This window comes from Aythya ferina (genome assembly GCF_964211825.1).
Source record: "Aythya ferina genome assembly, chromosome: Z".
NCBI classification, from domain to species: Eukaryota; Metazoa; Chordata; class Aves; order Anseriformes; family Anatidae; genus Aythya; species Aythya ferina.
The window spans coordinates 39,523,786-39,667,964 of NC_140299.1; the positions used below are offsets into that span (position 1 = coordinate 39,523,786).

Genomic DNA, 144,179 nt, shown 5'->3' on the forward strand with positions numbered 1-144,179 from the left:
GTCCATGAAAACAATATTTCTTTTTATTTATATTTACCAGCCAAAGGAAGTACTATTTTTATTTTTATTTTTATTTTTATTTTTATTTTTATTTTTATTTTTATGTTTATGTTTATGTTTATGTTTATGTTTATGTTTATGTTTATGTTTATGTTTATGTTTATGTTTATGTTTATTTTTATTTTTATTTTTATTTATTTATTTATTGTCACTTTCTCAAATTCATCAACACACTCCTAATTAGGATGAAAAAGAGCTGGTGATTCTTGGAAAGGAAGTTTTTTCCATCTTTATTCTACTTGAATTTAAGAAATTCCTTGACTTCAATTCATTACTAGGTGCTTAATTGACTGAGAAATACTTGTCCAAAAATTAACTCTTCACTGAAAGTTTGAACCAACTAATGCAAGTAGCAATAACTCCATACTGCAATTGCATCATTAGTTTATTTGCATGCTTTTTCAATACCTTGCTGTTATAAACTTCTGAAATATAGTACTAAATAACATAATCGCCTTGCTATATGTTTTCTTACTTAATAAAGAAACAATTGACAAAGGAGAACACAGTTTTCTTTTACTATTTCCTGCCTGATCAGTTATATCAGATAAACCATTTTCTGTGAGACTACATTGGAAATATGTAGGCAATACATTTTGCACTAGTGGCAACAGGATTCAAGGCTAAAATATGTCTAGGTCTATAGAGGGATATATTATCTTTTATTTAAAAAATTTAGAAATTGACAAATACAAATGTTTGTTATTTGAAAAGCAAAAGGAGTCTTCTTGTGACATGTTATTTTATGTAAACCAGGAAGAACTTCCTGAGGGAAACGATTTTAAAAAGCACATAAAATATACACAAAGAATATAATCATCAGATTTATTCTGTGATAACAGATGTTAATTTTACTTAATTGTAATATATATATTAAAATGTATATTTGATATTAATATCAGCACTAAAAGAAAACTGCATTGTGAATGTTTTAGGTTTCACACACACTTTCATTTCATGCTTTTAGTTTGTTCCTTAATTATAAATGTTTGCTTGCATCATAATTCATGGCACAAACATGATGACATCATCAGTTATGATTTCGACCAGACATTTGATTGTCATACTTTTATGCTTTTGACTATATAAAGGAAGAGTTTTTGACAGCTAAATCATTGCTGGTGTAGCTAACCCAGTCACTACATTAATTACAGTTAAGGCAAGTGATTCATGAGTGAAACTGTGAACAAAAATTATTTTTTTTTTTGTCTCCTGCATCTCCTCTGGAAAACAAAACAAAACAACAACAACAAAAAAAGCCTATCTTTTGTTTTAAGCAAGTCTTAGACTATAACTATAAAGGTTCAATTTAAAACACCTTTCAACAGAGAAGAGCACTGATGCCCACCCCCAGTGTGATGTTACAAATATAGAAATACTGTTCTGCAGTTACCATAGAGATGGTTTAAGTTCACAACAACAAAAAAAAAAAATAAAAAAAAATTATTGGGGAATTAAGAGGAAATTTAACTGATGCTGTTAAATTTAATCTAAATTGCTTTCAGTGTATGAGATACTCTCAGCAGGAAAATAGTCAAGCCTCCTTGTATTAAAACCACACAAAAAGGGGAAGTAGAGATTGTCAGGACAATGGGAAGTTGTACAGACTTTGGCCACTGGACAGCATGCAGGGGTGGGGTGGAAGTCCAGTCAGCAACAAGAGAGACATCCTCCCTCTTGGAAATCTTTGTGGCTGCCACACCCTGAGAAAATGATAGAAGGAAAAAAAAAAAATGGCTAAAAAAGCAGAAACACCCAACTCCACTCTGCTCCCAGGTCTTTCACAATCAGAAGACATGTCCTTCAGCTCCTGTGATTTGGCTCAGAGAATTTGTTTCAGAAGTGAGTAGCAGTTATATCAATTTGTTGGGTGGGAAAGAGATTTACACAAAAATCTACTCTTTCTGAGTGTTCAGACTTCTGCAGCAATAATCACTAGCACAATACAAATTTGAAAATGCAAGCTCCACAGACCATTAGATTTAGTAGGCAAACTCATGTTGATTTTTACATAGTCTGGACATGCCCAAAGGTAAACGAATGATTATGTCATTCTCAGAAAACACATCAGTACTTCCCAGAACAAAAAATATGCTGTGCTGCTCTATGAAGTACCATACAGATCTTTAATACTAATTAAAACAACACATAAGTGTGGATGTGGATGCTCTTACACATACGGCTAACTTTTAGAGATTACTGATCAGAGTACAAAATTAATTGTGAAAGGAATATAAAAAGAACTTAGTTTTCAGGAATGGCTGATGAATAGTTTCTATTCATCATAGATTCATAGATTTCTAGCCCCAAGGATTTATGGTTCTAACTTGTCCTGCTCATGACCATCGTTGTGTTCAGATTTCTCTAGAAGACAGATTTCCATGAAAAGAAGAAAATACAAACCATCTCTCCTCTGCAAACTCAAATATCATCCTTTGATTTCAAATATTAAAATCATAAGCATGCAGCACTTTATGGATAATTATTTTTCTAGAGCCTTCAAACACCTAACTAATGTGTGATTTTTTGTTGTTGTTGTTGTTCTTGTTGCTCTTTTTAAGATCTTTCTTTCAGGAAAGGATTTGCTTATCATGCATTTTACCTTTTAATGAATATATCAACTAACTTATAGTGAAAGAAAAACATTTCACCTGTTTGATATATGTGGATACCCTAAAAATTACATATTAACAATGTTATAAATATTTATGTTTTTGGTAGTCAGAACTGGGATTGGTGTAACTTAGAGACCATTCAGAAAAGAAATGGCATATAAATATACTGAGTCTGGCTGGGATGGTATTAATTGTCTTCATAGCAGCCCATATATTGCTGTGCTTTGGATTTGTGACCACACAGTATTGATAACACGGTGATGTTTTGGACAGTAATTGCACAGCAACAAGGCCTGCTTTCTTTCCTATTCTGTCACCCTTCAAGAAATAGGCTGGGGATGGGCAAGGGGGTGGGAGGGGACACAGCTGACCCAAATGAACCAAAGGGATATCCCACACCGTATGACACAAAGCTCAGCAAAAGCTCAAGGAAATGAGAGGGAAGAGGGGGATGTTTGAAGATGTTTGTCTTCTCAAGCAACTAGAATGCTTGATTGAGCCTGGCTTTCCAAGGACTTGCTAAACACCTGTCTGCCAATGAGAAGAAGCAAATTAATTCATCATTTTCCTCAGCTTTCACGTGAAGCTTTTGCTTTCCCTGTTAAGCTTTTCTTATCTCAATCCACAGGTCTTCTCCACTTCCTTCTACTTTCTTCCCATCCTGCAGGAGGGGAAATGAAACAAGCAGCTGTGTGGGCATTCAGCTGTTAGCCAAGGCAGACCCACCATGATAAATAGGCAAGTACTTATTTAGGTAAAGTTTAGCATGGGAAGTCAGCCTCACTTTTTTCATATGGTCTTGTTCTTGGCTGTCAGAGGAACTTTTTTTTTTTTTTTTTGTATATATATATATATATTTATTTTTTTTGTCCTGACACACACATGCTTTAGGCCCTGCCTACTAGCAGCTTGAAAGTAATCCTGAAAAGCTGCTGCTGAAAATACATACTCCCAGTCAAATGTTGTTTGGTAGAAACACTTTTCATTCTCACGTTTTCATTTTCAGGTTCTCAACCACTCTCTGCCAGTTTTCTAAGACTACTGAAAAAAATCATAAGCTGAGGTTAACAACAATGTCTAGTCCTTTTTTCTAGGTGTGATTTTTAGGTGGTTTGTGGACTGATATCTTTATTTATTTATTTTAATTCACATGACAGCAGGCCAGAGTACTACATAAGGACTTTAACCCTGCCTTTTGAAAATTCTCTATTTGCTTATGTGCAATATTGCAGATACCAGTGTGGAGGCCAGGCTGGGAGGAATGGCATTTTAAGCTTTCCCTTAAAGCAAATTCAAAACTAAAAGCAGAATTCCCTAGTTTAAGCGTCAGCAGCCCTCACCTAAGCAGCTGTAAGCACTCACTAGAAGTGCAGAATAACCTTAACCTGTTGCACAGATCAGGGAGAGATGTATCCTTGTGAGGCAAAATGTGGTCAACGAGCTCCAGCATGTGAAAACAAAGCACTTTCAGGACACATAGCCTGGAGCCCTGAGGTCCCCAGTGGCTTTAAAAGCTCGTATCATCGCATGATGTGAATTAAGCTTCCAAGCCGACTTTTTCACTTTGTTATAGTGACACCTAGTGTTGTAAGAGAGTTTCTGCCAAGAAGTTGCTCAGAGTACTGAAGCACCTCTCCTCAAGCTACAGGCTGAGGGAGCAGGGGTTGTTCAGCCTGGAGAATGAAAGCTTCAAGAAGACCTTATTAGTTCCCAAGGGTGCCTACAGGAAAGCTGGGGACGGACTTTGTCAGGGAGTGTAGTGATAGGACAAGGGGTAATGGCTTTAAACTAAAAAATGATAGATTTATATTAGAGATTTAGATTAGATGTAAGGCAGAAGTTCTTCACTATGAGGGCAGGGGGGCAGGTTGCCCAGAGAAGCTGTGGATGCCCCATCCCTGAAGGTGGATTTCAGCCCCATTCTGTGGTTCTATGATTCCTCAAGAAAGAAATGTGAAAGCAAGAGAAAGGCCTGGTAACTTGATGCTAAATTCATTAGGAAAGATATTTTTAACCAACAATATTGTCTATTAAAAATCAGTAAATCAAGCTCTCTTGTCACACAACTTACCTGTAGGAAGGGACAAGACAATCCCAGCTGGAAAATAACATGGCTTAGTGGGATTGTTTATGAAGCAAACACAGCAGATCAACAGAACTTTGCTCAATAGTGTAAATAACATTAATGATAGCTTCAATGAGGGCAGGGGAGAGAGAGGGAAAGGGGAAAGTAATGAAAAAAAAAAAAAGGCATCAAATTACAGCGATAACTCTATATTTTGTCACTGTAAATTCATAGTTTCAACTTTGGGAACTGGATTCTTAATCTGAATTATTACCGCTAGGTAATTTCCACTTAAACCCCACGAGAACAGCTACATTACAGAATAGTTTCTGTCCATTACAAATGTGCTTTCATTTTCACCTAAAATAAAGAATTCAAAGAGCAACAAGGTATTTCATTCCTTGGAGACTGCTTGCAAATCTCATTAAGCATGCTAGGGGGCAATAAACACTAACTTGTTGTCAGACTAATTATGCTAAAGAGGTAGGTTTGTTATTTAGATTAATTTCCATGCACATTACAATGACAGCTGGAGTCTTTAAAGCTGAAGAGAGGCAGTTGCAGGCTGTGTGAACCTCTGTTTTTTTCCATACTCACGAGCTTGGTGCTGTGCATATTTCAGTTAGTGTCCCCTCTCTCTCTCTCTCTCTCTGGCCTCTAAATGGCTCTTGGACAGACCTGGCTTGGGCACCCTGCCTGACACCTTCAGATTTTTGATGGAGACCCTTTTCTCCATTTACATGTTAGAGGCATATACATTATCCTTTCTTTTGATTCACGCACTGCATTCTCATTAATGGCAAGCCAAACTTCCCCACTCAGAGAGGGAACAATACACACTTTTAATTCTAACCTCTATAGAAGAGAGAGGTCTGGGCTGCTGCATGCTTGGAGTGGCAGGAGACAAGAATGCCCAATGGGACACATTTCTGAAATTGTCTGGGTGAGCACTGCAGCCCTTTTTGAGTCACAGCCAGTCTGCTGCTAATGGGATTTTCTGAAGTAACGTACATAGACAGCCATCACTGTTGTTTGGCTTCCACAGACCTTAGAGAAAAGCTGAGCAATGAGTATGCGAATTGAACAGCTAGCTGAATGTGGCAATCCAATATGAAATTGTCTTGCTGTTGAGAGATCGTAATGTCACTACTAATTATACCCCAGTGCAACCCAAGCTAATATAAAGACTGTAGAGTGTAAGATTTTATTTTTATTTTTCCCTGAAACACATTAAAAAGAGTATCTTCAAGTTTCTATTCACTGCATAACTTTGAGATGACTTAATCATTCCTGTTACATTTTCCCAAAGGAGGAACATTTTGGCATAATGGTATGAGGTCTTGATAATTCTAGATATTTATGCCAAATTCCTCATTGGTTTGGTCTTTTCAGGGCATAGGGTTACAGTTTTATAACATAAAGGATATATTGTGTCTTTTCTCCAAATAATGCATGTACAAGCTTGTTCCATTCTGGGAGGATTCATCACTAGATTGTAAGGAAGACTGAGCCACTGATGAAGAGTTATTAACCTTTGAGCATGAGATATGTTATTCCCAGAGAAAGACTTAAAAAAAAAAATTGTCATGTAAGTAAGAGTAAATCTGCTGTTGGTGAAAGAACAGATATTGTCTTCTTTTATGGGGTTTATTTTTCCTGGGAAATGAAAGGTTTAGGGTTATTCTGCATTTCTCTACTATCACACAGAGCATTGTAAGTCCTTTTATTTCCTTTGCAAGACCTGTGACTTCATTTCACTTCACATACATCTCACAAGTATCACTATTTTGAAGGAAGCAGTTTGCTTTATGGTTCTAGCATCGACTCTGTTGCTGTTACTGTGAGTAATCTGGAGTAAATGTATTGTTATTCTCAGTCAAAGGCTGTATCAGATGTCACTCAAACTAGCAACTTCCACAGTGCAGAACCAGACTGTGGGATAAAGGAAAAAATAGTCAGGAGACTCATAAGATTTATGAGAAAAAGCAATTCAAACTATCTTGTAGCTTGCACTTATTGCTTTAATAAATGCTAGAAGTTTCACTATTGCTATGTACATTAACATGTAAACTGTATCTGCTCTTCATGGACTCTATTCATACATTATGCCACACTTGTTCACATAGTATTTAGGAAAGAGAAAGCCAAGGGATAGAAACATAGGTGTGATGAACTGGAGTCTCAGAAATGCAATCTGTCCTAAAAAGAGAGGCTTAAAGTGAGTGCTACTATTCACAGCATACATAACCCATATGGGTTAATATGATTTTGTACAAAAACATGGCCTGTGTTGCAGTTGTAAAAATATATAAATAAATAATAAAACAATTTGGTACTTCTTTTAAAGCACTTTTAGTTATGTGACTATACCAGACCCTTCTAACTTGGGTTTCTAGATCCATGCCAAAGGTAAATGAAAGTACAGATGCTATGTATCTGAAATTCAGGTCAAATTCTAATATGCTGGATATGGTCTTCAGTCCCTCTTTTCAAGTCTTAAAATACAAACTTTTTATCAATAACTGAATTTTGAGTTCAACTTACAAAGTAGTTTTCTCACTGACTTCTGTAGGAACAAACAAACAAACAAACAAACAAAAAAACACCTATCATCCTAACTGTTTTAGAAGTTCCAGCAACAAAATATGGAACCTGAAATATGGCAAGTATTTCATTTCTAGCCTACTACAGGTGGTTTGTCTGAGAATACATTATCAGTCCCTGGACAGATCAACCTCACTTCAAATACTGGAGTGTTTTCAACTGTTTTGAGGGCAAGACCCATACATCCATACTCGCTCTATCTGATGAGAGCAGAACATATACAGCAGTTCTGTATGCAGAACATGTACTTTCTTTTTCATACATAGCTTTTTGATCTTTATAGCTTTCAAATAAAAGGCAGGCAGAGGAATGAAGTGAAACAGATGCTGACAGTGTGCATGACCAGCTCCCTAAATGTCTCATTATTAAGAATGTCTCCTCATGCTACTTACAAATACCTCCTCATTAGCTGTGTAAGTCAGCCAGATGCTTCCTGTAAGCAGAGGTAGCTTTGCATTTTCTACCAGAGTCCATTTATTTGTGAGAACTCCTGAACAAAGAAGACATATAATTGAAGGGCTAGAGGGTTGCTAGGTGGCTCATATTTGACTACCTGCTACTTTTTTCCTCTATTTTCCTTGCTAATGCTATGATTTGCATCTCGGCATACAAGTACATGCCCATTATAGGGAGAAAACTACCCATCCTTTTCTTAATTAACCAGTAGTCCTATAAGCCTACAGAGGCTGGTATTATATACTCCAGAGGAATACAGATTAGTCAGCAGCCAAAACGAAAAAGGAACAGCCCAGCCCCACGCATAGCTAGAAGTAAATCATTGGCAATGATTTTTGCATCAGTTTATACTTTAAAAGATTTGAATATAGTATGTGTCTGAGATTCCTGCAAACTTTGACAAAGAAGATAGTTAGGGAATTGTGATAGGAAGCAGCACTGTGTCCATACTGGACTCTTATGCTGCAATGAATTCAGATTGTCCTAAGAAATCTTTATATATGGGAATTTTGTTTTCCCAAAACCTGATGAAGTCAACAATGACAAGTTCTGACAGCTCAAGCCTATGATAAGCATTTCCTCTTGTGAAGTGAGAATCATCTTGCATGCATTACTTAGACAGGCTGACAGTCCATTATCTAATTAATTACTGTCAGCGCTAAGTCACACTAAATGAGAATTGATAACACTCATAAGCACAATCAGTTAACAGGAATCCAACTGTGTCAGCAGCATCACTGCATTTCCTTTATTTGTCAGATTACTAATTATTAACATCCATCGTTCTCTTCTTCAGTAATGCATTAGGTAAGCACCCACAAGGTTCAGTTAAAATCCTGAAATCCCCCAGTCATCAGATCACTTAAACTACATCTCAATATACTACACTAATGGTGATATTATTTCCTGTCTTTCAAAGATTACATTTTTTTTTTTTTTTTTGGTAAAAGAAGAAGTAGAAATCTTTCAAAATATAAAATCTCTTTTTTTAATCTAAATATTATTTCTGTTGTGTATCTACCCTAAAGATTTTTTCAGAAATCTCTTGTGACTTTTGATCTTTCCTTTGATTTTCTCATTAAAATATTTTATCAAAGGTCAGTACTTAAAGGAGGTTCTGCCCCTAAAAAATCCTGTTCAGTTAAGTGCTTCACGAAAAAAAATAAAAGTAAAAAAATGAAATTCAGAACTGTTACTTAAGTCTTATAAAAATAATCTTAGTGATATTCCAAAGATGTTCCAACAAAAACAAAACAAAACAAAACAAACAACAACAACAACAAAAAAAGCTAAGATTTTTCCTTTTATTCCCCTGCTAGAAGTATATTCAGTAAAAGACACTTCTTTATTCCTGTCATAGCAAATGCATGCAAACTCTTGTTCGGAGTTCTGTGAGCTCACAACCACCATTGTATGTGGTTTTAGTTGCAGCAATTGTTTCTAGCAGCGCATGTTTTAAGCACAGGTAAGACCAAAAACAGAACTCTTGCCAAAATCAAGGCCTGTCTTCAGAGACAGCCACCACTGTAGCTGTGCTCAGTCACAACATCTCAGTTTCAACATCTGTTGAACTGATCACTGCCCCAGTCAACTCTGAGCGGAGGATTACTTACGTCACACAAAGATGGTAATTTCAGATGTTTTCTAACTTCCGTGGGTTTTGTTGTTCATCTGGGTGCACTGCTCTTCCCTTGCACTGGCAGGTCAGGTCACCACTTTGACAGGGCAGCCCTTCCCCTTACTTTCCCATACAGCTATTGCCAGCTACACAACACGTTTTCCTATCATTTCAGGATTTCCTTTCACGTTTGGACAAAGGGCTAGACCATTACCATTTTTTTCCATGTGGAAGGAAGAACGTTTCCTCTATGTATATCACTTTCAAAAGCTACGTTCACTTTTTATGAAACCCATGGCTTCAACTAGCCCCTCTGAAACTGCCTCTGGATTACTTATTAACTACAACCCACCACCAGCAGTCATTTGCAGCGTCTGTTTGGGATATTCCATGTTTACTCTAACTTTACCAACGTCAGCTGGCAAGACAACAGACAGTGTCACATAAAGTCAGACGTCACTGCTGTACGGTGGGAGGACGTATCTGTCAATGTAACGTGACCTCCAGGCCAGTTTCCAGTCTCTTCTAAGCATACCTTACTACTTCCTTTGCTACCTGACTCTTCCAGGCCAAGCCATCACCTTTATAAAAACGTTAAGGTGATTAATTAGCTTAAATTGAGTGAAAGAATCTGTGTTTGATCACTAAGCTATTTGTTTAGCTTATACAACATATAACAAGATATTTATAGTGGGGAAAGAAGGAGATGGGCAGTTTCAGTTATAAGCCCTAGTCCTTTAAGACTGCAGACAACTATGTAATAAACAACTCCAGAAGGACAGGCATAGAATACCACTGAAATACTTAGTAAACTTTAGACTTTGTCTCAGTAAGGAGCCATAAAAGTCACGATGCATCACAGGAATTGAAAAGACCATGTTTTTCAATAGTTTACTGTTCATGGTTATCACAAAATACTTTGCAAAAATCTACCTATGCAAAAAATGCACATGGAACAGAAAAATTAATCTTAGATAATCAAATTCTACAAAAGCAGAAGGACAGCACAGAAAAGGAACAGCAATTAAAAAAAAAAAAAAAAAAAAAAAAGCAGAACAAGAAAAAAACACACATGATTACTAGACCTTAGAGATAATTTGAAAAGTATACTTTAGATATCAATATACAAACTTACAAATAGTATAGAAAAGGTAAATGGGATGTTTTAATGTGTCATTGAAGAATATAAACATGAAAGACAAACCTAATTACAAGATAAGAAAAGGCTTATGCTTAAGACCTTATCTGTAGCAACAAGCATATAAGCAGTTATTAATAAACAGTACGAGCTCTATGCTCCACAACCAATTACAAGAATTTTGCTGTTGTGTACCAATGCCAATACTAAATACTGTCATTTCAACCTGAACAGACTCTAGAATACTGACTGTTGTATGTCTTAGCACTCCACATCTTGGTAAGTCTTGGTAAGTAGACTTTCTTCTCAGTTAAGGGTAACTAAAGCAGCCACAGGGTGGCTATCTCCACCCGAAAGAAACAGATTTAAGGATTTCCCTCATTTTATGGGGAGGAAAACCACCAACAACAAAAACTCACTCTAGAATCCAAGTCCCTCACAACTCATTTGAAGAGGCCAGTTTGGGAATCAAATTTTTGTTATGCCTGCAAAGCAGACAGAACACCAAATAAGCTGGATAGCTGTTACGTGGTCAGTAAAAACTCCATAGTATATCGTCATCTGTTCATAGGTCAAACCATGTAATCACCAGGAAGTATTTCTTCTGCTTTATTTATAGGTCTAGCAGATAATAAAGAAGAAATTAAATCACCCTGAATGCAGTAAAAGTTAATTTCAGTTAAGTCCTTAGAGCTTAGTCTACATTGAAATAACCCCTAGAAAGAACTGAAAACTGGGAAGACTGTAATAAAATACCTTGCTGCATAATGTTAAAACACCTGTAGTAGTGAGATAAATGTAGTTCTATACCAGAATCATGACATGACACCCAAGTGTTTTTGTATCAGAGCAAACTACTTAGACCTACATTTAAAAGAAGAGAAAGTGTAAAACTTGTATGAGAAACTCCAAAAAGTCTTGAGCTTTTTTCATTTCCAAACATTGGTAATAAGATCACAAATATGTAATGCACACCTAGTGATGGCATTTAGGCACTCTTTTCTTTCCACAGAAAAGAAATAGCAGGTGTAAGAGTAACGGCCACTTGGTATGTTCTAGGGTAATGACCCTGTCTGGAAACTTATTGACCGAAAATGAAAGTTCTTTCCTTAGAAATATATTAAAATTACTTAGCTTTTCCTTTTTATGACAGTGCTCTTTATTCGTACTACAAACATCCATGTAGCCTTCTAAATGGCAATGCACCAGGCATGTAATACTGAATTTAGAACAATTACACCGAGGGTTTATTCACGAGAGGAAGTTGTTACATATAAGAAAAAATAACTGTACTTAAAATATTCACATTCTGAGTCATTTCACAAGAAATTCTGCCTTTAATACAAGAAAATATTTATTTGTACAACTCCCCCAACAACTGTCAAAATACACTGTACCAGCATTTATATGTGAAGACCTTACATGTCAGGTCAAGTTGTCAGAGCAGAAGTTTAAGGCAAACACAGTCTATCACAATTGATTGCATACTGTCTCTTACAGAAACTCAACTTTTTAGACCTCTGTCCTTTTAAAATTCATATTTTTTAATCTTTCTTCAAGCACATCAGCATCTTCTTCATTGTCTGTACTACTGAAGTTTGTGTCAAAATCAGGTTCGTCCTCTGATCCACTCTCTTGGCCATTTTCAGTGTTCTTACTCTCAGATCTGTCTTGTCCTTTATCAATCCTGCAGAAATCAAGAATAAGTTATCACCAGCTACTCTTGGAATTTCTCTCTTAAACAAGAAGAGGGTAGAGCACTGAGTATTCTACCTGGGATGGAAGAGGATGGAGAAGAAAGGAGGTGGAGGGAAAATAACCACAAATTACTTTCATGTTGAATAGAAGAGACAGTAAAGGAAAAGAGTCTATGAATAAAAAAGAATATATAGAGATATGTATTCATACATAAATTGTCTGACGAAATAATCAACTGCTGGCCAGTTGTCACATGCTAGCAAATTAATATAGAATGTTCAGAAAAGAGACTGTGCTAGTAAAAGAATAATAATAATAAAGAAGCCCGCTAAACACATTGCAGTAACTGTACTCAGTATCTGTCCTTCTTTAGTTTATTTTTGTTTACTGGTAACTGAATCATCAAATGACACACAAAATGCAAACAGTAAACTGTCTCACACATATTTTATGGTGCTCTATACTTAAATCCATTTTGAAGTACTTTGTTCCTAAAGAAGAGATGCCATTTATCCTTTGGTATTAAAATCAAGTGTCTTATCCAAGTAAGAATTATTTGGCCCAGCCCTACTAACATCAATAAGCATTCCATCCTGGTTTCAGCAAAAGAAAATGAAGCTGATGACTCCTACTGATTCCTGTCATGATTATTCAGAATATGGCATAAAGTACAACAGCTTCTTGGCAGTTTCCAAACAAGCTTTTAATAAAGAGGAAGAATGAAGTGCAGTGCTGAAACTGTATAATCTATCAGCTACTTACGGAATTACAATCTCTTCTTCCTTTCCACATTTGGCACAAATTTCCAGCTTACAAGCACATGGTCGACAAATAATATGGTAAGGATCTTTTACAGCCTTCTGGAGGCACTTCACACTGTGAAGAGAAAGAAAACATGATTAAAAAAATATTTGTGTACACTTATTAAACATTCTGTGTTCAAAGACACAACCTTCAAAAGAAGCACTGTTAAAGGCCAGTTTCATATGAAACATCTGTTTTTTCAACAAGCATCATTATCAAGATCATTGCCTTTTTTCCTCTCCTTTAACTTTTTCAGAAAGTTTTGCTAAAACTAGAAAAAAAAAACATGAAAGTAAGAATTTCTATATTTAAAGTGACAAAATAAATATTTCCATTCAGTTCAGTAAGTTGTTTTGCTTTTAAAGCTGCATAAATTAATTCACCTGGCTTACTGATAAAAAAAATAAATAAGAATATAGTGTAAAAAGGTGAGTGGACTTTTACAATTAAAACATTTCAATCCAAACAATACGTCTTCCTCTTGAACTTCTCAGAATATAAACAAAGTCTGTGCTGGACTTTGCTTTCTACAAACACTAGAACTCTATTCCGAACAAAACATTCATAATTCTGTGTATGTTTTTAGCTACTCTTTTTAAAGATATGGTGAAACTCTGTAACTTAACTTCTGAAATGCTATGGCTTAACAAACATCTGACATTTCTAAAACCTTGTATTTTTAGTGAACAGAACCCTTGTTATGCAGCTGTCCTAAAAGTCACCATTTCTTGGTTCCTCAGGTACTCAAAGGCTGTCAGGAAAGCTCTAGCACACAGTTCTGAACAGGGTCTTTGCAGACGTGGCTAAAGCAGGCCGAAGGCAAACTTTAAGTGTTTTTGCACGCCTTGTAAGGAAAGATGCACTAGCTAGCATCCAGTGAGACAAAATTTTTACTTCCTTTCTCAAATCCCATTCCTAAGCAGGATCAAGTTTTTCTTACTGTTTGCATCAAGTGCAAACTGAACTTTCATTATTACAATACACAATTCCTTAAGAAACTATAAATTCACAAGAATTGTTGTAGGATACACTTGACAAAAGCAGAGTCTGAACTGCCTAGTCTTCCCTCTCCTACAAGGAAAAAACCTTCAGTCAGATATCACTGAAAATACCTACTTAGTTGTTTTATTATTATTATTATATTTTTAAACTTCTTCTATGTTCAGCTGCAATACTGTTAATATCTACAGTTCTCAGCCATGTCTCACCAAACAGGGACGTTATCAATTCAAGCCGGACAGACTTTTTTTTTATAAAACAAAAACAAAACAAAAATTAATCTGTGCTACTTAATTACTTGGACTAAGTTGTAGATGTAATAAAAATCTTAATTTTAAAGAGTTAAAATATTAAGGTGCACAAAAATAAAATTAAGGTGCACGAAAGTCCTCTGTTTCCATCCTCTGTGTACAGAATTCAGTTTCTCATCGTGAAATAATGAATTTCTTATGCTTGTACTGTTTTACTTTATCTAGATGTTTCACCCGTTGAAATTCTTTCAGAACACTGGCCCACTCAGAAAGCATGGTATCCAAGTGCTGTAGGCAAGGATAGAAATCACAGTCTGTAGAGTTAGAAAGATATGAAATCTAGCTTACTTATTCAAAAATATGATGGAAAACATCACATATTTTGTCAGAAGCAACTGTACCACAATGTCACCTTTTTTATTTTATTTCCCACGCTTCCCTGATTTACATGTTTTTGCCTGCTTTTTTTTCCTTTGGGGCTGAGTAGAGAGGACGTAAAATAACCAGCTCCAGCTCATTACTTTTAAACGCAGTCTATGTAGTTATTTGAGAAAGAGTTACAAAAATTCTCAACCTCGTCAATGGTGCATACAACTGAGTATGCTTACTTTGAGAACTAGAGAGACTGCTGCCTAATCAGAATTTTTTTGTTAACATGAAAGGGCGAAATCGTTTACTAAAACCGAAATATTTATTGCATATATTTTCATATTAGAAAGTAAAACATCTCACAAGTGATAGATATAGTATGAACAGACATTCCTTCCTTCCTTTTCAACCTCATGAAAACCAAAATGAAGTATATATTCATTCAAGGAACTGCACATGTGCTTACAGAACCTCTTCAAGTGGTTCAGGAGCATGTATTTCAAAAGTATGTAACACAGTACCACACAAATGCAGAAGGAACAAGTGTGACAAATCTGGTTATGTTGTGCACTGCATCCCAGATGTAGTTTCCATGAGTTCCATGTCTCATTGTTGAGATATTGGCTGTGTCTGGAGTCATTGACATAAGGACATCTGCAGATGAGCAGGTATAAGGAAGCAGAGTACCCATCTCAGAAGATTAGCCTATCACAAGACTATAAACTATTTTAAGGTATTTAACACCTTTGTTACGTTCTTATCCAAAACCACTCAATACAGTTCTGTTTGCATACAATGCTAAGCATTTCATATGTAGGATTATAGTTTCATATATGAAGAGAACATACTAAGAGGTAAAGAAATACAAATACTGAAAACATTTTGTATGAATGTTATGTTTTGTAACACTGAGAGCAGTATTGCCAATCAGTTTTGTTTAATGTGACAAAAATTAATAAAGCTTTCTTCTCTCATGATTTCTCTGCCAGATGGTCTTTGTGAACAGAAAAAAAAAAAAAAGAAAGACAGAGGTGTGCAGATTCCTCCAATACTTACTGAATTGCTACAAGGCCTGAGAAAATCAAGTTATAACTGGTTCTGGTTTGACTCTTCCATTGGGAGGACATACTGATACATTTTTGAATATTTACAGGTCCAAAGTAACCACTTAGATTATTCAAATACTCTAACAGAGAGGAGGGAAGCAGTTATTCTTTGACTGTATTTTCTTTTCTAAAGTTTAACATAAAAAGATTAATGAAATTCAAAATTAACACTGCATTTTTATTACTGTTGCAGACTCCAGACTGAAGAATGTAACATAACAGCAGTTACCACCTACAGGTTTCCAAACGCAGACTAATTTCCAAAAAATTCACAAATTATATGTATATATAATAAAATATTCACATTTATACAATTCACAATTATATTATATATAATAAAAAAATCACAAAATATATGTATATATACAAATAATGGTTAACATAAAAAATCTTAACTCACCATTTTTTAGGTTTTGATAGCAGTTTGTACTTGTTAAATTTTACCCGCCACTCCAAAATATCTTTACAATGCTGACATACTCCATCATGAAGCTTAGCATTTATTTTCTAAAAAAAAAAAAAAAAAAAAAAAAGATAAAATAAGAGAAGGTTTTCTACTTTTATGTAAATTTTATAATTTTGCTTAGAAAACATTTCCACCCATTGTGTGATTCATAACATATTTAGAAAATGATTTGATATTAATATAAGCATTTAATAATTTACTACTAGTAATTTTCTTCAGCAGACAGAGTGGTGAGGTCATCTTCTACTTTAAGGCAGCCTGTTATTACTATAATAATATTAATATAGTTAATAGCATTATATATGTTCTTATATTGTTTACAATATATTATCATTTTCTTGTTGTTATTCCATCTCCAGAGGTACTACTAAACAAGATTGAGTAAACCTGAGCCCTGAAATATGCTTTCTTTATTTCTTTATTTAAAGAAGACAGTTCAAAAGACTTAACATTTAGTTTATTATTGCTCAAGCCACTGTTATACTACACATTTGAAGAGAGTAGTCTAAGATATTTTTTTTCCAGAGCAGAATAAAATAGAATTGACATATCACTTACTGTCAAACCACTCCCATGTTTCTTTTGAAACAAGATTCCCTTATAAAGTAATACATTTTTGCTCTCAAGTATCTAAGATAAAAATCCTCAAAACAGTCACTTAAGCTACAGTATATTTCCAAGATAATGCTCAATAGTTTGCTGGACAATACAAACCGTGAGCTGGCCAGTATGATTTGCACAAGAAAAGTTATTTTGAGATTGGAAATAGTAGAAAACCACACTTATTTCTTCTCTAACCAAAAGTGCCAGCAGTAATTACAATTATTCTATGGTTGTGTGCACATTCAGAACTATAAAAACAGTAATTTCTCCACAAATACAGATATATATATATATATATATATATATAATGCTTATTTTAAGAGAGCTTAAAAATGACATCTGTAGAAAAAAATTGTGAGATGGTAACAATGGTCTAAAACATATTTATTGCTTAAAATATCCCAAAGTCCATTGGGATGGACAATGTAGATCCTACATTGGCTGGGATCAGATTTTACATTATCCTTTTAGAAATAAGTTTGTAAGTTCATCTATGCATACAATAGTTTCCGAAGTGATTTCCTGTTTTCATGACTGACAAGAGCTTCTCACTAATCCACAGAAGTCTACTTCAATACAGTAAATGAAAGAATAAGCCTAGTTTTAAACACACGGTATCTTACTCCATTCCTCAAAGGGTATGTGGCAGAGGAAATACTACTTATGAGCTCTCACTGCTATGAGACTTGCTTTCCAATGTTTCCATTTTCACTGAACTTCAACTTAAAAACAAAGTATGAGTTTTCCCATGCTGTAGTTACCTGAAGCTGTGGTACTCCTTGTCTGGTTCAGGTAAAGGCAGGATTTTTTATTTTTTCCAAATGATTCAATATTGACTTATTATGTTTAAAACAAACAGAAGAACCAAAACAAACAAACAAAACAACAACAACAAAAACCACTCACAGTTTCTGCAAAATGCTTGAATACAGAAAGCTCTGTATTCAGCAACGTATTATCAATGAAATTTGTCAGGAAACACAATGATTTGGCTAACATGGTAACTTTGAGAGAAGAAAATCAGTGGTAAGTCCTCAGTGGGCACCTGTTAAAAAGCTGGCAGTTCAACCTGCTGTCAGCACTGACTGTGCCCATCCTTTAAAAATTCAGGCAATGTGAAGATAAACCTTTTCAGTGCTTCACCTGCTCTAAGATTTTAAGTAGCATAGCCTTAGTAAGTTTCTAACAACCTGCAAATTAGCCTGAACTTCCCAGTTCTCCCTGCAACTCTCCTAATTTGCATTAATTAGTAATGCAGGAGGGGAGAAAGACACACACACTGTAATTTGCATTCACAAGCGTGCTTTACTGTGATCAACTATTTTTAGTATTTTTAAGGCAGAGCCCAAAAAACTTCAAAAGACTACAGTCACTCACGCTGAAGACAGCTGTTTGTCTTTCAAAGGGGAGTTAGATTCCTTGCTGATAACCACGTAGTTTCCAATAACCCGTCATGCCATCGGGGCTGGGGACGGGAGCCCTGGTACTGCATGATGCAGGTACTGGCTCCGTAATGTGTAACACACTTGGAATTCCAGAGGCAACGCTCCTAACTGATTGTGGCATAAACAATGCAGAAGAGTAAGATTGGAATTACTTTCACCTCTCATTTGAAGGAAATTCAGTTTGTAAAACTGTCAGCCTACTACAAATTCGACTGAACATTTGTTATGGAACAGGAAAATAGGTAGACCTATTATTACCAGAGCTGCTTTTTCCCCAGAGACACTTACCGTGTGGCTCCTGAATATACAACAGTCTCACAGTCACTGATTTTTAACTATATTTTTTATAAAGGTAAAATTCAGGTCATGCCAAATTCTGAAAATGCTTTTTCCTATTACTCATAGAACAGGTCTTTGCTTGAACATAGCACCTTACAGCAAGGCCAAGAGACCAGTCACGTGCACAGAGGTTATGTGACTGGATCTTCACCTTTACTTTGAAGAACAAAGTCCCAAGTCTTAACTGATGTCCTCATCCCAAAGACTAGTTCTTGTTCTACAGTCCTTAACACCTTGTTTCACCACTGAAAAAGGGCTGTAATAAAACATCAGTAACACACAAGAGGCTCTAACAGAAAGTGAAGTAATTCAGTTTCACAGTGACAAGCATATTATCTACATAAAGTCAATCAATCTCTATCAGAGCTGGTCTGTGCAGTTAAGTTGTTTCTACTCTGCCATGTTTCAACTGTTCTGGTTTAATCAGTCACACTTTCACTATTCAGTGCAAAGCCAAGGATTACGGACATTATCCAAAACACTGTCAGCTATCAGTTTAGACTCAAAAGTCAGGAAGACAAAGAAATTCAGAGGTACCAAGTCTTAAGTTTTATGTATCACACTAAGTCACTCAAAATCATATTTTGAGGTGTTAGATGCCATTTTTAAATCAAGCTAGCTTGACTAAAAAAAGCTTCAGTGAGGGAGGCAATGAAACTGGAGACTCCCTAGAGGAAATGCAGAAAAATGTAATTTAAGTAAAGAGGGCTGTGCTATGAGAATGAAGGTGGCTTGTGCACTGGCAGATTTTTGAGTCACAGCACACCGGTAAATACACCAAGCCAGGAGAGCTGAAAGGCCAAATTAATTCCACATATAAAGATAGGGGTGCTTATCAGCCATTACAGAGACACTGTTACGGGAAGTATGCAAGGTTGCTCCTGCTTTTTGATGCTGTGCCACCATCTCACATACCACTTTTGTGCATGACTCAAAGAAGAAATTTAATCAAAGAGCAGAAATGAGACTAAAGATAAGACTAAAGAAAAAAAAAAAAGAAACTCAAAATTCAGTTAATTTTTCAGATCAGTAGCAAAAGGAACAGCAGTTCCCAAACCTTCCTACCCCCCACTAATTTTGCAAATACATACTGCTTTGTATTAGAGCTCTCAGTCACACTGCTAGCAGTCCTTCTTCAAAATTAACAAGGGTAGCAGATAAAAAGAATTCTTTTAATGAGTTTTAAAATAAGTAACAAATACAAAGAATATTACCTAAAATCCAGACTCAGGGAAACACAGAGTGAAAGAAAAAACGTCACAGCAGTAAAAGCCAGATCTTCTAAGCATAAAATAGAATGTCTGAGTATACAACACAGGTAATTCCAGTTATTTAAAGTATTTTCCAGGAAGAAGGAATTTTGACAGAAAACAGTCTTAAGCATGTTTAATAAAATACCTTATTAAATCTCACATGTTCATTTGTAATAGAAGCATGCCATAAATGCTATGGTATTACTAGTAAAAGAACAGGACAACAAATTAGAGTGTAGATACAAAGATCATATTTATGTATAATTTAAGTCCTTGTTCAGGCCTAAAGATACCTGGACTTAACAGTCACGTGTAAGACCACAGATCTTACAAAGGACCTTGAGGAAACAACATGGTATCTGCTCAGAAGGGAACAACTGGAGTGAAGACAACAGCTTTTAAATTTTAAGTTCCTCCTAATAGGAACCCATACAGCACAGTCTCTCCCTTCCCTCCCCCCCCTTTAGCAATTTCATATATTTTTTAGCTCAGAGTTGGTACTTCAGGTATGGGTGGCTCAGCATATCCAAATATGAGAGAGACTAAGATTCTACCATCCTTCTCTACCATATGGCTGATTTAGAAAGTTAATAAAGATGGATGGATTGATGTAAAAGCAAGCAAGAAGGCAGATTTACCTGGTTTTACCCTGATTTAACCTCAGCTGGATGTTAGGAAAACTTTCTTCACTGAGAGGGTGGTTGGGTACTGGAACAGGTTCCCCAGGGCAGTGTTCACAGGCTATGAGCTATGCTCTCAGGCACATGGGTCTGTTTTTTGGGTGGTCCTGTGTGGAGCCAGGAGCTGGACCCAATGATCCCCGTGGGTCCCTTCCAACTTGGGATATTCTATGATTGTGATTCTATGATTGTGTTTGTCTTCTAAGTTTACCTTGCTCGGAAATAGTACCCCATTTTAAAATGTTAATATCACAAAAACAAATTCAAGTATAATTCACCGTGGTTTTCTATGCTAAATTCACCATTTCCTTTGACAAAACAAAACTATTTAACTTTCAAAAACAAAGCAGGCTTGAAGAAACAAAGAGAGTTGTCCATAATTAAATATTTGGATGATTCTTTTTTTCATTTTTTTTTTTAATTCACTGAAAAACATGTAAGAACAAGTTCTCCTAAAAAACAGGAAGAGAAACTTTCCTGCAATCTCACTTCCCAGTCAGAATGGAGCAATTATTAGTTAAATAAATTTCTCTGCTGCTTATTTTTCCTAATAATATTTGCCTTAGTATGCATTTTAAACACTTTAATCTTCACCCATTTAATAGCTTGCTTTCCTTTAAAATAAACAAACAAAAACCAAGACCAACATAACACAACCCCCACAAAGACCCAAACAAGGATTGCCAACTTCATTATTCTGTTCAATCTTTTTTTTTTTTTTCTTTAACCTAGTTTTCACCCAGGTATTTAGCTATCATGCACAAATACATGGTAATGCTTATGGCCTGGAATGTTTTTCTTGGTGTGAAAACTACTCTAACAGACTAGATTCTTTTTCTAGTACAGCAGTTTCTCGACATGTTTTACGCTCATTTCTGTTTTATTCGATACCTCTTTCCTTTTCCCTTTGCCGTACTTCCTCCAGGAACAAGGGCAACTCATCCAATGTTTACAGTATTGCTATCTATTATCCTAAGAAATGGCAAGTATGCAGTGCAGACTTATATAAACATTTTAAAGTATATAGTCACAAAATATTCCATGTGCATATATATTATATACACACAGTCAGGTCAACTGCATCAATAAAACAGCATCCTCTCTATGCTTAAGTAACCCAATATTAAATCATTTAACAACCTGCCAAAAGCAGTTCAGAATGTATTAAAGTAAACACATGCACCTACACCTACTAACTTGGCATACAAAATAATCCCTAGCTTATGCTAGCATTAAAGCAATCACAAGGAAGATGTAATAATGAAGTTTCAAAGAAGCCTTGCTGTCTGTTTGGAAGTTACTAATTACATGTGCGTGCATGTGTATTTTGATTTACTGTATTGACAGCAGACTTCTACCACCAAGCACACGAGTGGTTTATTCTGCTGTAAATGAACACAAAGTCAACGCTATCCACAAACTTCCTTGTCGGAAGCACAGATGATACTACTTCAATGAACAAGGCTGAAGGCAGCATTTCTGAATAACTACACTTCTCAAAAAAACAAAACTCTATACAAACTCTAGTGTATGACTACAAAGCAGTTAGAAAAAAACAGCGCTAACTAACAAACCTGAAACTCTGTGATATAAAATGCCAGTGTCTCAGGGCTATACCACACACTTCTCAGACTGAAACCAAATACTCCAGAGAACTTCACTTGCTCACATATTGCATCGTGGCCTTTAGAACACAGTAAACCAAAACCTTTCTTTAAGCCCAGCTCCAGATAGACCTTTAGCTTTTCCCACATCAGTGAATAGCTCTATAACAACTCGATTCTCCTACAGATCTTGGGATGTGTAAGAGTGTGCATACTTGGAAGGACTGACAGTCAACCCCCATAAAGAAATGAATGTATGTATGTTTGCGCATACACGTGCTCATGTTTTCACTAAAGACTTAGTCCAAAATATATGTTTGGTTTGCCCCTCATCTGCCTACTTGAAAGGCTAAAGCTAGGCGTGAATTCACTCTCAAACTCAGTATAGGAGGGGTGGCTAGAGAGCAGACTTTAGACTTCAAGATGCCTTTGTGTTAAGAACTCAAACTATCCAAACTCCAGTACAGTTACCTTCCAATTCCAGTTGGCTACCAGTTTACCTGTATCTTCCCTTCTGAGCTTCAAGTCACATTCACTGACTCAGCATTTAAGCCTGCTCTCTTCCCTGTGCCTTCCCACAGTCTTGACCAGTGTCTCCATTAAAACAGATTATTTATCTGCGTAGCTAGCTGAAGAAGTAGCTGACATCAGCATTATGGTAAAGCTGAGGTTCAGAGTTAATAACGTCTGAAATTTAGGAAAATCTGGATTATCATCTGGGGTTTATTTAATGAGAGGAAGAAATGGAGAAACAGATCAGTCATTTGGGTGTAAATATGAATCACTTTGTGGTTTACCGTCTTATTACAATGGACTTCTAAATGCTCCTGTTGAATGCTATTTGCTTTCATCTCTAGAACTACCTTCATTTCCAGTTTCCATATTGACTTATGCAATATACTTTATATAAAATGTATATTCATACAACATAATGTATATTCCTCAGCTCAGTGTCACAAACAGCTGTACCAGAATATACTACATGAAGCAATCACCCATAAACAAATTCCCTGTTTCAATAATTAACAACACAGTGTGTCTTACTCTGTCTGGCTCTTCCTTTCAGTTCATCCTAGCAGTGCTTTCCCAGTGTAGGCATCTAACGAAACGTAGTAGAGAGGCAGTGTGTGTTGCTTCATCTCAACTGGGCTATCCCAGAGTAATGCTGCAGTAGAGCCTGATCATGAGAGGAAACATAAATGGATCTTTCAGTATGTTCTGCAAATAATCTGAACTACAGTCTTTAAGATTAGAAAATGGGTGCCAAGGTCAATGTCAGACAGAAAGCTCAAAGCCATTAAAAAAAACAAAAACAAACAAACAAACAAAAAAAACCACACATCCAAACAACCAAAACCAAAAATAACCTGGATAATAACTACCAGCAAGGAAAAGTCAAAAGATTAATAGATCAATTTCCTCTGCAGCAACTCCTTCACTGGGGAGCAGCAATAACACTGCAAATAACTTCCTCAACTCCACCCACAGTACAACCTGAAGTGACTGTACTTGATACTCAACATTGCTAAAGCATTGTACAAATGTAGAAGGATATAAATTTTTAAGCTAAACAACACTCTCCAGCCTCTCTAGATGCTATTAAGTTGGACAGTGTACAACAATAGTCAAGGATGGGCCAACACTAGACCCCCTTGACCCCCAAAAATATTAGTGATTTGCAGGTGACCCACCCTCTTTCAGCAACCCTACGTATTCAAATTTATTCAGCCAGTAAGAGCTAGAAAGGAGGAATGTCCCAGTCCCACACCTGCCCTTCTGATCAAACTTCCACTGTTTGTTCCTTTGCCTCATCACAGCTTGAGTACCTGTGGTACACCTGATCACTCCGGGCGACACAAATACATAGAAGTGATGAGACAGAGAAGCAACGCTCAGTGTCATCATTAAGCATATTCTGTATCTATACTATGACACTTAAACTTTGCTAGTCCAACTCTTCACAGTTCTTAAACAGCAGAATCAGGCCTAGTCATCATTGCAATGGCTTCTGTTGATGCCTCAGCAGTAGAGACCAAAATTTTGAATTATATATTAAAGTACACCAAAAGAAAAGTAAATTATTCAGCACACTGTAATAGGAAGCACCTTCTTCAAGAATCTTCTTTCCTGTATTTAGCAGTCTCCAAGAGGCATGTACAGAAGGGAAAGCTATGTTCAAAAGATGTATGTGTGTGTGTTTTAATGTGTCTGTTTAAGTGCATGGTACTGTATAGCGACTTCTATGTGATATCAAATACTGGGAAAAATTAAAATAAAAAACACCAATCTGCATATTAAACTGATTATTTCAGTTACAAAATTGATGTCAGAACTCAGTTTGTCTTCAAAGATTCTTCTGATAGAACAGCTCTCTAGGATATTTGGGGATGGGGGGTGTCGCAGACAGCAAAATACACTTATCTATACTATCAGCGATTGTACAGTGACTCAAACAATGAATAATACCGGTGCCACTTGGAGCACCAGGAAAGCAGCCTGTTCAACTTGCAGAACCAGTTCTACAATCATCTAAAAAAAAAAAAAAAAAAAAAAAGGTCTAAAAAAAAAAAAAACACCAACACACCTCTCTCTCTGGTGCCATTACTCTGACTTACTAGTTTCTCCCCCGGCCTGACCGCCTGGCCAGGTCACTTAAGGAGCCATGGGCACAGCAGTGACAGCGCTCCTGCAGAGCTCTCATCCCGTGTGTGGTTTGAATCGCCTCCGAGGGCGGCGCATCCCAGTCCGCGGTGCTCCTGCTCGGGCACTGCCTGGCCTCCACCCCCGGCCGCGCTACCACGGCCACACGCAGGCTCCAGGGACATATTGTAAACCGCTGCCTTCCTGACTTAGGAAACACAATAATAACGTAACGATGATCTTGGTGCGAAACCAACCGAAGAGCTGTAAGGGAAGGCGTAAGGAAGCGACGAAAGCGACGCTAAGGCAACGAGGCCGCGGAGCCGCCCCTCGCAGCGCCTCAGAGCCGAGGGCGGGCCCAGGCCGCGGGGCTGCCGGGAGCCTCCTCGCGGCCCGGGGCCTCCCTCGCGGCCTCCTCAGGGAGCTCGGCGGCGCGGCCCGGCGCGGCCCGGCCCGGCCCGGCCCGGTTGCGTGCCCGTCCCCCCGCGCTGCCCGACCTTGCGGCGGCTGCTGGCGTCGTGCCGCCGGTTGCTGAAGGCCCAGGTGTTCTGGTGCCGCTGCGGCCGCCTGCGCACCGCGTTGCCCCGCTGCGAGCTCATCCCCACGGCAACCGACCCGGAACCGCTCCTCCTCCTCCTCCTCCTCCCGCCCCTCTCTCTCCTCCCCCCCCTACGGCCTCTCCCATTGGCCAGCCCTCCTGTCTGTTCCACCCGCTCGCCCGCGCCGATTCGCCGTCCGCCCCGCGCTCCCCGCCCACCCCCGCGCGGGAGGGGCGGCGGCGGCGGGGGGCCGCGCGGCGGGCGGCGCTCCCATTGGCTGCCGGCGCGGCCGGCCCCGCCCCCTCCCCCTCCCGCCGCCCCCTCAGTGGTGCAGCCGCTGAGCTCGGCGGGGCGACGGCGGCGCCGCTCCCTTAGGCCGCGCCGCCACCGGGGCAGGGGCCTCCGCCGGCACCGCGCCGCTGACGGTTGTGACGGTTGAGCCGGCCGCCGAGCCGTTACCCGGCACCAACCGACACCCCCTCCACCCCCCACCCATCCTCCTCATCCTCCTCCCGGCGGCGGTTGGGGGCCGCCGGACGGGGGCTGAGGGCTGAGGGCCCGCCGCAGGTACGCTGAGGGGTGTCGGGGCTGAGGCGCGGCGCGGCGGGGCCGGGGGGGGGGGGGGTCTCGGAGCTGCCCACCGCAACCCGCCCAGCACCGGCTCCGCGGCGGTGTCAGGGCAGCGCCGCGGCGTTATGTAACCCGCCCCGGTCCAGCTGCTCTCCCCGAGCACGGGCACTTGAGGTGCGCAGCGGGAGAGGGGCTGAAAGTGCCTGGGCTGCCGCCCCTGCCCGCCTGCCTGCCGCCCTGCGGGAGCGCCGCCGCTTCTGGGTCTTCGTCCTTTCAGCCTTCGAAGCCAGGGCAGCTCCAGAGCGAAGCCTTGGTCCTGTCAGGCTGCCCCGATTTGGTGCAGGTTGTAATTTGCTCCGAGATGTATTTGGGGGCTTAAAGCGCTACCTCCGTGTATTTCTGGTGTTTCTTTCCTCCTATTACTGGATAGACTTCCTCTGTGCTCTTTTCCGGACCCACCACGCGTACTTTCGTAATGATTCTATGACTTTAATGGTTTTACATAGTACTTACTCGGATACTTACTTACTTTATACTAAATACTTTGTTCCTTCAGCAGATAACCCTGTCCCATGACAACACAATGCAGATGTTGAAACAAATATTAGAGTTTCAGTAGCGGTTTGACCTCAGGATCTCACTGCATTGTGCTCAGTGAACATGCGAGGGGAAACTACATTAAAGTTTCTTATTTCAGCGGTGTATAATGAAAAATTATTATTTATAAAAACAAAACCCCACAACATGAATATCTTGCCTGTTAGACAGTTAGAACAACACTAAGATTTACAAAATGGCAGCAGTATTTACGAGTTTGACTTTGTTCTTTTGAATAGTTCTTATGAAATAAGTAATTTAATTTAAATACATGATTGGAATAATTTATATTTAATGTAAATACAAGATTTCTAGATAAGTGTTTGCAAGGGTTGGGCTTTCAAGGCTAAGCTACTAATATGTAGTGAAGTACTTAGAGATGTGAATAATAGAAGTCCCTCTGTTGTTATGATTTGCAGAGGGCGGAGGACAGGAATAATTGCTTATAAGAAAGAACTATGTCTGTGTTATCCTAGGAATCACAATATAAATATAAGTATTTGAGGTGTTCTTTCACGTTGGATGAATTTTCCCCTGTCTTCTGTCAGCCTTAATCATAAGGTTAATTGCTGAAGAATGGATTAAAACTACTGCCTGTAGGCAGTTTTAAATTTGCCATTTTGTATGTTACTTTTTTATTCATGAGAGAGTTAGATAAATTTGATAAAATGATCTCTTTCTTTTAAATGCTCTCTCATAAAGGGTGGGTGATGCCGCCTGAGTTACCTTTGTTTCTTTGTCTTGAAGCAATAGTAAAAGTTAATGCATTACAGATTTGTTTTGTTTTTTTCCCCTCATTTTTTTTTCCTACTTATATAAAGTAAAACAAAATTCTGTATGGTTCTGAAGGGTATATACATTTCTCATACTATATTCTTTTTGTTGTTAGTAATCTTATAAGGGACTGCATTTGAAGAGCAGCACTGACATCTTTATTACTGAAATAACAAACAGAAGGTGAAATTGTTATGTTGTTAGGATGTGTTGATCTTTGCTTTGGAGATTCTACTGTAATAAGGGCAGAGTTTTACATCATACAAGCTTAAAAGGTGTTAGATTATAACCTAGGTATTCACTACGTATCTTAGAGCCCCATTAAAATTACTCATCTGTATTTGTGGAACTGTATGCTTGAGGTAATTTGTGGTGGGCGTTGTTTTTGCCCCAGTTTTAGTAACAGTGCAGATAAAGCATACGTCAAGCCTGTTTGTTATTAGACTGCTTTTTAATCGGTATCACCTATGACACTTTGTTCACATTCCATAAATTTTGTTTTACACTTAAAATAGACATTTTAGACTGAACTATACAATAAGACTCTTGATCCCCAAGTGGGAAATCTGAACTGCTTTTACCAAGGCTTAGCAATGCTAATTAATGATTTACTTATGACTTTTTAAAATTTTATCTTAATTTCTGGTTGGGTAAGTCACCAGAAAATCGAGTTATGTGTTTTCCCAGCCTTTCAATTAAAAAAAAAAAAAAAAAAAAAAAGGAAAAAAAAAAAAAAGAAAAAAAAAAAAAGAAAACTCCAAACTTTAGGTTTAATCCCTTCCCTGAAAGCGGTATACCTTTTGAGAAAAGACAGTGCCTGTTCTAATTGAAGTGAAATTATGACATCTTGTGCATAACTACTAGGCTGAAATGCTGATTCAGTTGTACTTCTAAACAGTGATATCAGAATTACACTATGCACCCTGGGGACTCTCACATCCTGGTTCCATTCCAGATCCGGACGTTAAGAACACACTCATGTGAATACAATGAATGACAAACCAGTTCCAGTATAATGAAAACATTGTTTGCATTTAGCTGAAGGTATCCTCCTGAGGAAGTTCAGTAGGTGTTTTGTGACAGATTTGTTCGGTTAGTGATGCTAGGGATCTCCTGCTTTTTTAGGTCTTCGAAGTGGAGAAAAACAGCAAGTAGTTCTTTTAAAGAAAAGGTTGTTGCTAGCCATGGCTTAGGTGGAAAATAACGGGAATAAGAATCTCTAGTTTCAGTAAAGATAGTTCCCATTGGATTAAATGGTTGTTACGTGAAGTCTACACTGCTGTCTAGTACAGGAGAGAAGTAATACTTAAGCCATATTGTTCAGTATAAGTCATTTGCCATATGTGGCAGCAGCCCATTTTTAGCACATTTAAGCTATCTTGGGGCACAGTACCACCTCAGCTGATTAACTGCAGTTACTGCAGTAATGTGAATTCCACAGGCCAGCTTCCAGTCTCTTGAAATGACTGTGACAAATAGCAAATATTTTCTGAGTGAAATCATATTTGTCGTGTTGCTGGGCTGTTTATAGTTATAAATAATGTAAACGCCTGTTTTAATTCTTTCTGACAAGTCGATTGGGAAGCTAGTAAGAAATTTTGTGTCTGTTATTTTATGCTAGAATAGAATTATAATTCTTTAGGTTGGAAAAAACCTCCAAGACCAACTGTCCTGAGCACAAAAGGCTTTTTTTTTTTTTTCTTTTTTTTTTTTCCCCACTTTAGAAACTGTATTTTCTAGCTTTGGCCTTCAGCTTCTCTGAAAAGATGGGAAAATTTACTCAATCAATAGATTTTGGTAGAAATAGAAGTGTAATTAAATACTGGACTATGGATGGTACTTGGAAAAAAAATAAATCCTGTTGAGGTGTTACAGCAGTTTCTCTAACTTGTTTCTCTACAGCATGTTCTCATGTGGACATGAACCTTCTGATTAGAGGTGAAAAACGTGTCTCCTTTGGTGCTTACAGCTGTAACAGACATAAAGCAGGAAAAAACTTGGGCTGCTCTTTTGCATAAGACGATCTAAGCCTTTTGCGAATCCCTGGACCTCTTCAGTAGATCTCTTCCACTTGTCGTGTCTTGCAGATTGAAATTAATGTCCAGGTAATCTCACTTGAAAGGGAACAGATGAGCTCTTACAAGTTTGAGTGACTACTCTTGCAGATTGCATAAATACATGAGGCTGTTGTTTCTTTAGCTGGCAAGTCATTTACTCGGGATTTGTTACTTGAGAGACAATCTGCCTTTTTATGGGAGGCAGTGGCCCCTTTCTGCTGTCTCCTCTAAATTGGTAGTGTTGGTCACCCATGTCTAAATCTGATTTCCTTCTGTTTTGCAGAAAACTAGAGACTGGGAATGAAAGCACTTGACTGTATCAGTTCTGGCAAATAAACTTTTTTATGCTTTACAAAGTGCAATAGCATTCCAAGAATGCTCGTGTTGCATATTATACTGTATTGCTGTTGCTTGCTTACTACTATAAAAGTATATTTTATGTGGCATTTAAGCAGCAGTATACAATCAATCTATACCAAATGGAATAGACGCATCCAAAATAAGGCTAATTGCTCAGTGATCTATATTGAAAAGTTCTTACAGTAGTGCTCTGTGAAGCTTTTCAAAAGAGAAACATACAGGCATGAAGACTATGCTTGTATAGAAGTCAGAGAACAAACTTTGAAATGTGATTTTAATATTGCCAGATACTGTAGTTAGCAGAAAGAGATTTTCTTTTATTTTATTGTTGGTTTCCACAAGTATTTCTGAAACTGTGTAGGAACGTGGACATCAGAAGCTAGTTTTTGTTGTTGTTGTTCCTGTTTTTATGTTTGGATCTAGCAGTTGAAACTGGTACACGAAACTGTAAGAGTGTTCCTGTTTGCATGACCTAGTAGGAACTGAGCATGAGACGTGGTAGAGTTGGGATGCAAAAGTTTTTGTTTTTCTTTTCAAGTTCATATGAAACATCAGATGCCTTCACGCTAGGAAAGTAAATACTTATCATAGGTGTGCTGGTGTCCAGCATGGTTACTGGCAGATTACATCACCCCTCTTACCTCTGAGGAAAAAGTACTGTCACAACCAAGAATTCTTTTCCTCTTCCTTCTCCCTGTTGTAAACTCAGTGCTTGTTTTTCAGAGCAGCTGTGTCTTTAACTACCTTGCTTTAGGTCTGTGTGTTTACTTTTTTGGTCTTTTTCAACCTCCCTCCTCTCCCCTTCCTACTCAGTTAATCAGTGCTTTAAATTGTTAGTATAGACTATGTAGATTTGCCAAGTATCCATGTTAGAGCATTTGGTTTAAAATGTTTTTGCTAAAGCATAGAATAAAAGCAGTTGTATTATTCAGGTGGATAATATAATCCCAATTCCAAATCACAAAAATGTGCAAGAAGGGAAAACTAAGCCAAAAATTTATTTGAACAGTGTGGAAACATTGGTGTCAGCCAGCACAGAGCTAGGTTGGATTTTAGTGGACTGAAAGTCTGAGTGCTTACTATGCGGGTAGAAGCATCTAATTTTGCCTCCTGAAGTTTTGGCCTTCACACACCTTTTCTACTGCTGATACCACCTGCAGGAGCCCATAACTCATCATGACAGTGTATTCCCAGTATTTGGACAATGTGGTAGCAATTCTTGGCTATAGAGACCTGCATGGTCTTAGTATTCTGCAAACACTGCAACGTATTTTAATTACTCTTTCTAACATATATTTGTCAAGGGGATGAATTCTTCTGTTATTGCCTGAAGGTGAGGGACTTCATTTCCTCAAAAGAAAATCTAAAACTCATGCATGTTCTTGCTCTGGGTAGTCATATCTTAGCTTTAATATCTGGCTGGGGTTTAGAGTTACCATTCTTCTTTAATAATATGCTCATCCTAAACTAGCTAATATTATCAAATAAGCTATTGTGTAGAAATTTGCTTACGTATTTAAATCTGTGCTGTGTTTAAATGTTTCCACTAAAATTATGTGTTATTTTCATTAGAGGTTAAGTTTACATTTTCCATTTTTTTTTTCTTTTTATACAGGATTATAACTAGAAACTGATACAATTCTCTCTTCCTGTTTCAGACTAGAAGATGAATAATCTTTCCTTTAGTGAACTGTGTTGCCTCTTCTGTTGTCCGCCATGCCCAGGGAAAATCGCCTCCAAACTGGCATTCTTACCTCCTGATCCCACGTACACACTGATGTGTGATGAAAGTGGTAGTCGCTGGACTTTGCATCTCTCTGAGCGAGCAGACTGGCAATATTCTTCAAGAGAAAAAGATGCCATTGAGTGTTTCATGACTAGAACAAGTAAGGGTAACAGGATTGCCTGTATGTTTGTGCGTTGCTCGCCTAACGCCAAGTATACTTTGCTCTTCTCTCATGGAAATGCTGTTGACTTAGGTCAGATGAGCAGCTTTTATATAGGACTGGGTTCACGGATTAATTGCAACATATTTTCATATGATTATTCTGGATATGGTGCAAGTTCTGGGAAGCCAACAGAGAAGAATCTGTATGCTGACATTGATGCTGCTTGGGTGGCTCTTAGGACAAGGTAAGACACTAGTTGCCATGTTTATTTTCTAGCACTCTTTCTAAATGGTTGTACTTAATCTGCTTTAATGTATTTATATCAAAGCTGATTGGTGGCGTCTACCAAAGTCTTTGCCAGTATTGAGCAGGATTGGTGTATGGTGCTGATACACTACAGAGAGTGAAGTGGGATGAAATTTAATAAGATATCATTCAGCCTTACTTGAATAATAAGAAGATAGCATTTATTATCATAGCTTGGGATCTCCTTAGCTGGAAATCTTAGAAGAGAAGAAAAACCTATCATAATCTTCCCAGTAACAGAACCACTGGTATGATGTGGGTGATAGAAAATGCAAGTTTCTTTTTCTGATACTTAAAAGTCTTCATGGTGTTCAGACCCCATTTGTTTCAGAATTCAGACTAGCAGCTACAGCCTTTCCAAAAGATATTAAGCTACCCTAGCAAAATATTATATCTGAGAGAGTTTGTAATTGATCTGCATAAATACCTTTATAGTGGGAACAAAAAAAAACCAAGAAGTTCATCAGTGCTGTTAGCTCAAATAAATTCAAGAAAAAAAAATCTGAGCTAGAAGGATGTAATTTCCAAAGTTTCTGTGTTTTATGCCTCTGTTTTTGGGGGTGGGTAAAGTAGTAAGACAAAATACTGTGGATGTATTCTCTGATTATAGTTAGGAGTCCCAGGTATCAAGTATGTGCAGCACTGAATGTCTGCTGCTTAAATTTGAGAGCATTTTCTAATCATGGCTTGTTCAGTTTAAAGCAAAACTCTTACTGAGTTACGAGTACCCAAGTGACAAAAATATATTTGAAAATACTTTGTAATGTTCACCAAAAAGAATCCCATTATATTGTGTATGTAATATACCAGAGAGCTGTGGAAAAACTGAATTCAATATAGTGCAGCCTATTATAGTTCAATCATCATAACCTGACTATGCTGTTTAATAATAAAATATCAGGGATATAAATTAGGCAAGTGTAGATTCTGTAAATCCTGTGAATTGGTATTGTCGTGGTGAATTTAAAACTCAATTTAATAATAACTGTTTCCCTATTATTTTGGAGGGTTTTATCCTTTTTCAGAGTTCTAAGTAGTTATTTTCTCTTGCATTTCTTTTACGTTATGAAAGGTAATTTTAATGTTATTTGTCCTGTTAAAGTGTATTTCATTCATAGATTAAAGAAGGAACACTTACCATGAGCCTCATACATGTACAAACGGATAGGATGGCTATTCAGCCTTGTATTCTAAAACATCTGTATTGTGTTATCATATTTCTTTTTATTATAGAGGAATGTTGAGACTTAACTAGACATCTGCTTGGTAAGCCAAGAGCTGCAACAGGTGCTCTGGTGACTGTTCTGTAGTTGATGGGTGATCTGGAAGACAGCCACTTGATGAAATACCCAGTAGCAATGACCAAAATATAATGTGGTCTGTGGACAATGCTGAAGAAGGTCTGAATTGTTCAATCATATTGGAAGAATGGAGACCTAGATGATGAAACTTAATCATTTGCTTTGAAGTTTCTAAGGTCTTTTTTTTTTCTAATTGGTAATGATCATCTCCATCTGCATTCTCACCACTTCGTCCCCTAATAATTTCTTCATGAAAACCTAAGATGAAACGTGATAGCAAGTTGAATTCTTCCCTCCATCCTTAACCTATGGTATATCTTCTCTAACCAAATAAGATTAAGGTTCATAATAATATCCCATCTGAATACATCCTTTGCTGAACAGACATTGAGGGGGTATATGTCTCTAAATACATTTTCTATTTGCTTTTCCATCTGCTATTTGGAAATGACCTCACCTCAAGCTTATTTGCTGCCTGTGTGTTTTTTTTTTTTTTTTTTTTCCTATGTCTAAACTTCTTGTACTAACCCCCCTGTAGAAATATGTAGGGTGTTTAAAGCTTGGGTTGGTCTAGCTAATTTCCATTCATTAAAAAGTGGTTGGTATTACTTGTTTCCACTGTGCTGCTTTCAACAACTTTCCAACTGGCAGTCCTGGTCTTGCTTTTGTATTTGAATGGAGCAGGACAAAGTTCAGCACATGACTCTGGACATACTGTCTCATAGAGGATGGTTACCTTTCCATGATATTCTTTTAAGCCCTGAGATGGTGCTCAGCTGCACTAAAATACTTGATAAATATCTGGACCAGAGACCTTTGAGCATTTGCTGCAGCATTGATTTACTTTTCTAGTGTAGCCGGTTTTGTCAGCGTTGTACTGGCACAGTCTTTAATGTTTTATAAAGTTCATGTTCTTTAAAAACAAATTACTCTATGGATTGTTTGTCGGATAGATGTAAGTATAGCTGTAATTCCTTTGAAAGTCATGTTGATAGGAAGAGAGAGGAAGGGATCCTGGACTTACAAACAGTGTCTCACAGATCATGTGGTATGACAAAAAATGGAATGAAGAATTTGTGTCTGCTGGAGGTTGATCACAGCCACCCACAGCTCCCTCTGTTATCTTTTTTGAGAAATGGAGTCACAGAACCCAGCATTGAAAGGTGTTTCTGGGCTTATTGAAATGTTCACGTGGCTGTCATTTCTACAGTTAATGCAGACGCTTGTGGTAGAGACACGTTAGTGTTAAGTTATATCTTGGAATAACAATCCTGATTGTCCTTCCTGCAAATCGGCACAACTTCCCTGTGGTGATTGGACTTAAGCTGGAAATGGTCTTAGAAGTAATATTCAGGGTGATACTGAGATTACCACAAAATTGTTTTCTTAAAAGTGGTTGCTGTAAGGGAATGTCAACATTATTGTTCTTCTAGGTGAATATAGAGAGCTATTTTGGTAGCATATCTGAAGAGAAAAACAGTAGATGCAGATTCTGAATTGTCCTTATTCCTTACCCGCTTTTAGTATTTTAATAGGACTCAGTAGCTATGCCTGTGACTGCTGACTGTGGAAGATGGCAAGGTGATTCATTGGCATCGTGTTTGGGAAAGATGCATGCTGTTACATATTCATATGCATGGCACTATGTAAAAGCTTCAAGTGAGGACATTCTTTTTCTGACTGTCATAGCTACAAAGTGTTGAAATTCCAGTAGTCATTCTGGGATACGCCTATTTTATGCTGCCCTGGACTCTGAAGGCCTTTGATGACACTGTAGGAAGGGTGGAAAGGTTTAACAAGCCTCAGGCAAATGCAGGGCAAGTGGCGTTCATTCAGAAATCTGAAGAGTTGCCAGCGTAGTCTCATGACCAGATTCAACTTTGAGAAGCCAAGCAGCCTTGGCATTGTTGCTTACCATGGGCTGCACAATGTTTGAAAAACTGCAGGATCTCACTGTCAGGCTGATGTGTCAAAGTGACAGAACATCTACAGTATGAACATAATTTTAGTCTATTTCGGTGTTGGCTGAAAAGTGTTCTTTTAAGAGTTCACAGATGACATTGTTCATTCAAAAGTAGTTTTCTTTTATGCTAGGAGATGGGGTATTGCTTTCTGGTGCCTAAACTTTCAATATTTGGAGAGAGATTGAGTTTTTATTTAAATTGGTAGGGAAATGTAGCCTTAACTTATTGTGAAAAGAAATCTTGCCAATAAAACAAATGTACTAGCAGCATTGTAAGGTTTAAGAAAGTCCAAACCATCATGGAAGAGGCAAAGGATTTGTGGCTTGTTGATTACTACATGCATGGTTAGTGGATGTGCCCCTCTTAAAACATACCTTCTTCCTTTCTGACAGTGTTGCATGTTGTATACACAGAAGGGTGCACCTGAGTTGAGGAAGAACTATAAGCAACATTCCACGCCATGAATGAAATTCATGTGATAGTTAAAGGTGTGGAAGATGTTTATCCTTCATGTTCTACAATTTGCAGCTGTAATTTCATGTGTTATATGAATGATGACAAAAGGTTCTGAAATGTGCATTTAAAACTCCCTCAGGATGTTCCTCTTTATTCCCTGTGCCCCAAGCACTTCTGTTAGTTGGTTAAAACTGTGTGTTGCAATAGCTCCACAACAGTAGCTTCTTTAGAGCATCTATTGCACCTCTTTAGTAGTATGAATCTGAGAGATACTATCGAAGATCTACCCTTTTAAGGGAGATTGTAGTGACACCTTATTTTATACTGTAAAGGGAGCAAGTCTTCCAGATAAACAGTTTGTTTATCTAGATAAATAGTTTGAGGTAATAAGATAAACTGCTTTCTGTCTCCATCAGATGTATCAGATGCAAAATGGCAGGCACTCTGAGGGCCCACAAACCATACTATGGTAATTTCAGCTGGGTTCGGATTGTTAAAGGCAACTAAAGTCTTAAAAACAAAAACGAAACAAACTAATAACAAAAACACACACACAAAAATAAATACACATACAAAAAATCACTACAGCCAGATGTGACTTTTGCTGTTCGCATGTAATGGTAATATTTATATTCAATAAAAGGAAAATAGTAAGTGTAATATGGCTTGTTGCTTAAGAAGTAGAAAAGGTCTTATTTACAGAGACAAAAATGTAAAGGGAATGGAAAAGGAGTTTCTGCTACAGCACATTGTGAAAGTAGTCACAAAGGAGGAAAAAGAAATATTTGTGCTTTCTCTTGTACTAAATATTTTAGTACAAGAGAAGAACACTAGTTCTTCTTTCCCTGCCAGAAGGTGAAAAGATCAGGAAGGAATGTTCAGAGTTGCCTCTATTACAAGACCCCATCAATATCTGATCAGCATATGTAGGCTCCCAGGAGAAATCACAGGCTTTATCGGTGGCCCTGTGTCAGCTTGGGTTCTAGTACTTGGGAGTGGTGTGATGGTGCAGTTATGGTGGCATTCTTCCTTCTACCCCTCCTGTGTCATATCACTTCTTGTCTGACCCTAAAGACAGTTGGCACAAAGGAGCCAAAAAGTAGCTGTCCTCTACTCAGGGATTGTTTCCTAAATCAGCTGGTGAAGCCCAGTGGGCACACTACGTGGCTGAAGATACAAATAGGAAAATGGTACTGTCTTCTTTGGCAGTATCTTAGTTTAGTAGTGACGTTAACCTGTACCTTTAATGTGGTGAGTGCACAGAAGTTTGAGTACTTAGACTCTGTGTGAATGCTAGCAAGCTTTTGTCAGCAGAGGTATGTTTACTTTTTCATTTTACATTAACTTGAAGAGCAGTATTTACATGTTTTCCATGCAGGGAACCCTTAGGTGCGTAAACATAAAGAAAGGATAAATCAGATGTTGAAAAGAATTGAAATTTCAGTTACTGTGGGAAAGAGAAAAATGTTATAGGCAGCCTTTAAACTGCTGAAAATGTCTAAATTCTATGCCAGATTCAGTCTAGAGTAAATTGTCCCTGACGAATACTGCTTTCTCTGAGAATGTGCATCTGGGCACAGCTACTTTCAGGTTTTTGTTCCAAGGACCATTCAGGTGATCATAGCTAAAAATCCCTATATCACTGCCAACAGCAAAACACTGAAGGTCTGACTGTTCTGGCAGAATTTTTCTAAGATTACGTGAACAATCAGTAGTGTTATTGATTTGAGTCACGATTAATCTGACCAATGTAAAATCTTCCAAAGATGCCAACAGCTTTCACAGCATGTCTTTGAGCTCTTGGCACCTGAACAGGTGTTTACAGCCTATTACTTTGCCCTTCCTAAGGATGAATGGTAATTGTTAGGCACTGTGTAAGAGAAGCACTACTGTCGCTTTTTCTTGATCTGACATTTCCTAGTTTGGGAAACCAGGCAAAGCTTTCAATTCATAATTCATTGTACTCATAGAATTATTGAATTAGGAATAGTTAAATTAGTAATCAAAAACAAGTTTATATTCAAAATATGATTATTTTGAATATATGTATCATTGCAATTTTTATTATATTATTTATCATATTATTTGTATTACGTATTTATTTATTTATATTTACATTCAGAATATTCATAAGTCTGAAAGCTTTGAACTACCTCTACCATGATAGGTTTCACTGGCTTTGTTTCCAGACTGTGAAACAAATAGTTTCTGAGGGGTGCTGTGAAGGCAGTCTGGCTGTGGTGGAGAAAGCATTTATTGCGTTTACATTAAAGTAAACCTATTCATGGATTACTTCTTGTAGATACTGTTTGGATCTATATCCTTCAGCCTAAGGTTAGGTAAAAATAGAGGGAAGAATAAAGACATTGGAGAATATATTCTTCAAAATGTACTTTTACGTTTTGCTTTAAAATTCTGTGCAGTGGTCTTCATATTCTAAAATTTGGTATTTGAGGAAATGTGTGATCACTTGCAGGGTTTTTTTAAGAACTGTCATCACACACTCAATGTCATACTAATGCTGCAATGCATGATTGCATACATACTAACGATGTATTTGAGTTCTGATTGTATGAGCTGAAATACAGTATGAAATACTGTATTTTCAGAGTGCACAAAAGTGATGAATTAGAGCTGTTGTAACAGTTCCCAGGTGTATCAGAAGAGATAAAGAAATAGTGAGAGCTGCATCTTGTTTAGGTTTCAAAGCATTAATTCGTTGTTTTGTAGCATGTGTTGGAATTCTAAGAAAGTCTTCGTTAATCAGACTGAATTTTTAGTGTGCTCCAAGAACTTTTTTGAGCAGATGGTTTGCTGTTGATGTCAGACTGATGATTGAGTCTTAGTGTTTTAGAACTCTTAATCATTAGCAGTGTTCCCTAGAAAGAGTTCCTAGGGTAATCAGCAAATTAAGTAGTCATGGTATAGGTTGAGTCAATAGATGTTTGTGATGATACTTTTACAATTTTTATGTTTTGTTCTTGCAGAACACTAACTATTCTTTTATTTATTTAAATTTTAAGTTGTGAGTAGAGAGGGTTTTAGCCTTAACTTAGAAAGCTAGTGGAGTGCCTAATGAGTTTTGGGGTGCTAATGATTTTTACATTGTTGCTTAGATATAATCTTGTTTTTCTTGATCTTTCTAGATTATCTGTTTATAAGTCAGTGTGTTACCGCCTGTAGTAACACATAACAGACTGTATTGCAGATGTAACATACAGAGCTTGTTTTCTGGCTTATTGAAAAGTACTAGCAGATTTTTTTTCTTGGTAATTTGAATATTGTGGTACGTGTGAGAAACATCTTTTTTCTCTAATATTCGTGGGTTTGAGACTTGTAGACCTTTTTTATGTAGTACTGCATAGTTACTATCCAGATGTCCATATTTATAAAATATTGGAATTTTTTCTTTACTTCAATTTTTCTCTCTTCTGGGTGTATGCAAGTAAACCAGTTTGAGAATTCTGTAGGTATGTCTTCTTGTCTGATACAGCTCTCCTGGCTTTGGCAGAAAAGATGCATACATTTATTGTAGACGAGGTAATGGTTGCACCTTCCTTAACTTTAACTGAAAACAACAGGTTGTCAGTCCTTTTAGGAATTTTGTCAGTTGGCAGATAACTTACTGTATGCTATTCCATAATGTTGTTAGACTAGTGTAAATCAGCTGAACAGGCTTCTGATAATATGTGAGAACAATGTTTGATTATTTTACATTTTTTTAATGCAGTTCAGTATCTCTTCCTAAGTAAATTTAAACAAAGGTATCTAGATAGACACTCTTCTCCAGTCTGAATCTGTACTAAAAGGACTCTGCTGTTATGTATCAATGTATAAGTAGTTCATTTCTGCCTTGGATGCTTTCCTTGCCAGCACAACCATCTGCTTATAGACCTTTCCAGTACCATGGTGTTACTTGGCAATCAAACCATCTTTGTATCCTGGTGCATACTTCTGGGTGCTAACCAGATGTTGTACAACTCTTTGGTCAACCTCATTTACAGAAGAAGTAAAGGTTTTCATCTTACTAGGAGGGGAGCCTGACTTTAACTTTGTAGTGCTTGTTGAATTGTATTAATTGTGAGTTAGCTTAGGTATTTCCTTTGGCTAACCTGCCTGTCAAACTGTGATGAGAAAAGTATCTCAGCTGTTACAGAGAATGTATAATATTTTGGCCGTTGTCTGTATGGGCATGTATTTCCTATGAAATTGCTGAGTACTCTTACTAGCTTGCAGTTTTTAGCAGATAAAGCCCAACACATTTTTGCAGGTTTGACTGTCATCTACTTGAAGATACAGAATAAATATGGCTGTAATCAGTTTTCTGTTGTAGCTTGACTGGAGCTAGCAATAAAGGTACTCAGCTAGCATACAATTTGCAACTGCATTCATAAGGCGAAAAATGTGCTTTAAATGCAAAGTAAGTCTTTTAAGGTCAGAAATGTTCAAAAATGTACTTCCTTGTTCTTCTACTAGCACCTGTTTCATCCTTTTTAGGAAAGTAGTGTACAGCAATGGTTTGTTTGCTTATTTGTGTAATTGTTTTTGGCTATTTTGTTCTATATGCCATTTTTGTTAATACTTTTGGTCTTTTAGGTACGGAATCCGCCCTGAAAATGTGATCATATATGGCCAAAGTATAGGAACAGTACCATCTGTGGATCTTGCTGCTAGGTATGAAAGTGCTGCTGTAATTCTTCATTCTCCACTGACTTCAGGAATGCGAGTAGCTTTTCCTGATACAAAGAAGACATATTGCTTTGATGCATTCCCAAAGTAAGTAGTTAGATTTTTTTTTTTCTGCATGTGTTTTTTTTCTATTACAGAAGTTTTATATTAGGGAAACAGGTATTATGACATTCTCAGAATTTTCTTTCAAAGGCTTAAAAAATAATAATCAGAGTGAATAACAATAATAAGAAATGTTTGATTTGAAGGTGTTTCTAGAACTTTGTCTTCTAGGTTTTTCTCATCTCCAATCATTGCAGCAGGTATCTGTAAAAGAAGTGATTAGTTTTCCTGTGTATGTAACTCCTAATACCACTAATACTAACAAGCAGTTCTCTTCTAGTGAGTTGTTAATCTTACTCTAAAGTCTTTTGCATGTATTTCAATAATTAGTAAATACAGGAAAAAATAAGTAGACCTTAACTGAAGAAAATTCCTGTCGTTTATTTCAGAACTGTGCCATTAGTTGACCATTATGGACTGGTATACTTGGCTCAAGGAATACCTTGAATTTTGAACATTTAACTTGAGACTTTTTCCCCACATATTTAAACATTAGAAGCCAAAATTCTTTCTGTTCTGGCAAGCATGCTTTTTATTGAAAAATTCTGAAGTGGTATTTTCATCAGTTCAATGACTACCTTTTATTGATGTTAAAAATCAGTGAATACCACTTTCAGATGGATTACTCTTTTCTTCAATCGTAATAGTTTTCACAAGTATTTTTCCTTCCTAGGACATAGTTTTACCTGTGCTAATGTAAGTGTTCCAGGGTGTTGATAAGTTTTAATTTTCTGATAATTTAAAAAGCTTTAACATTAAATAGTCAAAACTACAATGTGTAATTAAAAAGTGAATATGAGTCTCTGGTCCTTGAAGATTTAATAAAACTGATTATGTTCATAGATATAATCTTTTTCTTACAGCATTGACAAAATTTCTAAAATAACGTCTCCTGTGTTAATTATCCATGGGACTGAAGATGAAGTAATTGACTTTTCACATGGCCTAGCATTATTTGAACGTTGCCAGAGACCTGTAGAACCACTGTGGGTAGAAGGAGCGGGCCATAACGATGTGGAGCTCTATGGACAGTACCTTGAAAGATTAAAACAGTTTGTGTCACAGGAACTGGTGAACTTGTAATTTTCTTTGTATATTTACATGCTTTTTAATTTCACTGCAGAACTGCACGCCTTGATACATATATAACATAAAACCTGAAGGTTGTGTTTTCAAATCGTGTTGGTTGCCTTCATTAAATGCACAGGTAATGATTTGTCAACATAATTAATGAAGGTTTTAATGCCAGTATTATAAACTGGAATTACACGATCATACAGTCAAGCTTGGCAGTTCATATTACTTTGTGTGAGGTTTTTCTTTTCAGATGTACAAAAAAATCACAAGGAGTACTGTATGAAATTTTAATTATATAAAATCAAATGCTGTAAAAGTGTTGCCAAATGCTTTAGCATATTAAAAACAAGTTTATAAATACTTTTCAAACATCTCAAAACGTACTGTGACTTATTCTATGGCACAGGTGTAAATTAAAAACCAGACTTCTAAGCAGTTGTCCTGTAAAAATGCAATAGCCATGAAATTTGAGCAATTACTCATGTACGTAATAAGAACAAACAGTCACTGGAAATAACCTGTGCCATATTATGGAGGGAGGGGATCAAAATCTCTTTGCATATACTTCTCAAAGAGATCAAAATCTTTTTGCATATATTTCATATCTTTTGTGGTTAGTTAAATTTTAGTTGTTTTGTTTTCTTTGTGTGCTTTTTTTTTTTTTTTTAACCTGAAAAGGACAAATTTGTCCATGCGTCTTCTCAGCAGTCCTAATCTTGCCAAAATAATATCACAAGTTACCATTGTAACAACATAAATGTCATTCACGTGATTTCTACTGAGGCCACTAAGTACTACTTTGAAACCATTAAGGCTTTTAGAACCTAGAAAGCTTTGTGGGCAATGTAGTTTTAAACACTGATTGGTTAGAGATGCAATATTTCAATAGAAAGAACCTGGAAGTTTATCCAACTTTGTAATAAATAATTTGCAACTTTGGAATAGTCTGTTCAGACTTACTTTTGGATGTTTAGTGTAATATTTTTTTTGTTTGGGTATTGTATGGAAATCTTACTAATTGGTCCTGGACAGGATGGGAGGAGGGACAAGAAGAGAATGTTGACATTTTTCTATTAATTCGTAGTAAAATAAACTGTAAGTTGCCTTTCCCTTGAATGCATTTTGCTTGAATAAAACTATGAAAAAATAATGCCATGTAGCCTATTTGTAAACAAAGTAATATTCTGACGATACACACTGTGCTTCTAATTTTAAGGCCTTATGTAGTTTAATTGTTCTACTTGTTTTGTGATTGAGACTATTGTATAATTAAATGTAGCATCAAGTATTGTGAAAACTTTGGTTCAGTTATGTTGATTAACAGTAAACAATATTCCACACACTTGCTGTTCTTCATTTCTTTTTTTTTTTTTTTTTTTTAAAGAAATAGCAATAGTTGCTGGTGATAAAATAAGTATCTCCACTTTACTCCAAGAAATCTGAGAAGTAAAACAGTAATCCACTGTTAATAATATTGGCACATTTCTTTTATCATCATCTACTGTTCTGATCACCTTCCTATTCCTGTGCATTGTCTTATTTTCTGCTGTCAGCTGCTCAACATACAGCTTTCTTGGTGCAGACTTCTTCATATTCATTATTCTATAATGAATTTAAGTTTAATTTTGAAATCTCCAGTGTCTCCTCTTGTGCTGTCTTGAATATAAACCAACTTAAGCTTGTTCTCGGCTATCTTTTGTTTGCCTTTCTGATCAAATAGGAATCAGTATGTTCTGAACTTCAAACTAGTACTCAGATATGTTAGAGTAGATTTTCACCCCAATCCAATATTGAGTTGGAAATGCTCTTAAATAGTTATGTAAATCAGCTCTATTACATCATACTTTATATACAGTTTATTTTATTTTCTTACTGCTGTTTAGACACTATCTGTGATTTAGATCGAAATACTTTCCCTTAAGTGTTTGAATGCTTTAATTCTAAAGTGTGTCTACAGAGCTTCTTTCAGAAGTACACACAAATAAAGATTGGAGAACTCTGAATGCTGATACAGAGTGGCTGGTAGTACTACAGATTGCAGGCAAATGATCAAGTGTCATCACAAGATCTGACTGCTGAGAAATATTACGGCACCCTCTAATTGAAAGGACAGAATAGGTGGCCTAGCCACTTTGCTGCTCTTGTTTCTGTTTTGCTGAGGCTGAACAAAAGGCCTGACTAGCACTGTGTTGTCTTCAGTAGATGCAGCTGTGCCAGATTACAGTGGTGAGTAAAGCTTCTGGTCTCTTGGGACCACTTATGCATTGTTAATTACTGCCAGTTTGTTCCAATTTGTATTTTACACCTAGATTTTTCAGATGAGTTGTTTACTGAAGGAATTAAAATAGCTTTTATGCACAGCCTAGCTTGTGTTGAGAGTTATATTATGACAACAAACATGTGACTGATGTAAAGCAACTCTGAGCTGTTGCAGCTTGGAGGAAAACAGTTGACATGGCAGTTGTCTTGCCTTTAAACCATCATTTTGGTGAGATTGACAATAAGCTGTTGTTTTGTTATAACAGCAATTGTCTCATGGTACATAAGAGTTGATTCAGCATTCATTAATAGCACAATGTCTTTATTTTACGGAAAATGAAAAGAGCATTGTGAACCATGTGGTCTTTTTTTATTTGTTTAGCCAGATATTTGACAGCAAATTCTTCTTAGTTCTGTAAACCTGGCAAATCACCTTTTAAAAAAACTCCATTTCTATAAATTATGATTACTCACTAAAGGTGTGGTCTTTTGGGGCATGTTTTGAGCCTACGCTATCTCACTCCCATCCACAGATTTTAAGAAATAACACCATGATCTCACTTCTGTTTACTGTTCTCATGTGGCAGCAAAATGCTCTAAGTGTACGTTCCGTTAGCTATTCTTACTAATGGATCTCCAAGTTAATTTACTTTTTTTAAGAACATGAAAAATTGGGCTCTTTTAATTGAATGTTACTGTGCTACAGAGCTAGCTACTCAGTACCTCACTACAGAACATTCATTTTTTTCTCAGTGTATGGTATGCATTGGTAGTAGAAGGTAAAGTGACAAAACTAATTAAGAAGTAAGGTAAGTAGTGTTTGAGAATCAGAGGAGGAAAATGCAACCTGCATAACTAGGGGGCTGATCTCCTTGAAAGCCGTTCTTCAGAGGAGGACTTTGGGGTGGACAAGCTGACTGTGAGCCAGCAATGCACTATCACAGCAAAGAAGGCCATCAGCACTCTGGGCTGCATTAGGAGGAGACTTGCCAGCAGTTTTAGAGAGGTGAACCTTCCTCTCTACTGGGTGTGGGGTGAGACATCTGGAGTGCTGCGAATAGAAGATGGGGAGTTTCCATCTTTAGGGATACTCTCAGCTCAGTTTATGGAACACAGCTCAGGGCAACCTGCTGAAGTTGACCCTTCTCTGAGCTATGTGGGTTGGACTAGGTAATCTCAAGATCTTTCAGCCTCAGTTGTGCTGTGATTTTGTGAAGTATGGTATGGAAATCCTTTAGATAATTGGCACTATACATATTTGTACATCATTGTACACCAGCTCAGAATCAGAGACTCGAATGATAAGGATGATAGGAATTATGTTTATTGACTGCCTCCCACTTAAAATGTTTCAACTTTCAGCAGCAGAAAAGCATCGAAGACTGCTACAGGAAGTGCCCCTGTATTTTTTTTTATCCTGAGATTGATATGCTGCTGGTGGTTGATATGCTGCTGTTGGGACTGATTCTAATACCAGAATTTGTACTATTGATAGTGTTATCAGAGCTTGTATTGCTACTCTACTGCTAAAGGAAGGTTGAAAAGTATAAACAGGCAATCCTGAAAAAGGCAAATGTCTTTGCCTTTGAAAGAGGTCCTGGACCTTCTCAGGTGGGAATATTGCTGCCACAACTGTTCCCTTATGACCTTTGTGTTTAGCAAGCAGTAGATAAGCCCAAACAGGGATAGTGTTTTTTAAATAAAATTGGTTAGTAAAGTTTGGTTTAATCCACTTGAATAGTGTTTGTAAGATGCAAGTGAAAAATCTGTGTTCTCATTGGAGGTGAGGAAAAAACACATGCAACTTTGAGCTACCAGCTGAATCAGGCTTGCTCTTCATTTAAATAGTATGGATATTTGACACTTCATCAAAAGTTATCCTGAAGACCTATTGAGCTGACATAGCATCAGAGTGACATTCCAGCATGAAAGGACTTCTTGACATGTAGAACAGGTTTGCATTGAGACAATATTAATTGTAAAGAAACAGTGTTTCCCTCTGAAGAAATACCATTGTAAGATGATGATAAATTATCCACTCTATTTTTTGTCTTCAGTTTTCAGGTAAGATTTTTTGCTCTTTCTTTCTGTTGAAGGATGTAAAATTCTAAAATATTTCTGATAAATTGTCAATGAAAATGCTTTAAAAAATTGATGGTGTAAAAATCCACATAGTGTAAAAATTTATTTCTTTGCCAGGGAGAAAGGCATCAACCTTAAAAAGTATTCAGCATCAGGTTTTCTCTAGAGGTGTTAGCATGGTATTTTAACCTAATAATCTATTTCAAAATAATTAGAAAACATCAAAAAGATTTTACTGGCTAGAAGAGGTTTTGTGGTTGGTAAGTTAGGTATCATACAAATGGTTATATGATTTTTACAGCGTCCCGTTTCCAAATGTTTCTTTCTTACTGAAAGTTGTGGGAGTTCTAAGACTACTGTGAGCTATTTAGAATTGAATATTTTATCTTTGGCTTTCAGACTTCTATTTCAAGTTCCTTAATATTACCCAATATAATGCAGGTGTCTATGTACGCACATGTAAATATATGTATGCATACACAGACACACAAAAAGGACTATGCTAGAACTGAAAGTGCAAGTTTTTTAACCATCAGCACAGAAGAGAAGATACTGAAGAGATTATTAAGAATCTGATCATCAATTTGTCTTCCTATAGTGCTGGAAGCTGTGCATATTATGTTAGGTAGGTTGCAGTGCCCTTTGTCCTACAAGAGCATAGGTCATATTCATATGAGCGTGGAATCAGGCTCTCCTATTGGGAACAACATTGAATTTTTTTTTTTTTTTTTTTTTTCTTCCAAAACCATGAAGCCACAAACATTTTTGCCCTAAGCTTTCATCTGGAGTCAGATAAATGGTGGATTTACTATACTGTTCTGAAAAAGCTGTGCCAATGATCCAAATGAGTTTTAAGCTATAACAGTATTAAAATTTTATTACAAATAAAAAGATTAGTATAATTTGGTTAATAACTCTTGTGGTACCTCAAAGGCATGCAACAGTAATACAAGTCTTTCTCAGCTCTCTTTTTAAAGCATTTTTCTTGGTTGGGCAAGTCATCTGCTTTTGAAGATCATACAATCCAAATATGCTTTAAATGTGAAGAAATTGTAAGCCATCCCAGAGAGAGCAAGAGAATGTGGATGCACACCACCAGAAGCTTTTTCAGATTACTGATTTGGAGGCACATGCAGTGCTCAGTGAGTTAGCCCCAGTTCTTGATTGAGTTCCTGTGGCCCATTTGGTAGATGCTGCACTGTTCAGAATAGGATCCATGCTGCTTTCTGCTGAGGTCGCTGGTCTGAAATGGCCTCCCAGATGATGCTATTATGTTTTGTTAATGGGCATGTTTTCATTTATTAGAAGCACTTCCAGGAAAAAAAATGAGCAATGTAACCTAAGTGCTGACAAGAGGCATTGTGTTTTTCAGAACGTTCTGCTACACAAGGCAGCACGTGGGTAGTGCTAAATATACGGTTTACTCCTTTATATGGTATATGGACAACTCTTTTGTATCATGCTGTACAGAGGAAGGCAGAGTATTGCGTGGTTTTCTTACTAGATTTCTTCTTGTGTTGTGGTAACATATTTAGTTAGCAACAAGTTTGAATAAAAGCCGCTACCTGTCAGAGATTTTGTGGCCGCTTTAATGATGTAACACAGAACTTGGAATCAGAACAGAAGGATAGACGAAGAATAAAATTTTTAAAAATCATGTTAATTCCTTTTATGCTGTTGTATGAACTCCCTTGTTTGTACAACTACATAAATGAACCAAATGCAGACTTGTTTCCTATTATTGCTTCGTCAGTGATCAACAACTTCTGGACTGAGTAGTCGTCTTTTTCTGTGTGTTGTTTGTGAGGATGTGGCCATCTATGAGAATGTATGTGTTTAATAGTACTTTTGTTCTTCTATCTGAACTGTAACACCATTACTGAACTGTAATTCAACTGTAGGCTAAATAATTGGAATAAGTAGTAACCAGGAACCACTTTAGCGTATAGTGCATGTACACACTACAAGGTGCAGTGTGTTTATTTAAGTGTTTGGTAAAATATAAGGAAATTACATGTTTCCATAAGTCAATGTCAGTTCATAGAACAATCTAAGTTAGAAATACGTGTGTTATATATGTGCAGTTTTACTGGAGTCAGTCATGAATGTGTATGGCAGCCAAGGATTTGATTCTTATTCACAGTAAATGATTTAACAGTCTGCACTTCTTTTCTGTGCTTTTCTTTTATGTTTCAAAGAGTTGTTTTTGTTTTGTTTTCCCTGTTATATAGTATGTAGATCTAACTAAAGAAACAATTTTAGTTATGATGATGGGAGCTGATCCACCCTTCATGGGGGCTTCCATGAAACACAGGGGTCTTTAGTTTTATATTATTGCAACTTCTTGCACTACATAGACTGCATGTAAAGCGTCAGGACATAGGTGCATAATATGTTTTACCTTAAACAAATGTATTGATTTCTTTTGTTGGTTGTTCTGCAATACCCTGTGATCTTACCTACCATAAATGCAGGATTGCTCATCCTTCTTTCCTTTAATTGTATCATGCTTCTGTGTGGGTCTGAAAATGCAGAGTAGCAGCTAATATACTGTAAATGCTTCCTTGCAGTAAGTTCTCTAAAAATATAAGAAATGCGGTAGTGAGTCAGATCGGTTGTCCATCTGTCCCAGTATTCTGTCTCCAATAGTGATAGTCACAGATGTTATTTAGGAAGGCAGGCCATGCAGACCTTAAATTATCAAACAAGAAATGTTAAAGGGTACATTCAAACTTGCGTCTTTTAATATCTACTTATGTTTTGTCTGTGAATGTTTATGCCCCTTTTAAAGTTGTTGCTGCTGTTGTTCTGTGAAAACAAATCCAAGAATTTCAATGCTCACTGTACAGTAAAATAATAACAATAATAAAAAATAATACTACTTTATTTTCTCTGTTTAAATCCCTGTCTTACAAGTTTCAGTGTCCTTCATTTCTAGTTTGCAGGATTTAGTAAACAACTCTGCCATCATCTTAGCCATCTTACTGCCTGTCAGCAGCTTTCTCTCCATTTTTATTTGTAAGACAAGTGCTCTGCCTCCTTAATCACTGTAGTTATTCTCTGCTGTGTTCTGTATGAGAAGCAGTAAGGGGAACTGTAAAAAGAAACTGTGTTATTGAATATGTGGCCACATACTTTCAAATAAACTGATAGAGAAGAGCCAAACTTTATAAACTACAGCATTTAGTACCGATTGTGTATATAGATCAATACTTCTATAGACATTTTTACTTATTTTTAGTTGTTATTAGGAAAAATAAGTAACACAGAATGCTGATACTGTTTCTACAGTATAATAATTCAGAAAAAAAAAAAGGAAGGAAACGTCAAAAAAGGAAATGGTTATCTTCAAAAAACACTTAGATTTTTTTTAACACTTTTTTAAAGCAGTAAAGCCATGTGTCTGCATATATTTTGAGGCTGAATTTAAATATTCATCTTTAATTTTATAGTGAAGTTATCTGGTGTATACTGTAGCAATTTGATATCTTTTAGCCAAAGGTGTGTGTAAATATAGTTCATATAGTAACCCTTTATTTTAACTTTATTTATTCTAAGAAGTATATGTGTGTATATATATATATATCTTTCCCTCAGTATCTACATCAATATTTTATTGCTTACATTGCATTATAGCTGATAATTTCTTATGACATTTTGTATGTAGAAACACCTGGAGTAACGTCTTTTTGAAAATGGCAGCAGTGGTGAAGCAACTACATGAATAACTTCAGATTTCAAGATGCTGTGACTTTTGACCACTAAGTTGCATGTTGCCAGACTGCTAATTGTTATGAATCCTGCTGTAACACTATAATTGAAATAATACGTCCTGGCATGTAATTGCCACCTGTGAGTATAGAAAGCCTTTCTTTGAATTGTCTTGTTCTTCAGCTGCAGCTCACAGGCACATACCTGGTTTCTCACCACATATTGTTACTTGCTCCCTCTTTTTGCCTGCTTCGTCCTCTTTGCCTGTTCCCATGCTGGTCTCAGTGCTTCACGAGCCAGGGCATCCTCCCAGAAACCTCCCAACCTGCTGCCAGGAGTGGATAAGGCTTCACTGGTGGCATGCTGCATTGCATATTTTGGTGGTGCAGAGGACCTCAGGCAGGAAGGGACTTGCTGCAGCATGTGGTCAGCTATTGCTACTCTGGCTGGAAAAGGTTTGCTGCCAAAAGAAAGGGTAGCCGGAAGGCTAGAGGAAACAGAGCACCACAAAGGCATGTCTCTACTCCCAAGTATTTCTCTTCCCTCCTGTCATGGGAAAAGAAAATAACAGGAAAGAGAGGATGTGGAAAATGTAAGGTCCCAGCAGGGAAAAGAAAAAAGGTTAAGGTTGAGGGAAATGGACAATGGGAAGGCCCAACGATGGCTCTGCAAGTAAGATAAAGGGGGTTTGCGGTTAGGTAAAGGAGGGGAACAAAGGATGGGGAAAAAAAGGAGGGGAAAGAAAAGAGGGGAATGAGACAGAAAAAGGGGAGATGTTGGGAATACAAAGTGTGGCGGAACTAGACAAAATGATAGAAAGGAAATAAAAAGACAAAAGGACGTATGAGCTATGTTTTTATAACAAAATGGTTTTTTAGATTGAACTAGTCCAAATAGGAGGGAAAATGTACAGGACAGAAAAGTGCCAGATATAACTGTAAACAGAGATGAAGTAGGAAAATGGAAAAATAAAAAGCAGCAGAAAAGAGAGGAGGGGAATAAACACTACAGATTTACTACTTTTTTTTTCCCCCAGTTCTTGTGCATTGTCACATGTCCTTGGGAGAGTACTTGATTCTGATTTAAAAAAAATAATAAAAAAAATAGTTTTAATGACAGCAAGTCCTCCTTTTTTTTTTCATTGTTACCATTACTGTACTATGAGTAGACCAGTGGTCTCCAAGCATCTTAGATCATGCACCTCTAAAACATTTCATTTTGAGCAGGCACCCCTGATACATGTATCTATTAATCTATGAATTACATAAATGCACAGCTGTACTAGAATGTTATGTACATTATAAAAATATACACAAGTTAAAAAGACTAATGAAGATGGTGTATGCACAATTTTAAATTTAGTTTTATTTATTAATGGTACAAAAACATATTCTTCCTATACCACAGTGAACTGTCTTGCACACCCCCTAGCATGCATGTACCTCTTCCCCCACTACTTTGGACACCTTTGGAGAGCACTGTAACAAAATGTTTTAAGCTCTATAATGAGGTCCCTGCAAAGTTATTGTTGACATTTCTGGTGGCCTTGGTGATATCACAAGGTACAGAGCTGTCTTGGTGCTTCATGGCAATGGAATCTGGGTGTTTGCAGTCCTGCACAGGAGCTGATCCTAATATAGCTTTTTAGTACAATAGAAAAACAAATAATGTGGTCATTCGGTCTGACCATATTTGAATTTTCTAGGTTCTTATTTTGTTTTTATTAGCTAGAAGGACCAAAATTACAGTTTTCCAAAAACATAGACAAACTGTTCTGAAGGCAGTTGCCATGATTTTGAAGTTTCCAGTCTTGCTACAACTAATTAGACCTGAAAGTATTTGCTGAAGACATTGAGAATTTTAATCTGTTTTGGATCTTTTATATTCTTAGAAGAGTCTTCACAAAGTAGGAGCTGTAAATCAAAGTGGGTTTTGTAAGCCCTTTGAACCAGACCTGCAATCAAGCTCCAGTTGCCCAGATAAGATTAGACTTAACTGCTTCAAGGGTAACTTTGTTTACATGTGTTGTATTTTAAATTTCTAATGTGTTTAATGTAACATATTAATGGGAAATTCAAACCTTCAATGGTAAATCATACTGTGTTTTCTTGAGAAGTGTATGTCTGAAAACACCTGCCTTCGTTATGTTATCTTTCCATGTGCTTTCCTGTGGAAATTCATATAACAAAGGATATGGGTAGGTAACAGCTGTAAGCAGACAGAGAATTGTTTAAATAATACTTCTTCATTTCTGTTTAATAATGTTTACATTTATTTTTTTACTGATACACATTTTATTATGCCTAGAAGCAGCAATTCTGTGCACTAATGAACAGCAAACATTGACAGTGAGATACAAACATGCTAAAACAATGAATTTATTAAAGTTATTTTTAGATGAGATTACAGTTAAAAGCATTCTAATTTTGGTTTTGCCCTTTGTTGACATATGCCCTACTTGGTAGATATTAATACATTAAACATGCTAGGATGAAAAAACTTTATTACAGATAGTCTAGCTGATACTGTTCAATGGGAAGGCTCTGGCTTTGAATGCTGTAGGAATATATGAACATCTATCTATGCTAGCAGGAAAATTGGCAAATGATACTACTCTCTTTAGATGAATTTATACTTATGTTTCAAGTATGTACTCCTAGGTCAGTGTGGCTGACTTTTTTTTTTTTTTTTTTTCTTCCTTTTCCTGACTTCTCTTCATTTTACGTGTTTTCTGGACAGCCTTCATCAGCAATATTAACTGTCCCTTTTAATGACTCGAGGACCAGAACTGGTAAATCCCAAAATTTGTGTTAAATCTTCCTGAGCTTGACCCTTCTGCTGAGAATATGAACTCAGTAACTGTTACAAGACAGACAGTGGTTTTCATAGTATTGGAACAAGAAAATTGCCAATCTTCGGTATGCTTCCCCATGCTGGCATCAAGCAATTCCTCTGCACTTTGTTTTTAACTCACTTTATAAACACAAATCCATCATTCTTTTCAAATGCTGGAGAAGCAGTTGAAGTCAACTCAAAGATAAAAGTGTCTGTATCCTGTTAGCTATCTGCTACCTTTTAAGTAGTCTTTAATGATTATACTGTTTGTGAGAGGATGCAAGCAGATTGATAGGAAGACAATGCTGTATTGTGAAATAGAAATGATATTATCAATTAGACTTTTTTTAAAAATGTTTTCTATAGATCTGAGTGTAGATAATGTCTGGAATTTAGTTCCAACAGAATGCATTCTGTAAAGTTTTATAAGAGATCTGTTTCCCTGAGGATGTTTATGGGCCTTTTCAACAAGGAAGAGCTAGTGAATTCAAGCCCAACCCTATCCGGTATATCAAAAACATATGTTGAACCACAAAAAGTCCTGAGTTTATCCCTCTCCCTCAAGACAAACTATTCCAAATCTAGTACTTCTGATTTACCTCTTGGGTTTTGAACTTTCAAAGGATGTTCAAGTTATATTGTTAAGCTCCAGCTGCAACACACACTAAAAATACTTATTTGAAAAACTAAATAGATTCTGGTGTAACTATAGTGTTCTGGAGAGAATAGAGAGTCTAGAGTCTTAAAGGCAAACAATGAAACTTCAAGCTGATGAAAGAGGCATGGAAGTTGACTCCACCAGTAGATGCACTTGAGTTTGCACTTCTCTTTATGTGTTCCTACTTGCACAACCGTTTCTGACATTCTGCATTCTAGGGGCCTGGAGGTCAAGGACGGGTGCCTGAGGTCGTAACTGATGAGTTGTATTAAGTTACACGGCAGGGAAGATCACAGCTTTGGCCTCAGTGATCCCGAGACTTCTCTGACTTTAGGATATTTGTAATCTAGAAGAGATTTCAATACTACAACTGAAGTATCAAACATATCACTAAGTGTTAATCAAACGTTAAATGTAGCCCTCTCATGCTTTAAATTTACCAGGTCCATACTGAGATGTTTTTCTATTCTAGCATTATCTAAATATTAAGAAGAGCCTTAAGCCATGAAGAAGTTTCTCCTAAGCTGCTGTTCCTTACAATTCCTGTGCAAACCCCCTTCATTGTCCTTTTTTTTTTTTTTTCCCCCCCCCCCCAGTGTCCTTTTATTACTTGGCCCTGAAGTAATAATGGCCTTCATATGACTGTACTGTTCAGATCTTAAATACATCTGTAATTCAGTTTGTAACTCAGAAGTAGTCCAAAGAAAGAAATGGGCTTCCTGTGAAGTTTCAAGTAGCTTTTTTTTTTTCTTCTCATTGAGGAAACAGTGGAAAATTTGGTGAGTGCAAGAGACATCACGTATATCAAGGTGGAAGTGAAATCCTGTTGAAGGGAGAAGGCAGCCACATTCTCCAGGCAAGCAATTTCAGATCACAAGGTACTGCTCCACTACAATTCTGGGTTGGAATATGGTACTTTCAAATAGTGATAGCCAAATATCAGCCATATTATTTATTTATTTATTTATTTATTTATTCCTCCCCTTCCCCTGCTGGAACCAATCAGGAGTAATCACTAATATTTCCCTTTAAGATGTGATTAATGATCTCCAGGATTAGCACCAATGAGACATACAGGAGCCATTTACATCTCAGGCCTTTTGTTGTACCAGTCAGCAATCTCTGTCATTAAGCTGATATGCAGTCTGTATTGAGAAACTTAATTGTAGAGCTGCAGGCCTTCCAAGGCAGATATTAAGACAGCCTGAATATATTTGTATAGTACTTCACAAGGCATTGTAAATATATCAAATAAAATAGGATCCCTTTGGGGACTGGGAAAAGTTTGGGGGGAACGGGGAGGGAGGGACACAGGACAGAGAAGGGTTGGAAGGGAGAAGGTAATAAATAAAAGCTTAAATTTGGAAGTCTAATGAGGCATACATTTCTCCCCCCCCACCCCCCAAAAAAAAAATAAAAGTTATTACTGAACAATCTTTTAGGCTTTTTGTATGTAGCAGCATGTTACTGAGTATTTACTATACAAGACAAATAGATCAAATAGTACTGCTTAAATTTTAATGATATTCTGAAATAACAGCATGTAAAAACATTTGTGCCCATTATCTCATTTTAATTCGTTACCTTGCTTTGAGAAGAATGTTTCTAAAGTGAAAATGGTTTCTGTAATGCCTGTCCTTCAATCAATCTATGATTTATAGATACATTTCTCAGACTCTGAAGAAATGCTGTCTCTCCCTGGTTACTTGTGACATACAATAAAAATTGTGAAGCTCAGCAGACATAATCTAATACCAAAAATGCAATATAAACAGGGAAAATGCTTCTTCTCTACATTCTTTCAATTAAAATGACCTTGGAGAGTACACAGAATAAAATTAGCTTTAAAAAAAAAAAAAAAAAAAAGGGCAACAAAGTGTTTACTTATATATATCAATTTTTAATTAAAAATAGTCCCTACGCTGTTTCTCCTAATTTGTTTTTATGATTTTCATACTTAACCACACCACAAAGATAAAGTTGCTAAACAATGTACATGTAGGATTTGGGTCGTGGAGGGGGGGGTTATGCCCTGAAAAGCATATGAGTTGAAACAACAATGTCAAAAGTTTTAAACTTTACATAAGTGAAATGAACTAAAAGAACAAATTTGCTGGTGATCTCAGTAGTTGTGGAATAAGCAATTATTTGTGCATAGGAAAGACATTTGACCTAAAAGCATCCACAGCATTGTGAAACAATAGTATTTCACTCTTTGCCCTTTTCTGTTGGCTGGACTGTGAATCTCTAAGGGTTTATGTTCCAGCCACGGTGCACTTCAAGGAGAGGGCTCAAATTTTACCCAGTCTCAGACAGCTTCTTGTTCTGACCAAGCCTGCTGAAGAGCACCTCCTTTTTAGAAAGTAGTTCTCATCACACCCGTTTACATGTTTGTTTTGTTTACCAAGCTCATTTCTTGACTCCTTTGTTTTTCATTCTTTAGGATTAAAGCACGGCTCTGGTTCACTTCCAGGAGGAAGGTTAGTCCAAGGCCTGCATGAAACCGTCTCTGCAGCAGGGGCCAGCAGGAAGCTGTTATGTTGCTCAGGCCTCACTGTAGAGTTAGTCTGAGTCCATGGGAAGGTCTGATCATTTTGTTGCTCAGCACAGAGAAAGATTCACCTTTTTTGATTCCTTATATGTATAAACAATATAAATTTATGCTACAGAACACCATGTGTACTGGAAAACAGTGGGCAAACTGGTCCTGCAGACAGCCTATGTGATATGCAAAGCCGGCAGGACCCTTTCTGTTCTCAGTATCTGTTGCTGTGCAGACGTTAGCTCAGATCATTTTAAGACTTGGAAGACTTGGTTGTGTGTAGTGCTGTTTTGTTTGTTTGTTTTTTGACCCCAATTAGCATTCTTTTCCCTGTGCTTGGCTTAAGTCATGGCTACCTTTTTCATCTTCATAATGTCTCCAGTCTGTCTAATTCAGACAGGAAGAAAATTGCCATGACACATACATGCTGTTATCTGTATGTTCAGCCCGAAGTTTCAATTGAGAAGTCATTTTCTAAAAAATCTTTGCTGTCTGAGTTTGGGATGCATTGTGTATAAACATGCAGTATGTTCGCAGTTGTTGGGTGTGGGGTTTTTGTAGTTTTATTTGTTGGTTTGTTCATTTTTGTCCTCTTGCTCCATGCAGCTTACTCCATTAAATTTTGTGGAGGTAGAAGTTAAATATAAAACGTTGGTATCAGTCCAACATGTACATCTGGCTTGCTTAGCAAATGTACTTCTGTTGCAGTACAACAAGCAGCGGGGGAAGGGAATGGAACCAAAAGCAGGAGAGAAATAGTAGGTTGGTAGCAAAAGAAATAGATGGAAAAATAAAGGGGTCAGCAGAAAAGAACTTGCCTGATTTAGTGTTGTCTAACCTTCAGAGTGCATGCTTACACTGAGAACATGTCTTGCCTTGTGCATAATTTGTACTTTTTCAAGCATTTTTCCTATATTTTTTCCCCCTAATTATTTACCTTAACATTAAATGGCAGCAATTGAGAAGACAACAGGGAAGTGAAATTCTGCTTCTTACACTTTTTTTTTTTTTTTTTTTTTTCCTGGTGTGTTGTGAAGCTCATCAGTTTTTCATTGTTCCTTTATATGGAGCTGTTCATGAATGTGTATATCTCAGTAATCTGAGTTTTTGGAGCTCTCTAGAGGATGAGTTTGTAAGTGACCTTTCAGCTTTCCCTTTCAGCGCTCATAAACCTTATTGAAAATACATTTCTAAAAGTTAGGTGGCACTGAAAATGTTTGAGCCGCAGTGTAGTTCCTAGTCCTCCAAAGTGCAAATGATCACAGGAAATAAAAGGTGATCATGAAATGGCAGAGTTCTTCAGCTGCTGCTGCTGCCTGTACTGAGCTACTGGATGAAGCCACTTAACTGCTTTGCAGCTGCAAAATAAAACCAAAGTTTAAGTTATCTTGCTTTATTTCCTACATGACTCAGAACAGGAACATGCAATTAATCTGATGAGCTTCTTAATCTTCTTAAAAACTTACAGATCTGGTTGTGGTATTTGCCAGTTGTTGGGAAGTCCTAAGTAAAATTTATGTGCACAGTTACAGGCTCTAGAAAGCTGCTGTTCAGGAATGTAAGGTCTTGACATTACAATGAATATTACTAAGCAGACATCAGTGGTGATTAGAAGAAGAAAAAAAGACTTAAGAGTTCATTTGTGCAGAAGAGAAGAATAAAAAATTAGATTTTTATATACAGGGTGCCCATATTGTGGAGCCTATTGCAATTCTGGTTCTGTTACCTTAAAGACAAATAATGTATCAAATTGGAAAAAGAATCATAATGCACTCTAAGGATGATGAGATATTAAACAGTTTCCATGTAAGGAATGAGGAAACATACTTTGTTTATGTATTTAGAGTGGAAAATAAATGAATAGGGGAGAACATGTATGAGTTGCATGGAGAAGGAATGACTGTATTTTTCAGCATAAGAACTCTGGAGTATCAAATGAAACAAGTACATGGAAGCTCCAAACCTAGCAAGAAGAAGTATTTCTCACAAGAAGCAGTTATGCTGTAGAGCAACTTGTCATGAGGCATTGTGGATGCTAGGAACTTATGTGAATTCAGAAAGCAACAGGCTCTTTTAATGGCTGGAAAATGAAAGTGTATCAGAGTTGATCCAGAGCCTCCAATCACTGGGAGGTGGGCAACTAGACAATGAAGTGTTGATGTATGATTAGTTAACTTTTTCTTATATTCTTATCATCTCTTGTCACTAGCTACTGTTGGTACAAGCTGCTGTGCTAGACAAACCTCTGCTCACCAAACAGACAGATAGTCCAAATTTATTTATTTATTTATTTGAATAAACCTCACTGAAGTCAGTCATTGCATTTCACTACAGTGTCTTGTTTTAGAGGCTGACTTAAAATAAGAGGCATGTGTTTTAGAATTACTGAGTATGTCAACCCGAATTCTCTGTTGTTTTAAATGAACTGTGTTTTGCAGCACTGCAAATGCACCTCAGAGAATCAAAGGACTCATTTCTGATGGTCAAATACTTCTTGTTTTTACATTTGGCTGTCATTCATATGAGACACTTCAATTCCTGTTTTTGTAAAAAAAAAAAAAAAACAAAAGGTCAGGATGATATCCTATGCAGGGAACCCAACAGATAACTTTTCCTGTAACAGTAATTAGCCTTTGTATTTTTTCTTTCCCAAAAGGAAAAAAGGTTCAGTCAGCCATTTTGTGACATACTGTGTTGACAGAAAACAGAAAATTTACTGGAAACAAACCCCTCCAGTTTTACGTAGGCATATGATTGCCTTGATACAATACAAGGTAAGCATTATTCTACAGTATGTGCTTCCAAAGTGCTTCACGTGTGTTTTCATGCAGTTTTAGGGACTTTTTTTTTTTAATAAAAAGAGTATCACTTTGAGGACTATGGTCTGAATGCATATTGGAGTTTAGAGCCCAAAGCTGTGCACAAAGATTTGCAATAGAAAATTATATTGTACAAGAGATCAGTTTTGCACTGCATGATGGAAGCTTTGTTTTCAACCTCTGTTTTATGCCATGAAAATGTATCTTCCCTTGGTGTTGTAAGGTTGCAATTTAATTGTTATTTTTTCAAAGATACAAAAAGTATCTTACTTGCATATGTCTCTTCTTGGATGAAATGGATTACCTGCAAATACAGCTTTTACACTTGAGTTTGGGAATGCATTAGAAGTGTTATAGCTTTTTTTTTTTTTTTTTTTTCTTTTTCTGGAACTATTTATGAATGCTTTTTAGTTATGTGATGTTCCTGAGCATTTCTGCTTGTAAATATTTATCCTGTGCCTTCAATCAGATATGTAATTCTTAAATATAAATGCAAAACATAATACATTTCTCAGCAGTGGAAGCCAGACTTTCTTTCTTTCTTCAAGATTAAGACAACACATTTGTGTGTTTGTGTGTATGTGTGTGTGTCTGTTATATTGAATATATCTGCCAATGTGAGTGAAGAATAGAAATCTATGTTTTGTGTTATGCTCTTCTTTTTGTAAATTTCTCAGTATGTTAACTAAAATTGTTGTCTGCTAAACACAAATTAGACCCCAAAAAAACTCAGGACATATATTTATGGCACAGAAATAATATGCATGTTCTGCATTATTAATGCTAATTATGAATGTAGAAATGCCATAAAGTGATAATGTTAAGTGCATGAGATGAAACACAGTCATAGATATTCCAAATAGTCTCGCTAAATTCTGGCAGGCAACTTGTAGGAGATAATGCATTTAATGATTTTTAGTTTGCTTTATGGATTATGAACTATAAGAGCTCACAATCCATAATTTATCAAAAAAATCTAGTAGATATGTAAAGATCTGTAGACTGCAGCTTTTGGTTTAGGAGCACAGCACTCCCGACTGGACTCTTCTGGGACTGACTAGACTAGTAGTTTTTCTGGTTTGGTAGGACCAAATTGCCCTTAGGGTTACCAGTAGATCATTTAACAATCAGTTTCCAGTAAATGTAAGCCAACTTTACTATTGCAGTTTCCTAGTATTTTTGGTGTTACATATCAACCCCAATCACATTGAAATAAATATTGAACTGACTTGGAAGGTGGACTCCTTCAAAGAAAAGCCTTCCCATGGAAAAATATTTAAATACAAAAGACAATCAGTTTAAATGTTTTAAGTTACATTGAACTAAAATCCAAACACAGTGGAAAAAAAATATTATAATTATTTCTTGGTGTGAGACGACTCAGCATATGGATAGCTTTGGTGAGAATTGTGACCTTTACTGAGACGATATTAAAAATTAATGCAATATGAGTTTGCATTTAGTATTTTCCAAACTGTACTTTACAGAATTATGGAAGACAAAATACATCCTTATCTCCTTTCCCTTCCTTCGCCTTGCCTCGCCTCCCCTCCCCTCAACTTCCCTCACTTAGCCTCTATGTTTTTCTGCTATATATATCTGTCTACTCAGCCTATTCTCATTTGGTCCTCATAGTTATATTCAACCTTTCTTTGAAAATCCTAGTTCACAAATCCTCCTTTAACCTTCACTGCAGCCTGCACTCCCTTCATTAACAGGAGTTTTGAAATGATTTTGCTGGTTCACTGTCAGTGTCTGCTTACAGAGAATAACATTTAAAAGACCAAAAAAAAAAAAAAAAAAAAAATACCCTCACTTTTTCTTGTTGGCTTTCAACACTTTCTAATCTCTGTATGACCCAGAATCTTGAAATTCCAATGTGTTTCTCTGCTGTAAAATTGCTGGTAACATCTGAAGTGAAGAGGGAGAATGAATAGATAGGCTCTGATAGAACTTAGTGGATTGATTAGGGGAAGCTTTAAGGAGGTCTGTGAAATCCTTGAAGAACCCAGAGCAGAGTCTGCAGTCTTGTTATGTTTGCCACATAACACAGACTTTTGCTGTCTGTGTTTAGTGCTACTAATTTCAGTAGTAGTAAGTGAAGTCTCCAGTGACTTTCTTCATACTTTCTCACAGACCTGCAAAAAGAAACTTGAGTGCTAAGTGGCTTTGTTCTGACATGAATTAACAAAAAAGGCACAGTCCTTCAGTGGGCAGGGGAAGACTTCAAGGTGCAAATGTCAGAGAGGAATTGTAATACATTATGACACAAGAAGACACACTGAAACTACTCCCTCCTAAAACCTGGTTACAGATCTAAGCATTCCTCTAGTGTGCAATTTAAACTCTTTCATCTTCTACTTTAAGCTGTCATTACATCTTGTTAACTGCTGCTAGCTTTAGTTGAAGCACCATGTTTCAATGTAGGAGCAGGAGTTTACCAACAGCAAACCTTTTCAGCCCAGGCAGCCTTTGTTTTATTTCAGGAATCTCACTTTTCTTTGCCACACAATATGTTAAACTCCCAGAGAGGTAATTAAAAAATACATGTGTTTAGTATGATAATTTAAAACACAGCTACTATATGGAAAAGGTATTACCACAGAGTACCCGGGATGAATGCCAGAAAAGGCAAAGAAACAAGGAAAGAAATATGTATGTTTGCTCTCTTATCTGCAATACACCAACAAAAGCAAAATTTTCTGAATCACAAGGACCTGGATAGGAATTCAGAGTTAGGCTCTGATCTTGAATAGTAACTGGACACACTTACCACTGTCCTAGAATTTACTTTTGCTTAGAAATACAAAAGGTGGCTTCCTTCTTACTTATTTTGAAATCATTAGACCATGGTCACCACATCAGTGTTCTCTTTCAAATCTGTCTTTTGCTGCTTTTAAGGTTTGTGATATACATTAAGCACAAGGATTTGTCTGCTTAAACCCAAAGAAGTGTGAGGGAAGAAGTCGTGCCAGATGTAGATGCAATGCTTCAGTGCACCATTTGGGTTTGATATCGAGATTTCAAATAGTCAGGTAATCTTGCAGTCCGACCTTCCACATACTTAGGGGTTTAAGTTACTGTTACGTCCACATGTAACCATCACATCTGGAAATTGTAGCTTCTGGGTGATAATTCCGTTCTGTAACTGATCTGCTGTTTTCACAGTTGGCAGGTATTTGTGTTTTGAGTCAGATTAATGAGAGGCATGTGTGTGTGTCATTTAAAATACATGTATATATAACAATGTATTTAGCTTTGGACTACTTCATCTATGTAGAAGTGTTTCTACTTTTTGCCCCCATACAGTAAGTACCAACAAACATCTACCCATATATCTCTGAAACGAGATCTTTGCACATCCCAAACTGGGAATGTTGATCAGCAGTCTGAAGAAATGTTTAAGAAGTAAATGCTTCTTTCTGGTCTTGGACCCATATCTTTCCAATGGATAAGCAGTGCTGTGTGTGAATGGGGGAAAGAAAAAAAAAACCATTGTTTAAAAAAAGCAGTTAAGAATAACACATTTTAAGAGGCTAGTTCTATTATTTAATGGGAACAGAAAACCTATCCGTCTGGCAAAATCATCTTTACATACATTTTCTGTGGGAGTAATATGTTAAGTGAAAATAATTTCTCAAAGGGGAAGAAAGGCTTAACTCTAAATATTTCATGAGATTTCCACAAATTAAATTGCATGAACATTCTGTTTCATTTGGCATTCTCAAGGAATAGTTCAGGAATATATGAAGAAAGATAACTGAAGGAGGGTTTTGATGTAAAAGTGGTTTTCAGGACGTCAGACACATGCTAAAAAAAAATAACAAAAAAAAGTCCATTCAGTAAAAAGAGTACACCAACTATTAATTTGCTACAGTTTCACTGTGTATGAACACAATTGTCTGTCCAAAGAGACAACTGAATTAATAATTGAGGATGTGCGTTTCATGGGCAAGAACAGTAGCACATGTGTAAAATGGATGTCCAGTGCAGTGCAGATTTTGTTTTGTTTTATTTTAAAATGGACATTTGCTTTCCAGCTGAAATATTTGAACTTCATGTTAAACAAAGATTAGCTGCTGTCATTTTGGCTTGGTCTTCAAAACTAAAGTCACTGGCAAATACTCAGATTGTGTGTGCATTTGTTGAAATGAGGCAAAGATTTACAGGCGCACGTGTTAAAAGGATTGCGCTCCCGGGCATTAAAAAAAAGTTAAGCTGAAGAAGACAAAGGCACGATCAAAGGGAGATGAAAACGCCTTACAAGCCCTTATACCCAAGGGCTTCCTTCGCCGTGGTTTACTGCAAGTTAGGAATTGCCCCAGCCCGTCCCGCGCCTCTGCCGACAAATCTGTCCAGCACTGCTCCAGACCTCGGTCACGAAGGGATCTGCCTGAAATCGGCCTCCACCACCCACTGAGGATGGTGGCCACTGGACGGTGTCCTGGAGCCTTCGCCCCTCGGCCCCGAAAAGAGGGCGACCTCCAAGTTTTCGGGCTGATTGGATTTGCAGTTTGAGGGTTCAGTCACTAGATGTCTCCTCGGGCTGCACGGGCCGGCTGCGCTCAGCGGTAAACAAAGAAGAAATGGCTAGAACTGAAGTTACAGGGCAGCGTTTATAGGAATATGCATGAGTTATCACTTGGTTCCCAGCTGTCTGGAATTTTCCCAAGGAAATAATTAAGTTGGAAAATGTTGGCTGTATTTCCAGGACCGTTTCATTCAAAGCATTTTGAATCTGATCAGGGCTTCTTTTTTTTTTTTTTTTTTCCTTTTTTTTTTTTTTTTTCCTTTTTTTTTTTTTTCTTTCCGATTTGTAGCGAGTTTGGCCCAACCTCAGTGCACTGGAAACGGTGGGAGGTCCCAAACTTAAGAGCAGCCCGTTGTCAGATCTACATCAAAGCCAGCAACCTGGGCGGCTGCCCTGGAGCTCCGGGTCTCCAGCGAAGGTAAGTGCTGGAGCTCCTCTGTTCCTCCGCGTTTCTGCATCAGACCGATGATGTGCTTTGCTAGGGAACAGCTGCGGGCACCGGTTCCTTAAAATCGAGAATATTTGGGGGTTTGATTTGATAGTAGTCCAAATCAGACCATATATTTATGTAGGTATATGTATACATGCAGAAACCAGAACCAGATTTTCCAGCCAGCTCTTTTACCAGGTCGGAGGCTGTCCGGGCACCGGCTCACGTAAGTTCCTTTATTTTCTTTAAGCCCAAACGCGTGAATAACTTTATTCTCTGTTTTCCCTAAGCCTGAACGGAACGATAACCAGCCGGTACCCGCTTGCTTCTCGCCGCCCTCCCTTGCTGCGGGTTTGTGCCTCCCCTCGCTGCCGCTGCTCACACCCGGCAGGGACCCCCACCACCACTACGACCCCCCCCACACACACACAGCACCTGCGCCTTTGCACCGCGTTTTGGGGGCTCGGGCACCCCGCTGCACCTCTCTCTCCTCCCACACCCTCCCCACCGCCTCGCTGCCGGTCCGGGGGTCGCGGCGCCGAGCCCCCCAACCCGAGGGCACCCCCGCGGCGCCGGGCGGGGCGAGGGGCGGGCGGCTCGGCCCCGCTCCTCCCCGTGCCGGGGCGGTGCGGTGGGACGGGGGCGGGACGGGACGGGACGGAGGAGGAGGAGGAGGAGGAGGAGGAGGCGGTGGAGGGGCGCAACCGCCTCCTTTCGGGGCCGGGAAGCGTCTCCCCCGGGGGGGTTGCGCCGTCGGCGGCCGCTGCCAGTTGCGTAAGGGCGGCAGCCGGGGCGGGGAGCTGCGGGGGGTGCCGAGCAGCCGTGCGGCCGCTCGCCCGCCGTGTCCGGGGCGGGGAGCGCCATGCCGCCGCCCTGAGCGCGCCGCCGCGACGCGACGGGCCCAGGTGAGAGCCGGGGGGAGGCACCGGCACCGGCACCGGGACCTGGGCTGGGGAGAGGGAGCGGGGGGAGAGCGCCGCGCTGCCCGGCGGCCGCCCCGCACCGGCCTCTTTTGTTCCCGGCAGCGGGGAGGGAAGGGAAGGGAAAAGAAGGAAGAGGAGGGAAAGGGAGCGGCACGGCACGGCTCGGCTCGGCTCGGCCCCGGTGCCCCCGTGCCGGGGCCGTGCGGCCGGCGGCAGGTGTGGGCAGGGCGGCAGGTGGTGCGGGGACCCGCGCCGCTCCCCCTCCGGCCAGCGGCAGGGCAGGGGTCGTGTGCCCCCACTATGGGTTAGGGGCTGCCCGGCCGGCTCGTTGCCCGAAGGCTGTGTGGGAGAGGGGAAGAAGAAACAAAAAACCCACCCCGCAACAACAATGGGGGCCGTACCTCTCAGCCCTCCTAATGAAAGCGAGCGTGCGGTGACAATTGTGCTACATCACGGCTCGGTCGGGGCTGTGTGTCGGAGATGCCGTCCTCGCTTATGTTTTGAAGGCTGAAGTGGTGGTGCAGAGTCTCTTTAAAACCTTAGAGATTTTATATCCCTTAGCAGTTAAAACAATGAAATAGTGTCCCGAGCTACAAAGACAATTCATTGAGGTGGGTAAAATGGCACTTGAAATTTTGGGGTGGCATCAGTCTGGTTTTGATGCAGCAGGGCAAAAGATTTGTGAGAGTGTGGTGCCTACGTTACTGGTGTGAAACGGCCCGTGGATAGCAGCAGGGAGGAGCAGGAGAGGATCATCTTTGTTCTTACAGAGCGTGTGGTTGCTTTGTCTGCAGGGATCCTGCACGCTGCCTCTGGCAACGTGAAGTCTTCTGCCAGGTCGAGCTTGTTGGGAGCAATATTTAGCTTGTTTTTCTTGCCCTCTCCCTGCTAGTTCAGCATCCAGCAGAGAGTGTGTTGTGGGCAAAGTGCCCAGAAGAGTAAGTGTTGTGTAAAGCACAGGCAATACCCCCAGCTATGAATGGGATTCATGAAGGAAAAAGGAGGAGGAAGAAAAAAAAAAGAAAGGGGAGAGTGAGAAAGAGGGAAGCAACTACAATGATACAGAAAACAGAAGGTTGTTGTGAGGTCCTTGATGAAGCGAGGTTGCCAAAGTGCCTTCTGAAACCTAGTGTTTGATCTGAAGGTTAGATGTGGTGAGTGCTGCTAGATGTAGGTATTTTGTAGGTGGCAGACTATAAGGTTTATTTTAATCAGGAATGTCATTACTCTAACAGTGGCTAGGGTTGGTGGGGAGCTCTCACCAGTAAGTCTGATGAACAGGTTAATTGTTGGAGGGTGGACACACTAAACAGGAGATGTTGGTGACCCCAATGTACGAAAAATGTGTTTTTTCTTTTTTTAAATCAGGTCCTATTATATACTCCAGAGGTTTCTCAGCTGTAACTGGTCCCATGACTGGAACAGTTACCATTTGGTGGCACAAATCACGCTTCTTTCCAGTTGACAAACCAAGTCACGGGGCAGAGGAACAAAAAGGTTATTTTTTCCTTTAAGGTGTGATTATAAAAATAGGTGAGGCAGAATGAGATCTGCTAATCCTAGCAGCTTGAAGAAAAAAATATGGGGCCAATCTGATTTAGACTCTTGGTCATAACATCCTTACCATGAAGGATGTCCACATACTGAAGAAAATCTGCACTAGAAGTCAGTACCTCTCCTTGGTGTTGAAGCAATGTTGTTTTTCTTCTACATGAGGGAGGAAGGACGGGCATTGGGAATGTTGGGGATGTTGTTCAGTGGCTCGGCGCAGCCAGATGTACCTGTGGGAGATAGGAAATGCTGGGCCTTGCCTTGCCACTGCTCTGGGCCTCTGCATTGTTTGGTCTCACATGGGAGATGATGGGCATGAAGAGCCATACCCCGGAGCTCTGCTGGGGGTCTCCTGCTCCTCAGCTCCTGCCTGTTCCCATCTGTGACCCAAAAGCTGTTGGCAGCAGTCAGAGAGAGCCTTATCAACTGGCCAGTCTCCGTGTCTGCATAGCCAAAACCTGTGTGTCGGAAGCACACTAGCAAATTGGCAAGGCAATTCTTTGAAATTGTCTGAAATGTACATCAAAACAAGATTAAAATCTGTAACATATAAATTACAGTTTCTTGTTTTGAATCAAGTCATGCTTAGACTTGATTCTAAGTCATTCTGATTCTAAGCTATTCTGAGCTTATTTTTACAAAAAAGGATTTCAGTGTTGATTTAGTGGAGATGTTTTTGGCAAGACAAATGGGAATGAATTGTTTGTAGATGTGGATTCAGAAATCCACAGAAGTATTTTCCTGGAACAGCAATACTGGGAAAGGAAATAGAGAGGGAGTAGAGAACTATATACCTTGAAGAAAGATGTGAGGGAGAAAAAGTGCTGAATTTGCCAATATGGAAAGGAAATACTGAAGATGTTAGAGAATGCATGCTTTAAGACCTGTATCTGATTTTCTTCCTTTGTTGTGAAATCCATTAACAAGAGAACATACTAGTAGCTCATCTATCTTTTTTTGGCATGTGGGACTGAAAAAAAATAAAAGGTAGAGTAATCATGTGAAATGACTGGCTGTACCTAGCAGCACATTGCAAAGCTTGGCTGCTGGGTGCAAAGTTCTTGCAGTTCTCTAGAAAGGAATTTACCACAGTAATCACAAATATGAGCGCAGCTCAGCAGAGTGCATACTTAATGGTGGCTTAGAAGTCTTTGTTTTACATTTTGGAGACTTGCTTCTGTTCTGAGACAACCCATTTGACATCCCATTTCTGCTTGTGATTCTTACAGATGGGAAGTGATGGAGAATGTTTTTCTTCTCTAAAATTGTTCCTCACAAAAGCTTTACGTCAGGTAATTTAAATTACTGTACGTTATTCACCAGGCTCCCAGCTCATGTATTTGCGTGACTCCTGTGATACCTTAAAAAGCTGGCACCCAGATGTATTCAGGTTACCATGCATTAACTTGGCTGTGAAAACCCCTTTCAGCCTGTACCAGGAGCAAGACTGTTAGTTGTGAAGCTTTGGGATGTCACGTATTTATCTGGTATTTGCCCCACCCTTCTGCTGGAGGCCACCGATCCTGTAGCAGTTTTTAAGCTGTTCCCATGCTTCAGCTACCATGTAGCAGTCTGACACGTTAATTTAGGATATCAGGTAGTTTATATGTTGTGCTTTTGATATCAATGGACAATTACAATGGTTGAGTTACGGGGTTTTTTGCCCTTAGAGCAAGAGGTGATTTTTGGAGAAGTAGGAGCACAGGATGGTTAAATGAGATTTTAAAGCGTAGTAGTAGAATGGCCCTATCATGGCAGAAAAAGTGTCCATCCAGACAATTACCTGATGTCTGACAGTGGTGAGTAATAGATGTCTGGTAAAGATATTGCATAATGTTGGAGGCTGGAAGCAGTAGTATCAACTTGCATCTCGAGGACTTCCTAAGCTATTCTTGGTGTAACAGTCCTTGACTGGCTTCTCAACTGTAATTCTGTTGCTTCCTGAAACTATATAAATTCTTAAAGTCAAAAACATCCAGTACTGATTCAGGTTCAAAAACCTCTTGTCTGCTTCCCTCCCCCTCTCCACCCCCCTTGGAATACTTATGAAGTCACTTGCATTCTCTGTGCTGCTGCTGACTGCATGGACCTCTGTTATGCAGCCTCTTAGTGATCTTTTTATGGGATGAATGATCCTTTGGGGATCAAACAGCTAAGAGGTGCTTATGTCAGATCTGCTTGCTCAGTGGATGCAATTTGGAATTCTTAGCTTAAAATCATCTCTTAATACAAACTCCTTGGCTCATGGAAATTCAAGGCAACTCTGAAAGAATGTGGGTGTGCAGCTACACCAATGCAGCCTATGGATGGCAACTTCTCAACCAGCATTGTCTACTTTGTAGCTGATGCACAATTAAAAAAAAAAAAAAAAAAAAAATTGCAGAGAGAATCCTTTGAGTAATCAAAATAAGGGATGATGTGAGTTAGTTTGGGGGGGGGGGGAAGACAGACCTTGGAGCTTTAGCAGAAAGGGAAACCAGCATACATGTACATGTAAGTACAAAGAACAAGGAGGAGGAAGAAAGAAATGTGTATGCTGTTGTGGAAGAGAACTGCCTTCTACATTCTGTGCTGTCGTATTTATTTATAATATTTTTTTAAGGGCTTTTCAGCCATAGTACTGGACTGGAAGAAATTAGATATTTGGCCCTCCTCCTCTGGAAGGCCAAAAAACTATTTAAAAAGCTATATCATTTATTCGTGGTAGTGCCAGAGCTGGACCTCACTTCCCTGAAAGCGTATTACTATTATATGGATTATTTTTTTTCTGAAGCTCTAAGATGTAGTGGTTTTTGATTGGATCTGTGTTCTTCCAGGTAAAAAGATATCTTGCAAATATTTGCAAATACAGCTTCTTATCATCAATCTGATAAGTAGTAGTGTTTTTTTTTTTTTTTCCCCCTACCATCATCTTCAGGTGAATGCTGTGAATCAGTTACTTTCACATGGATGCTGTTGACTTACACGGAGCTATTTATTTGCTTAAAAGTAGGCTTGTACTGCGATGCATTGCTGAGCTCTGGGAGACCAAAGTGTTCTGTAAACTAAGCCTCACAATGTCCCTGTGACCGTTTTTCCTCATGTTACAGGCTTGGGGCCTAAATGAGCTGTGACTCATGCAGCAAGCTAATGACAGATGCATGATTAAAATGCGAGTCTCCACTTTTGATCCTTGTGCAAATTATTAAAGCTTTCCTTTCAGAGAATGAGAAACACAGTAAAAATGATTCCCTTTGTATAGTCTGTTTCAGCAGGTGTGAAGTCTCCTGGTGCACCGAGTGGGATCCTTTGTAGTAGAGACATTGGTAGATTCACTTGGATACAAATTAAAAAAATGGTTTCTGAAAAATTTCCTCCACCCAAACATTCTATTGTCTAAACAATGAATAGAAAACAGAACCGAGTTCCCTAATGTGTAAATAATTTATAAAGATTAACCATGTCAAACAGAAACAAAGGGAACAAAATTGAAGTTGCTGAAAGTGTTATGGCATAATTTTAAATATATGGACCACCATTTCAGTGCCACAGCTTCTAGCTATTGTTTTCTTATCTCAAAAGGCAAGATCTAAAGATGTTACAAATGTATTATAGCAAACCAAAAATAACTGTGTCTTGACATCTGTTAGGAACAGGTGAGTGCTTATGGGAGAGTGGAGTCCAGGAATCAGAGAAGACAGAGGTATCCCTGCAGTCTCAAAACCATGAGGATCCCTGAACTTTGTATATCTAACGTTTCAGAAAGCTGATGTTTCATCTGCTGTGTCAAGTGCTCTCCTGGCAATTATGTGAGTGAAACCAAGTGACTAATGCAGAGCTCATTCACAAAAACAGCTAAGAGACAACAGTGTGCCCAATTATCCAATTATCATTGGAGAGAGGAAATGCTTCTTGTAGAGGTAAAGAAACAAACAAACAAACAAAAAAAAACACTTCACCTCTGATTTTTCAGCCCTCAACCTTAAGGGTGGTATACAAAACACCTTCAGAAGAAGCCAGGAACTAAATTCATGGCTCTCCTCTATGTTGTAAGCCATAAACATGAGAGTGGTTTCAGCTGACATACCATAATTTCATATTAATTCCCACAGTCAAACGCATATTTCACAGACTACAAATTACCTGTCTCCTTCCCTTGGGAACCAAGCTTCTCTACCATCCCCTTCTTCTGCCCCAACATCCTTTCTAATCCATGGATATGAGTTGTTTTGCATATCACCAGAAACAGATATAACTGTCTCCTACTTGTATACCGCTTTGAAATTCACTTCTGCATCTGAACCAGAAAACTTGTATGCTCAAAAGATTTTATTAGAGCAAGTATTAAAGATGGCTTTTATATATGGACCTTGGCTTACACTATAGATATTATTCATGCTTGTACTTCTGTGTCTTGATCCATGGTACTTTAGAAAGACTTCATTTTTGAAAATGTGTTCCTCAGCTTGATTAGTGCTTGTGCACCAATCTGATCTTGTTTTTTGTTTGTTTGTTTGTTTGTTTGTTTGACACACAGAAAATGCACCAAACAAACAAACAAAAAAAGCAGTACAATTAAGTCACTACGTAGTGAATTCAGAAAAGCTGGGTCAATGTGATTCATTTTGGACAAAGTTTTTTATAATTATTACCATGTAATATATTTGTATTTGTTTCTCATTTGCCATTGCTTTTATTCCTCTGATTTTCTTCTGAAACTGGTGGGCAAGGGAGAAGACTCAGTGGTGGCGTGCAGCAAGTAGTATATGTGACAGAAGTCATCTACTGCTTTTGCAGTTTATTTAGTTGGGATTTTGCAAACATCGTGATTTCCCACAGCTACCTAACTCTGTTAGTTTTACTGTGCAAATATTCCTTCCAGCTTTTGCACTTTGTGATGGAAAAGTAGTTTCCTATAAACATTCTGCCTGTTATAACAATGAATAGGCATAATTTCAAAACAAGGCAGTGGAATAAAATGTGAACCAACAGGGCAGAGCATGTGGATGCCCCCATGTGCCTATTGGGGATCTTTTTTCTTAAGGGAAAGCTTAAGATTTGTTGAGCTGGGGACTTCTGAGTCATTTGAAACATTTTCCTGAAATTGGTATCCCTAGCAGTTAATGGCCAACCTGGAAGCTTGTGAAGGCCGTGCTCATTGTACTTCGGTAGTTTATACCACGTTCTGTTCAGGAATTATAGCTACTCAGTAGAGTAGCTATACAGACTTCTTGCCCCTCTTGAGCACTTCACACCAGAAAAGTCCCTTTGCCAAGAAAGCAGCAGTGACCAACGTGGCACTGTGTTACAAAGGGAAATACTATTCTCGATGTGTGTGGATTTCTCCCACCCTTTCCTGGTGTTTTTCTTAATGACAATTAAATACTCTGAGATTAAGTGCTGTGTTAATAGGTCAGCATGCAACTGCTAGTGTTTGGTAGCCAAGAGCAACAAAAGTTTGGGGTTTCTTCTAGCTTCTTTTCTATTTAAGAATACTTATGACCTGTGAACTATGCACCCCTAAAATATACTTGAAAGGAAGCATTAATTTCTTTCCACTATGTAGAACTAAGCTTGCTTACTTACAAAGTTTTGAGAAGATGCAATGGTGAAGGAGTTTTACAGCACATCTGATAAGTGTTGCTATGCTACGCATTTCACAACAGATGTGTGAAACGTCTAGGTGTATTTCACACTTTTTGGGTGGTTTCAGATGATGTTTTGAACTGTCTTGTGAAAGTTGTAGAATAATCCAGTTCCTGTCCAGGAAACCAGCCCCCTCCTGAGTAACAGGAGCACATCACTCTCTTCTGGCTTCAAGAGAGTCAGATGTTATCCTGTGATTTGTACAGTGAATACATTTCTATTTTTTGCCAGTATGGGATAACGTAGGTTCATTTAGGTATATAGTAGTGGCACAAGTTGAAAGGGGTGAAAGAACATGTGAGGAGACCAGAGATGTTGCAGCCTGCTCAGTGGCACTTTGGGGTTTGCTGGCAGCACAGCTCAGATGCGCTGTTGATAGAAACAAGCGTGCAGGTAATTGCTGCTTCTGTTGAGCTTCTGTGCAAAATAAAATGGTTTTGCTTTGTATTCTTTAAGAGTGGTTTAAGCTAGATTGGCTGGCCTGATGAATACAAGAAGTACTTGCTTGCTGATGTAGTGGGAAGGGGTGCATGAGCAGAAGCCTGGGTTGTGTGCAGTATTGCTGGTCTTGCAGAAGGATGGCATGCGAATGTGTCTAGCTTCCTAGCACAGAGGTGGTAATGAGAACATGGTGGGCTGAAGCAGCTGTCATCTTTCAGCTGAATCAGCATATTTGAAGTTTCACTGGGATTAGTTAACTGGAAGCACATACTTATGTCCCCGAGTAAAAGCTGTGGTGAAAAATGGATTTGATGATACTGTGTAGTGGTACTCTAAAGGCTAAGAAGTTTGAAAATGCTAAAACAGCAGCCCACCTGAATGGCATGGCCAACAGCAGCTTTGTGCAGATCACATTCTGTACAACCAGCTGTGTATTGTGTAAAAAACTTAACTTTTAATGAAATCACTGTAGCAAGCTGCAAAACAAAATTCCATGTCATGGAAGTGACACAACTCACCACCATAGGATTGTAAAAGTGGTAGCTTTCTTGTACAAGGCTGTGCTATCAAGGGGAGATGCCTAAATCATGGAGCTCCTTGTGAGGATTTGTGCTTCTGTGGGACTGGGAGGTCCTGGAGATAGGCCAGTGTGCTCTGGTACCTTTGATTGCATGGGGGCTCCTTTGATTCCAACCTTTTTTTTTTTTTTGCCTTTTCTAAAAGGAGCATCACAGAGACATGGGTCAAAGGGAAATGGAAAACCTTAGTTGTAGGTGAAGAAAGAAAAAGTGCTATGTAGAAAAACTCATGTGATTGGGGACTTGAAAGAAAATGTGTTTTTAAATAGTTCAAACTTTTTTTTTTTCTTTCCCACAGCTCCTGCATTTTAATCAAACTGTATCTGTACAACAAAATAGCCTCACTCTTTAGGGCACTACTGACTGTATAGCTGTCTACTTCACTTGCATTTGTGTGATGCTATCTGAAAACTTCCACAGTGGAAATAAGCCAACAATTTGAATCAGATTATCAGTGTGTCTTAATTTAAAAGAAAAGTCAGTAGCTGCTCTGCAGGATAAAATTCAGCTAGAGAACTTCAAACGACACAAGAAGAGGGAAGGAAGTGTTGAAATGGTTACTCCTCTTGTAATGGAACATTATATGGTAAAACTTTTGATTGTGCTAAATATCTCATTATGGCTGTTTTCATTATTTTTATTTTGTAATGGGGAAAAAAGTGCCTTTGCTGTCTATTTTCCACCCATCCTTTGGGGGTGACCAGTGTTACCACTTGAATGGAGTAGTTAGAAAATTTTTACAGTTTGGAAAATGGGGGTTGCAAATAGGGCTGAATGCTTTGTAACATGTAAGACAAAATATGTTTGAAATATAACACAAATGTTTTCAGCGTGTTGCAATGAGTGACTGTTTTTTTTCTTTAGAGTGGTAGCAGTCTAAATAGGCTGTAGTAGACAGAATTGTGGTAAAATTATGTTGTAAAAGTAAAGCTTTGCATAAGTGTTCTGGATTTAGTCAGCATAACTGAGCAATTAAAAGAGCTGTTAACTCTATATGTTTGACATTATAATGAACACTGTATAGTCAGTTTGTCAGTGAGGTACATAAACACCATTTCTGAAAACTTTGGCCAAGCTTATGGAGTTTAGGATCCAAACCATGAAAAAATCTCATCTCTGGATCAGAATCTTCTTTATTTTTAACAAAAAGATGGTTCGGCATTTGTTTTGGTTAGACGTAAATACTGCCTTTGAACTAGTTGAAAATCTTGTTCTGTACTAAGCTTTTAACACTACTTGTAAAACACAGAAATGATTGAGATTTTACTGTTGAAAGATGTCTAGTTGAGTTTAAAAGCATGTGGTGAGGGAAGGCTGTTCCACAATGGTCATAAAGCAGTGGGCAATGAATTTTGAGAGCAGAGGATTAGGTATGGGAAACAGTTTCTCAAAGAAGAGAATGGTGAAAATCAATTTACTGCAGCAAACAGGTGCAAGAAACACTGCTGGAGGATTTGGCGTAATTTTTGCTCTCTGGAATGGCTACTCCAGTTAATGTTTCAGTGCCTTTATTGTTGTTTTGCATACATCTGGAGGTGCATTGTCTCCCATGAAAGGGTAATCCAGTCTGCTCAATAGTACCAACTCTCTTGCCTTGAAACAGTGAAGTATCAGATTTTTCGGCATGTCAGACAAAAGACTCCTTTGCTATGTCTCAGAACAAGATTACAGTTGTCGTATTTCTTCTTCACCAGTGTGTCTGGCACTTCAGAGCATAGCTTAGACTTCCTTTTGTTAATGGAAGAGAAAGAGGATCTTTATGCATTTGGTAGTTTTTGTTTTCATTATTATTTTCGTTTTTATTTTCATAATTCATTTTGTGATTTAATGCATGTGGCTTATGCTTAAATCCCCTTCAGCATTTGGTTTAGAAGGTTAGGTTTCAGTTAACTGAAACTTGAGCAGCCTTCTCAAAAAATCCATTATCCCTTAGAAACGTTAATAATAAAAAAATAATAAAAGTGCCAGCTTTGTGAATACTCCTTACCATACAGCACGGTTAACCAGAAAGCTTAAGAAACCAGTTGAATGAAGTTTGGGATCTCTTAAGGCACAGAAAAGTGCAGTGGTTTAGAACCATTGGCTAGAGTGGGTCAGGGAGAAATATTTTTAGTGGCTTTTCTCTCTGACTGCTTCAGGAAAAAGATAGAAATAACATGAGTAACTGAAATAAAAGTAGTGCTCAGTTCTTGGTGGTAGGTACAGAAATCTGGAGCAGCCGTGTTGTTTCCAGGATTTGTGTCCAAACCCAAACATCTCAGCAATGAGACAAACCCTGAGGTTTGTGGAACAAGACTTTCCTTACAGGATTGTTCCTGATGTACCTTCGCTAGCAATTGTATCCTGCTGCAAGCGGGTTAAGTTTGCAGGATTCACATTCCTTGGATAAAAAAAAAAAGTGTTGACTAAGTCACATCAGCATGAATATAAATAAAATTGTTTTTATGTATTCAATTTAAATGCTTCTTGCTGCTTCCAGTGCAGAATAAAGGCATGTCTTCTTCAGCTTCTTTTCCACAAAGGAAAACAATGAGGAGCTTGTCGGGTTTCTGCATGCAGAAGAACTACATTTAGGCATTTTTCGCATATCTGTGGGGAAGAAGGGGTTGCTAGCTTTCTCATTGTTCAGCATGTTTCTTAATCACACAATGCAAGTCAACTGTGAAAACCCTCTGTGAAAATACCTAACAGAAGTGGTTTGTGCTGTAGTGTTCCCATACCAGATTCTTTCCAGTTTGTGTTGGAGGCATTTGCTATTGTTGCAAACTGTTACAACATGGCAAGTGACTAGTATCAACGGTGTGAATGATACTATAGAAATAGTTACATTAAGGGGGAGGCATGTGTCTTAGAATTGCTTTTTTTGTTTGTTTGTTTAATGTACTGTACTCTGTATTCTGAAAGCCTGTCTCTTACCTTTTATTTTGTTTTCTCTGTGTGTGCCTTTTGCAGTGACTTTGTAACATGCAAGACACTGATGCCAGGGGGAGTTCCCCTGCTTTCCTTCGGCCTCAGAATGGGAGCAGTCACAGGTCTGCTGGGTATGTCCCGGGGAGAATTGCCCCTCTTCGACCCCCACCACCTTCACAGAGCCACGCTTCAGCCGAATTTACCTCTGCAAGACAAGAAGCCCGGGCGACGTTTGCATCCCTACCATCTGGACAGAACCACCCCCAGGCAGAAGCCAACAAACATAAAAATACTCTCATTTGCTTTGCCATTTCTAGCTTGTCACTTTTTCTTGCACTGGGAATTTTTTTGGGAATAGCTTCAAAATATGCTCCAGATGGTAAGTTCTTACATGAAAAAAATCGTACTAGACGTTAAGGTCCCTGTGAACATACTGCAATAATTCTGCATCAGAAGTAGTGTTAAAAGTTCAGTGCAAAAATAGGATGCTTACTGTAATTTTAATGTGGAAGGAAGCTGTGTTCGGAGGTTTGGTTCCTTTTGCTGTTATCAGTGTCACTTTCTATGTTTTTACTGTGAACTATTTATTTACATGAAGAAAAAAGGTATAGCAGTAAATAAAGATGACTGGTGAGGGGGTAAGAAGTGAGAATATTGTATCTGTATTACATGTGTAATTATCATGTGTACATAGAAGTTGCCTGTTCACAACGTACAGGCAAAATGAAATACTGTCTGTGTAAGCAGTGACTAGGGAAGGTAGAAAGGAGCATTCAGGTAAAACATTTGAAAGTCTAGGAATTTATACCAGCAATTTATTTGTTTTATTTGTAAACAAATGGAGCAGGGAGTCCTTTGACCACTTAGCCATGATTATTTCAATTTGTCTTAGAAAACTGGGCAACTTTAATGGAATTTGGAAAACCTCTGAAATGTGACTGTTTATAAAGCACAAAGAGGTGGAGCGATTAACTGCTAGTCATTAGAGAGCCCTCTGGCCAAACACTTACTATGAGACCCAGTTAGTAAAGGTTTGTAGTATCTTTTGGAGCATGGGCTCTGTTTTTTTTACCTAAGGAAGAAATCGGGTTTCTGCAAGCTTTCAGAATGATTTTTGGAATTGAAGCTGGTACCTATTGTAACACTACAAGCTTAGACTCCATGGTGGCTTTTGAAGCAGTAATTCAGAAGTTTCTGTTTCTAGAGACAATGCAGCACGTGCTGAACAAATTGAATAATCCATTGAAGATTTTAGGTGACAGTATAAAATGGATGCATTCATCTTAACTGGGGCACAGTTCATGGTGGGTTGCAGAGATCTCTTGGGTGAAGTTGCTGAGTTTTCCTAATAATTATGAAGGAAAACAACAGAGAACAAACACTAAAGAAGTAGTAAATAGAAAATGACTACTATATTGTAAACTAAATCATTGGTAATATGGGCATAGAGACATGCAGCAAGGACTCTAGTTCTTCAAGGTGAAGACAAAGCTGAAGGGTGATCTAGCATGTTGATTCTAAGAAGTACTTGAGGGGAAAAACAGCAGCAACAACAACGATAGTAGTAAAAACACACCCCAAAACAAACAAGGAAAGCCTTTCCACTTTGATACCAAGACTCTAAAACATTTAACTAAAAGCTTTTTAATGGTTGTTTTAGTAGAGATAAGGCTGTACTGCATGGACTATGTAAAATAATAGTCTTCTCATGCTTTAAAAGTTAGTAATGTGAAGGAGATGGGTTTGCCACTTTTAAAATGGAAATGTTCTTGGAGTATTAAGATTTTAATAAGTAATATTATTTTTTCCTCTGTAGTAGTTCATTCTAGAGGCACTAAGTTTTGTAGATTTTATTATACTGCATATGTGGTCAACATGTAGTTAGTTTATGGATCACCAAAGACACTGAGGATGCTGCAGTAGACCTTTTTATCTTTGTCTGCTGTAGTGACTTACATGGAAGTTAAGGAACAATCAAAGGATGTAATCGCTTTCCTTCAATGTCCCATTGCTCCTCTATGGAAGTCCAGCCAGCTTTCAATATTGACTGTTGAACTGTGTCTTTCAGAAGTTTCCCTCCATTAGCTTTTACAAGAAAAGTCACGCACATGTAAAATCTATTGGAAGCCCTCACACAAGAGAAACTCCATGAGGGCACAAAAGAAAATCTGGCTGACTGAAATTTTAATTTTGTGGCAGCGTTGCTGCAGCAGCTCCCCAAGGATTCTTGACAGGTTGAAATGTTAATACCCTCAGCTCCATCCTCGCACATGCGGTACTTAAGCCAGCCACTGCAATTCCAGCTAGGTGTGCTCTTGCAGGGGGCTAATTGGAAATCTATATCATCAGTGCTTTTAATGGCTGTTTAAAAGGCAGTGAAGGGAATGTGAGACTTAGTAGTAATTGTGTGTAAATCCTAAACCTCTGGCATACCTTCCCCACAGGGAAAATGATGCTTGTCTGCATTTATGTTCCTGCCCATCAGCTGGTTTCCTTTTTCCTCCTTGCTTTTATCTTCCTGTCATCATCCTTTTTTCTAAAGAGTCCTTAGCACTGGAGATCACGTACTGTGCTGGAAATGCAATTTCCTTCCTCATTTCCAGGGGCTTTTGCTACAGGGTCAGGAAGACAAGCAGGGGGGGTTGTCAGGGAAAAGTTCTCTTTGGCCTTTGCAGTTCTCTGCTGGAGCTTGCCCAGGGTAAACAGGATCCTCAGAAAATTTAGCTGCCAAACTGTGATAAACTTCTACTGAGCATAATATAACACTGATAATTTTTTACCAGAGGCCTTAAAAACTCCAGACTTGGTGGCTAAGCAGGTAGAAAGCAACTATTTAACTACATTTTGAGAACTGTTTCCTGCCTTTTCTCCTGCCAAATTTCATATCCTTTCTCCAACACATGGAAGGTTCTAGAATTTTATTTTTTTGGCAGGGTGGTGTGTGTGTGTTTTCTTTTTCTTTTTTTTTTTTTTTTTTCCACACCACATGCAAAAATATCACTTCCCCACCACCATCACCTTACTAGAAGCAACTAAACCTTATGGACAGCTGACCCATTTTTACAAATATGCACTGAAGCAGAGGCCTGACTTGAAAAATTTTCAGCATGAGTGGTTAAATTTGGCAGGGCTATAACTACCTAACATTTTCTGGTTTATGCTTCTGTTTCTATTTAACCTTAACTGTTGAGGCAATGACTGTGGTCTGTAAAATCCAATCAGTAATTTTGAAGGTAACATATGGTGAAGTACTAAATATTTGATGTTTCCCTGCACCCTGCTGCAATTACTAAGGAAGAATTTCAAAATACTTCTGCTGAGCACATCTGATTTGCCTGCCAAAAGTTGATCCACCGTGCTTCAGAAGCATGATCATGTTACAGGAGTGCGTATTTCTGAGTCCAATGGCTTCCTTGCTCAAACATAATGTACAGTAGATTCAGTGGGGTTGTTGTGTTTGGTTTGGTGTGGTTTTGTACTTGTTGTGCTGTACCTATTCTTTAAAACTCAACAGAAAAACTTGTACAGTTATTAGATCTTTTTCCTCCATGAATCACACTATGTAGAAATTACTGGGTTGCTGACTCATGGTTTCCTCACACTGCCCTTTGCTACTAGCCAGGAAATGTGTGTTTCTTCACAGAGACTCTGTGTGTAGTGTCTGGGGAAAGGGGCTCGGTGACTGTGCATGAGTCAGGCAATAGAACTGCATTTTGTCAGTGACTGCTCAGCAGTCTTGCAGATAGCAGTGTTTGCTTTTTGGCTTTCCCTCATGTTTAATTTAATTTTTTAAAATGCTATTTTCTTCCCCCAAAATTTTTCTTTTGTTTTTATTTTTATATTGCTACTTAGATGCCTTTTGGCTTTGTGCAGTTCTGCTAATTTTTTCCCACTGGCAGGCAAATCTTGGTTTCTGTGGGTTTCCTGAGTTGGAAAGGATTTGAAATGTGGAGAATAACAGTGAAGGAAAACAATTTTGTCAGCAGAACTAAGGATGGCTTGTGTTAAATCTGTGGGTAGACTTCTCTTTCTTTGTCTTATGGAAAAATTGCAGGTAGCTTTTTGCCCACAGAATGTCAGAGCATAGGGCATTTTTTTTCCAGAAGATAAGATATGAAAAGGCTGTTACTCTCAGTTGGGCTTCTAATGTGTTTATTCTGACATCTTTTAGGTTGTGTTTTTTTTTTTTCCTCAATAAAAATGTTTGTAGTCTGTGTTTTTTATAAGAAAATCAAAAATTCAAGACATACTTTCAGTTTCTGTTTTCATAGTTCCTCTATGCTCCTGCATTAATCAGCTGCTTAATATTCTAAAAATGGGTGTGTTGTAAGTACCACATTGCTGTAAGGTCATCTGAAATCACACAACCCTTTCACTTCTGTCTGCTGCTTCTCCTTCTCTGGCCTTATAATATGGTGTTACTGCCTCGGTAGTACCAAATCTTCAACTGAGTTTTGAGGAGGATCGCATGTATCACTTCCATAGTGTGGTTCAGAGACTAGTGTTTAAGGTATCTTAGAAGCACAAACCATGAGTTTGGATCCAAATGCTTTGCTTCCAGGACACTGCTCTAACCAGTGAAGCGTAATCCTAAATATATTATGGTCGTCCTGTCCACCTTTTTCCCATATCTGCAAACCTATACTGGAAGAAGTGATTGGGATGCTCAAAAGCAAGAGGGGATGGATTGGCCTTTCTCACACAGGTTTCTATGACCTTGAGGGAGGTGAGATATTTAGATACCTTACCACCATGTTAGTATTTTATGTAGCTGGCCTAGGATATCCTGGGCTCAGGGCAACTGCTGTGGAGTCCTTGCCACTGACCTCTCCTCATCTACTGTAGATGATGTAGAAAATCTCAAAAAAAAGCCAAACCAACCCTCAGACAAATAATAACAAAAACTAGATGCCTATAGGGGGGGCTTGAAAGTACAGTATATGTTGACAGTTCAGTCTATTTGTGGTCTTCAGTGATTTAATTTTGGTACACGATGAGTTTTCATCCTTGGAAACTTAGCCCTGATTCAGGTATCTTTTTGGCTGTGTGAATTTAAACATTAGAACTAGTAGCTGCAGTACTGTGAGCACAGAAGGAGGTGGGAATCCTTTGTAGGTGATTGACTCTGCCTTCTTTAGTATTCATCTTCATGCAGCCCTGATTGCTGTAGTCCTGTTGGTGATGCTTATTTAAAAATAAATGAATAATATATTTCACTTCATATTGCAGAAAATTGTCCTGATCAGAATCCTCGTCTTACAAACTGGAACCCTGGAAAAGATCCTGAAAAGCGAGTTATTATCAAAAAGGGGGATTTGTTTCGTCTGAACTCAGACGCTACAGTACACTCTATAGTCATACAGGATGGAGGTATGAAATCAAAAGATGAAAAACATGCTTCAATTCATAGAATCATAGAATGGTTTGAGTTGGAAGGGACTTTAAAGATCATCTAATTCCAACCCTCCTTTAACAGGCAGGGACACCTTCTGCTATACTTTGTTGCCCAAAGCCCCATCCAACCTGGCCTTGAACACCTCCATGGATGGGGCAACCACAGCTTCTCTGGGCGACGTGTGCCAGTGCCTCACCACCCTGAGAATAAAGAGTTTCTTGCTTCTATCTAACCTAAATCTCCCCTTTCAGTTTAAAGCCATTCCCCCTTGTCCTCTCACTACACCCACTGACATAGAAGGATGCTCTCCATTTTTCTTGTAGGCTCCCTTTAGGTATTGGAAGGTCTCCCCAGAGTCTTTTCTTCCCCAGGTTGAACAATCCCAAATCTGTTAGCCTGCATGGCTTTTACTTTTGTGATTAGTGGAAAATTACATTGGAATTTTGGTATTGACCTGTTCCTTTGCTTTTACTTTTCAGGCCAGAAATACCAAATGTTAAAAAGATAAATGAACACTATGAAGTCTGTCATTGGAGCAGTGACATGGTTTTCTGTAAAACAGTAAAAAAAAAACAAAAACAAACAAACAAACAAAAAAAAACCCTTTTCCATTAGCTTTCTAGGCATGGGATCTGATTGTCTTCTGATGGTGAACATAGTATGTTCTGGGTGTGGAAAACAAATCTGTCTTATCCTTTTGTTGCTCTTCCTGTGATCTTGATTCTTTGAGTCTATCTTAATATTGCTTTGACTCACATTTTTTTTTTTTTCTTTAGGGTTACTTGTTTTTGGTGATGATAAGGAAGGTTCTAAAAATATTACTTTGAGAACTCGTTTTATCCTGATAAAGGATGGTGGAATGCTTCATGTTGGAGCAGAGAAATGCCGCTATAAATCCAAAGCAACTATTATTTTGTATGGGAAGTCAAACGAAGATGCTGATGTGCCAGAATTTGGCAAAAAATTTATTGGTGTGGGTCCTGAAGGAACGTTGGAATTGCATGGGCACCAGAAGTTATCATGGACTCTTTTGTCAAAGTCTGTGAATTTCTCAGGGCTGGCCTGTGGTCATTATTCATTTAAAAAGAATTTTTCCCGAGGACTAAATGTGAGAGTGATCGATCAGGATACAGCGAGTGTTTTGGAAGTGTTGAAATTTGATACTCATGATTTTTCAGAAGAAAGCTTGAAGCTCCAGAACTTACTGAAAAATAGAAGTCCTGGTCGCATTATTGCTATTGCTGTAGGAGATTCAGCTGCTAAAAACCTACTGGAGGAAACTAGAATAACTATTCAAAATCTTCTGGGAAGTAAGTTTGTCAGAGGATTGAGTTACAGGTAAATAATTCATTCTCTCTTTTGTGTTGAGTAAATATGAGATACAGATTTTGCCTTCTTTAGGTAGTTTTGTTAAACTTGCACAATATCTGCTTGTACAATACCGACAATTCTTCGTAGAAGAAGAATAGCACTACTACTACAGTATGTGATGTTTTAATAGGGTAGAGACATCTAGTTACAGGTATCTGTGATTAATTTAATTACTTATTCATAATTGCACTTTCACTGTTCTCTACAGAAACTAAAAGTGGGTACAGCAAAGTTGTTGTTTTTTTTTTTTTTTTTTTACCCATTCAATTACACAGTTGTAACAACATAGAAATTGTTTTCTGTTTGGGGGAGGAAGGAATGCCAAACGATAAACTGGATACAGAGAAGGGGTGCTAATCTTCTATTTCAAACAACATTTTACTCATCCCTACAGATTGGTGAAATGAAAGCACATTATCCTTTTGCTGATGCTGCAGGGGAATTGATTTGTAAAAATATTTTATGGCTGAAGCATACTTGTCAGTTGTGTTTGTATCTTTTGAATGTTTTTTTCAGTTGCTTGCAGATAAAACAGTGGGTCAGTAGAAGAGATATAGTAAATGCTACTGTACAGCAGAGAGGTTAAACTTCTGCACTGTTCATTTAGTTGTTGCAAATGACCTCCTGCATGTTCTGACCCTATCTTTGCATTGTGCAGGGTTAGCAGTAAGTGTTGAAGGGACACCAAATGCTTTTTTACTGACTGTTAAAAACCTGACAGTCTTCACATTAAAAAAAAAACAAAAAACAAAAAACAAAAAACAAAAAACAGCAACAACAACAACAAAAAAACTGACAGTCTTCACATACTGTTAAAATGGCTTCATATAACCTGGTTTTATTTTTTTGTGTGTTTTCCTGGAAATCAGTTGCTTTTTTTTTCTTTTCTGTTCTGTTCTTACCCTTGCTATTCCCTGACATCTGGGCTCCAGTTGCTCCCCACCCTTTGCTTTGGCAGAGCTGGGCTGGGGCGTGAGTCAGGATGGCATGTTCTGACCTTGCTTCCCTCCAGGGTCATGTTTGTGGCAGCCCCTGCGTAAGCGTCTAGTTACGGGGTCCTCTGGAGAGTTCATGTGAGTCTGTCCCTGAAGCAGTTTCATCAGAGGTGCTGAGACCTGTATGTCCTGTAGTAACTACTGTCTTCTTGCGAGGTGAAGGCCACGTGGTGGTTGGTGAGGGCCCTGGGCAGCCAGCCTCCATCTGACGAGGAGCTGATGGTTTCTTGTGTTCATTGCTACTGGTGGCCTCCATGCCAGTAGGCCCAAAGTGAGGATATTCTTTAAACCGCAGCTGGGTATAGGAAGCACCTTTTCTTCCTTCCATGCTGAACTGGTTCTTGTCTATTTTCACTGGTCGATAAGAGACTCTGAAAGCACATAAACTTGTCTTATCCCATCTGCTGTAGAAGACGAGTGAGAAGTTCAATTCTGAGTGCTCACTGAGGTTAAAAGCAGGGTTGGTTTGTTAAAACTGGTGGAAGGGATTTCAGTATGGAGGTGGACAGTCCATTGCATCCTTGTCTGCTTCTGTCTCCCCATGCAGATTAATATGCTTTAAAATACCTTTAAAATACCTGGTATTTAGCTTAAATGTTGTTGTGTGAAACATGCAGCTTGTTTGTTGGTGCTCCTGAAAAGCTGACCAGGTATATACTATGCTGTGAGCAGATTAATGCTGAACAGTTTTGTTTGGCCTTTTAAACACAATCATTAAGAAGAGACTGAAACAAAAGCAACTGGATTGAAGGTGGTTTTGATATGTGTCTTTGAATCAATCACTATCACTGGACTGCAGTCCAGTTAGCTGTTACTGTTTTCATTTGGGGTGAATGATTCAACCTTAATGATGCAATTTTGTTCAGCCTTTTACTAGATGATTACTTTCTCATCACATAATTACAGCATTACAGAGCGGTAAAGGACAACAAATATTCTTTTTTTTTTTTTTTTTTTTTTTTTTTAACTTGGTGGCAGCTTTCTGTAGTGTGTGGTTTGTTTTTCATTTCCAAAAACTTGGATTCATTGAGCAGAGCTATAGAAAGTGGAAATACATCCAGGACAGTTTCCTGCTCCCCACAGGCACTCAGCCAAGATAAGTGTCCAGCTGAGGGAAGGACTAGTCAGAGGGAAGAGGCCAAAGCTCTTGTACTTGGCCTTCGGAAGCACCAGTGATTCCTCGTGTGAAGGTTGTGCAATGGTATCCAGTACTTCTATTTTTTGTGTCTGAGTGTCTTGAAAGACTCAAGAAGTATTGCCTGTCAGGAGCACTGATCATCAGCAGCCGCTGCTGGCAGTGTCCATCCTGATGCAAGCTCCGTCTCCTGGGGCTCTTCGCCTTCTCTGCACAGACACTGCGTGCTGACCGCATCCCCATACTGGGAGCATGCCGTGCCACAAGCGTCAGCACTGGCTCGTCATCTTCCTGTGCTCCCGTAAGCATGCTTATGAGCAGAATACTGCATCATTTCTGGCACTCGTTGCTAGCAGTTTTCTTAAAATTTCTTAATTTTTTTAAATTAATAATAAAAAAAAAGCATACGTTGTTAGATGTTGTACCAAAAATGTATCAGAATGTCTTCTCAATTAAGAGCAGTCATATTTGCTGATTCATTTATAGAACATCCAGTCATTTTGAACTATGCACCTTTCCAGTGATATATGCCTATTTTCTTCTGTATTTTGAAATTACATTCTAAAATGAAATTCAGAGGTCAGGCAAAAGGGTAACCTCTACGCTCCTTGTCTTATCCTGTGCCTGTTTGTGAAGAATGTAATGGCAATTATATTTAAACACATAATTTTATTTTTTGCAGGCAAGCCTGGGCTTTTGTTGGTGTGATAGGCGGTGGGAATTCTTCCTGTAATGAATCAGTGAGAGACTATGAAAATCACAGCACCGGTGGGAAAGCTCTTGCTCAGAAAGAATTTTTCACGGTGGATGGTCAGAAGTTTGTTGTGAGAGCTTACAGTGAATGGAATGATGGTAGGAAAGCATTTTGCGAAACCCTGTGGGTAGGGAAAAAGTAGATACTGTATATACTTTTTCTGTTTCAACTGTTTGTTGCAGTTTAAATCTCTGAATGCTGCTGTTAGTTTTCATTTTTGCTATCCATGTGGCCAGACTATTGGATGAAGTACAAGGATGCAGTTCTTTTTCAGTCCAACTTATTTTCCCAATCACGATTTTGGTCTAAATATATAGAGTACGTGAACAACATAAGTGTTCTTATCAATATGTTGAAACAGATTCTTTGTTGTTGTTCAATTATCTTTTCTTCTTTCAGTTATGTATATTTTTAATCTAAGCTTCCTGAGACATTGGTTATGAGGCTAAAAAGAAACTGAGTAGGAGCCAAAAGAAATATTTTATTCCTGTTATAGTCTTAAGTTGTTATTTGATGCTGAACTTTGGTTCTCCCATCAAAGGCAACTTTTCTTTTTTTTTGTATTTGAGAGCTCTGTATCATGAGTTCTGCTTTTATGGTTTTATGGGCAGTCTTTTTCTGCTTGTAGAGTTACTATCAATATTATATTTGCCTCAGAAGAATTTTTTAGGTAAGCAGGTACTGATTTGTAAAGTAATTGAGCTATTTGATGTTACCCCTTCACTGTTCATTAAGGCCCTATGAAACTCTCTTAACTCAAATTAAAAAAAAAAAAGTCTCCACAAAAATGTACCGTTGACTTGCTGGTATTGTAGACTTGGAGTCAATGACTAAACCAGACACTGATTCCATTCTTCCTACTCATAAAATAGAAAATTAAATAAAATAGGAGGATATTAAATACAGTGAGAGTGGCTGAATTTAAAGGCAATTAAATGCTTGTGTAATTTAGCCTGCCAAACTGTTTTATTAGCTGTGCTTAGAAAGAAAAGATTTCCCTTTCCAAGTCTTTGGTTGTACGTATTAAGTTTTAAACAGCAGAAAAATATCACTTGGGACAAGTAGAACTAGCTGGACCTACAAATTTTTGCTATATGATATATTTGATGTATTAGTGTTTTTTTCTTTTAATTTCATAGGTAATTACAGTCAATGTTATTTCCATCTCTACCTTTTGTTTTATTGGAGATCCGTCAAACAAGCAGGCTGTAATAGCACATCTCACTAATGTGTTTCAGAACAGAACTACGCTTAGAGGGTACAGAAGTTTGTGAAATCTCATGCACTTCTTACTGTTTTTTTGGAGATATTTTCATATAAAGGTGAATATAATCTTTATAATCTTTATTTTATTTTTACATTTGTTTTTTTTAAATACTAGGGGTACCGATTTCCGGCTTCCAGGTAGAACCCATAGATGGAGTGATACTGAATCTTCTGGATGATGTTAGTAGTTGGGAGCCCGGAGACCAGATTGTGGTTGCAAGCACAGACTATTCAATGTATCAGACAGAGGAGTTCACCCTCCTTCCTTGCCCAGAGTGTACCAAGCATCAGGTCAAAGTCAAAGGTATGAAAATGGTCACCATATGAAGAATCTTGTTTGAAATAGCTGTTAATAGGAGTACACCCTAGATGAGACCTTTCAGTGAGAGCAGTAAACAGCACCCTGTTATCTCTCAGTGTTGCTTGTTTGCTACATACAGGAGTGTATACTTGCCCTTACTGTAAAATTGCTCTGTAAAATGCCATATCTGCCTCTGCCTTCTAAAGCTTACCCCATACTAATTTTTTTTTTTTTTCCACCTTTCTTCCCAGGCTTATTGAATGCTATACTTTTCTTCCAGGATTGGCTTATGCTTGTTCTTCTTTCTTGACTCCTTTCTGTTTTTTCTCACTAGTTCTCTCCCTATGAGGCAGAATGGCTGCTGTAGTTGTTACAATTACTGTTGCTTTTACTGCCCTTCCCATCTTCTGGAGTTTTATTATTAATTTTTCTTTCTGTTATTCAAAGATTGAAAAAGGAAGAAGAAGAAAGTGGCAATTTTTTTTTTTATCAGTTCCCCCTCCACCCCCACCAGTAAAATGGTTATGAAACAAATGGCACTTCCAAGCATCTGCTTACACAGGATATCCCTAACTAGTTGCAATCTGTTTTTCCTTTGGGTGTGATGCACTCAGAATGGTCATGCATGTTGTTGACTGCTTCCTATTTTATTATCTGACTCACTCTGTTTGACTTCATGAGAGCCTCCCGTGGGATTGACTCCTTTACTCTGCAGACATCTGTGTCTTCTACCACTCTGTGCCCCCTCTGTGCCAACGCCCTCCTTCTCTGACAGTCCCTCAATCTTGAGTTTTTCTCTTCTTGTTTTCTGGTGGGCTGTAGGATTGGTTTGCAGCTCAGCTCTTGCCTTTTGTAGCAGCTGATTGGAGCTCTTCAAGATCTGGTTTTGTCCCATTCAGCTCTGTACTGTGCGACTTCCTCTTCTTCAAACAACTCTTATCTCCTCTTTCTTGTTTCTCAGAAGTTTTCTTTGTACGCCCTCAAACTTTCCTGTTTCCCTATTTGGCTGGGAAAGCCAAATCTGTATTTTGGCTTTGCAGTATTGTTTGGATCCCACAGCATTCACTGGTTTGGCTATGATATGTTTTCCTGCATTGTGAAGTCCCAGATAAGGTGAACTTAGATATCTAAGCTTTTTCCTTATTATACATCAGAGAATACCAGGGTGAATGGAGCTGCAGAACTGAGTGAGTGCCATTGTACGTGACATTTCCTGGTTTTTGTTCTTAAGTTTCTTTGCATACTCCATATGCATTATTTAACTCAGTGTTTTAAGGTTCAAGCTACTTGAAGGCTGCAGTATGAAGTTTAAAGTTTTTTGTTGCCACTGAATAGAGTATGTGCAAACTCTTTCCTTTCTAAAGAGAAAAAGCATCTATTAAATATATATATTATATATATATAATAATATATATATAATATATATAACATAAGTAATATTATAAATATTACAATTAAATAAAACTAATATATAAAATTACATATATTATCTATTATATATATATATATGAAATACATATATATCTTTTTCTTCTAAAAACAAGCAAAAAAATCCAGATTTACAGGATTTGCAGTATGTCATAAAATACAATATATTTTTTTCTTTTTTTGCAAATAAATGCTATCAGATCTGTATATAGATCTTTAAAAGACGCTAAAGGAGATTAACTGTTCAATCTCTGTTTCTTCCCCTTCCCCCCCCCCCAAATATGAAATTTCCATTGTCACAGGAAAGTTGTTCTGTTTTTAACAAACATCCTATACGTTTTACTCTGCAGAGAATTAATTTCAGTGGAACAGCAAATTTGACATGCTGAAGAATTAATTGTCTAAATTTTTTTTGTATTGCCCCTTTTGTAGTAGAAAGAAAAGTATTGTTTTATAGGATGCCCAGATGCTCCCTCCTCACTTGATATATACATGATAGTTAAACATAAGGGAATACAACAAACAACAGACAGGTTTTCAAGTTATAGGAGTGCAATCCCATTTACAGACTTCTATTGCCTTTAAACAGCAGGAACAAAAGCAATACTGGTGTAGGTCTGCTTCACATACTGGTCATTACCAGTTTAGTTTATATCCTTCTGTAAGTTTTGAGGAAGAGGAGTGAAAAATTAGGGAAAAACAATATATATATTTAAGTTTACAGATCATTTTTGCAGTTTGTATAAGAAAATAAACTGATTGTTTCTTTGGAAGTTTGCTGTAAAAATATGAATTTTGTTTTCTTAATTTTAGTTTGTTCTCAGAATAGCTATTTTGGGGAAAAGCAAACATAGCTGGGAAACATAATAGTATTTGTTTTTGAAGATGATGAATACTGTGTGTGCGTATATATGTGTGTGTGCATATATATGTGTGTGCATGTATGTATATATATATATATTTTTGGAGCAGGTTAGGCAGCTACTGCTTTTTTCTTTTAAAGCAAATCTGCATTTGTTTGTTTCATTAAAGCCTTTCTAATGCATTGTACTCAAAGTTTTTTAAAAAAATTCTTTTTCATTTTAATCCATTCTGTTCAAAAACTATTAGATTAAACTTAAGATGCACCTACAAATAAAATGTGGGGTTTGTTTTAGGTTTAGTTATTTTACTAATGTGAAAAATATTTAAGACAACTTGTTTTGGCACTAAACATACAAAAGCATATTTGATATCCTGTTCTGCAAGATGTGCAGTTAGCAATGAATTGAGCATGGTCTGGAAGGAGGAGTTTGACGTTTGCTAGGTTAATGCTTGTCATCTGTCAATTAAATTTCTTTTTTTGCATGTTAACCTAAGAAGGGTAGTAGAACCCTTTTAAGTTTAAGGTATCATGTTAAAGTAGCATGTTTTTAGGGGTACAATTAGTTTAGTTATGAATTAGCTTATTAGCTTTGTGTTTAATCAATGACAACACTTATTCCTTTTTTTTTTTTTTTTTTTGACAGAAAAACCTCAGTTTCCCCATGTGGGAGAAGTTATTGATGGAGTGGACATGAGGGCAGAAGTTGGAGTTCTCACGAGGAACATCTTAATCAAGGGAGAGACTGAAAAAACCTGCTATCATGAAAAAGAGTGTCAGTTTTTCAATTATGATACATTTGGTGGACATATCAAGGTTTGAAAAACATTTTTAAGTAGCTTTCTGTCATCTAAAGGTATATTGAAGACAAAAGGATGTTAAACTTGGCGGGCTTTGAAAATTAAACATAAATTCATACACCAGCTTGGTGTAGAAAAGACTTTGGTCTCCACTTTCACCAAATTAGCTCACCAAGACTTTGTCTGCAGCATTGGAGCAAATTATATCAATGAATTGTGGAAGAATCCACCATATATTGCAGCGTTGTGTGGCAGTGATTAAACCTTAAAAGTGGTGTATCTGCATGTTCAGCCTGTAACATTATAAAGCTTGATCTTCCTTTCTTTGTCTTCCCTTTTTTCCCTGCCTTTCTTCCTGCCCAAGTGATGAGCACATTAGATCTGCCTCATGTCCTGGAAGTGTCCAAAATCAGACAGTAGAGAGTCACAGAGAGGAAAGCAACTGAGTTGGGCTACGGTGGATTTTTATTTATTCATTTTAACTGAATGTACTAAGGTTATATAAAGCAAACTGATGCTAATTTCTTATATCACCATAAACCTAAAGAAAGTGGAGTGAAAGCAGTATTGCAGAAACTAGTATTGAAACTCATATTCATTTTAGTTTTTAGCGAAAAGATTGAGCAGCAATATGTCAGCTCTTCAGTGATGCTGGAGAAGTTTGAGGCCTTGCATTTTAAATACAAACTTATTATGTGTTGGTCACAGTGTAAACCTCCTTTTCCAAAATGTTTGGATGCAGACTTCAGTTTTATAGTGGTGGACATAATGGTGGGAAAGAAAACGCGCCTATTCCCTACTGTGTGTCAGCTTTTGTTTGGTGGAAGAGAAATTGATGGGCTCAGTGTTCTTTTGTGTTTGAGATAATGTAAGGAAAGAAGATAAATGACAAGCTTTGAATCTTGCAAAGCGTGACCTTGATTACCACAACTGAGTGAGTACAGCAAGGCCCCTCAGATGCCTCTCGCAGATAGAGCAGAAAACAAACATTTTGAGTCATCAAAGTTGTTAAACTGTTCCCAGGAGACTGTTCAGTGTCTGTTGCCAAACCTAGACTTCAGCACTAAAAGTAATTTTGCCTTATGTTAATCATACATGCTAAAGAGGAGGGAGCCTGGGTGTTAGCAAATGTTAATTGCCTCAGGGGGTTTGATCAGCCTGGGAATTCAGCTGGTCGCCTGGATAGTGGCACGAAAGAGGCTCAGTGATAGCAAGGAGAGGCACTCACTTGTATTTCCTCTGCATTAGTATTTTTAAGTGCTGAGAGTGAGAACTCAGGAATGCCTGTTTTCGGTCATCCCTTAGTATTTTAAGCACACAAACCTTAGTGGTGTAATTGAAGAAAACAGAAGACCAGGACACACTAAATGGTCTATCAGTGTTTTACTTATTTCACTTGAGGACAAAACTGTGCACATAAAAACTATATTATTTTGGTTAAATAGCCAGTAACAGTAAGTTAATGGAATAACAAAAAAAGCTCCCTTACTCCCATTCAGCTCCTTACATTTTAGCACCTCATAGTTCATCTGCTGCCCTTGGTTTCTATTTTCAGGTCAGGGTAGGTGGAAGAAAATACTTTTGCTTTTCCCTGTGACTTGTACAGCCCCATTATAATGTCTCTGGTGTTTAATATTTCTGTACTGTATATTACATACTGTTACGGTAAAGTTGCGTAGCTTTAACCTGTTTTTGGTTCCTCATTGCAAAGATGCTGATTCTTCACTGGAGTGTGTCTATTGAAGGTGGTGTGCCTGAGGAAGAGCTGAGAGAATAGGGCTTACTGTGTAAGGGGAAGGTGTAGAGGAAGGATGTGGATGTGGTTTTCAGGGACCCAGGGAGGGTTCAGAGAATGTGCCAGAAGACTTCTTGGAGGCATGCACTAGTAGGGCAAGAGACATGGGGACCAAGCTGCAGCAGGGCAAGTGCTAAGTAGATAACAGGTAAATAAAAAGGGGGAAACAGTTGCTATCATATGAGCATCTCTGTAGTTGGAGATATTGTTTGGTCAATGTGCTGAGCAGCCATGTTTAAGCTGGTCCTGTGTTGAGCTGGCAATCAGAGCAGTTTTCTCAGGAGGCTCCTTTGACCATTTATTATTACGTAATTTTACTAAACTCCATCCCAGATGGATGATACAGGTACAGCTTCAGCATAGGCAGGACAGAGTGACTTCTCTTTACTTGGATGGTATGTGGTTGTACAGAAAGAATATTTAACTTGCCTACTGCTAAAGAACAAAAAGTGAAGTGTGATGATATAGTGTCTGGTGAAATCTGCTCCATTTTAGCCACATGGAGATACAGCTTTTATTCTTGTTTAAAAATGATATTGTTTTGTAAGGCAGGATATAGAACAGGATAGTAACGGCTGTCCTAGCCTTCATAGTGTTCGCTTATGATGATTGTACATCTGACTTCTGTACATCTGATATAGATGATTTATTAACTTTAATGGTTAGAAACCAAGTAGTTGGTTACTCATTCTGGGCTTCTCATCTTTCTAGATTTTGAAGAATTTTACATCTGTTCATCTCTCCTATGTGGAATTGAAGCAAATGGGACAGCAGCAGATAGGAAGTTACCCTGTTCACTTTCACCTTTGTGGGGATGTGGATGAAAAAGGAGGTTATAGTTTTAAGACATACATCGAAGGTCTTTCCATTCATCACTGTTTCTCCAGATGTGTCACTATCCATGCAACTAATGGCTTGCTGGTAGGTGCCAGGAGAATTAAATAAAGTGTTGAAATAAATGTTTAAAAGGACATTTAGAGCAAAAATAGTCCCATCCCATCAAGTTTAATTCTCAGCAATGTGTTTATTTCAATGAATAAATAAACAAGTGCTTATTTTTAAGTAACTTACTTTAACAGAGCTTGCCCTTCTGTTTTTTCAGATTCTTGCAGGCAGCTAAGCTCTCCAAACATAGTAGTGTGTTTGTAAGGGATAAACAAAACTCCATGTTTGAATCATCTGAACCACTGATACTGAAGCTTCACTCTGCAGCTGTGCCAAGATAGTAAAAACTAAATGGCACTTGTCAAAGAAATCTCAGTAAATGCTATTGCTACTGACATAATGAACTTGTGTTTCTGCAGATAAAGGACACCATTGGCTATGACACACTGGGTCACTGTTTCTTCATAGAGGATGGCATTGAGCAGAGGAATACTCTCTTCCACAACCTTGGACTAGTCACGAAACCAGGCACTATTCTTCCTACGGACAGAAACAGCAGCATGTGTATTGGCATCAGGGACAAAGTGTATGGAAGCTATGTCCCAGTACCAGCCACAGACTGCATGTGAGTATTTCATGATGAAAAAGTAAAACCAAACCAGCTGCAGTAGTTAAACTGATGATCTCCTGACATTATACAGATGAAACAATTGTTTTGTATCATCTAGTGAATACAGACACCTTAAAAGTAATCCACGTGACCATGCTGTTAAAAAAGAGTCTTTTATTAAAGAGAAAACACAAGTTGTTTTGTAAAGAGATTTGTTGTTCCTTGAAATACTTGTTCAGTAGATTTTAAGGATGTATTCTTATTTCTGTGGTAAGGCACCAACATCCTTAAGTTGTCACCAAGTTTTTTCTGTGTAGCAATTATCTTTTGAAGAAGCTTATTAAAACAGTTTATAATTGCACTGAGTGTCTGAACTATCATTTCATGAACTAACATTTTGCATTTAAGTAAAACAAAAAAGAATTTTTGAGGGTGTGTGTTTTTTGTGTGTATGTTTTGTGTATGTGACTTCAGAAATCAGTTTAGCCCTTTTTCACCCTTGTAGCAATTATATCAGAGATATTTCTGTAGGCACTAGGGCTTTTTTTCTGTTCTAACTTGTTTCTGAATAATATTTCAGGGCAGTTTCAACATTCTGGATTTCTCATCCCAACAATCATCTGATAAGTAATGCAGCAGCAGGTTCACAGGTGAGGCATATGGATGTAGTTCAACACAAACTATTTGTGCCACTTACTCACAAAACAAGTAATATTTCCAATGTTTAAATGCATATTTTTTTAATGTGTGAATATGTTATATATTTGGCAGCATATTGCCATTACAAGTGTAGTTTTTGTCAAAGGGTGGATTAGATCTACTCCTCTTTGTAATTTAATAGATCTGTCAGTGGGGCCAGTATGTAAATGTAAAAATAAACCGCTTTCTTTTCAAAGAATTAGATATTAATACTAAGGCTTTTGTATTTTCTGTAATTTCTAACATGAGTTTACTGTTTGACTGCTCTGAAAAATTGTGTTTTTATTCCTTTTAGTCATTGGAATAAAAAATAGTTGATTGTATAAGGAAGTGCAAAAAAACAAACGAATGAACAAAAAAACTTTCATTGACTCTGTGTTTAATTACTTCTTTCTGAGCAGTAATTGCTGATATGTTTTTACTTATTGTGATCCTCACATGTTTGCAGACCTTTTTCAGTTCAGCCACTTGAAAAGTGAAGCTGAACTACTGGATGCAGGTTGTGGAGTAGGGGCTCGAATCTGTTCTACTTTTAAATCAGATCAGATGCTGAGACAGTGTTTCTGAGTTGATTTTTCTGAATAGATCAGTGGCATTACAAAAAGGAAAGTCTGATGCTGGAAGTAGAATATGAGTATGTTAGTGTATTCTTAGGTGTAGAATATGTAACAAATTGTTAATAAGACAAAAATCAAAATCTTTAATTTATAGTATCTGTAATATAGAAAAATATAAAATTATTATGCTTTTTTTTAATCATCATTTTTGTTGTGGTTGACTGCCTACCACTACGAAGGACCTGGCCATACTTTACTGAACCAAACCAGTTTTTCTTTTCATAGCACAATGTCTTTCCATTTTGTCTACTTTAGATAACATTCCTTTGCCTGTTTTTAGCATTGCAGGTTAAGTTAAACGAAACATGTTGCTTGACCTGATGCTTAAACCTTCAAAGATCTTTTTCTGCCTCTGTATCCCAGTGAATTTTACTTTCTTCTGTTATACTGTGCATCCTCAGAGAGCATTTTTATAGGTTATGAAGTTTTGCCATTTTAATATATATTCTTTTGTATGTATACAATCATATTGGTATGAGGGCTATAGCTTATGTTTCAGAAACAAATTACTTCAACTGTGTTGATATAAACACTGCAGTGTAGAGCTTTTTCTGGTATAAACTATACCAATTCATGAGCAAATAAATAATTCCATTGCCTCCTCCAACTCCTTTGATATACAATGAAGTCTACTGTAAGGGTGTATCAGCAGTAATGGTTCTTTTGTTTGAGCTATGAGAGAGGGGAAAAAACAGCTCTTATTATTTTCTGAATACTTGTAAGTGCTTAAGGAGCTTTTACGTTTCATAGAATCATAGAATCATAGAATATCCTGAGTTGGAAGGGACCCTTAAGGATCATCAAGTCCAACTCTTGACACCGCACAGGTCTACCCAAAAGTTCAGACCATGTGCCTAAGTGCACAGTCCAATCTCTTCTTAAATTCAGACAGGCTCGGTGCAGTGACCACTTCCCTGGGGAGCCTGTTCCAGTGTGCAACCACCCTCTCTGTGAAGAACCCCCTCCTGACGTCCAGCCTAAATTTCCCCTGCCTCAGCTTAACCCCGTTCCCGCGGGTCCTGTCACTAGTGTTAATGGAGAAAAGGTCTCCTGCCTCTCGACACCCCCTTACGAGGAAGTTGTAGACTGTGATGAGGTCTCCCCTCAGCCTCCTCTTCTCCAGGCTGAACAGGCCCAGTGACCTCAGCCGTTCCTCGTACGTCTTCCCCTCAAGGCCTTTCACCATCTTCGTAGCCCTAATTTAAAATTTATTTAACTTTTTTTTTTTTTGAGCATGAAGATGTGTTTTGGATAAAACTTTTTTGATTCTGCCAAGTGCAGAACTGTACTTAATTATATGTGAAGTAAGATTTTGGTATTTTATTAATGGAACATCCACATTTGCTTTGGAATTGTTAATCACCAGAAATGTCAAAATGTGTCGTCATTACGGATGGGAATATGTTACTCAGAAGAAGAATTTCCAGGGCTGTTTGGAAAATGAGTATATTCTCAGAGTGAAGTGTATGAAATCTTTTAAGCCAGAATGAATTGGCTTTATCCATGTTTCCTGAACAGGAGAGTAAAGACTATTTTTCATGATACAGAGCACATAGTCTGCAGTATTTCTTTTACTGCTGTTTAACCCTTTAATGCTCCTTATGAAATTATTATATATTTTTTTTAATAAGGGCACAGAGAAGGAAGCAAAAATTTTCATATTTGTTTGTATCTGCTCTGCAGGTGCTTTTGTTATGCCACCCCTTGTGGACTCAGATGTGGTTAGGAAAGGAGGCCCACAGAATTTCCTTTAGAAGATAAATCCAGCTTCTTTAAGAGCTGGGAAGTTGAATAAGTGGAGAAAACGAACAGATGCTGAAATTATTACTGCATGTTATTGGCACAGTGCTCTGAATTGGCCAGGCTTCTTGATGTGCTTTATTCCCTTTTCCTGAAATCTCTTGTGTTTTTTTTTGGCTGTCATTAAATTCTGATGTGTGCAGAGATGAACAAACCTTTGAGTATTTTGAGTATTTTACAGTATATAGTATGATTTACAAATAAAAGAAAATCAAGTATCTGTAGAAATAAATTGAAATACAGAGATGATGGAGAGGAGGAGAAAGAGACACTTAGTGGCTTGAAATATTACAGAACCTTAAAGCTGTGGTGGTATTAAATGATTTCACGGTGAAGCAAGCACTTTTAATGCATTTTCTTCACTAGAATATAGCCTTATCTGCAAACTTCTACTTTTTCACTGGACAGTAGTTTGGAGACTTTATTTTGATAAGTGTGTTATATTGTGAGCAGTTTGGAGTATGTTCTTATTTGCTTCATTAAAAATCCAAGTTCTTCTTAACATACACTTAGTTTGTGATTTGTAAGTTCTGATTTGTTTACATTTAGTAGTATCAGTCTCATAGCTTATGTCATTCACTCCTTATTTGCAGGATGCTGGAATATGGTATTTGTTCCACAGGATTGCTACAGGAGACTCTCATAGTTTAGCCATTGAAACCAAGTCAGAGCTCACACCACTAGGAATCTTCTATAACAACAGGGTTCATTCTAATTTTAAGGTAATGTACTGTCTCACAAAAACCAAATCAAAAACAGTTCTTAATTTGTACATATTTTATACCGGGAGTTGTTTGCTTAAATTTTGAGGTGGCTAAGTAATGATGGATTCGTGCTGTGTTAGAACCACATGATTCTACGTAGGTATTGCAGAAGAGTGTGTAATCATCATGTCCATAAATTCTTGCCTTATCTGAAGCATATACTGTGTTTAATGTCCTCTTGAGGTACATACAACTAAAATCAATTAGTGTGAGAGAAACATATATATTTTTTCTCCCAAGTAGCATTTCATATGCTACTCTGTTACTGATGGCCTTGCTGTGGAGAAAGCTGATCCTTGAAATACTGAGGCTTATTATAGCTGTGATTCATCTCATCAATTTGTGGAATGCCTGAGACTTGCTTTCCTGAGACTCTAATGTGCAGTAACTCAGGTGTCTGCAGTTTCTGAACAGAGGTTAAGCTTTCTGTTGCCATCAGGAGCCCAGCAGCACCCCTTTGTTATAGAGTTCTCAGTCCAGATACAGTCATTCAGTATTTATTTACTAATGGGACTTGATTCTACATTCTGCTAAGCGAAGTTAGCTGAAATCCTTAAACTGATACTTTTGGAATCTTGGAATTTAGTTGCTGTCTGTAGAAAATGCCATGTATATTTTTATTAGCTTTCTACATATCTGTATAGCTGGGGAGGAAGTATCAATATAGGTCTATTAGTTTGACTGATTTAACCTAATGAAACTGATTTTGCTTGATAAGTGTACAATCAGAATAGTAAGAAGTGATGCATTGCTTCGTAGCAGTTATGTTAAGAGTGTGTCTGGAACTTTAGGGCTCTTATTCAGACTGGAATTGAAAAATACTGAATACAAAAATGTAAAGAGAAGTGTTTCAGCTATGTGGTTCACTATCTTTAAACATAGATAGCAGTTTGTGTGCTGAAATTCCATGTTAACAGAGTTGACTCCAGGAGCAGATCTGAGGATCTACTCATGTAATTCTAGTGGTAATTTGGATCACAGATCAAGGTGGCTGCTGCTACTTGTATATGTAATTCAGGTTAAGCAACACAAATGTTTCCTTTTTCTTTTTTACTTTCTCAAGTAAATTATTTCATACTGGATTATTGAGTTTCAAGTTGATGCCTGGACAAAAAACAGCTTTAGTGGTGAAGATAGTTGAGTTTTAAACTAAAATACAAAGCATTTTTGCACAGCAGCATTTTTTTTTTTCATTAGTGGCATTCGTGAGAATATTTTGTATTCACTACAAGATTGGTTTCCAAATTTTCCAGAACAGCATCTGGAAGTAAGTGCAAAACTTCAAATAGTCAGATGTGAAAAAAAAAATGAAATGAACTTTAATAATTTTCTGTCACTTTTTTTTTTTTTTTTTAACCCCAGGAAGTTCTTTTCTTGGGATTTTCAATTACTTTTCAAAATTTGCATAGGTAGACAGTGCTTTTTCCCTTAGACAATATGCCAGTTAAGTCCAAGCTGAAAGATCTAAGAGTCTGTAGTAAAGTGTATTGAATAAAATGTAACTTTTAAATTTTAGAACTCTAATGTTTACTGTCTCTTTAGTGTTGTCCAGTATGAAATTTCCCCCCCTTTTTTTTTTTTTTTTAAGGCTGGTTTGTTCATTGATAAGGGTGTTAAAACAACCAATGCTAGCGCTGATGATCCCAGAGAATATCTTTGTTTGGACAACAATGCAAGGTAAAGGATATTGTCTTCCAAGCGAGTGAAAAATGGTAAAGTTCTGAGACTGCTTGTACATTCACATGAGGAAAAACGCTATAATAAATGAGCAATAAGTTCATATGTGTTTTTTTTTGTTGTTTTTTTTCCTCATCTGTGTGTCTGTTTGGGAGCAACAAAGCATGTTGTACCTTAAAGAGTTGGCTTTTCTTTCTAAGACCTTGGCAAAGATAGTTTTTAGCCCCTTAGAACTTGTAGGTTTAACCACACTCTGCTGTCATGCTTAACATATATTCTGGAATTGCTATTAAAAGTAAAGCCTTCTTTTAAAATCTGCTTCAGATTTATGGGTTAGTTCTAAATAATTTTTAGAAAAAGGCATACTAGTGGTAAGTAATACATCTATTTGCCTTTCCTACTGCTGAATGCTTTGTGCTGTGCCTTCTAGACTTAGAGATTGTCATTCAGTGGTATAGTTTTACTGAAGGTTATTTGTTGAGATAGTATAATCAACCATATAGTCTTTAGCTTACAAAGTAAGAGAAAATAGTGGAGAGAAAAATTTAGGTTATCCTATGGTTGGTCTTGTCCTGTGCTTCAAATAAAATAGCCTGGGTAAGTGGTCATATATCAAATGAACAGGAAAATATTGGATAACATTATCCATCAGCATTTTATTATGATAAACAAACATTAAGACTGAAAACATAGTTCATAAGATTATCTTTATTTCTGACAGAGCTTTGTTTAGGATGAGGATAATTAAGTGATAATTGCAGATTCAAAGAGGAAAGTTCCAGAGTTTGGTGGTACTTGATGCTTGCTGCCTTGCAAACTAAGAGGTGGTTAGGTTTAGTTGTTAAGTTGTAAGTGAAGTCCCATGTAATACCTTTGGATTACTGTTGGTCTGAACAGGTAGTCAAGAAGAATTTAAGGGAAGTGACATGCCATGTCAGAGCCTGTAGTGTGTTGACAGGTCATCAAGAGGGGATGCAAAAAATTGAGTTTAAGATGTGGTTCATCTTTCACAATAGCCAAAGAATTTATGAGGCTCCCTGTAACTGTATTAGACCACTAATCATGTGACAAACTGGAGGAGTTACAGTGTTAATTTAGCAGGCTGATGCTGTCAGAAAAACAAAACAAAACAAAATTCACCCCTTCTCCCTTTCTCCTTTGCCCTCCAAAAAGAAAAATACCAAAAAAAAGTACACCAAAACTTCCAGAAGCCAGCTCCAGAAACTAGGGTAGAAGGTGACTATGGTAAAGGGCATGTATTTGCTCAGACTGCATTCTTATAAAGATACATATATATTTTAACATGTTACATCTCATGTGGGATTCTGTGCTTATTTTCCATGAGTCTTTAATCAGGCTGTTTCTTTCTATTGGCTAAAATTGATACTGGCTATAAATTACCATATGAGGCCATCTTGACTGCAATACAGAGTATCCGCATTAAAATAGAAAAATTATCTCATGTATGCTCAAATTAGACAAGGAGATGAGTGGTAGGAGAGCAGCTCAGCAAAAAATCTGGAGTGCTGCTTGACAGTGGACTCAACATGAGCCAGCAGTGTGCCCTGGCAGCCAGGAGCGCAAACTGCAATGGGGTGTGTGTTAAACACAGCATAGCCATCATGCAAGAAGGATGATTCTCCCACTATATTCAGTATCGGTGTAGCCTTACCTTGAGTATTGCGTGCTCTTCTGGGCAGTATAAAAACGATGTTAAGGTCCTTGAAAGAATCAGAGGAGGCCAACACAACTGGTAAGAGGTCCGGAAGGTATGTCTTGTGAGGACACTTGAGTTGTCCAGTCTGGAGAAGAGATCAAGAGGTGACCTCATTGCTCTCTGCAGCTTCTGAGAAGGGGAAGTGGAGAGAAAGGTCTTTGCTCCTGGCCACTGATGACAGGATGCCTGGGAATGGTAGAAAGCTGCACCAGGGGACATTCAGACTGGATCTTAGGAAAAATTTATTTACTGTGAGGGTGGTACAGGCTTCCCAGAGAAGTAGTTAATGTCCCACGCCTGTCAGTGTTCAAGAAGCGTTAGGACAATGCTATTGTTAATACGCTCTAACTTATAGTTAGCCCTGAAGAGATCAGGCAGATGGTCTAGATGATCTTTGAAGGTCCCTTCCAACTGAAATATTCTATCATAATGAACATTTAGACAGACCTCCAGCCTTTTCTGTCTAGTGCACAGCCACCATGTGTATCCCTCAAGGAACTTTAATTCCCTTCATTAAATTCTCACATTAATGCTGCAACAGAAGTGGGAGAGGATACTTTAGGGAGAGCAGAGAGAAAAGGCAGTGGAATACAGGAGATGCAGTGTGAAAAACTTGGCAATATTGAGCAAAAGCCTGTGAAAGTTATTGGGGGGAAAAAAGTTTTATGTTCCCTCTTCATGGCACACCAAAGAGGCTTTTCTGGAAATGAATAGCTACAGATGCACATGGTTTTGGCTTCTGTCAGTCCTAGCATGAAGCTGAGTTGATTTTACCTGTCAGATAAAAGCGGGGGTTTGTCTTTCAAGGTTTCTCAGTTCAACATATTTGACCTGTATAAAACAAACAGTATTTTTATACTGAGTGTTTGGGTTTTTATCTGTCACAGGTTTCGACCTCATCAAGATGCAGACCCTGAAAAACCCCGAGTTGCTGCCCTGATTGACAGATTAATCTCTTTCAAAAACAATGATCATGGGGCCTGGGTCAGGGGAGGAGATATCCTTATTCAAAATTCCGGGTATGTATCCAGAAGCAAACAGCTGCATGTTGTTAAGAAGTTTCCTCTGAATCTGTTTTTATGAAATCATACTACAGGGTTATGATAGAAGATTGACGCTTTTATCTGGGAACTGCTTGATATCTTCCAGTGCTTTCACAACAATCACAACAATCCACTGCTTTAAAAGAAGCAAGGTTTTACATGATTAGATGAGAACCTATCTTAATGGAAAAATGAAACTATATCTATAACAGAAGTCTAAAAGTCGATTGAAACCATAAATTTATACTGATATGCCTGTGGTTTCTCTGAGGCTTTCAGGTTTCTACTTAAAATATATAGAAATTTGTTTTGGTTTTGTTTTGTTTTTAATCAGCATTTTTACAAGAATTATTTGTAAGTACTGGTGTTCTCTAAATTCTAAAATGCAAAAACTCAGGCTTTCTTCAGTACCTAGCAGGATGTGTTCTTACAGCATTTTGTTGTAGGATAGTCCAGAAGATGTAACTGAAGCTTGATTTTATGAACTTTCTTTTAGGTTTGCGGACAATGGAATTGGTTTGACATTTGCTAGGTGAGTACTTAAGCTTCATCTCTTCTGTGTTTTCTTTCTTAAAAGTTGAGGAATGTAACATAGATAAATCAATTAAAGGTACTTTCATAAGGATAGAGTTTCAGTTTGGAGCCCGTTTCCAGTGGTATGGAAGATGTTATTAAAGCTGTAAATTGACACAGCTGCCAAACTTTGCACTTTATTCAATCTGTGTGCTTTACACCACTCTTCATCAAGAGGGTTATGTTTATTCAGGTCTTTTTGGTGTGGTATGATGCCCTAGGCAGTTTTGATTTTTTTTTTTTTTTTTTTCCTCCTGAACAATTCAAGATGAGTAAAGGAAAAGAAGCGATGAGTGTTAGAGTGAACAGAGTCTCATTTTAATGAAAGGGAATCAAGTACCTTGGGTAAAAAGCCGAAACTGCTGCCATTTCGGTTGTGATAAGCTGTTTCCAGAGTTGTGGAAATGGGCTGTAACAGAGTGCTGCGAAGAGAGACAGAAAATGTAATGCTCAGCTCTGTACAGGTGTTTTTAGCCTTTCAAACTGTAGTAGACTGTAATACCATTAATAGTTAAATTTATTGCTCTATGTATTACAAATAAGGTATAGACTGCTTTGCTTTATGAAGACTATTACAAAAGTAGGAGTATGCCTTCGTGTTTTCATCTGCTGGAAAGTCTTGGCTAAAAGACTCTCTCTTATCTCTGATGTTGCTTTGATAGTGATGGGAGCTTCCCAAATGATGAAGGTGCCAGCCAAGAGGTATCTGAGTCTCTGTTCATAGGGGAGAGCAAGAACTATGGGTTTCATGGTGGTCAAAATAAATATACAGGGTCTGGAGGAATAGACAATAAGGGACGCACTCTGCCTCGAAATCGGTAAGTATGTCACGAGTGAAGGAAATAATATACCAGAAGTGTTGTTTGTATCAGTTATAAACACCCTTCTTACTTGAAATGCAGGGCATGAAGACACTATTGAAGGTGATATTCCCCTTTTGTTTTGAATACTTTGAAAGACCTTTTTTCCAGAGGCAGTTTTCATTTTCTGCTACTGCAGGTTAATTTTCCTTAGCAATTTAAATTATTCTGCTTTAATAAAACCTTAGTTTATCATCATTAATGTGTGAATATTTGGGCCTGGAAGAGAGAAAGTTTTCAGGTAAAGGGAATTCTAGGCTCAACTTGGAACTACTGACTACAGTCTATCCGTAACAAATACAAATGTGTGACAGCGATCCTTTCCTTCTCTCTGTGGCTTGCTGGAATGCTTGTTAAAAATGGTGCCAGGTCCTGTCCTTATTGCAGAACGTGAAAGACAAGAGAACTAGATCCCAGGCATCCTGTTTTTGTGTCATTTAGCCATTGAGAGCAAACAACTGAATGTGGTAGTGATACTTGAGATAATTTGTTGTAGCTGGGCAGGCTTACAAAATGGTGAAGGGAGCTCTGGAGGTCATCTGGTTCAACCACCTTGCTCAAGTAGAGCCATATACAGCAGATTGTCCAGGACAATGGCTAGACAGCTTTTGAAGATCTCCAAAAAGGCAGCCTCTCTGGACAACCTGTGCCAGTGCTCAGTCACCCACACAGTAAAGAAATGCTTCCTGATGTTCAGAAGGAAGCTCCTGTGTTTCATTTTTTTCCCACTGTCCCTTGTCCTGTCACTAGGCACCAACAAAAAGAACCTGGCTCCATCTTTTACCCTCCCTTCAGCTGTTTGTAGACATGAGTGAGGTCCTGCCATGACTCTTGTCTCCTCTAAACTAAACAATCAGAGCCATCTGAGTCTTTCCTTACAGGGAGAGGTGCTCTAGTCCCTTCATCATCTTTTTGGCCCTTCCTTGTCCAGTGCCTCTGAGATGTCTCCCTTGTACTGAGCCCAGATCTGGACCTAGTACTCCAGGTGTGGCCTTACCAATGCTGAATAGAGGGGAAGAATCACCTCCCTCAGCATGCTGGCAACATTTTGCCTAATGCACCATTAACCTTCTTTGCTACAATGGCACATTTGTGGCTCATGTTCAGCCTGGTGTCCATTAGAAACCCCTGGGCCTCTTCAGCAAAGCAGAGTGCGGTGGTGCATGGGGTTGTTCCTCTCCAGGTGCAGTACTTCACTGTTGCTATTGTTGAACTTCATGCGGTTCCTGTCAAGCCGTTTCTTCAGCCTGCTGAGGTCTCTTTGAATGGCAACATAATCCTCCAGAGTATGAGCAACAGTCTCCCAGCCTGCAGACTGGCTGAGGCACTCTACTCCTGTCATCTAGATCATTAATGAAAATGTATAACAGTACTGGACCCAGTATTGACTCCTGGGGTACACCACTGGTTACTGGTCTCCAACTAGACTGGGTTCTACTGATTGCCACCCTCTGGGCCCAGCTGTTCAGGTGGTTTTCAGTTCTCCTTACTGTCTGTACATCCAGCCAATACTTCGTCACCTTCTCTGTGGTGATTTTATGGAAGAGTGTTAACAGTCTTTCAGAAATGTGGGTAGACTGTATCTACTGCCCAACTCCCTTCCTCCCCACCCATTTAACAAACCTGTCACTTCATTGTAGTAGGCTTTCAAGTAGATCAGACATGCTTTTCCCTTGGTTAATGCATTGTGACCACTCATGGTCACTTTGTTCTTCACATGCCTGGAAATGGTATCTAGGATTAGTTCCTCCATCACTCTCCCAGGGATGGAGGTGAGGCTGACCAGCTTATAGTTCCCTGGATCTTCCTCCTTGCCCTGCTTAAAGACAGGAGTGATATTTTCTTTCCTCCAGTATTCAGGCACTTATTCCAGTTATCATGATTGACTAAAGAGATGATGATATAATGCTGCTTTGTTTCCCACACTGGGGAGAGAGTACATTAGCAAATGGACAACAATAGCTGTTCTCTTCTAACAGGAAAATTCAAAAGGGCATGGGAATTTTAGGCTCATTAGATAAATACAGAAAGATTTCCTTTACTGGGATATAACCTGCAGGTCATTATATTAATGTTGCATTCTTGGTTCTTGTGAATGAGTAAAAAAGCTTGTCACAGTTTTGTTAGAGGATGCTGTAAATATTTATTTTTATTAACAGGACATTTCCGATTCGAGGTTTTCAAATTTATGATGGACCCATTCACCTTACCAAGTGCACATTCAAAAACTTTGTGCCAACTCCAGACAGGTTTACCAGTGCAATTGGTTTCTTGATGAAAAACCCTTGGCAGATGACACCAAAAAACAACATATCTCTTGTGAAGTTTGGTCCAAATGTAAGTTTATACAAATTTTCTTTTACTTTTTTTTAGATGGCTTATATTTTCTTCTTGCTGTATTTAAAATAAGCATCTAAGACCCTGTGGAAAAGATGTCCAACTCTTCCTTATATTCCTACTCCAGAGTATCTCTTGATTGGTGGTCATCCAATGTGTCTTTTGTCTCCCAGACAAAAAATGTAATACCAAGGAATATGTAGGATGGTTTGCATTAATGATCTCTTTTATAGCTAATGGTGAAGCTGAAAATAAGTTTTGTAAGGTCTGGTGTATCTTTAGTAATGAATTTTCAATTGTAACTACTAACACAGCTCAGAAGCAAGAGATGGCCTGAGCCTACTAAAATTGCATTGCTCTTGACTGAAGACTTAATCAATTTTGTCAAATTCCTGTGTTTTTGCAAGCATGTAAGTGTTAATCTGTGCTTCACCTCAGAAAAAAGGAAAAATATATTTTAATTCTTTTTACCAGGTTTCTTTAAAAGCCTTTTTTGGAAAACCTGGTCCCTGGTTTGAAGAAGGAGATCTGGATGGTGACAAGAACTCAATATTCCATGATGTAGATGGTTCAGTGACTGGTTACAAGGATACCTATGTGGGCAGAATGGATAACTACCTGATTCAACACCCCAAGTGCATTAATAATACGGAATGGAATGGAGTGATTTGCAGCGGGACCTATGCACAGGCTAGTATTACTCTGGCTTCTGTTTGAGACAAATCTACACTATGCACAAGCTGTTAGGGAGACATGAGGTGTAAGAAGTACAAATTCCTCATCTTTGGATTTAAAGAAAAGAAAAATCTTTAAAATTCTTTTGAGTTTAAAAAAAAAAAAAAAAAAACAACAAACAAAAACACATTACAATTTTTGGCTAGTTTTGTATACCACGTTCCCTTCAGCATGTAAACTGAGAGTACAATATTAGATGTTGCAGGGTAAAAGCAAATGCATATGTTGTGAGTATGCATGCCAAGAGTTCCTTGTTGAAGTCCTATCTATTAAAATATCTTTGTATTGGAGGTGTTTTCTTCTGCTGGAGATTCCTGTGGTTTGCTGATTATTTTTCATTATTTCTTTTTTAATGAAGATCTTAAATACCACCTCCTGAATATAAAGAACAGGTCTGGTTCCTGTTCTATATGAGTTTGACCAAGTACTGTAGTATTACAAAAATACTGTTTATTTTTGTTGCTGCTGCTGTTGTTCCCTGCTTTTTTTCCCATTTTTTTCCTTTTTTTTTTTTTTTTTTTGTTAAAGTCTGTAAAAATCCCCAGTATTTTTTTCAAATAAGGCTCTTCTGGGGGAAAATAAATATTTCTTTTGAGAAATATTTGCATATTGCATAGCTCAGAACCTCACAGTGCAGGAGTTCTGCTGCAATAATATACAGATTTTGCTATTTTATTTAATTTCTTCTTGTACTGATTAAAAAAATGCATCCAAACCTTTCCTTTTTTTTTTTTTCCTCCTCTTTAATATGATGTAGGTCTATGTCCAAACATGGAATGGACAGAATCTTTCCATGACTATTGTACGAGATGAGTACCCATCCAATCCCATGGTTCTTAGAGGTATTAATCAAAGAGCTGTCTTTCAGCAATACCAGCCAGTAGTGATGCTCCAAAAGGGCTACACAATACATTGGAATGGAAAAGCTCCAAATGTCACTTACCTGTATCTCATCAACTTCAACAAGTATGTTTCCATTCTTTAATGTCATTGAACCATAAGGCAACAATTAAGAAATGTCCTGCAGAATTAGCATGATGAGAGTTTGTAACTATCAGTCATACTGGATCTTGATTTTTTTATTATTTTTATTTTTTTGTGTTACAAATATTAAAGTATTAAAAGCAGGAGATTAAGCAATAGACCTGCAGCTAAAGTTAAAAATACACCCAATATTTAAGGAAAATCCTTTGGAGGAGAAAATACATCAGATAGTGAAATTCAGCAGAACTGAAGCTGAATAGTTAGGGATACTTGCTCTTGATGTCAGATAAAGTAATTAAATGTTTAAATAATAAAATCAAATATTTCCTACAGGTTTCCAAGTCACTATAATATTTCAGTGGAACACTTTTAAGTAGAGGAGGGAAGAAAGATGTTCTGGTTGGGGGTCTAGGAGCTTTTTGTGTTCTTGTTACTTGTTTTTTTGAGTGATCTGCATGCTGCACATAGTGATGTTAACTGCTCCTGTGGTGAATTATACATTTATTTTGTTTCAGGAATGACTGGATTCGTGTTGGTCTTTGTTACCAACCAAATACAGATTTTGTTATAGTACTGGAAACCTTTCAAAGGAAGTCATCTGCTTTGTCAAGCAAGATAGAGCGCTATGTGCCAGTATCTTCAATTCTGGAGCTTGAAAAGAATCGATCAGACAAGAAGTTTTATTTTGACAACAGTACTGGGTAACACCTTATTCCACTAGGGTCAAGTTATATGCTTAATGTTAGAAATGATCAGTTTGACATCAGTGATAGCAACTGGTTGAGACACCTATATTAGAGAAAAGCTTTTAGAAAGGAGCACAAAGCTTCTTTTAAAGAATACATTGTGACTTTGAATCTCCAAAATAGAGATGGCTGTCACTGGAGTACTTTCCCAAGAGCACCATAATTCCACAGATACTTCCTATCCCACATCAGGAGAAAACATGGTATCAATGGGGTTGCAGAAAAGTATCTTGCAGGAAGTAACTTCTAAGTCTTTAAATAAAATTCATACATTCTTGCTCAACTTCTGAGATGTTTTCTGTTCCAAGAATGTTTTGAAAAATATGTATTTCTAGAAATCTCTTTACAGCTTTGTGAATACTATTTAAAATTCCTAGTTTCTTTTGAAATTTTTTCTGTCAGGAACGTACTGAGATCCTTCTGACAGGCTTAAGGATATGGTCAACATTTTCCAAAATAAGTCCTACATACACCACTTGTGTGTTTGAAATTTTTTATCATTAATATATAAGCAAATGATTAATACAAGACTTTGTTCCATTATCTATGGTAAATGGGCAGATGAATGTAGCTTTTTTGAAAGACACGTATGCTTCCAGCTACAGTGATAACAGTTAAATATATAAAAGAATTAACAGTTTCTTTGCAGTGGTAGCATTTATGACCGCTACACTAAATTGCATTTCCAGACATTCACAGCATGCAACAGTCTAATTATATTTTCCATTTCTGGTGGATAAAGATGAATATCCAAACAATTACCAGTGGTATCTGTAAACATCAATGATCAAGGAAAACATTTATATAGGTTGTTTTCTGTTCTGTTTTTTGTTTGTTTATCTTTTGATTTTGTTTCCTGAAAGCCTCTATTTTGAGGAATGTTCTTTTCAGGTATGTTCTTTTCAGAACGTACACATCCATAGTAATATCTCTTTTAATTGCTGGGGATTTCACATATGTCTGTGGGGACTTCTTAACTCTAGTAAGGTTTTCAAGATAATATTCTAGTCTACTATTCTATTCTAGTAATATTTTCAAAATATTTTGAAAAAGTTTGAACAACGGTACAGAAGTAAATACTGTAGTTTTTCTGCTTCTCAAAACCATGAAATATAGCTGCTGAGATTTAACATAAATCTTTCCAGTAATTTTTCTATATTCTTCCCTCTCCCCTACCTTTTTTTTTTTGTGTAGATTACTGTTTTTATTTCTTCAAGCCAAATACAGTAGGGATGGTCACAGTTATTGCTCATCTCAGGGATGTGAAAGGATCAAAATTGTGACCAAAGATCCAGCAAAAGGAGTCAGTAACTGCATGGCAAAAGCTTACCCAAAGTACTACCAAGGACCAACTGTCATAAAGCAGATGCCAGTAAAAACTACTGTACCGTGTACAAAGTGTGGCACAACTCAGGTAAAATAAAATAGGCAAAAACTTGCATTGTCTATATAGTTGGTGTTATATTCTACTCATGTTAAAGCAGAGTTTCAGTTTTTCAGCACAGAATTTACAGTGGTCACATTGTTTATCTGTACACTAGAAGGCAGGGAGACTGTAGTATGGAGTTTTCAATTTTTGCTGTTTGAAAAATGCTGCAGCTTAATTGTGTTTTGCTCTGTGTGCTTCGGAGAAGGGTCTCCATGGCATGGACAGGTCTGATGTCTTGAGCTACTGTATCATCTGTGCTCCCATGTAGGAAAGCTTTGCTGTAGAGACCTGAAGTTCAAGGCATACGATTCGCCAACCTTCTCTTTTTGAGGGGATTTTGCTTATTAGCAAAAATGTGAAAATTGCATTATCCATTTTCTCTATGCAAGCTCAGAAAAAATACTGAAAGTAAAGAATAAAATAAATTACACTATTTGTATAACACAGTATTTGTAAGCATTAGTATAAACACAAATACTGTCACACTGCTTTGGAGCATGAGCTGTCTTGCAAAATGCATATCATGATAAAGTGTTGATGACATATGCATATGGGTAATTGAAGTGTTTTGTTTGGTATCTAGATGGTATTCACCAGTGATCCTCACAAAAACTACCTCCTTGTGCAGATTAATTCATCTGGTAAAAAAGATTTAAGTAGAGGTCAGCAAGCATTTATTTCTGTGAGTATTTTTTTCTTTCTTTCTCTGTAGCAGCTTTTATTACAACAGTTGTTTAGCCTTGCATAATGCTTAGTTCACTTTTCTTCACCTGAATAAAAAATGTTGGTTCGTGGTCTGGAAAACAATCAGAAAACTTGTGTTTTAACCTTAGAAAAGGAAGCTACAATGTCCTCTTTTGTGTATTCAAATCCTTTGCAGCAGTAGAGAAATTGTACTGGTAGGAAAAAAACTTTAAATGCTCTGATTCTTGCAGAAACCTGGATGGCTATGCATTTATTGTTGGCACTTTTAGAAAAAACAAACAAAAAAACCCCACTTGTTAGTTAAATCCTCATCGTCAAATTTATTCTTGACATATTGGTAGTTTAATAGGATGAGACATTCAAGTCCTCAAGTAGTTTTGCTAAACTTCTATGAATTCTTTAGTAATTAACGTTTTGAATATTTTGGTATTTGTTCTGATACAGTTCTGGTATATCTAGTAATGTAGAATTGTATAAAATACCCACTTTGATTTTTCTGTTCAGATGCTGAAGGAGACTTGCATGTGATTGAAGATAGTGTTTGTAGATAGGCTTACACCACAAAGCTTTAAATTTATTTGTGACTTAAATTCTGCAACATCAGTGTACTAGCTTGGTTGAAACAGTGGAATTCTTGAGTTCTTTAGACAGCTGAATGTCACGAGTAGTACAATCCTATCAGCTGCAGACTTGTACAAGAATGTGTTTGCTATATCCAGAGCAGTAAGAATGCAGCATGGAAGGACAGACCACTAAAACCAAGCAGACACAGAGACTAGTTAACTGCACTACTGCCAACAAGTGTGGATGGTTCGGTATTTGAGTGGTAGCTTCCTGAAGCAGGTAGTAAATCACTTGAAATTTGACTGATCTCCATGTAAAAACTGGTTTCCATACAATTTCAGAAGTCCCGCTGAAAATTTTCCCTTGTGGGGGGAAAAATGAGGAACTGCTAGTGGGAGGAGAGCATTTCTATTTAGAATGCTGTTGTGGCTAAACCTGATGTAGGTTAATGCTGCAGTATAACAGCTGATGAACTTATAGTAAATTTAAGAAAAACATTTTTTCTCTCCTGTCTCTTCTCCCATTCAGGTTAATGACACTACGTTTTCCTTCAAGGATAATGGTATACTTATTGTTGTAGTTGATGCTTGTGTTGGCACAGTGTCAGGAAATAAATTATTTTCTGGAGCGGACATTAAGCGTGTATGTGGATATTTAAAATCTGGAATTCCACAAAGGTACGTGTGATGAGCATTTACTTCTGATATGTTCTGCAAGATGTAGTTCTCTCTAGCAAGGATTTAACTAATAATAGTTACATAGTAATGCTGAAAGTGAACAAAACATGTATCAAAGCTGAGGAAAAAGGAGAAATATAGGAGCAATTTAACAGACAAATTCAACTGAGAAAATGAAGAAGCTCTTTAGATTTCCCAGCGTTGCCTGTCTTCCAGTTCAAAAAGAAAGTAAACATCATGTTGTAACACCTCGTTGCTTAAAACAGGAAGAACTTCTGTTTTAATAAGGTTGCTTATCACTACTGACACGAATTGTATGATAAGATATCAAACTAGTTGGGAATGAGTTTTCTCCCTATCCAGGGTGAAAATTATTTAGCATTTAAAAAAAAAAAAACACAAACAAACTATAAAAGGTTAGTGTCAGGAAAAAAAAATCTAGTTTCTAATATTTCAGTTTTGGGTTGATAGCTTCACTTTTTTCATATAAAAATAATTGGAAATTATTTAAAGGATTTTGAGTTAAATATATGAGTTTTATATATATATATATATTTTTTTTTTATTTTCCTAGTGGATGTTTTTATAGGTACTACCTTCCAGAGAATTTTGTCTATTTCTATGTACAGCCTTGCCATGAGAACTCTCAAGCAAGTAGACTGTAAGGCCAGCTAGCTATAAAGTATGTGGAAAAACTTTTATGGTTATAACCACTGCTGTCTCTGTACTGTTTCTGATGCAGGTCTATAGTTCTACTGAGCACAAGAGGCGATGTAGAAATTCCTAATAACTTATCAGAAGTCTTAATGTCCCTGGGGACAGCTAAACCACCTTATCTTCAGAGCAACGGTTGGTGAAATCTTTGCATGTTTCTTTGACACTACCTAGCACCTCCTTGGTCTATGTTTGTTTCCATAATGGGTTTCTCATGCGGGCGGACGTCACCTTTCATTGCCCAGAGGGCACTGTGCAAAGTTTATTACAAGCAGGGAAGTGACTAGCAGTTCTTTGTACCTGGATTACAGAGAAAGCTGCAGCCTTTTTTTTTTTTTTTTTTTTTTTCCCCAAAGCCTTTGTTTTGTCTCTCACAGCAAACCTGGGAGAATTGCATTCTATTTTTAAATCCCTTGTGCTAGTCTAATATTTTCTGTTGTAACAAAATGTGAAGGTAAAGATGAGAAGCTGTTGGTATTTTGAGGGATGATACTTTCTACAAACACCATGGGGCAGCTCTCATCCCTTCAGAGCTGTGACACAAGTCCTCTGTGAGAGAGCAGTATCATAGATACTGATATTTTATAAAAACAATACTGAACAACAATTAAAAAAAAATAATTAAATTAATCTTTCCCTGTTAGGTGCTTGTGATGCTGAGGCTGGTTTAATATACTGAGTAATTGGCAAGGGGAGGATTTTGGAGGAGAGTGTTGTTCCCCTCCTGTCCGGATGTGTGTTGCAATTGAGCTGTTTTTGTAACACTGAGCTGTTTTTGTCACAGGAAGCTTGGCCTTTCTGGGTTTCAGAGGCACCTTTAAGCCATCCTGGATTAAGCTGTTTACCGGTCCTGCTGGGCATGGGCTAGTTCACATAGAGAAGTATATCCCTTTGCAACTGGAAGAGTATGGCTGTGCCAGAGCAATCAAGAGCCGACGGAAAGACCTCGAGCTGCTGAAGAAGGCTATAAGAGCTCATTAAAGACTAAGATGTACATAAAAACTGAGGAAGAAAATGTGAACTAACTTATTTTTAATTTATGGCATTTTAAACTATATTGTTATCCAAGTAAATCATGTTATTGTCTGACAGACATTTGCCAGCATTGACCGCTTGAATGCCAGTCTGTGCACCTTCTAGTTGTACAAAATATGAAAGAATTTATTAGTATTTGTATAAACAGGTTTCAGAGATTTTTCAGATGTTTGTATTTACTGTAAACAGGTTTCTTATGTTTAATACTCATTTTGTATTTAAGAGGGTGTTCATAAAAGCCTTAAACTTTTGATAGCAGGTGTTGGGAATGCATCTTGGATTACTTGAAAGATTAATGTTTGTCTCCCTAAACAGCTTGAATTGGTCATTATAACTTAGTTTATTTGCATTTTTCCTCTACTGTAAACATGTTTTCCTGAGAGTTTATTTATCAGTAAGCTCAGCTACATTCTCAAATTGCTTTCCAAAATGTTTAAAAAACAAAAACAATTCCTCTTATGCATGCAGCTGGATTTGAGTCTTAACTGCAGTAAAATTTTTGATTTGCTATTCAAAAGGTGGAGGGGGGGGATTCGGAGATCCAGCCTGGGGCTGGGTGGGGATTGTGTACTGTGCAACAGAGTTTAACAAGGTTATGTGTATGTAGAAGCATGACAGAGAGCAGAAAATGATTGCCATTCTTTGGGATCATTGCTAACTATTCACCCCAACATGTACAGGAGTCTGTTAAGAGTTACTTCATCAGATCATCTGGCTATTAAGGCTGGGTACAGCGTGATTTCAGCTTTTTCTTTTAAAGCTTTTAATCAGAAGGACAAAGCTGAGAAATTTTGTTACTCATGGTTTGTTATGAAGCTATGCTTCTACTCCTGACGTGATTTCTAAGGCTATTCCAACTCTAAATTTTGAGTGAGTGGAAAGTGTTCTCAGTTCATTCAGTCATGCAATATGTTTTCCCTTAACTTTGATTTTTTTAATATAATCATTTTGATAAATCCTATTGATTTTGTATTAGGTCTGTTTGATCTCTTTTGGTTTTGTTGCAATTATTGGACCCTTTCTGCAAAGGGTCTGAAAATCATTTAGAAGAACTAAGACACAGATGCCCATTTTCAGGATCCTAGTCTTTGAAATTTAATTTCAAAAAGATGCATTTCATAATAGGCAACAATATGTGCTGTGGAGCTGAAATGTTACTATAGTTCTAATAAAACTGACATAATTCTTTCTCATCATATGTGTTCTCATTCATTCTACCTGGTATAATGTATCTACCATCCAGAGATGCTTTGTGCTTTGAATTTTTAATGGGATAGATGTTGGAAATTAACTCTTCACTTGTCTTTTCCAAAGAAGTTGAAAAACAACTGGGGATTTTCTTTTTGTGTGTTGTGTGCTTTAATGGAGAGCAGGCACTGTAACACACCTATTATTCTATTCAATTAAAATATGCTACCTCAGTGCTACAATTAAACTGCCTGGTCTAATTTTTTTTTTTTTTTTTTTTTTTTTCTAAGTAAGAGCGGAGGGGAAAGGAGCACAACACAAGAGATGAAGTTAACAAACAGATGACTGATTTTTGTTTTTATTGTAAAACCAAGCCAAATGAACGATTATGTATTTCACAGTTGTTTTGATGCATGGTTCTGTCATACTGTTTAAAAAAAAAAGTTTTTTAAAAAATGTTTTGTTAGGGATATATGTGGTAAATTTTTAAGACTAGCTATAATGTTTGGTATTACTAATGCAGGACAACATGATTTATGTGCTCTGAGTGCAGTAGTGGTAGTGTTTGGGGATTACAATGGCCTTATGACTTCCACTGTTCTGATCTGTGGATAATGCTCAGCAAAGATATACTGATCAGACAGTGACCTTCAGGCTTATGAAGTTGGCCATTATTTATGAGATTCTGCTGTTCTAAACCATCTTGTAAAAATTATACTTGGAAATGTTGAGGCTATTCCAATGTAAAGCATATTGATGGACAATTGGACCTGAAGTTGAAGTGTCAGCTTTTGTGTAATTTAAAACATTTGATAAGTAGCATAAATAAATTTTTACATCTGACAAGACATTAAAATCCTGGGTCTCTTCTGTTCTTGTATCGAGTAATGTTATGTAATGTGCATTGTCTGAGTGCTGTGAACTGTTTTATGGCAAACACTGACAGAACGTGTGGTTTCTGTGTTTCTATCCTTCATTTAGAGAGCAGTTGGGAATACTCAGAAAGGAGCTGCTAGTGGTGACTGAACCTATCTGCCTGTCTCCAAAGTTTGTGGGCTTAAAGTCTGTCTCATCTGCTTTGTGTAGAGTCTTTTCAGAGTAGATCCTCTGAACTGAGTAACACACTGCAGTGTTGTTACCCATGCTAGCCTACAGGAGGAGGGGAGGCTAAGGGGCATCTTCACCATGTGTATAAATAGCTGGTGAAGGAGAAAAGATGGAGCCAGGCTCAGGCTCTTCTTATGGTGCCCAGTGACAAGATGAGGCAATGGGCAAATATGGATGTACAGGAAATTCCATACAAACAAAAGCAAAAAAAAAAAAAAAAAAAAAAAAAAAAATTATTGTGAAGCATGGTCAACCACTGATAGGAATTGCCAGAGAAGCTGTGGAGTCCTCATGTGTAGAAGAAGAACGGCTGTGGCGGACCTTACTTTGAGCCATGTATTGGACTAGGCTGTCTCCAGAAATGGCTGGCTGGGCAGTGCTGAAGCTTTATACAGTCAAAATTACCAATGTCTTCTATTTTCTGAATGTGCCAGTTACCACAGCCTGCAAGGACTGAGCTGCACTATTTTCATCTTATGCCTGAAAGTCATAGAGAATTAGGCAACTGTGCCTCAGACTTGGTCTAAAGGCATTGGAATTGCTTCTCCAGGCTAAAGATTTTTATAGGGATTGAATTCTTTTTGAATATTGCTATTCCTTAATAAAATGGTGTCTTTATGCAGTAAAATAAATAAATAAATAAATAATGCTGTCTCCCACAGCATTCTCCTCAAGAAACTGGCTGCTCTTGGCTTGGACTGGCGCACGCTTCGTTGGGTTAGAAACTGGCTGGATAGCCGGGCCCAAAGAGTTGTGGTGAATGGAGTCAAGTCCAGTTGGAGGCCAGTCACTAGTGGCGTTCTCCAGGGCTCGGTGCTGGGGCCGGTCCTCTTTAATATCTTCATCAATGATCTGGATGAGGGCATTGAGTGCACCCTCAGTAAGTTTGCAGGTGACACCAAGCTATGCACGTGTGTCAATCTGCTTGAGGGTAGGAAGGCTCTGCAGTGGGATCTGGATAGGCTGCACTGATGGGCTGAGATCAACTGCATGAAGTTTAACAAGGCCAAGTGCTGGGTCCTGCACCTGGGGCACAATAACCCCAAGCAGAGCTACAGGCTGGGAGATGAGTGGTTGGAGAGCTGCCAGGCGGAGAAGGACCTTGGAGTGATGGTTGATAGCTGAATATGAGCCAGCAGTGTGCTCAGGTGGCCAAGAAGGCCAACAGCATCCTGGCTTGTATAAGAAGCAGTGTGACCAGCAGGGCTAGGGAGGTGATCGTCCCCCTGTACTCGGCTCTGGTGAGGCCGCACCTCGAGTACTGTGTTCAGTTTTGGGCCCCTCGCTACAAGAAGGACATCGAGGTGCTTGAGCGGGTCCAGAGAAGGGCGACGAAGCTGGTGAGGGGCCTGGAGAACAAGTCCTACAAGGAGCAGCTGAGGGAGCTGGGCTTGTTCAGCCTGGAGAAAAGGAGGCTCAGGGGTGACCTTATTGCTCTTTACAGATACCTTAAAGGAGGCTGTAGCGAGGTGGGGTATGGTCTATTCTCCCACGTGCCTGGTGACAGGACAAGGGGGAATGGGCTTAAGTTGCACCAGGGGAGTTTTAGGTTAGATGTTAGGAAGAACTTCTTTTCTGAAAGGGTTGTTAGACATTGGAACAGGCTTCCCAGGGAAGTGGTGGAGTCACCATCCCTGGAGGTCTTTAAAAGACATTTAGATGTAGAGCTTATGGATATGGGTTAGTGGGGACTGTTAGCGTTAGGTCAGAGGTTGGACTCGATGATCTTGAGGTCTCTTCCAACCTAGAAATTATGTGATTCTGTGATTCTGTGATTCTGTAATCACCAGTCCATGAAAGGAAGGGTAGTTTAAAGCTCAAACTTAATGTGTTAAATCTTAAGATGCATGTTCTTGCTCTGCAGGCTATTTTCTGCATTTTATCTTGTAATTGTTCTAAGGTTTCAAAAACGAACAGAAACAAACAACATCAACAATAAAAATAAACTTGGAGAAGGGATCAGAGTAAATATGCTATCAGTAAAACACTCCCTCTGGCCACCACATCAAGGGCTGTAGATCCTAAAGCATTGGAATCATGTCAAGGACTTGGGCGTTAGGAAAAGGTCAACTTAGTTCTGCATATTGTAGGAGTGAAGTGGCAGCTGTGGTTCCAAATAACTTCTGAGTCAGGACAAGTTTTCCTGTTTGGAGCAAACCTTATTAGGTGGTTTCCTCTACTTCCACTCAACTTTTCACATTATGTAGGATAGATGTACATCTGAGGACAGTCATACAGCTGTGGCTGAAGAGCTCAGTCCACCAAGTTTGATGACGACTGGATCGTATCACAGTGGTCAGTGATGGTGATGTGTCCCTGCTGTGATGTGTATCAAATGTGTGTCCCAGCTATATTGTTTGACGTGAAGCTTTAACGTATGTATTCCAGTGCCCAAACATGTAACAAATGCAAAGAAAAGCAGTAATTGTCTAACTTCAAAATTGCATACATATGAGCTTTTTCTGGTAATTACTTTTTCACCTCCTCTGGTCATCTGGTCATATGCATTGGGAAGGTTCTGGTGCTTTTTCACAAGCAAGTTCTTTTCTGTTGTCTTTTTTTTTTTTTCTTTTTTTTTTTTTTCTCTTTTTTTTTTTTTTGTTGTTGGTTAAACATAAAACAGTACACACAGTACACAGTGTTAAAATATGTAAGGCTATCTTTGGTTTGAGAAAATTTAAAAGGTTTATAATTATCTGGCCTGGGAGTACTACAATTTTCCATAGCAATTATAACATTCTAAAAAAAAAAAAAAAAAGAAAAAAAAAGGTTGTGTGGAAGTTGACTTACATGACTGGGAATGATGAGACTGAAAATTCATAGAAGTCCCTCTCCTGTATATTTATTTACTTATTTATTATTATTATAATTTATTTATTGTGAAGGTTTTGTGAAGAAATTCTGAAAAAGTTGCTCTTTAAATAAAACAGAGTATAGAGATAGAGTAATCTGGGAAACTCCCAAGATCTGCCTAGCCTTTTTTGGTATGATATCCTGTCTGCTCTTGTGTACTTCCCTCAGCCCATGCTCAAAAGATTCAGAGAGAGGCTCGCAGTTTTCTTGAAATGTTCATGGTTATCACATGTGGTGTACTAGTGAGAAGTTACCTTAGTCATATCTTTTTTTTTCCTCTTTTTTTTTTTTTTTTTTTTTCTTGATGAACTGTTCTTAGAACACATATATCTTCATATATGATTTATTCTAAATGGAACATAAAAACGTAGTGATATTTCAGGATTATTTTTGTGTTTGGAAATTTACAAGTAATAATGCTGAGCCAGAAACAGAAATATAACTCTCACTTGTGCCATATTTCCAGTAATATTTTAAATGGATACAGTAGGATCATCTCAGTATATGTTTTATAATATCAGTAGTTTTCAGAGATTGGTCTCAGACAGCGATGTCATCTTGTTAGTATCTATGAGGTTCTTCAGCAGAAGATAGTTGTACTTGATCTGCAGGGTGTGAACTATGACCTAATAATTTTCTTCCATCTCTGATGCAAATGATGACTGTGGCACATGTTTTCAGTAATAGCAGACAACACAGTTTTTGTGGTCTCATTAATTCTATTTCTGAGAAATGATTCTACGATGAACGTCACTGAATAGTACACACTGCACATTTCTGCTTTTAATGTTCTTTTTAATAGTCTACTGTAAATCTTCTACAGGGTTCTCCTTATTCCTTCCCTTTCAGGCTATTATGCTTGGGATGCTGCTCTGGTTAATTATCTTATTCCTTTAAAAAATTCCATTTTTGATATTCCCAATGTTTTTCCATCTGTTGATTTTTCTAAGTAATCATTCATTAGTTTTCTCCAATAGTTCTGTTTCCAAAGCATCTTGGGCAGCAGTTCATACCTGTCCTGTTTTCCTACCCTTTTAGTCTATCCAACCTCACTTGAGTTTCAAAGTGAAATCTTATTCTTTTTAACAAAACCATTATTCAAAATAAACTTTTCTTTCAATTTTGCTGTTTAGCAACATGTTTGACATTGGACAGATGCATGGAAATTGCTTTTGCAAACAAGCTTCAGGTTGACACTCCTCATGTCAAACTGAGGCATAGTCTTCTGTAAAAATGTTGATCTCCACTGCTAGTTTTGTGTATGGTGCTACTTGCTGAGTATCAAACAGAAATGGAAGTCAGGGTGCACTTAGGTTCTTCTATAGGTATTGTGTCGAATAAGCCTGATTAAATGCTTTGTGGTTCAGTATATACTGTTACAACAAGTACCAATATGAAACTTAGAAATGTTCATGTCCACTCTTTATAGGAATAATTATCTGATTTTTGGTGTATATTTTTAATTTTTAATTATATTTCAGTTTCATTACTTCACACTTAAGTCATTGTGTACTCTTATTTTTTCCCCTCGGGCAGTTCTACACAGACTCCATGACATCATTGTTAATAGCGGCATACAAGCCAGTTTCTAAAAAGTTAAATTAGGTTCACACTAACAAGCATATACCCAGCAGTTACTGCTTATGCAAGGAGGAAAATAGGGTCTTAAGTCAAATGCAAAGTTTCTATATTAGCATAACATGTGAATCTGTAAATAATTATTAAATGCATTTCCAAAAATAGATCTTAGAGCTGCAAAAATACTGTGTTTGTGTGTGCAAATGGTTCCTTAATTTGCCTGATGTTCAGGGTCTATGAAAAAGTAAATGACATCACAAATTGTCAGGAATCTATACTGAAGTTGTTAAGGAATGTTGTTGTTGGAGGGTCCCAGGACAGAAGTCGCAGTGCAGAGCTTAATAGCAGATGCTCTATTGTATCTGCTTAAAAGCAGATGCTCTATTATAGACTGCAATTTGTTGTAAACTTGAGTCGAAATCATGTATTCCTTCTCACAGGTGGAACCCATAATAACCCATAATAAAACCAAGAGGTGAATCTGTATCTATCATCAACCAAATTCTGACCAGACACCTAAAGGACACTCAAACACTTTGAGTGTTGATTGTAAACATTAAGAAATCTCAGAAATGCTGTCAAGAAATACTGAATTTGGTCAGATCAGTGACCTGCTGTTTGCTAGAATATACCTTCAAACTAAAAATTTGAAGTGCGATGATATTTCTCATTAGTCAGAGACACGATAACATATGTACAAGCAAATCCTTGGGCTCTGAAGAAAGTCACTACAAGATTGATATATCCGCATGTTTTTAGAATTATAATTCTATAAATATTTAACCTTAATCACCTACATGAGCTTAAGTAGTGTTTGAATATGTCTACGGAGTGGGTTTTTTGTTTTGTTTTTCTTGAGACTTCTAGTAGAATTAATTTAGCAATACATACCTTCAGTGAGTGTTTAATTCTGCTTTTCTCTTTGTGGTCTGTTAACTTTGGCTTTAACTTCTACTTCTGGCAAACCAAATTATTGTATTTCATCATTCCCTTTATAAAAGCAATGAATCAATTTACATGCAAAAGAAACATCAAGATTTTCCAGACAAAACAAACAAACAAACAAACAAAACCCACCCTCTCTCTTCCAGTGTAACAGGGGATAATGAAAAGTGTGGGTTTTGTGAATGTTCACTGCTTCTTTTGCAGATTTGCCTGTATCTTTCCTATCATTGATATATTTGCTGGCTTATTCATTTGGTGGATAAACTGGTATGGATACAATTGTACAGCTTTTTTTTTTTTTTTTCTTCGTCAGGAGAAAAGCCTTTTCTGGTACCATGAAAATGTAGTCCACATGTACATACATCATGTGTTAGGAATGAGGTATCCACATCCTACGGTATATAGAGGCTGTACCAAAGTATGTGCAGGCATCACAGACCGTGTAGAAAGAGCTGTCTCATCATAAAAGAGGACAGATTTAAGAAAGAAATATCTATAAGTACTGGTGTGATTTTTCTTTTTCAGACAAAGTATGTCACAAATAGGAGTGGGTTCCCATGCAGGAAACAGCTATTCTGTAAAAGGAGACAGGGAACAGAGTGTATTAGGCCAAGGCAGTGGCAGAGCAAACAAAACGAGTACTGAGGCTACTGATTTCCTTCCTCTGTCATGCCACAGCATAATTTATTGTAGAGCTGCAGAGAAGCAATTACTCCAGCTTTCAACATGGTTGTCACCTCTGATTTAGAGAGCAATGCATGTTCTTATCCTAACAGATACACAGATCAAAAAGTACCAGCTATGGAAAAACAAATGCAGGCAGCTGAATATATTTGTTATCAAAATAAATTTCCCTCAGAAATTATCAGAAAAGGGAAGTTATCTTATTAAGGAAATTGTTCAAGAAAAGATTAGCATGCGGCTATAGAGTGTTTCAATTGAAGGAAGTTACATTTTTGTACCTCCAGTTAGCTAATGTTCATGAAGCAAGTAGTGCTATGATGTGCAAAACCAAAACCTACCCCTACTGATTTTGCAAGTCCTGTCAACAGATGTAGAAAAAGCCTGCAAGCTCATATCACACGGAGAGGGCACATTCACAAGCACCCACAGGCAAAGCAGAGGTGTCACACCTGCAAGCCAGGAGTCAGTGAGTGAAAGACGTGGCTGAAAAGCTCAGAAGTAAGAGAGTCTGTAGCCAAATCTTTTTGAAGTGGAACATTTTGGAGTTCAGCTTCCTGAAGCATAACTTTTCTTGAGCCCTTTCAGAACATTAATTTCCACATGGTATGTTAGGTTTGTGCTCATTTGCAGGTTTTTTTTTTTTTTTTTTTTTTTTTTTTTTTTTTTTTTTTTGTGAGCTTGGGCTAGAACTTGCAGCAGAGAGTGAAAGAATCCAGCCTGGGAGGAGCCGGCAATGCCAGGGTGTTTGCAACTCCAGTGTGCTGGGACACAGAGAGGCAGGGATCTTGTATTGCTTTACTCCTTGGCACCTTTCCAGCAGATACTGCAGCCTCTTCAAAAGGTCTCCCTGCCAGGCAAGGCAACAAAGAACGTCTTGCCATCACTTTAACTGATTAAGGTGAAGTTGCTATAATAAAAAGGGGGTCACTTTAATTAATGGGTTAATGTGAGCCTCTAAATTGAAATCCTGTTGGAGGGAATTAGAATAACCTCTGGGTGAACTTAGTTGGAGCTATCTGCCGAGCTTTGCATAAAGAAATGTAAAGCGTGGGTTGTTGTGCACACTGATGAAAAGAGTATCTTGGGTGGGAGCACTGGAGAAAAAAAGGAAGGATTAGAAGAGACAACAGGAATTTAAGAAGAAGAGATTTTTCTTGTCTCTTAGCTCCTACTCTGTCTTGAGTATTGTTCCAGATGTTCTCCACTGAAAATCTCCAACAGATGTCCATCTTCAAACAAAAACCTGGAGCTTAGCTATGGAGTAAAATCAGAAGCTAAGCCATAGTGTTTCTCAGAACAATTGATTACTGTCATTTAATCAACCAGCAAAGGCCTTTTCAGATAGCTCTGCCATCTCTCTCCTGCCATTTTACACAGTAATTAAAAACACAATGGCAAAACCTCAGAAGCTCCTGCCTCCTAGATAAGCTATGGCAACAATGAATTGGAGACTAGGAGAGACTGAACTTGGTTGGGAGGCAGAACTCATTTTTTTTTTTAAATTATTATTATTATTATATATATACATATATATATACATATTTAAGTCATGCTTCCACCAGAGCAGCAGCTATTAGTCTGTGGACTCTAAACAACATATCTGCGTGGTAATGGAGACAGCTTTAGTCTCTCAGTGCCAGCCTGAAAAGTACAGATAGAAACATAGGACAGTAATTGCACTGGGATATTTTGTGCAAAATGATAATTGCAGTAGTAATTCAGTTGTAGCTGACCCTTGGCCTCTGCCTGCAGGGTGGTTTATTCCTAAATCAATGCCTATGTCTCTAAATATTGCATAGGGGCTAAGGCCCCATGCGTTTCCTGGCACAGCACATCAGAAGGAAGTGTTCCCATCTCTGTCACGTGAGCTCTTTCTTCCTCGCCTGCTCCAGTGTTCTTCCTCCCAGACTAGTTTTTCTCCAGATGTCAAATATCTAAAGTTTATTAGTCAACAGCAGTTCAGCCCTAAACATCCATTAGATGTTCTTCTCTCTCCTCTTTTTAGTCATTGTGGTTTCCCACACCCATTAAGAAAAAAGGCAGTCAGCAAAATGATTCTTATTATTAACCATTCTTCTGCCAATGCAAAGACAAAGTTAAACCTTAACACACCACAGATATAGAGAAAACAGATAAAAATCAAGTTTTCATAACTTCTATTGCCTATTTTGAAAGACTGCCACCAGTTTACAGTTTCTTTACTATATCTGTAAAAGAAAAACACATTTTCTTATTTCCACCATTTATGTTTGCATCAGTAATGTGAGCAATGCTTTCTGAGGTTTTTATTGAGAGCAATGATGCACAATTTACATAGCAGAACAACAAGGTTGGCATCAAAATGGTTCCAAACTAAATTACTGTAATTATGGTAAAGGGGAGGCCTAAGACCCCAAATTACATTTAACAATATATATGTATTTAACACACACATATATATAATATTATTGTTACTTTTTTTTTTTTTTTTTTTTTTTTTTTTTCTTTTCTGAAATTGTTTATTTTTTTTTTCACTTGGGACTTTATATTTCAGTAGAGGGCACTGTGACCTTACTGAGAACTCTATCTGTTAATTGGGCCACTTGAGGATGGAAACAAAGTATAGCATTTTCCCTGAGCATCTGTCTACAAGCCACAGGTTTATATATACGGGAATTACTTATTCTCCATTTTAATCACTACATCATCATCATGGCTAAGTGACTGGATGCCAATAAGAAAAAACACTTAATGGAATTAATACTTCTAAAAAAAAAAAATAAAATACAAAAAGCAGCATCTTCTTCCTTTTCTAATAGGGGAAAAATTGCTAAATAGAGGCTCAGGCTCTTTTCCTCTGGGTAATGTAATTTTCTGCAGTACAATCCCTGGTGCAGGCATTTTAACAAAGACTTTACAGCAGCTGCTCTGTCAGAAAATAACACAAAACCCTCTTCAAAACTTCCAGACCTCAGTGATGCATGCAAACCACTGAAAACACAACCTGCTGCTCTGTACCTCAACACCCACACAGGGCAAAAGCATCGAACCCATTTCTACTGCAATTAAACCTGAAGAAGGCCTGGACAGAGGGGTGTCCCATCCTCACTGTCCACCAGGAGCCGAGCCCATGCAGTGAGCCTCAGCCAGGCTCGGCTTCCTTTTGGCTTCCATTTGAGAAGAGGGGGTATCTATAATGCTGGCAGGACAGCTGCTGGAAGTGTCTCTAGCTCTGAAGGTACACTGAGCAGCACAAGTCTGGCCAGTGGCCAGGCCAGGCACCTCTGCCAGCTGATGTGAGCTGAGCACCTCCTGTCACAGTGGGAAGCAGAGCTGTGGCTGCTAGATGCCCTGTGTTAATTCCACTCATTCAGCTCCTACTTGGAATGTGACAGTCAAAGTGTAGAAAGAGACATTGCAAGTGAAGCAGCTTAAATTGCTGGTATTATTCCCTAAAGGATAAATCATTCATTCTCCCAGGTGTGTCTGTGTATAGAGGTAGCTATTAATAATGAAAAACAACAACAACAACAACAAAAAAGTGAGGTAAGGATACAGAAAAGATAATAATGTAGGCTACTAACGCCATCCTTTTTCTGTACTGAGTGGATTATTTTCAAACCTCTCAGCTGCCATTTTATCCAAAGGAGGTATTTGTATTCCTCATGGATCATGCATAACTCAGAAGCCAGTAAAATGTTCCTTGGAGCTTTGCAGTTAAGAAAGCTTATTTAAGATATCTTCACTTGTTTTTGATAGCTGCAGGTATCTCTGAAGAAAACCAGTCTGTCTTCCAAGAATGACCCTCTCCTTTCCCTTCCTCTCTGGGATTAAATATGCTGTTGTTACAAAGCAGCAACATGGGCACCACTTATGTGTGCATTAGGCCACAGGACCATAAAATGGTTACCAAGGGGTGCTATAATGCTCTATGCCTATTATTTGCCATTTGAGGTACCTGAGACCTGTTCCATATATCTGACCAGCTGGTGTTGGTTGTGATGCTTCTGGGAGTGTGAGGCTTGTTGCGGTTTACAGGCATCTGATGCCAGTGCTGGAAACAACTAATACAAGAGTTATTTCCAGCCCCATGGGCATGTAAAACACCTGACAATAACAATAGCTATGTACTGTTTATAGTCAAAAATTTATGGCAAGATTACCCACCACCTAGTTGACAGGCTGTCGTACTAGCTGTTGTCAATAGGATCCCTCTAAACAGGCAAGTATTTTTTTCATGGTGCCTTAAATAGCAGTCCTACCTGCACATAAAAACCACAAGCCACATAGCAGTGACCTCTAGATAATTATTGTTACTGTGCCACCCACCATACCCACAGGAAGAGTTGCAACCGTTCTGTTTTCCTGACCTTTTCCATGCCTTTGATTTTGGTGAACCTGACAGCTGATGAAAACAGGGATGGATACTCTGTGACGGTGTGAGAATATTATCTTTTTCAATTCTGTTCTTGCTTTGATCCTTGTTGCTTTCAGAAGATTGACAGGTTTCGCCATGTGGCTTCATGGGCCTGGCAAAGCCCTCCCTTGCCCCCACCAATAACTTCTGTGGCCAGCAGGGCCAGGATGTCAAAATCGAATTCATAACCATCTTGACCCTAGCATTGCTTCTTGGCTTTCAGTGATGCTTGAAAGCCTCTGCCATATTCTGTTGTGAGTCTGTGGTCAGTGCTGGTTCCTAAGTCTCACCTCTGTACAACTAACATGTTCAATATAGCTCACACTTAGTCTTTTAATTGCTTTTGCCCTGTGAAAAAATGCAAAGAAATCATAGCTATTGGATTTTGGCTTCTTTGCCACCCACAGGTCTGTATAAAAAGGGAGGCATGCAAAATAAGGTTAGATGTCTAACTTTTAAAGAAAGATTTAAATGGCTTAGCATTTCATTCTGCCAGTGCAAACATCATTTTGGTCATGTAAAAGATCATCACCTCACACTTCTTGCAGGCAAGTCACAAATCAGAGCCATGGGAGCAGAGATGAGGGCAAGGCGGTGCTGGGGTCCCAGGGAAAGTGACAGGGTCCCAGGGGCAGTGTTGTGGTCCAGGAGGTGGTGTCAGGGTCCCAAATATGGTGGCGGCTCTGTGGGGGCCCCCACAGAGGCAAGGAGGGCTGGTGGTGGCAGCAGGCAGCTCACAACAGGACGGCTCAACATCCAGGCACCTTCCCTTGGTGCCTGGGGAGACATCCTACTGCCCTGGGCTCATGGGCACTAAGGTCCTTCCAAAACCAGCCTGCACACCACGCCACCAGGCTGCTCCTCCCATAGCAGCAGCAGCAGCCCTATCAATTGTGCTAATTACTTGGCTGCCTCTGGATACGCTAATTCATTTAAGCCATCAGTCCTTATTAAGTGAGTCCTTCAGGGTTTGATGAGCTTCCCTTTGCAAAGATTGCACACTGAGATCATGGCTGGATGTTGCCTTAAAAAATGGCAAAAGGATGCTGTTGGGTTGTTGTCGTTATTTATTTTGTAATCACTTGTACATAAGTCAAGTTTGATAGCTGTGAAGGCAATTCCCCTAGCACTTGCACCACCTGCGGTTCCTCTTTGTAATCTGTGAACAAATCTACCAATTCTTGATTTCTTTCTCATCTCTCTCTTCTCCTTCTTCCTGTCTTTAATACAGATTTGCAAATTTTTGGTTAGCACACTCATATTTTCCATAACAGATTATTGTAACATCTGCTGCTGTGTGTACACACTGAGTCTGGCTATTAGAAACCCTCTGGATAACAACACATACATTGCATTGTGTAACATAAAAGGAGACAGCTGAAGATTGCATACCTGTTCTATTAATGCTGAGGCACTAGCAAATATTTACAGATCCTGGACATTGCAATTTCATGTGACAGTGCTCTGAGTGGAGGCTTGTCTCTCTTAGTAGGACACAAGACAGTCAAAGCTATATGAAAATTTGTTGAACATGGACTCTGTTTAAAAAGAAGAGACTTCTCCATGCTGAGGCCTGGAAACTTTGACCTGAAAAGAGTGGCACAGTGAGGAGAGAAAAATCTTGAGTCAGCCCGACAGCAGCTGCTTACAAAAGTACGTCCTTCAAACCCATTACTTCACAATCTAAGCACATGTTTAACCCAGCAGGCAACACTGTATTATAAATGCTCTCAAACATAGTCTAGAGCCAAGAGCAGCAGACCATGTTTACCTTAAGACCTAGCTTTGCTGCCCTACAATGCTGGTGGCCTGGAGATCTCCAGGCAAATTCATGTGTTTAGCACTACCAGAACCTGAAAAGCGACAGCATTTTCAAAGAAACCTTCATATGAGAAGGACATTTTTTTGGCATGTGTTGCTTTGTAACTTCTCAATTTGCAAATTATATACTTTTGCTTTTCAATTACTGGATTTCTATTTGTTGCAGCAGCAATTTTGATGGTTGCTTTATCCAAGAGAGAACTTTCAGACAGGTAGTCATTACTATATAAACATTTTAAAATGTTTTCTTTTCTGCAGACAAGATGTACTATTCAAATACTAAGATACTGCCCACAAGACAGAGCAAAAATTGATGCAGTTTGGTAGATTTCCAAAGACACAAATACTTAGTCCATCATATGCCTGTGTGTCTTGTGATATAAATTCTATTCTAAGAATACTTTTGGCCCTCCTACACCTTTGCTTAGCAGTCATAAATCTGATCCCTGAAAGCCCCCAGTACATTTTAACCTTTTTACTTTTGGGGCTACTTTTTATTACCTTATCCCCCTGTAGTGTGATAAGTACTGACCAGACCCACTCCTGGCAGGATCCAGCACCCCTTATCTTTCTCTCAGACTCTCTGCTTTCCTTTCAAGGCTGCAGGATACTGGTTGTAACTTTGGCTTTCAGTGCTTGCATGCAGCATGAACTATACCTGCTCTTTTGGGGCCTCATTTGCTCGGATTGAAGTATTATCGCACTCTATAAGTACCTCAAAGGAGGCTGTAGCGAGGTGGGGGTTGGTCTGTTCTCCCATATGCCTGGTGATAGGACGAGGGCGATTGGGCTAAAGGTGTGCCAGGGGAGTTTTAGGTTGGATGTTAGGAAGAACTTCTTTACCGAAAGGGTTGTGAGACATTGGAACAGGCTGCCCAGGGAAGTGGTGGAGTCACCATCCCTGGAGGTCTTTAAAAGACGTTTAGATGTAGAGCTTAGGGTTTAGTGGGGACTGTTAGCGTTAGATCCGAGGTTGGACTTGATGATCTTGAGGTCTCTTCCAACCTAGAAATTCTGTGATTCTGTGATTCTGTGTGACCATCAGATTCATGAAACTAGCTGCCAAACATGAAACCTTTGGTATCCCTGATTTCATCTCTGTGTTGATGCAGGAAACTTTTCTCTGATCAGTTCAACTCTCATTTATCATGTGTCCCTGATATTGATTAACTGCCTCTTTTGAATTATTTATTTATTTATTTATCTTTTATTTATTTATTTATTTATTTTTTCTGTCACACATACCTTGGCTTCAAGTAAGTACAATGGAGATTTGGGGGGGGAAATGTTTTGAAGCAAGTTTTATTTTCTCACCAAATAGCTTCCAGCTATTCAGGTTAGCCATGCATGTCACTATTCAGCTTTCCCTGTTTATGTTAGATCATGGAATTAATTAATTTTTCTTATCATGATTCTGTTCTGGGGGATATACACAGCAAATCATTTTTCCTTCTTTTCTCACTTTTTTTTTTTTTTTTTTTTTTTTTTTTTTTATCGTTGTTTCCACAGTATTTATCTTTTGTTTTTGTTGTTGTACCTTTCTCCTTTTTTTTTTTCCCAGAAATGACCTAGACCCAGAACAGACTTGTACAGCAAGGTACATTAGATACTTAAGACAGCCTACAAATAAGAGTCCAGGATTGCAGGCTGTGGATAGCATTACTGTGGAGTGGTATCTGTAGTCCCTATGTACTGACATTCTGCTAATCAGATAATCTAATCTGATGGAATAATTGAAACCACTGCTGTGATATTTGAATTAAAACAGAAAAACGATGAGGCTCAAGCCAGAAGCAGTTTATGGGCTCAGGTCCCTTTGGTCCTCACTGAGTTCCCTGTGTGCCAGAGAGAGACAGATGTGGGTTTTTATGCCATAACTATCTACCCTTCCCTCTGGCACTGATGTTACTTTGCTGCACACTGCCATGGGTTTTGCAGTGCTAAGGGATGCTTACCTGCCAGCTCATGGCTGCTTTCTCCTCACAGCTCCAGCCCCTTTCACTGAGGCTGTGGGGCAGAGTTTCCCAGGGCCTCTGCCAGGGTATTTTTCTTTTGTTGTTCCCACACTTCTGTGCCTGTGCTGCCGATCGCATGGCTTTGCATGTGCCCAGCCCTGTGCTGTTGTCAATGCAGGTTCTCGTGGGAAGCGACTGCTGCTGGCATGAGATTCGCCCTTCCACTCCTCCCCCCTTTCCCAGCCCTGCGGTCACAGATCTGATGTTCATTTGGAGACTCATACTGTGCCCACACAAAGCTGCACAGCCGGCCAGGCATGCAGTACCTGGCCCCAGCAGTGTGTGCTTCTGTCACCAGTAACAGCAGCCTAGAGTGACACAACTTGCGGCGACTTCACGCAGGTCCTGATGGAAAACTGTGGTGTTAATATAGGCATGTACTTTGAGGGGGATCATCTGCTGCATGGGAGAGGGCAACAGTACGCTGGAGGATGTTATTCTGAGGACACACCCATCACTTTTGTTTATGTCTGTCTGAGACAGATGTCTCCTCTTTTGTTTAGTTTTTGCCTGTAAGAAGCTCCAGCCATTACAGCTGATGCATACCATCCATCAGCTACGTAACCTGCCAGCACATCTTCATACATGTGAATATGTCTCATCACTTTTTGCACAGCAGATTTCTCCCACTGCTGAGAATTGCTGTCAGGAATGTTATTACTAGAGGGTTCAATTAAAATTGTTAAGAATTAATATACGTACTGTATTTGTGCAACATGCTTAGCAGTCCTGAACCTGGGAAAAGAATCAAGGTTTTTAAGACAAAGTAAGCCTCACCCATCAGAAGGCTGTCAGACTCACATGTTATCTAATTAAATGACATTCTGGGCTGTTCCTACCCATGGCTAGATTTAACAGGTCAGTCTTACAGTAATGCTTCTGCTCTCTGTCCTACCAGGGGCCACAAGTACAGCTATTTTACTCCCTTCTTTGTGTTCCTGTCTACCTCTTAGAGTGCTTTAGTGATGAAGGAACAAGGACATTATATGACTTTTCAAGTGCTTCACTGAAAATAGAGATTTTCCTTTCTGCATTTCACTATGGTTTTCTCTGATCATATTTGGCTCTTCTGTCTCCTCATTACATTCAATAAATAAAACTGTACTCTCTGTAAACCTTTTCCTCCATTCTGAAGCCTGTTTTGGCACTATCTTTTTCCTTTAAGTTGGCATATCACACATTTGTAAATCAGACTTAAAAAAAAACACTAGCTAATGAACTTCAAGATGGCCTGTAATGGTGCATGCCAGACTCTTGTAAGAAAGAACATTTGATATTAAGTGCAAAAATATTAGTGGAGATGCATGTCTTTCATCACTTAGTTATGAAAAAATAAATTATCTTTTGGTTGATAAAGGTCATACTCACATAGATGGTAAAAAGTTGCATAGGTGCATGTGGGGTTGTGATGGGGTTGCCATGCAGATGGCAACTGATACAGAAGGTTTCCACAGGAGAAGTTCATGCCTGACTTTGGGACTTTTAGCTTTTTCCAAAGTCATATTATCATATTAGAAAGACAGAAAAATTTAGAATAAGAGAGATCTCCAGTCTTGTTTCTATGCTACTAGACCCCACTGAAGTCTTCTCAGCTTTAAGAAGTGAAGTATAAGGAGAGTTATTAGAGCTCTCCACAATCATTTAATGGCCCAGTGGGAGAAATTATTGTCATATATTAGGGAAATCCTTCTTTCCATGATGGTGGTCTGGGGACAAGCTGTGTGGGCAGTTTATGGTATCTCCACCTGTGAAGCTGCAGGAAACACGTCTGGCTGCGTAGAATGTTGGACCAGAGACCTCTCTGCTCCCCTCCCCCAGCCTCCCAGTTTCTGTAATTATGGATGTCCCAGTACCACATAGATGTCAGTACGCAAATTCTCCAGTGCTCTTATTCATACTAGTAAAACCCTCTGCTATTTAGTAATAAAAGGAATAATTCTGGTTTAAATTTTGAAATGTTCACTTTAATTTTCTTGGTGGGAGTATAACAACCTGCTGTTTTTATGTAAATGAAAGTATACTTTCACACACACACAGACACATATATGTCTGACTGTTCAGGCTTTTTCCCCCAAGTACAAACATATGTCTTAAAATATTGCAGGTGCAGCTATGGAAACCCTTTGAGAACTTGGCTCCTTTTACTGAAATTATTGAGCCTTTACTGTGGATAATATGAACATGTTTATATTGCAGAACACTTAAACTATACAGCTTAACTCAGTCTTCTGGCTCAGTCTCATTTAAAAAGATTTCATAAGATTTGAGACGTGAAGACAGTAGTGCAGCATATTCATGGTCCCATTGGCCTAACATTAAACTGGGTTTAAAACGTTGCCTCAGCATAAAGAGTATGAGCAGATATGCAAGGATGGAATTCAAATTTTGCAAATTTGTTTTTAAACAGGTTATAAATGGCAAGGATTGTTATCTCTCACATGACTTTTAGAACATTCCTCTGAATGAAAATCATAAAGTGGAGTTTATAGGTATAATTAACTCTTAAGTGGACCCAAACCTCAATTGCATAATATAGAGTTGAAGTCTAAACATGAAATCAGAATTGTATTAGCAGTCCATTCCTCAATCAATAAATTTATTCATGTAGTTTGGCTCATTTTTCTATCTCTAGAAGAAATTTCATTCAATTCAGAAAGGTGCATGCACTATTTCACAATTAGCATTCACTCTCATTTTAATTTCACTGTAACGCACTGATGATAGCTTCCTCATACACAAAAAGGTTATGTTTCCTGAAAATATCAAAGAAAGTAAACAGCAAAAATGGTGTAGCCTTGGTAGTCTAAGTCAGTGAGTAAAGCAAAGCTTGTAGAGATTACTGTATACTGTTGGAAGGAGAGCACAGCCCTACCTGAGACAATGTGAGAGTGAAAAGCTGCTTGCTCTCCTCTAGAAAAGCTCTGGTTACCCATGGAATGAAAGGTCCCTTCTTCCAGAGGTGCTCTTTGAACAAGAAAGTATGTAGTTTCATTTGTACTTTGGCAAACAGCGCCCCCTGTGTGTTGCTATGTGCTAAATTCTGTCCAGGCTACAATGGTTTTAAAGTGTTTTTCTAGGTCTCTCTGTGTTTTTTTTTTTTTTTTTTTTTTTTTCATTTTTATTTTTAATTTAATCGTGTTTATTAATATTATTATTTTTTTGGTTGTTGTTGTTGTTATTATTATTACTATTATTATTATTATTTTACTATAATTTGACTTCTATTGCTAGCCATTGTGCTCTTCCTTTGTCTCAAGCTATGAGCTAGTTCACTTTAGGTCTGAAGCAGATAATCTTCCCTATTTGGCACCTTCATGGGGGACTTTTCTATCTGCTCATCACTCTGTCCCTACCTGATACAACATTTTCTTATTTCTCCATTTGGTCCAGCTCCTGCAGTCTTTCTCCTAGCTAGAGAAGGAACCATCAGTGGTCTTCCTGGACATCACTCCTGGTCTGTGTCCCTGCTGAACTGGACCCTGCTCCCATCCTGCCTGCCCTTGCATGGGGACACAGCCCCAGACCCTCCATGTCTACAATGTGTCTCCTCTAGAGAAATGGAGACCTCTCTGGCACAGTGTGCTCACACAAAATCCTTCTCTTCATGATGTACCACTTGCCTCTGGTCACTTTGCTCACACCTAGCAACTTCCATCACTCCAACGTTTTTAGCTCTCTTTTGATGTTATATTAGCCATCCTAAGTCATTTTAGGAATGGTATGGGAAAAGATCTAGGGTTACTGAGGAAAAAATGGAGGAGTGGGGGTAGTTTGAAAATAAATAGTGTACAAAATAGAAACATCTTAGGAGAAATGTCAGATATGTTTCTGTGCAATAAAACACTTCCAGATTTACAGTATTTTTACACAGAATATTCTGTGGTAGATTCCTGTTGCCAATACAACTGTTTGTCCTCTTCTGTCAAATGATTTTTGATGCAGAACACCTGTATTTTCATCAGCACCATCTATTTTTCTCTTTTTTGGGTTTCATTAAACATTAACTACAGTGCCAAAAGCATCCTCTAGGCTGTTACTAGGCTCCACTGAAGCTGAAGGCCATACCATTTTTAAACTGTAATTAGACCTCAGTCCTCTTCAATCATTTAATAAGAAGAATCCACAGATATAAACAAAATGGTGTAAATATTTATATGCCTAGCATGGACATGACACAGTTGCTCTCTCATCATGATATTTTATTATAAGATTTTGATTATTAAAGATGAAACAGAAATATATCATGGAACTCATTAAGGCCACAAATTCTGACACACTGTTAAATACACAAAAATCATCTCAATAAACTTTATTACCACATATGCAGAGTGAATCAGATGCCATTTGCTCGACCAGAAACTTGTCTTTTCCATGTCATCCATGGCCACAAAATATTTCTACAATGGAAGGGCAGGTTCTTAAAAACATACAAAAGCAGTTTATACAGGAACAGGTAAATACCTGCAGTTAGTATACAGATTTTTTTTTTTTCAGATGTTCATAAATATATGACTCATTCTCTTATTAAATGCTTGCCTAGACTGAGCAGCAGTTTGTTTTGTTAATTATTGCATAAGGTTGTTCTGTCACCACATATTAATTTGAAGTGTAAATGAGAAAAATAATCCATTAATATTATGGCAGTAAAATATCCTCTCTGACCATTGCCTTGAGAAGAGAGAAACAAAAAGGAATCTTCACTCTGGCATTTCCTGAGGGATGCCCCCCACCTAGTGTCAGCCATTTTGCATGGTGATGGTGGGTTGGGACAGCATCCCTGCTTGTCTCAGCCATGTACAGCAGCCTTCTCTTGCTACTGAACAACAGTCTGTAGAAAGTGTTACTTTATGAAGGTCTGGATACAGAAGTCTCTAAGTGAGTGCCAATAAAACACATTTCAGCTGACATTGCTTATTTATCTTAAATCTTTGTACAGGCTGCTTTCATTCCATTGTGGCCAGCTGACTTACATGAAGGATAAATTTTGTATTTGTTATCCAAACGAGATGAGAAGTGCCTTGAAAATTAATTTCTGATTTAAAAATTAAGGAATAAAAATGAATTGTTGAGGATGACTCATGTTGCCAATCTATGGTATTTTATTTCATTCATTATGGGGAAAAAAAAAAAAGAAAGTATGATTCAAAGGTCTGGCTCGGTTCACAAGTGATAACAGAATTTAACTCCCCAGGGTCAAACGAGAGAGCAACCCAGATAGGTTTTCCTGGCTGACACTAGAAATTTTGTTTTTAATCTTTTAATATACACATTTTGTTTGGAGGATTCAAAAGGATTTTATGAAGAAACGGTACTCCCATGTTAGTTCTGGGAAAAAAAAAGTTCCTCTAGTAACACAAGGTGACAGCAGTAGAGTTCTTATTGTAATCTTAGTTTTGTACATCTCTTCTCTGTCTGAAAGCATGGAGAATTTAAGAAAGATCTGTCTTTAGGAAAAGTATTAGCTTTAGCAAAATTCAGACCTGTCTCAAGAAAATCCTGTATTTTAAAAAATGAATTAAAATTATAATTCCTGGATTCCTTTCATACAAGATTTAATACCCAATATAAAAAGGAATCAACCATTTTTTTATGAATCCAGCTCAAGACACCAAATATTTTCAGTCTCTTTTTTTCTGAAAAATGTGTTGTGTTATGGGTTATCCACAAAACTACTGTGTTGATCCTTTTTATTACCTAATTTGATTGCTTATTTGTTTACTTTCTCTGGTAATATCAAAACAGCTATTGTTCAGACAACCTCTTGTGATAGGGAAGTAGAGTTTAAAGAAGAAAGTGGGATACAGAATGCAAATGATGGCTATGCATGTTATATAGATAATTGGTTTAGCTCTCTTATTTCCATAGGGAACAGGATGTGCTGTAAGAGCACTTTCATAAAAATACTTAAGCACATGAAATGAAGTTGAAGTGCATTGAGTGGTTTAGTTTTTATAATATGGGTACTCTGTGCTGCATGTTTACAAATATACCAAACAAAACAATATTTAGGATGTACAAATCACACCCCATATTTAATATTCCGTGCCTGAATAACTAATTATTAATATCCATAAATATAAATATCCACCTTTGTTAACCCCTCCACTTAACTGATCAAGATGTGGAAGCAGAAAAGCATACAATGACTTTCTCAGTACAGCATGAATTCAGGTTTATCACAGACCCAAGGCTGGACTTCTGAATCCCAAAGCCTGTCAGCAGCACACATGGTTGTCTCCAGACAAGTCCTTCTGCAATGATAGAAATTCACAGACCAGAATATCTCTGAGAACAGGATTAGCAGTTTCTGAAGAATCCACCATAAACTCTGTTTTGTGTATCCACACAACATGTACAGATGGAATTCCCTTTCCATATGCCAGTGTGAAAGTATCTTTGGAGAAATGGTTCAGTTGACATTAGCTAAGAAAGAAGACTCTGGCTGCAGAGGGTGGTTAGTACTGTGCAGCCATGAACCCCAGCTCTTCTGTGATCTTTCACACTCACCCGTGGATCTGAGCACAACCAGCCTTGGGCAAGGCTCCCAGAAAAACAGAGGCAATGCACGTCGGCGGGTCTACACACAGCTTTGGGGATATGTTTATGTTGATTTAGAAAGGTTTGTAGTTCTTTGGCTTGCATCAGTGAATTTATATTATCATCATGTGGCTTTCCAACGCAATGGGTGATTGTTAAGATACTCTGTTGGAAAATAAAATATGGAACATTGGCTAGCTGAAGAATTCCTCCTGCCTGCTGTTCTTCTGTTTGCCTAAGATTTCTGCAACTTTTTATGAAAAAGGACACACCTTTAAAGTAAATCTCAGCTGGAATATTTTCACTAGCCTTAAGGAAAGGGAGGGGCAGGGTAGCTGCCTGGAGTTTTCACTGAATCTAACACAGGTGCAAGCCAGTGTTGAGGAAAAGTAAGTGTAAGGCTGTGTGTAGAAGAAGCACTCTACATTTATTCAATCTATCAGTTTCTCCTGTAGATGTCAGAAGCAAACAAACAAACAAACAAACAAAAAAAAAAAAACACCACTTTTTTTTTTTCTTTTGCCTTATGCCTATATACATTATTTATTTATTTATTTGTTTTTTCACAAGGAGAACTTTCAGTTTAATGCAAATGCTAAGATTTTCTGGTTGGGTAGATAAGAAAATTGGCAAAACTTAAAGCTGATTCAAAATTACCAGCATTCCCCAGATTTCCACCTGCAGGGCAGGCAAAACAGTTGAATATCAATAAAATGATGTTGTTTTTTTAAATCGTAATAAAGCCCTGATATTTCAGAATATCTGTTACACACTATGATTCTATGATTTTCTCTTCTTCTCATCTCAAGGTGTTCAGGGTAGGATAGAGAGACATTTCCCGCCTAGTTAAGGGTGAATCCTAGGCAGAGATTGTAAGATGGCATGCTGAAGTGGCCTGGCAACTTGAAGCCAGGGAACTCAGGGATGGGGAAATGTGATGAATAGTGATATGATTTCCTTTGAGCTTGAGAAATTAAACCACTAACCTGGGATGCAAACTTAGTGTAAGAAAAAAACTCATAAATTCTTCTCACACTTCTGTCAACATCACCAACACCATTGCAACCAGGAAGACTAGTGGGTCTTTTTATGAAACTCTGTTACTTTAAAAAAATAAAATTTGAACAAACAAACAAAGAAAAAACAAACAAACAAACAAACAAACAAAAACAACCAATCTTCTGCCTGTATTCAGGCAATATTAAAAGTGAGGATAACTCATGTTTGATTTTGAACCTCTCCAAAACTCAGTTGCAACTCAGGGCTCTGCTCAGCTATTTTATTTTATTTTATTTTATTTTATTTTATTTTATTTTATTTTATTTTATTTTATTTTATTTTATTTTATTTTATTTTATTTTATTTTATTTTATTTTATTTTATTTTATTTATTTATTTTCCTGTAAAAGCCTGTTCTGTTGTCACTTCCCTCTTTTTTCTCTTTTAAGAGTCTGGGAAAGTCTTTCTTGTGTACAACTGAGCTTCTTATGTGAACACTGAGCCACATTTGTTACTGTGGTTACTTTGACTGCACAGCTGGAGTTAATGTAATAATTTTATGTTTGGAAATAAGATGGATTTCAACTTGATTATTTGATAGTTACCTTTTCCATCAGGCTGTAGATGTCAGCAGATGGTATCTTTCAGCTCAAAGTCCAGCCAGGCCTCTCCTGCAAGACTTAATGACTTTCAGAACAAAGATAAGAGAGGAAGGTGTTCATCACAATTAAATTAATTTCTGCTTTGTTGATGGATAATTTATTTGTTGTTGTCTCATGTGACAGTGGTTTTGCTATTTGTTTTTCATTATATATATGAACAACATACCAGTTTTAAAGTTTTAGATAGGTTTGTCTGTTAGAAACAGGGATTTAATATTAAAGACAATACTTTTGGGCAGAAAAAGGGCCTAATCCACATCTGTAAACTGTCTTATATGAAATGCAGTTATTTATTTAACCTATAACATCAAAACTTGTCTTCATTATTTTCAGTAATAGTTGAAATTATCAAATATCTCTTTAACATTTAACTTATAAGAAACACTTTCTGTATAAAATAACACTTTAGGCAGCATCAAATGACTGTGTTAGTCTAATCTTACATTTCTTTTGTCTCTTTTAACATTTGTGAGTGTTCCTAGACCAGTCACAGTCATGTGAAAAGTTCTGTTGGATCTGAAGTTTCCTAAAGAAAGTTTGACGCAATTCAGTTGTGACAGGGCTGCAATGCATGACTCTCAGTCTTGTACTACATCAGATGAACCTCAGAACCCTGACTTATGGTGGAATAAGTGAAACATGTCTTAAAGAACTCCAAGACTAACAAGCATAGACCAAAACCCTTGTCTGTTATATTTCTGTATGCCTGAAGGAAAACTTGTTTTTCCAGAATAATCAAGACAGTTCACCATGTGGACAGGAAACTATGATGTGAATAAGCAACAAACAACTTCTTTTAGTACTTCTCTTAACCTATGTGTTGTTTTCAGCAACCAAAAGGGTCCTGAAGTCATTGTGGTTTTTAACTGTGCCTCGAGTTTCTGTTCTGTCCATGAGCCTGCAAACATGAATTATCTGTAGACAATTTGCTCTTTTCAAACAGGAGCCAATTTTTTAAAATGCCCTTTATATTCCTTAGCTGGCAAATATCCTTGCTTTACTTCATTTTCTTTTCCATTTTCCCTTTTCCCCTTTTCCTTTTTCCCTTTTTCCCTTTTTCCTTTTTTCCCTTTTCCCTTTTCCCTTCCCCCTTTTCCCCTTTCTCTTTTCCTTTTCCCTTTTCTTTTTCCTCTTCTTTTTCCTCATCTTCTTATTTTCTTCTTTTCTTTTCCTTTTTATTTATTTATTTATTTATTTTTAAAAGTGTCAAGAGTAGGCATATAATTGGTTATAATTTTTAAATTACTCAGAGCTGCAAATCACACCTATGGATCAGAAATTTTAAATACATTCTTGTGTAAATAGAATTAAGACTCCTTTCAGAGAGGTGAATTTTGATGTTTGACTAAACACAAATAGTCACAAGAGGTTCTGAAATACAAGCAATTGCTTAAATGTGTTTAATGTGCTTAAAAAATAAATAAAACATGCTTAAATATTAAATAAAGAAGTTAGGCAGAAAGTATATAATCAAAGCAAGCTTTTAATATGAATTATTTTTGTGGACAAGATACTCTACTAACAGCAGAATGAGTTTTGAGGGAACATATGTGCTTGTGCTAATACCAGAGCTCTGGGCATACTTGAATTTCATCTATTCAGTATAGTGGAGTAATCATTGTGAACAGTGTGATACCAAGGAATATTAAACTCCCAAATAGGCACATGTCTGGGGCACATGAAGGTTTGCTGGCTCCCATCCCAGCTTGCTACACTATACTCTGATCTTTTGGACAGAGAAGAAAGCTACAAAACTTCTCTTTTTAAAATCCAGAAGTGTGAAATTTTTATGGGAAAACTTGTTACTCTCAAGTTGTTCTTGTAGCACATAAATATGTATGGAGAGAAAAAAAACGACAGAAAATCAAAGCTGACAAGCATTATATTTGGTATATATAAGGAAATCTCCACAACATGGTTGTATTAATGCAGAACCATGTAGCAAACTAGCGGTCCATTTTGACACGAGAAGAAAGTGCTCAAAAAAGATTGTGGTCACTTATTTAAGAAAGCAGTCAGAAAAAAATGGGTTTACATTGTCACCTACATGTTCTGCTCAGCATTAGTTAAAATAATAAAGGTCATTTTCAATGCAAAAATATTATTTTTCAAAATATCCTTTGACTTTTCCTCTTCTGTTGACCTTGTCTCTTACAAAAACTCTCTTGAATGCTCCTTTCCTACTTCATGTTTCCACTAGACTTCGTGGGAAAGGTTATAGTTTTCAGAAGAAGGAAGTTTCTTGATTTTTCCACTGTTCAGATATCCAGAAGGTAACACATTTTTCCTCTGGGGATGAAAAAAAAATGTACAAAGCAATAGAAAGCATGGTATTAGTATAATCTCTTTAGGCAAGATTAAATAAACCCTGCCAGCGCAATCACTTCACAAGGCTGTGATTCGTCCAGTTATTCTATCCCATTGAAAATGCTCACTATGTCCTTTAACCTTGGCAGAACTTAATCCGGAGGCATAAATCCTTCACCTGCCTCCCTTCCCCAAGACTGTATGTAACTTCACTTGTTTAGACACCTCCAATTGCAAAACTCTTTATTTGCCACTTAATCTGAAAGAGACATGTCAGCTAAAAATAGGATTTTCTATAACATTATTTCAATGTGTGGTGAGCACCTATGATTCCTCCCTGGTGGGTTTTCTGACCCCTTTGGGTATCTCTGTTCACACCTATACTTGCTTTCTCTGGCTGGTTTATGTTTGTGTCACAAAGCCTTATTTTCTGCCCTCTCACTCTGTTACTGCCACTAGCCTGTGGCTCCCTCACTGGCCTTTTATTGCCTTCAGATGTGCCCAGTCTCTGTCAGACTGTGGTAACACATCTGGGTAACAAGTGTTCCTGTAATTGGTCAGCCTGCAGTCTTCCTGATGCTGAGAAAGAAACAAGGGGATTAGTTTATACCACAACAATAAATTCATTGAGCCATTTCCTTGGAAACTAGGGGTCAGGAAGCAAGGAAGGCGGATGAGGTAAGGGTGGCAGTTAAAGCTCGCAGGGGGTGATTCACATATTTGCATTTTATCTCTGAGGTTCCAGTGATTCCTCCTTCATACAAACTATCAGATAGGATTAAAAGGAGATAGGATAAATAATGCATGGTGTTATTGGCTGAAAAAAATATTGCTAGAATTCACTTCAAACAGCATACTCGATTACATTGTTAGATTTTCAGAACTCTTCCATTAGTGCACATTTAAACATGTAATAATTTCCAATTAAATGTGTTGGTAGGAATTATTCATTTTAATAATTAAAACATTTCCAGAGCTCCCTGAGGAGTGTTACCATGGAGGACCAGACCCTCTGCTGGGAACACTCACAGCATGCTAGCATACAGTATAGGCCAGCTGCTTAATGTCAGCCGTGCAGAAGCATGAAATCCAGTCCTGAGGCATGTTAGAGTTGGTTGCATATATTGGTCCTATTTGTGGTTGTTTCAAAGTTAGTTTTTTGAAGCAGATTTTGAATTCTGGGGCTGCTTAAACACCCTTAACCACCCTCAGATAAGCTGTAAAGCTGCCTATCTCCTGTACATTTTGGTGGTGGCTTCACTGTATCTTTGTTCCTCTTAGATTGTGCATCAAGGCCAGAAGTAAAGGTTTTTATGTTCCACATATTTGCCTTGTTGCTCTTTCAGAAGACTGCTAGTCCAGACCCTTGATGAGCTTACTTTGCCCTTCTCTCAGCTAACTCATGTTCTTGGCATGTTCCTAGTCTTTAATAATCAAAAACTAAAGACTCCTCGTGGATAATGAAAATCCCATGGCACAGTGTGGAAGAGGAAGGTTTGATGTGGTGTTGTTGGCCAACATTCCATTTTCCTTCTTCTGTGAAGCACATTGGTGAGCTACCAGTTGGCTTGTGTGGCTGTCACCCTCCCACCAGAGATGGCTGATGCTCTGTGTTTGTGTGTGGGCACATGAAATGAGACAGACAGACTGCAAAGTGCATTAGAAACAAGAGGTATGGCACAGAATTAAACTTTACTACCATCAGAAGATTTTCAGTCCATATCCAAAGGCACACACCACAGACTAAGTTGAACAAAAAATATCTGGCAAACAACAAGTGAAGATGGGAGTTACAGGGACCAGGGATCCTTCCAACATCATAAAAAAGTTACTGGGTTTATTTTGGGTAAATAAAGAAGGAAGAAGATCAGGGATCTGCAAAGAAACCCAAGGGAATGTTTTTGGTCGTGGTGGTGTTCTCTCTCTCTCTCTCTCTTTTTTTTTTTTTTTTCCCTAATCAAGATAATTAGACCAATGAAATAAAGTAAAAGAAAGTACTACAGAAACAGCTGTCAACTGAAACATTTCATTGTTACTACAGATCTACTTGCACTGCTTACTTCATTATCTGTAGGCAGAGAAATCAGATTGGTTAACAGTGCTGATACCCCTTAAAGACGTGATGATCCAGACCTCCTACGTTGTCCTAGTGAATCACTAATGCTGTGAAATACTCAAAGGTTTTCTTGATCTGTTTTTCAATGTTTATTTCATACCCTTATATCCTTGGAATACTTACAAATAAAATTCACAGCTTGTGCTCTTCAGGCTGTGATTTGGAGATGTATGAGAGTTTATCAACAGTTTGTTAGGAAATATTAGTGGTCAAAGATGAAACATTTCTGAATATGTTGGCTTAAAAAATTGCTTGGCATTGAGACAATACTTCAAATAAAGAGTTCGGAGACTGGGACAACCCTATTGACAAGAACTGAGAAAATATTTCATCTTGAAAATATCAAATAATTATATAAATTGACCTGAAATCTAGACAAAACATTCAGGGCAATTGTTAAGCCATTCTGATAACAACCAGAAACCAATGTCTTGTATGAATTTGGGACAGAATTTTTTGAAAGTCTTGAAAGATCACAACAGGCAGGAAGATTGTTTCCTGCTTACATACAATACTTAAGTAACATTCATTTGTATTCACTACTGGGGGGGGGGTAGGGGGTAGCTGAAGTCTTGCTAGTAAGAACTTCTTGGTTATTTCATTGCTCCTTCTCTTTTTTGATGCCTCTTTTCCCTCAAAGAGTCAAAAGATGAACTTCTGGTGGGATTTGAGATGCTAAACTATTTTCTCCATTTCTCCATTAGCAATCTCCAACTGACTGCTAATTTACATACATTATGTGAGTGAAGGGGTGACTACATATTTTTGTATCTATTTAGAGCTATTGGGATGTATGGGTTACTTAACAGTAAATGCTGCTTTCAAATCTCACCCTATTTGTTCCTTAGGAGTTGGTATTGGACAAAAAAATGAAGACCAAAAAATTGTTTATATAAATCCACTCGCAGTTTCCTTATTTTCCATATACTGAGCTCACAACTTCTTCTAAAATGATGTTATTTCTTTAAATTATCCTAAAGCTGGGGTGTGCAGAAATACAAATAAGTTTAGAATGAGCCTGGTGACTGCTAGATACCAAACACATCTAGACTCATTTAAGTAGCATCTTTGATATGGGAAGCCTGGGTCTAGTGATAGATCTATTCCCCTGTAGCCTGTGTAAGTATGACCTGTATCTCATTCTCACTTGAATGATTATTCTTTGCCAAATAAAATGAGTGTCCATAATTTTGCATAAAAAGATTATCTCCATTTCATTATCATTTGGTAATCTTTACATAGCTGCTTCTGAGAAGCCCTGGCAATTAATTCTTCATGCTCTATTTGTCTCTTAACTTATCATTGGCATTATATGATGGAAACAGATTGAGTTTAGTAGCACTGGTCTAAGGAACAGACAATAAAACTATTAAAATAATTCTCAGTTACAGTTATTTGTATTGCTAAAACAATGCTGCACACACAGACAAGCAGCTAAAGACATTTCTATGTAGCAGCCTTAGCCCTGAACAAGGGTTTACATAATTGATTTCCCTCTTCTTACTGACTTGTTTATCTGTACAGCTTGTAGCAGGAAGCATAATCAAGTCACTTTTGTTAAACTGTGATGTAACTTGAAACAGTGATTCTAAACCAGACCTAAAACCAAACAAACTATTGCTTTTAAGCTTTTTAAAATCTAATCCATAAAGCTGTTATACCTATTTGATCTTTTCTTTTATGTCCTGAATGTTGCAGCCCACTTCAGAGCTGCCTCTTATGGCAATCCACAGTGGTGCCTCTGAACTGATGAAGCAAGATCACAGATATGTGGTCTTCCTGTCAGCCTCTTTTCTAATGGGTGAACACGAAAGTGTCTCCATGACACAAGAGACCAGACTAACATCACTTAGGCAGCCAACTGTTGCTAAAAAGTGTGGAACAGGAGAAGAAAAGAGAGAGAAGAAAACAGTCTTAGCGAGCAGGCAGCTGAGCCTTCAATGGAGCTGACTAGCCAAATGAAACTAAGTAGTGATCTCCCATCAATGGCTAGAAACCAAAACAGCAAAAACTACTGTCTTCTTCCCAGTCCAGGGTTTCACTTCTGGGACACTTCACAGCCCATGTTGACTGCTTTTACCTACTATACCATAAACTACAGCAGATCAAGAGTAATTTCCCAAGAGTTCAGTCCACAGGGCCAGTACTGATACCATAGGAACTCCCTATATTAGAACTCCTTTTGTAAGCCAAAATCTTGCAAATGTTGTTGGTTTAAAGTTAATTCTTCAGGCACATGAAGATGCATGGGGTATGCATCTTCAGGCTGAAACACAAACAACAAATGCACTTATTAACTTAAAATAAAT

The 144,179-nt window shown here is 38.0% G+C and overlaps 3 protein-coding genes and 1 long non-coding RNA gene across 12 annotated transcripts; 3 read left to right on the forward strand and 1 right to left on the reverse strand.

Moving 5' to 3' along the window:
* Positions 1-11,691: 11,691 nt before the first annotated feature.
* LOC311427173 (uncharacterized protein C9orf85 homolog) lies at positions 11,692-25,464 on the reverse strand (the record flags this gene model as incomplete). 2 transcript variants are annotated; one of them, XM_084504316.1, is made up of 5 exons in its annotated part: positions 11,692-12,243; positions 13,017-13,130; positions 16,184-16,290; positions 24,758-25,021; positions 25,311-25,464. In XM_084504316.1, the coding sequence occupies 4 exons, from the start codon at positions 24,773-24,775 to the stop codon at positions 12,069-12,071; spliced, it is 414 nt and encodes a 137-aa protein (XP_084360442.1). In that variant the 3' UTR covers positions 11,692-12,068. The 2 variants fall into 2 exon arrangements, with proteins under 2 accessions (XP_084360442.1, XP_084360443.1); XM_084504317.1 differs by lacking the exon at positions 24,758-25,021 and having other exon boundaries at positions 25,311-25,412.
* A 220-nt stretch (positions 25,465-25,684) lies between these two features.
* Positions 25,685-42,836, forward strand: ABHD17B (abhydrolase domain containing 17B, depalmitoylase). 4 transcript variants are annotated; one of them, XM_084503849.1, is made up of 6 exons: positions 25,695-25,919; positions 29,196-29,398; positions 31,369-31,596; positions 31,690-31,843; positions 40,223-40,402; positions 41,281-42,836. In XM_084503849.1, exons 3-6 carry the CDS (start codon positions 31,377-31,379, stop codon positions 41,498-41,500), a joined length of 774 nt encoding a protein of 257 aa, XP_084359975.1. In that variant the 5' UTR covers positions 25,695-25,919; positions 29,196-29,398; positions 31,369-31,376; the 3' UTR covers positions 41,501-42,836. The 4 variants fall into 4 exon arrangements, with proteins under 4 accessions (XP_084359973.1, XP_084359975.1, XP_084359972.1 ...); XM_084503846.1 differs by having other exon boundaries at positions 25,696-25,919; positions 31,369-31,843; XM_084503848.1 differs by lacking the exon at positions 25,695-25,919 and adding an exon at positions 26,029-26,265 and having other exon boundaries at positions 31,369-31,843.
* A 6,672-nt stretch (positions 42,837-49,508) lies between these two features.
* Positions 49,509-55,569, forward strand: LOC311427805. Its single transcript, XR_014687578.1, has 3 exons — positions 49,509-49,687; positions 53,808-53,917; positions 55,483-55,569. It is a non-coding gene; the product is annotated as an uncharacterized lncRNA (long non-coding RNA).
* A 6,363-nt stretch (positions 55,570-61,932) lies between these two features.
* CEMIP2 (cell migration inducing hyaluronidase 2) lies at positions 61,933-114,706 on the forward strand. Of its 5 annotated transcripts, none has more exons than XM_084503851.1 (25): positions 61,933-63,349; positions 63,522-63,587; positions 75,432-75,768; positions 80,619-80,759; positions 81,561-82,122; positions 84,968-85,137; positions 86,421-86,609; positions 89,543-89,712; positions 92,203-92,412; positions 92,796-93,001; positions 93,567-93,636; positions 96,696-96,824; positions 98,455-98,543; positions 101,148-101,279; positions 101,800-101,835; positions 102,539-102,694; positions 104,896-105,073; positions 105,548-105,763; positions 106,566-106,774; positions 107,308-107,493; positions 108,733-108,952; positions 109,551-109,649; positions 110,765-110,913; positions 111,656-111,762; positions 112,412-114,706. In XM_084503851.1, the coding sequence occupies exons 3-25, from the start codon at positions 75,444-75,446 to the stop codon at positions 112,606-112,608; spliced, it is 4,146 nt and encodes a 1,381-aa protein (XP_084359977.1). In that variant the 5' UTR covers positions 61,933-63,349; positions 63,522-63,587; positions 75,432-75,443; the 3' UTR covers positions 112,609-114,706. The 5 variants fall into 5 exon arrangements, with proteins under 5 accessions (XP_084359977.1, XP_084359978.1, XP_084359980.1 ...); XM_084503854.1 differs by lacking the exons at positions 61,933-63,349; positions 63,522-63,587 and adding exons at positions 64,098-64,266; positions 67,065-67,127; XM_084503852.1 differs by lacking the exon at positions 63,522-63,587.
* The last annotated feature ends 29,473 nt before the right edge of the window (positions 114,707-144,179 follow it).

Excerpts from the sequence above, each read along its gene's own strand:
- ABHD17B (XM_084503847.1), top strand. The coding sequence starts at position 31,377 with ATGAATAATCTTTCCTTTAGTGAACTGTGTTGCCTCTTCTGTTGTCCG. Across the intron at positions 31,844-40,222 it reads TGGGTGGCTCTTAGGACAAG|GTACGGAATCCGCCCTGAAA; the intron begins GTAAGACACTAG and ends TTGGTCTTTTAG. Across the intron at positions 40,403-41,280 it reads TGCTTTGATGCATTCCCAAA|CATTGACAAAATTTCTAAAA; the intron begins GTAAGTAGTTAG and ends TTTTTCTTACAG.
- CEMIP2 (XM_084503851.1), top strand. The coding sequence starts at position 75,444 with ATGCAAGACACTGATGCCAGGGGGAGTTCCCCTGCTTTCCTTCGGCCT. Across the intron at positions 82,123-84,967 it reads GTCAGAGGATTGAGTTACAG|GCAAGCCTGGGCTTTTGTTG; the intron begins GTAAATAATTCA and ends TATTTTTTGCAG. Across the intron at positions 110,914-111,655 it reads AAATCTGGAATTCCACAAAG|GTCTATAGTTCTACTGAGCA; the intron begins GTACGTGTGATG and ends TTTCTGATGCAG.